General features: G+C 41.7%; 2 protein-coding genes across 3 annotated transcripts; one reads left to right on the top strand and one right to left on the bottom strand.

Annotated features, from left to right (window-relative positions):
* Positions 1-4,300: 4,300 nt before the first annotated feature.
* RIGI (RNA sensor RIG-I) lies at positions 4,301-42,862 on the top strand. Its single transcript, XM_082467663.1, is given in 20 exon segments — positions 4,301-7,102; positions 8,378-8,525; positions 9,574-9,696; positions 11,169-11,270; positions 12,046-12,199; positions 12,777-13,035; positions 15,291-15,453; positions 16,893-16,965; positions 16,967-17,010; positions 19,123-19,215; positions 19,218-19,276; positions 20,217-20,352; positions 21,408-21,556; positions 24,433-24,523; positions 27,080-27,250; positions 28,961-29,006; positions 29,008-29,038; positions 29,042-29,065; positions 36,632-36,775; positions 38,365-42,862. Coding segments are annotated over 20 exon segments (2,616 nt in total). The 5' UTR covers positions 4,301-6,793; the 3' UTR covers positions 38,662-42,862.
* Positions 42,863-44,270: 1,408 nt separating this feature from the next.
* Positions 44,271-104,192, bottom strand: ACO1 (aconitase 1). 2 transcript variants are annotated; one of them, XM_082467559.1, is made up of 21 exons: positions 104,065-104,192; positions 83,433-83,551; positions 82,207-82,375; positions 81,026-81,163; positions 72,986-73,055; positions 72,672-72,855; positions 72,019-72,158; positions 70,177-70,348; positions 68,768-68,868; positions 67,292-67,408; positions 66,027-66,186; positions 64,624-64,759; positions 62,131-62,215; positions 61,192-61,348; positions 59,885-60,009; positions 58,147-58,251; positions 57,285-57,427; positions 53,897-54,044; positions 49,576-49,698; positions 46,105-46,290; positions 44,271-45,165 (listed from the first exon to the last, which is right to left on the bottom strand). In XM_082467559.1, the coding sequence occupies exons 2-21, from the start codon at positions 83,527-83,529 to the stop codon at positions 45,052-45,054; spliced, it is 2,670 nt and encodes an 889-aa protein (XP_082323685.1). In that variant the 5' UTR covers positions 83,530-83,551; positions 104,065-104,192; the 3' UTR covers positions 44,271-45,051. The 2 variants fall into 2 exon arrangements, with proteins under 2 accessions (XP_082323685.1, XP_082323686.1); XM_082467560.1 differs by lacking the exon at positions 104,065-104,192 and adding an exon at positions 85,276-85,345.
* Positions 104,193-114,380: the final 10,188 nt, after the last annotated feature.

The following is a 114,380-nucleotide window of genomic DNA, read 5'->3' as shown; positions in this document are numbered from 1 at the left end:
ATGTGCTTTATAAGTCCCTTGATGATGGATAATGGCCATTTTACAAATTTGTATTGAAGTGCTTTGTGGCAGAGGTGAGCAGACGCTTGGGGAGAAGAGAAGGGAGGTGGTGCCTGGAAGGGTCGAGATGAGAGAAGGAATCTGCTCCAAGTGCCTACGTAGCTTTCCTGATGTGAGGCGGTTTTTGGAAATTGCATTAAAGCAGACAGGTAACTTGAGTGCTAATTGCTGTGCAAAACCAAAACACAGGTTGTGGAGTGAGGAGTGAAAGAATGCCACCAACACAAATAGACCCCTACTTTCTAGTTGTGCTCAGAGAAAAGTAACAAAAGAGTAGCTTGGGCCCTTGAAGAATGTAAGCCATGCAAGACATCTGTCTCTTCTAGAAATCCTTGGGATGAGTGAAACCCTAACAATACTAGGAATCCCATTCTTTCATGCACTCATGTATTGATTCAATTACCAGCAACTTAACCCCAGTTAAGGTGTGTTAGGCATTAGGCTAGCATTGGAGACAATTAACACATATTACTACACATATTATCTAATAGGAAGCATTCTGTTGGGAACTGAGGGTCCACTGGTGAGCTCCATAGAAATGGTTCCTGCCCTGAGGGATTAGTGTGCACATGTGAAGGCAAGTAACAGAACAATGGTAATAAAGTGTGGTGAGTGCTTCGATAGAAAACCGTAGTGTGCTAAGGGAGCACATAAGTGGGATAGCTTTTAATATATATTAGTTTTAATTTATAGTTACAATACAATCACAATAAAAATACCAAAAGGTAAGTTAGAAAAGCAGGCTGAAGAACACTGTATAATATTTTCTTATTTTTGACTGTTAACGATACCATAGAGTTTTTATTTCGAGCCCTTCCCTTGAGGCAGCTGTTTTCATTTAGTTGGTTTACATCTTTCCTGTTCATTTCTTTATATTTTATCACATAAACTCTTTGCTTTCTCCCCATCTCTTTCTGTTTTCTGTTAGACTGATAAAGTTCTGTATCCCCTATTTTTTTTTTTTTTTCTTGGCTGCTTTGGAAGCTCTGGATTCTATTGGTTAACCTTAACTGTGACAAATATATTTTATCATCAGGATTAAGTCAAGGAGCACAGACACTAAAGAGCATTATGGCTGGATAGAAGCTTTTAGACTCATTTTTTTTGCCCTCATTAGAAGGCAGTGGGAGCTTATCCATACTCTCCTTATGCCCAGACATTCCCCATACACACACACACAAATACCCCAATATGTTTAAATTACACTAGCAACATCCACTATCTCTTACTATAATCCTTCTCTCCACATGTTGGATATTGTGCATGATTTGCCTCTTGAGAAAGGAGCACTGCAGCCGTGTTTCTTCTGGAGAGCTTGCTTGGTTACTGGGGTACCTCAAGGCTTTGCTTATTCACAAGTTATCCAGGATGTTTCAAGGTAGACCTGGGTGTGGGCTACAGATTTTTTGCAATATCCCTTTGGAGTCAAGACTAACCCTTATCCTGGAAGGGTGCTGGTAGGCAATATTCTAAGCATTTGTCCATTCCTTCAGTAACATATTCTGGACACATGCATGAGCCGGGCACTTTGTTGATGATTAGAAGACAAAGATGCAGATAAAGTGAGTACAACATGCTCATGGTCACGGTCTAAGGGAGAAGACAGGCCCCCAAATGATTACTATATACTATGCAGTGTCAGCGCTCCAGTCAGAGGCATGTAAATTAACTGAGAAAGCACAGGGAAAGACCAAGAAATTCTGCCTTGGGGAGCTGAGGATAGCATCACAAGAGTGGCCAGGATGGCAAAAGGAGTGAGAGATACTGCCTGCCAAAAATGTGAGTTTCCAAGCATTGAACTCCCAGTGCTTTTGAGGAAAGTAACACTACCTAGTAGCAGCAGATATTGGGGCCAGGCAGCATCACAGTGGGCCCAACCATGTGCAGAGTAAAACTAAACTGCCCAGGATATGGTGAGGCAGTTTACCTGGGAAAGTCTCAGTTGTGACTAGACGAATCTGGACCTCCATGTGGACTATCCGTAATGGCTCGTAGGTAGCACGTCTAGCGGAAGAACAAACAGCAGGGAAGCCTGGGAACAAGAACCCAGCTGTAAGGACTAGGTTTAGGAAAAGGATTAACTATTGCAAAGGGTTGTGTGCCCAAGGATGCTGGGATAGGTGACAAGATAGGTTACTGTTATGGATTGAATTATCCCCCAGAAAACATACATTGAGGTCCTAACCCCAGGCTTCAGAATGTGACCTTATTTGGAAATAGGATCTTTACAGAGGTAATTAGTTAAGATGAGGTCATCCTGGAGTAGATTGGGCTCCTGATCAAATGTGATTGGTGTCCTCCTAAGAAGACAGCCATGTGAAGACATAGAGGAACAAAGAGAATGGCACGTGAAGGCAGAGGCAGAGATTGTAGTGATGCGGCTGCCAGACAAACAGAGGGGAAGGTAATGTGAAGAAAGAGGCAAAGAGTGGAGTGATGTGGCCTCAAGCCAAGGAATGCCAACAGCCACCAGAAGCTGGAAGAGGCAAGGAATGCCTTGTCCCTTACAGCCTTCAGGGAGAGTGTGGCCCTGCCAGCACCTTGGTTTCAGACTCTGGCCTCCAGAACTGTGAGAGGATAAGTTTCTATTGTTTTAAGCCACCCAGTTTGTGGTAATTTGTTACTGCAGACACAGGAAACTAATATGGCTAAAATTTAAAAGGTAGTAAAAAGTGTTGGCAAGGATGTATAGAAATTGGAATCCTCATAAATTTCTGGTAGGACTGTAAAATGGTGCAGCTCCTTTGCATAACAGGTTGGCAATTCCTTATGGTATTAAACATGGAGTTACCATAGGACCCAGCAATCTCATGCCTAGGTGTATACTCAAGAGAAATGAATACATATGTCCACACAAAAACTTGTACATGAATGTTCATAGCATTACTATTCATAAAAGACGACAAGTAGAAACAACCTAAATGCCCGTTAACTGATGAATGGATAGACAAAATGTGGTGTATCTGTACAATGACATATTATTTAGCAAGGAAAAGGATTGAATGATAAATGATACACAATAGATGAACCTTGAAAACATTATGCTAAGTGAAGGACCACAAGGACCACATATTATATGATTCCATTCATATGAAATGTCCAAAACCGGCAAATCCATAGAGACCCAAGAAGATTAGTGGTTACCTGGGGCTAGGGGGAGGGGAAAAGGGGATGACTGCTAATGGGTACAAGATCTATTTTTACAGTGATGAAAAGGCACTAGAATTAGATAGTAATGAAAAGGCACTAAAATTAGATTTAAAACTCTAAAAACTATTGAAGAATTTTACACTTTAAAAGGGTTTGTTTTAGTGTTGCAGAGAAGGAATGCATTCTTTCCTTTCTTCTTTCATTCATTCAGCATACCTTTGTTAAGTGTATATTAAGTACTAGGTCTTCTTCTAAACTCTGAAAATACAGAGGTTAACCAGCCAGACAACTGACTTACTCCATTGGAATTTACATTCCACTGACAATGGGGAAAAAATGGAAAATTATCAAATGTCAGGTCATGTGAAGGCAAAGGTTTGGTCACCAGCCCAGACGTGGAGTTAGTGTACAAAATCAGTATGACCACCAGCTGGTTGGTGGATAGTTTTCTGTTACCTGACCTCACTGTGTTTCTCTTTAGCTTCTTTTGCCTTCGCTTTTCTGCTATATTTCCTACTGTCTGTTGACCTGGAATGAATAGACTGCCAGGTGTTTCTCCAGCAAAGATGGGTTTTTTCAGGGTCAGCAGAGAATTGCAATCTGGGGTCTGCAACCATGGCAGCCATGTGCAAGTCCCTGCAGGGCAAAGGAAGGAGAACACTTTTATAAAGAGGAAAGGAGGCTGGGAGGGCTGTAGTAAACAAAGAGTCCATGGCTTTTCATTGGCTGAGTCGTTGCCAGGAAAGAAGAGTCTGTCTTCTTCCTCTTGGGCTCTGCTATGCTCACAGGGCATGAGAGCGCCCCCTTCTGGTCTCCTGACTCTATTTAATTGAGATTTCTGTTTATTAATTTTTTACATGTCTTAGCAAAAGCCTGGAAAAAGGACCATGAAAGTATCTCATATATTTATAGAAACTCATATATTTATATTTATATATTATATATATTTATATATATAATATATATTTATATGTTATATTTATATATTATATATTATATATAGAAACTCATATATTAATATGAGTTTATTATCTCATATTTTTAGAAACTCATATATTAATATTTATATATTATGACTCATATATTTATAGAAACCCGATGTATTGAAGATCACTGGGAAAGGGGGATCACTCGGAAAGGAGGGGCTTTTTGATAAATTACAATGGGCCATTTTAAACAGGATAATGTTAAAAACCAGGCAAACCCTAACTTTCGTATCCACGTGGGTACAAGTAAATTTGTATTCCTTACCTCATTCCATGCACACACACCCACTCTCACACCCACAATAAATCAAAAGAATTAAAGACTTAATTCTTCCTAATGGCAAAATTTTAACAATTTTATTTTATTTTTTTTCTTTTTAAATAAACAGGCATATGGTGAGATTTGCAAACACAGAAATTATGGTTAGATGGGACCATATAGTAGAAGGATCCAAGTTTCCATTCAGGGAATTAATTATAAACAGCAAAATATTTGTGTGAATTGGGTAGAAATGACTAACCTAGACTTCTAACAGAATTTTTCATAGGCCGTACCAATATCATTCCTAGGCACTCAGTCATTTTGATTACTGCAGTCAGGAGGAATGAGTGGATAGACAGATTTGGGCATTGTATAATAAGGGCTTACTGCATGCCAAGTCCTTTAAATGGATTATCTCATTTGATTCTCATAACTCTGGGATGTAGGTACTGTTTTCATTCCCATCTTACAGATAGGGAATTGAGGCTCACAGATTGTGAATTGTTTGTGATTATAGCCTGTAAGGGCAGAGCTGGGATTTGAATTCAGATTCTGTGCTCATTTTACTATACCACACTGACTCTCAGTGGTACCTATTAACCTCTGATTATAATAGCCAACATTTATTGTTAACTGTAAGAACAAAAGAATGGAAAAGTGGATATAATCCTTCTGCTTTATAAATAATAATTACTATTTACTGAGTGCTAGACATGGTGATAGGGGCTTTACAAAATTTTTACAATTTTAGAAAAGAATACAGAAGAGCACTTTTATGACCTTGGGATATGGCAGGATTTATGAGATAAGACATTAAAGCATTAACTATAAAAGATTGATAAATTTGATGACATTAAAATTAAGAACATCTGTTTATCAAAAAACACTATACAGAAAGTGAAAAAACAAGTGACAAACTGGGAGAGGGTATTTTCAAAATATATAATCACCAAAGAATTAGTATCCATAATATATTTAAAAGGCTTCAAAATCAATTAGAAAAAGAAAGAAAACATTTACAAGACAAAAGATGTGAACTGACACTTCAAAGAATGGGGAGCATGAAAGGTTAATAGACATATGAAAAGATTCTCAGTCCAGTTAGCAATTAGGAAATTGTAAATTAGGAACACAATGAAATAGCATTTTATAAGTGCTAGATAGCAAAATTTAAGAAGTCCAACAGTATGAAGTTTTGAAGAGGATTTTTAATAATGGGAAATCTTAAGGATCACAATAGGGAGTGTAAATGCTACAACTGTTTTGAAAAACAATTGTCATCATCTTGTATGGTTCAACTCTCCTGTATCCTTCTGTCCAGCAGTTTCACTCTTAAGTATTGATATATGCCCTAGAAAAACTCTTAACACATATATTCCAGAATACACATATAAGAATGTTCATAGTATAATCAATTTGTGATGCCAAAAACAAGCAAGCAAACAAACAAAACTGGAAGCAACCCCAGTATCCTTCAAGAGGAGAATGGATAAATAAATTTTATGATATTCATAAGAGTCTATTATACTGCAATGAAAATGTACGAACATAGCTACAGACGACAACACAGGTGAAACTTAGAAATGTAATATTAAACTTTTTAAAAAGTCAGAGAAAATTGCATTTAGTAGGATATAATTATAAAGTTTCAAACAAGCTTAAACTAAACGTGTATTGTATAGGGAACTGAACATAGGCCATGCAACTATTCAAAAAAAAATCAAGAGTGATAAATCAAATACAGGATGGTAGTATCTTTGCAGGAAGATAGAAGGGTGGGAGAGAGGAGGTATACACCCACAAAGGTACTGGAATATTCTAGCTCTTAAGTCTGGTAGTAGGTTCATCTGTGCTCATTTTTTGGTTATAGTCTTTATAGCCTAATGAAAAGAGTGTGGGCCTTATAGTCAGACAAGCCTGGTTATTCTGCTAAGAGAATCTTAGGGCCAAGCATTCTTGGATTATTACAGTTGAAAATAATTTTTTTCCCCTCAAATTTCCCATTATACTTACTATTCTTTTCTTGGAATAATGTAGGAGGTAAGCCCCTGAGGGGCAGGAATTAAAATTTCTATTTCTTTTTGCCCTTTTTACTACTTTGCACTGAGGAGATAACTTAATAGCATGAAGGTTTGACTCATTTGAAAGGCAAATCAGAGGTTGAGGTGAAGTCCATGGGGTACCTCGGAAGGAAGATTTCATACTAAGACCAAATGTAAGACTTCAAATTTATCCTTAGTACTTTCTCCTAAGAGATGGTAAACGTTGTTAGAGGACCTGAAATGTGGGGTGCCTAAAATGAATACTGAATTTTCTTTTTGAAAGATCATAAATAATGGAGGTGATTTACAGATATGTTTTCAGTTCTTTCACTGAATATTCAAACATGATTTCTATGATATTAATCTCAAAGTATTTTTTAGTTGGTGTTCTAAAAGCCCCATTTTCTTCCTACTTTTCAGGTTATTCTGGACTTTATGATGCCATTGAAAGTTGGGATTTCCAAAAAATTGAAAGGTTGGAGGAGTATAGATTACTTTTAAAGTGTTTACAACCAGAATTTAAATCCACGATCAATCCAAAAGGTATCCTTCCTGAAATATCTGAATGTTTAATTAATCAGGAATATGAAGAAATTATTCAGGTATTTTAATTAATATTAAGTATTGAATTTGGGGGAAAAATTTGAACATGGGGAATGTCTTCTATTTTCTATGCTATTTTAGACCTGAGCAAGATCATTGAAATCTGCAAAAGTCCTCAAATCTAAGGCATAATTACCTAGAAGAGTACTTTTAATTGTGATCTGAGTAATTTTTGTGTCACAAGTTTTTTTCAGGTTTGCCCTATTTTCAGATAAAATTATTTTATTACTTTTGGGAATAATATTTTATGCAAACTTAAATACAACCAAACAGTTTAGCAAATAAAAAGAAAAAAGGGGGCTTCCCTGGTGGCGCAGTGGTTAAGAATCCACCTGCCAATGCAGGGGACACGGGTTCGAGCCCTGGTCCAGGAAGATCCCACATGCCATGGAGCAACTAAGCCCGTGTGCCACAACTACTGAAGCCTGCGCGCCTAGAGCCCGTGCTCCACAACAAGAGAAGCCACTTCAATGAGGAGCCCGTGCACCGCAACAAAGAGTAGCCCCCGCTCGCCGCAACTAGAGAAAAGCCCACATGCTGCAACGAAGACCCAACACAGCCAATAAATAAATAAATTAATTAATTAATTAAAAAAAGAAAAAAGGCTATGGACTCCAGTGGTTAAGTGTTCAGGCTCTGGACACAAATAAATTTTGTTAATCCAAGCTCAACCACTTACTAGTGATGTGATCTTAGGCAAGTTATTTAGTTTCTCTAAGCCTCTGTTTCTTCCTGTATAAAATAGAAATAATAATAGTACCTTATTAATATGGTATTTTTATAGGAATTGAATGAGATAATATATGTAAAGTGCTTACATATCCCTGGCACATAATAATAAGTGCTCAATAAATTTTCATTATTGTGATTAATAATAAAAGTCATGTAAGTCCCACTACCCAGAAAAAAGCATTTGTTAATATTTTGTCATATCCTTCCAAATATACCTATGCCAATATATCCATATTTTGAAGGGGTGTCAAATAGGTTCATTGTCTTCCTAATATAGCTGATGATGATACAGATAACATCTCAGAGGAGGTAAGAACACATGGCTTGACATGTCGATATCACATGTAGAGGACAAGGATGAAGGAAAGGGTATCTCAAAAGATTGAGTTGGATGGGTCAAGAACGGTCATGAAGGAAACCTAGTGAACCAAAGTACACAATGATTTTAAATCAGATAGTACTTGAATTGATATTTCTTCAGTAAAAACTCATAAAATGAAAACTTTTGAACTTGATCAATCAACTGCATTTGTCTTGCTTAGATTTGTTCCATCAAGGGGCTGATGGCAGGTGCAGAGAAAATGGTTGAATGCCTTCTCAGATCAGACAAGGAGAACTGGCCCAAAACTTTGAAACTTGCGTTGGAGAAAGAAGAGAGCAAGTTCAGTGAACTGTGGATGGTAGAGAAAGGTAGGCTATTTGGAAGGGTGGGAGGGTCTGAAAACATGCCCTTCCTCATAATTCTACTTAGGGCTTCCTTCAGTCCTGCCTGTTTTTCTCTCACTGTCACAGGCATTTTCCCCTGCAAATACTCATGGTTACATCTCTAGTGAGAGACCAGCATGAATTTGAGTTCTGGAAGGCAGGTGGTTTTTTAATCTACAGAATTAGTTAGGTTGTATATAACCCCTAAAAAAGGACCAGGACAAACCACTCTCATCCAGAATTAGCCCATCCTGCCCAAAGCATTTGAGGATGGCAGAGTCTGAGCTCGCCGTCTGGGTTTAGATTATCAGAGAAATAGCTTGAAAATTCTAGAGTTAAAGGTTCAAACTCCAGGACTCACCACCTTTTCAGAGTAGAATCATGATGGACATTGCCTGATTCTCTTGCCTGGAAGCCATCTGGAACTGAACTGGAACAGGATTGGAAAAAAGAATCTGTTGTGATTAAGTATCTGAGCCATCATTTGGCTTCCTGAATCTAATAACATCTTCTCAGAGCATTATTTTAAAGGCTGAGTTTGGTAAACCATCTGAGTGTCTGGTTTTAGCCTTTTGTGGGCTTCTTTAAGATCACAAATTGTTCCAGAAATTATCTGTCTAAATACACATCTGATTTCTTGGGTCGGGTCAGGAATGGAAGACATGAGTGTCTGCTAAATCGTGCTTCTCTTTGGTTTGATTGTAAATCACGGGGGAGCTTGCTAAAGTGCAGATTCTGATTCATTCGGGGCTCAAGATTCTGCATTTCTAACAAGCGCCTAAAGAAGTTGCTGGTCCATGTTTCACACTTTGAATAATAAAGTTCTAAATGACACTGGAGTTCAAACTCCAAATTGAGATTTCAATTTGAAATCAAAAAGATTCCTTTGGTTGTTTTAAAAGGTGGAGGGAGTAGTTGTGAGAAATCTTAATGGAAGTTTAAAATTTTAGTATTATCTCTTTGTAGGGCTTTCACCATCAAGATTGTAATCAAATAATGTAAAGATTCTAAGATGTGTTTTGGTCTCATAAAGGTGCAAAAGATGTCAAAATGAAAGATCTTGAGGATGATGAAATGAAAACTTTGGATGTACAGATTTTCTGCAGGGAAGAACCAGAAAACCAGAATCTTAGTCAGAATTCATGCCCTTCTTCAGGTACTCAGCATCGTTTGTTCTTTTCCATAATGATGCTCTTTAGGTATTTTGTGTGGGGTCATGTTTTGCAGTGCCAGAAGTCATAGCCTAATGAAAAGGTATTTAAGGAAATGTAAGAAAGAAAAGAGAATTTATATTAAAATGGATACTTTCTCTGTAACTAGAAATGTCATTCTCTCCCTTCCATAGCTATTGCTAGCTTCTTCCTTTTTTTTCTTCTTTTTTTGTCTTCTTTTATCACTAAGTATTTGCATGTATACATTGAAAATGCAAATAGAGTCCTCCCAGAAACTCAATGTCTATGAAATCCAAAATCAGCCCTGCTTTCTAAAGAAATACTTCGACTCTTTGTGAGTCACTTGCTCAGTTTCCTCTCAAGATCTCAGGGCTGCAGTATATGTTGATGAAGTGTGTGCCCTGCACAGATGTGTGGAGCTGAGAGGTTGAGTGGGGCTGAGATCCAGCCTGTGTTGTTTGGCAAACAATACACTGAGGGGCTGTGTCCTCCAAAAGGGGCTCCTTTCTCTAATTCTCACATAAGTTAGCTATGGCCCTATAAGGCCCACTTTATGTTTCTTGAAGCATATTTTCATGAGGAGACCAGAAAGTTGCATAATAAGCCATCGTAAAGAGTTATTTATAAAAGGACATCAGGGAAACAGTTAGGATCTATAATGAATAGTGTTAGAAGAAAGATGTGATTTGGGGATAACAACATAAGGTGAAAATTTATAGATTACTTCTGCAACCGAATGATACACATTTTTTGTTATTCCAGAATAAAGTCAATGAATGTAAATTGCTTTCATTTTGTCTGACATGTAAAGGTCCTTAGTGAACTCACTTAACCTTTTAGAAATTCCCATTTTCTTTAAAATGGGTAGGTTGGACTCAATAGATGATTTCCAAGGTCTTTTCTAGCTCTTAATATTCTGTATGCTTATCTGTTAGTGAGAAAAGCCTCTGATTATTTTTTAAAACTTCTGATTTTATGAAGAGAGAATACCATGTGAGAGCCTGCAGAATTACAAAGCATGGTTGTTCGTCAATAAGAGATCACTTGGGAGTTCAGTATTCACAGTTAGGTGTTTTTCAAAGATCTTGGAGGGGTTTGTGGTTGTTTTGTCTCATATAGCATTTCCTTTAACTGATGGCCATCTGTCTTGCCCTGAATTAGGCCATTCTTGCTTTAGTTTCTCCTTATTAGGCTTCCATGATTGTTTCAGAAAGAAATCTTTGTGGGGTTTTTTTGTTTTTTTCCTTTTTGCCATTGGTACTTTGTCATTGGGGGAGAATTCTATACTTCAAATCAGTGCAGAAGCTGGAATGGTTAATTAGAGACAAGGATTCTAAACTTTCTTGAATGAGGCCTTTCTTTCTAGAGACAGAATTCTTGTCTGTTGGACAATACATGTTGCCTTGATTCCTCGGAGCAGTCACTGTTTGGTAACTTAGTTTCTTTTGTTTTACGGAAGTGCCTCATACTTGCAGCCCATTGAAGCCAAGAAATTACCAACTAGAGCTTGCTTTACCTGCTCAGAAAGGAAAAAACACAATAATATGTGCGCCTACTGGTAAGCCAATTGCCATTACTGCTATTGTTTCTCTGTTTGCTTCCTTTTTTCCCCTTTATTGAACACTGGGACACAATGGGCAAGTTTCTGTTTTTTGATTGTTCCATTTGTCTTTTGAGACAACCATTCTATTAATATAGTCTCAAGGTATTTTAAGGAACATGAGGAAGGAAAGAAAAATGCCCTCTTTTATGTATTTATTTATTTATTAAAATTAATTAATTAATTTATTTATTTATTTTTGGCTGTGTTGAGTCTTTGTTGCTGTGCGGGCTTTCTCTAGTTGAGGCGAGTGGGGGCTACTCTTTGTTGCGGTGCGCAGGCTTCTCATTGTTGTGGCTTCTCTTGTTGCGGAGCATGGGCTCCAGGCGCGCGGGCTTCAGTAGTTGTGGCTCACGGGCTCTAGAGCGCAGGCTCAGTAGTTGTGACGCACGGGCTTAGTTGCTCCGCGGCATGTGGGATCTTCCCAGATCAGGGCTTGAACCCATGTCCCCCTCATTGGCAGGTGAATTCTCAACCACTGCGCCACCAGGGAAGCCCCTGAAAAATGCCCTCTTTTAGCTTCCTGCAGGCCCTGACTGTTTGAATGCATGTTAACTAGGACATAGCTTGGTTTTTCAGTCATAGTGTAAATTCTGCAGTTGTTAACCTGCCCACATCACCAATTTACTAGTCAACTCAGTGGGTTTAGGGGAGCCTAAAATAATGACCTTTCTACAGAAGTATTTTAGTATACTATTAGTTACATGTTGTCTTTCTCTTTATATGTTAAAAGGTTGTGGAAAAACCTTTGTTTCACCTCTTATATGTGAACATCATCTTAAAAAATTTCCACAAGGACAAAAGGGGAAAGTTGTCTTTTTTGCTATTCAGCTCCCAGTGTATGAGCAGCAGAAATCTGTGTTCTCAAAGCATTTTGAAAGACTTGGGTAGGTATAAGTTGGTCCAACTTCTTTTTCTCTAGCTTCATGTAACTGATGTGTTTTCTGCTTTGTGTTGCTTTTGGAAAACCATGATTCAAAAAATTTATAGTAGATTAAGCTTTTACATAATCTAGATGTAGTTCCTTCATGGATTCAAGTCTTTTCTGTTAGATAGACCTGAAATCCTAAATTCCTTTGATTAGCTCTTGTCGAATGAGTAAATGACTTAAGATAACTTTTATATTTAAATGGCACATTTAACTTTTTAATGATTTTATGATTTATTTAATATTACTCTTTTCCTTACTATTTTCTTTCTCAATGGCTTACAAGAATTACAGTCAGCCCTCTCTATCTGCAGGTGCCACATGGAATATATTCTACTAGCAATTCTTCCTAGCTTACATTTATTGATCACTTACTATGTGTCAGGCTTTGTGCTGGCACTTCACTTTTCTCCAGATCTGTTCCTTTTGGACTTAGGGAGAATTTAATCTCTCGATGTTCTGACCCAGTATTTCATATCTTTGTGGTTCCTCATTCACATCATGGTTGGTAATAGGAAATTTCTGTCATTTTCCAGGTACAAAGTTGGAGGCATTTCTGGAGTAACATGTGACAGTGTCTCAGTGGAACAGACTGTTGAGAACAATGACATCATCATTTTAACTCCACAGATTCTTGTGAACAGCCTTAAAAATGGGACGATTCCATCACTCTCTGTCTTTACTTTGATGATATTTGATGAATGCCACAACACTAGTAAACATCATCCTTATAATATGATCGTGTTTAATTATCTAGATCAGAAACTTGGAGGATCTTCAGACTCACTGCCCCAGGTATCTCTAAAGTCAGATGGATTTCTCAGAAGAGTTCTAACCTTCCTAAATCCTGTTTATTTACCCTTGTGGCCATATTGAGGATGTCCTTCTGAGATCCTGAGTGCACATTGTACAACTCATTCGTTAATTTTGATTCATTCATTCACTTATTCACTTAACAAATACGTATTAGGTGCCTCCATGTGTCATGCACTGTGCTGGGCGCTAGGGTATAAATATAAAAAGACATGGTCCTTGCCCACAAACAGCTTAAGTTTTGTGGGGAGCAAAATATATGAGAATTATGTTATAATTTATGGTGATGGCACATGATGGAGTGGTACAGAACAGAAATGACAGAGATCCTAAATGTGCTATGAAAGTAAGGCAAGACCTAACAGAAATTAGGATAGGCAAAAACTAACAAGAGTTTACAAGGTAGATAGCTAGATGGTTTTCAGTAAAGGCTACTGTGTGTCCAGAGGCAGAGAGTTATGAAAGAGCATGGGGTGCTCAAGAAGCTTGAAGTTCTTTTTTTTTTCTTTGGCCGCACTGCACGGCTTGCAGGATCTTAGCTCCCTGACTGGGGATTGAACCTGGGCCACGGCAGTGAAAGTGCTGAGTCCTAACCACCGGACTGCCAGGGAATTCCCAAAAATATTGAGGTTCTTGATATTGCCTGAGTTCAGAGCGTGAAGTAGTGAATAGCAGCTGGTGAGGCAAGATGGGAGAGAGGGAATGACTGACAGAACAAGATTCCAGGAGAGACCAGAGGGTATGGGATAGGTAGGCAAGTAGATGCATTAGTACGGGAGAGCAGATGAAACACCATTTTTGGTGTCTTCCGAGAGGAGTGGCTGAGAAGAGTCAAGACAGAGAATAGATGGAGGCAGGAAGGGTAGGGAATCCCTGGCGTATAACCTCTTTTCTCTCGAATGTAGGAGAGAGAGATCGTTCACTGAGGATAATCAAGATGGGAATGGAGGAGGGAGCTCAGGGTGAACGGAGAGGATTTGAAATGGGAGACAGAACTGAGAGGAACACAGAAGAATCGCCTGGTCATATTGGGGCCAAATGAGGTTGGAAACCATGACTATGGTTTACTGATCTTACATTTGAGTTATGTTCTCTAACCTTAATAATTACCCGCTTAGGAAGCACAGGTTAAAAGAAATTCAGTATGGTGCCCATAGACAAAATTCAGTAGAAATCACATTCTTACAGATTTTTCTTCTAGAATAAAATTGGTAGTTAACTAGATTCCTTGCTTGATTGAATGATTCAGTCATTCAATATTTGAGTGGCTATGAGAGGAAGGAATAAATATTAAGAGACCATTAAACTAAATTCTTTACAAATGTTATCTTACTGAATTCACACAGCTGCCATTTTTTAAAAATTGAAGTATAGTTGATTTACAATGTTGTGTTAATTTCTGCTGTACAGCAAAGTGATTCAGTTATACATATACATCCTTTTTAATATTCTTTTCCATTATGGTTTATCACAGGCTATTGAATATAGTTCCCTGTGCTATATAGTAGGCCCTTGTTGTTTATCCATTCTATATATAATAGTTTGCATCTGCTAATCCCAAACTCCCAATCCATCCCTTCCCCACCCCCCCTCCCCCTTGGCAACCACAAGTCGATTCTCTATGTCACACAGCTACCTTTTTTTTTTTTAAGTTTTTTATTTTTTAGCCGCACCACACAGCATGTGGGATCTTAGTTCCCCAACCAGGGATCGAACCCATGCCCCCTGCATTGGAAGCATGGAGTTGTAACCACTGGACCGCCAGGGAAGTCCCACAGTTACCATTTTAAATGGCTGTTGTTTCCCAACTTTACAGACAGCTGAAGATACTTGTCGAAGGACACACAGACAGTGTGACATGGCTGAGATTGGAATGCAAACGTGTCTGAGTTTAGTCCTTTTCCTTTTCAGTATGTTGTTCTACACATCATGGGGGAAACAAGGGTAAAGAAAAGTCCTGCCTTGAAAGGGTTTCCTCTCTTGGCTTCTATGCTGATTTGTGTTTAGCTGCTGAGTAGTGACTCCTGCATTTATTCAGTGCTTTGCCTAATGGGGACCTTTCCATTTTTGATGTCATGGAGAATGTCAGAAAAAAAAAAATAATGTTCTTGCTCTTTATCTGAAGTTAGTTTAAAAGACAGAACAAAACCTACTTTAGCAGGAAAGAGTTACATGAAGGGTTGTGGAAACATCATGCTATTTCCCAGACATCTAATGGTTTGGAGTGCACCTCGCAGGTCATGGGGCTGACTGCCTCGGTTGGCACTGGGGATGCCAAAAATACAGCTGAAGCCACAGAATATATCTGCAAATTGTGTGCTTCTCTTGACACATCAGTGGTAGCAACAGTCAAAGACAACTTGGAGGAACTGGAGGAGATTGTTTATAAGCCCCAGAAGTGTAAGTGGGATCCAGTAACAAGCCCTTTGGGACTTTGTTACTCTCTGCTATTCTTAGTTCAGGGCCATTTAGATGAACCCTGAATTTTTACCCTTCCTCTGTTTAGTGGAAAATATTTAACCCCAAACTTGGGAAGTAATCACATTTCCAGCTTCTTTCCCCAACAAAGTTCAGGAGTGGCCTGTAGAAAGCAAACATTCTTACTCTTCATTTCTGCAAAACTCTTATAAACGTACTGGCAGTGAGAGAGGGGTGCTTAGAAAATCATGTAGATGGCTCAGTCCTTCCCTGCTTTCCGTGCCTGAGGCGGACACTGAGTTCCCATTCATCATTTGAATCTGTATCTGGTAATTTTGGTTGAAGTGAAATTATCTGGACTCATCATATTTTCCCTCAAAACCAGAATATGATTTTATTAGTAAGATCAACTAACAAATGTTTCTTGAATACGAATGCTATATTAACCCAGCAAGGGAGACCGGTACAGAAGATGCATATGACTTCATCCCCTTGCTCTCTGAATAGCATATGACTGAATGAGTAAAAGGCAGAACATACATACCTGAAATAGTCAGGGAGCTGCTTGTAAGGAGTGTAGAGAAGGTACCCCATCTACACCTTTTAATATCCCATACAAATTATAGTCCGGTCCCCCCTGCCCCCTGAGTTTCATCTCCTCTCACGTCCCATAAGCCCAACCAAGTCGCATTCCTTGGGCTCCTCAAGTGGGTCATGTGGTGTGTTCTGTCTCTAAGCTTTGTCCATCTGAGCATTTGCACATGACTGTGCTCACTCCTTCTTGCCTCTTCCCCTATTTATCCCATGACACTGCCTCCCCGGGAAGAATGAGAGAGTCTTTCCCATTCTCCATGACACCTTGCACATACTGTGTCACAGCACTCTGTGTGGTCATTTGGCTGTGTATCTTTCTCTCCCCTAAGAAGACAGACCTCTCTGGAACACAGAGCCTGTTCTTTTCAGCTATCACCAGAACACGGCATGTGGTAGATGATTAATAATAAGTTTCTGTGGATACAATGCAAAAATGAATGTTAGGAACATTGTGAACACTCCTGGGGGTTGGGTGGGAAGGGAGAAGATCAAAGAACAGACAGGGTTTAAAATGTGGCATTTGCAGGAACAAGATGGATATCAGCCTTGTCAGAGCAGGGCCTATGTGTTCAGTAACAGGAAAGCCTGAGTAAGAAGTTGAATTAGACCCAGACAGTGAAAGAGATGTTAGAATCAGTGATTAAACACTAGGGAGCCGCTGCAAGGTTTCTGAGTATTTGTTTTATCATTCAGATGACTTGCCTGTGAGCTTGGGGCTTAGGGTTTTACAGAGGAAGTAACAAAGGCAGAGAAAGGTTTGGAGAGGCATGCTTTGCAGTATGAAGTGTGCTTCCTGAAAAATACTCATTTTCCTTTGATGGCTCTAGTTTTCAGGAAAGTGGAATCACGGACCACCGACAGATTTAAATGCAACATATCTCAGTTGATGATAGAGACAGAGTCTGGTAAAGAGTATCTTTGAAGAACTTGGTACCATAACTCTCGGTGAGAATAACCTCATTTTGTATTCTCTCCATTTGGGAATAGCCATCTACTGTTCACTGGTGTCTTGCACTCGCCTTAGTTCAGACAATGTCAAGACCATATCTAGAGGCTGACTTTCTTGATTATAGGTTATTCATGAGCCTTCTTAGTCCTCCTTTATTTTCTCTTGCTTTTTTTTTCTCTTTTTAAATCCAAAGTAATCCATCTGGACACGCACACCTGAAAAATACTGTATTTAAATCAATTCATTGCTTTCGTGGCCTTCCAAATTAGCTTTCCATCCTGACCTCCCTATTTATATGAATGAAACCACCATTCCCATGAAGGCTCAGATTCAAACCTAGGGGTGATCTTTGATTCTTTCTTCTTTTGAGGCTCTCATGAAGTCACCAAGTTCTGTTCTCCTTTTTAAAGTTAATGAATTAATTAATTCACCAGGTGTTGTGCCAGGTACTATGCTAGGTAATGGAAACACCAAGATTAAAGACAGTCTTGCCCTCAAGGAACTCACAGTCAAACAATGCGAATCAGATGCGAATAGTTGCCATGCCGTATAGGGCAGAGTTACACACTGGGAGTCATGGGAGCATATGGGAGCTTAGGCATGGACTGGGCTGCAGGGAAGACTTCCCGGGGGAGGTGATGCCTGAGACAGATCTTGAAGTCAGCCAAGTTAAGACGGAGAGGTAATCAAGTGAGGTCGAAAAGGCATCAGAGTGACTTCCCTGGTGGCGCAGTGGTTGAGAATCCACCTGCCAATTCAGGGGACACGGGTTTGAGCCCTGGTCGGGGAAGATCCCACACGCTGCAGAGCAGCTAAGCCCGTGCACCACAACTACTGAGCCCGTGAGCCACAACTACTGAAGCCCGTGTACCTAGAGCCCTTGCTCCACAACAAGAGAAGCTACCACAATGAGAAGCCCGTGCACCCGCAATGAAGAGTAACCCCCGCTAGCCACAACTAGAGAAAGCCTGCACGCAGCAACAAAGACCCAACGCAGCCAAAAATAACTAAAAAAATTAAATTTATAACAAAAAGGAGAGAAATGGCATCAGAGGAGGAATGGCAGGAGGAAGGAGAGAGTGCAGTGAATTTTAGGACCTGCAAGATTTCGTGATAATTCTAACAAGTGAGTAGTAGAAAGGAGTGAGGCTAATGGGAGAGGCAGGGGCCAGTGAAGGGCCCAGTAGGCCAAGCTGAGTTTGAATTTTAGCCTAAAAGCAATGGGAAGCAACGGGTGATTTTAAACTGATTAGTCCTGAGATGAGGATACCAGTGAATGAAGAGAGCCAAACAGAGGCAGTGGAAATGGGGTGGTGAAGGGAGGAGGCTTGTGCAGACAGGAAGCATTCAGCTTTAAGGGCTAGCTGGGTTTGGGTGGGAATGAGAGGGCGGGGGGCCGGGGTGGTGTGGCACCTGTGTGTGCGCCAGCAGGTGGTACTGGTTCTAGCACTAGGAACAGCTTTGGCAGACACAGGTGAGTTTAGAATTTTGGAGACGTTGAATTCTTGATGTCTGCAACGTAACTCCTGGTGTCTCGCCTTCTCTCACGCTTAATTTGCTTTTCTCTTTCCTTTTCTTTCACAGTTTGATTTCAGACTTATTCTGACACCTCGTTTGTCCACCTCTACTCTGTTTCCCACTGAACCCCCATTACCTGGCTCGTCTGCCTGAAATTACCAGTTTTATCTCGTCAGTGTCCTGCTGGCATCCTTGTTCTTCCAGGCCGAGCTCTAACCTGCCCGTTTGCGCCCTGCTCGTGCAATCTGGTTCTGCTTCTCTTGCCAGGTTTCCCCCTGTATGCTAGCTGTGTGACTTGGCGTGATGATTTTGCTTCTCTGAGCTTCCATTTCCTAATCTGTAAAATGTAATATCTACCTCATGGGGTTGTGAAATGAAGTGAAATTTTAAATGTAAGACATGTTGATTCTTGGTACATAGTAGGTATTCAGTAAACACTTGTATATGTACACAGACACACTACTGAAAACTGTTTCAAGAGGAATATCTGTGTACAGAGAGTAAGGAAGAAAATTAGAAGGCGAGGCATGCTTAGAACCTTAAATGACTGGCCAGATGGCACAATGAAAAACTTTTTTTTTTTTTTCCAGAAAACTTATCTCAAATTCAGAATAGGAATTTTGGAACACAGAGATATGAACAGTGGATTATCGCAGTTCAGAAAGCGTGCATGGTGTTTCAGATGCCAAAGATGAAGAGAGAAGGATTTGTAAAGCACTGTTTTTCTACACGTCGCATTTGTGGGTATGTGACTTCTTTGGAAAAGCATATTTCAGTCGTGTCACCTACTGGGAGCTGCACTGTGGCAGCTGAGAGAGCATCACTTAGGAACTTGCCAGGTGGTTCTTATGAAGCAAACTCCACAAGTTATCCCATTCAGCGTCTTCTTTGCTCTCTGAAACCTAGCACTAGAGGCAATGGGACAGAAACAAAGGCCGAGGTTGTATGCCGTGCCTCAGCATTCCCATAATTGGCATAATTGGAAAACACTGGGTGGTGATGCACATTATTGTAGATACGTGACCAGTGACAGCCATCTTTAAAGTTCAGTAGGTGGGTTGTGTTGCCATATCCTGAAGCACATGTTTTCCTGCTTTTGGTCAAGCCACATGCTGAGAAATCCAGAGTCTCTGGTTGATGGCTGGCTAATCAAGAAGGTAAGCAACAACAACCACCATCACCTCTGCTTGTCGTGCCATTGAAAATATTTTAAAATGCACTCAGTCAGTTTGAATTTGTAGAATTTTAATGAATTTAATTGACTATCTGGTGTAAGTGGTCAGCACCATCATTCTGAACAGGTGAAATTACAATTCATTGATGGCTTTGGGTGTATAAAAAGGTTAAGTTGAATGTCTGAATTACATTTTTGTGTGATTTAATCTTTGACTTGCATTTTTCTTGGAATTTTCTTTCTCTTCTAAGGTAGAATTCTAGAATCCAAAGTGATCCTAATTAATTAATGAGTCTAGCTAATTGAGGGGCTTTTTTTTTATAGTGTGGTTCTAAGGTTTTATTATAGTACTGTTAGAGACCATTCATCTTAAAAAAAACTAAGTTGGAATAGATTTGAGACAAGTTTATTATTAAAATTAATTCTGTGTTAATTACAGCAAATTGAACTTGAGTACAGCGAATGCATTAGACATTGGAAACATACTGAAACTGTTTTCACTTTCAACAGAGACACAATGATGCCCTCATTATCAATGAGCATGCTCGAATGAAAGATGCTCTGGATTACTTAAAAGACTTCTTCAGAAATGTCCAAGCAGCAGGATTTGATGAGATTGAGCAAGCTCTCACTCAGAGATTTGAAGGTGGGTGGCGTTTCCAGGAGAGGAAGCCAGTGGAGCCTGGGGACTCCAGGGACGGCCTACACATATTGTGTCACACTTAGCGACACGTGGTTACGCCCAGGGACTTGTCCCGGGCTTAAGAAGGTATTATACATGTCAGGACTATGATGTTTCAGGGAAATCTGGCGCTTATGAAAAGCATCTGCTGCTTATACTATTTCTTGTTTTGAAGAAGGAAAAAATAGTAGGATTTGCAAAGGATACATCCCATCGAAATAGTCAATTGATAGTAGCATTTTTTGGTTTAACTTTTAGTAATTTTATAAAGGTTTAAAAATTTTTTAAGAAGTGTTTTAATGATATTAAGGCTGTAATTATATATACGTCTTTATAAGGAAGAAAACCAACATGGCTCATAATCCCACTGCCTTCATATTAAGAAAAATGTAGGAAAATATTAAATGAAAAGTCTCTCTTCTTCCTCTCTCAAATGCTTTTCCCAAAGGTAATTACTAATTACTGTTAGCTTTTTTTTTTTTTTTTTTTTTTAATTTTTGGCTGTGTTGGGTCTTTCGTCTCCGTGCGAGAGCTCTCTCCAGCTGCGGCGAGCGGGGGCCACTCTTCATCGCGGTGCGCGGGCCTCTCACCATCGTGGCCTCTCCTGTTGCAGAGCACAGGCTCCAGACGCGCAGGCTCAGTAATTGTGGCTCACGGGCCCAGCCGCTCCATGGGATGCGGGATCCTCCCAGACCAGGGCTCGAACCCGTGTCCCCTGCATTGGCAGGCAGACTCCCAACCACTGCGCCACCAGGGAAGCCCACTGTTAGCTTTTTTTTGCCTACTGAAGTATCAGCTATACATATGTGTTCTGCTAAACACTGAACAACCAGCTTTCTGGGGGAAAAAATGTATGCATTTATCAGTATATTTAATGTATGCATTAAATTGATGGTTATTTCTCATAAAATTCTGGTCAGAGATTGGGAGATAAACTGTTTGAACTATAGCTAAAGGTCACAGTGTGTTCTACATTGCTAGAATTTATAAACTTTTTGTAAAATGTTCCCCTTTTGCAGAAAAGCTGCAGGAACTAGAAAGTATTTCCATGGATCCCAGCAATGAGAACCCTAAACTCAAAGATCTCTGCTTCATCTTGCAAGAAGAGTACCACTTAAGCCCAGAGACCAGAATCATCCTCTTTGGGAAAACCAGAGCACTCGTGGATGTAACCTTCTTCCTCCTTGTGGATAACAAATTGGCCCAGTACCATTTTATTGAAAAGATTGTCCTTTCCTCATTGCTTTGCAATCAAGCATCCATATATGTGTGGGTCTGTTTCTGGGCTCTTTATTCTATTCTGATTTTCTGTTTGTTTATCCTTACACTAATACCTCACTGTCTCAATCACTCTGATTTATAGTAAGTTTTAATACCCGTAGAGAAAGCACTTCATACTTTTTAATTATTTTCATCAATTTAAAGAAATTTAGCTATTGTATGGGTACCTACTGGTACCTCAGTAGGGTTTTAATTTACATTTCACTAATGACTAATACGGTTGAGCATTTCTTCATACACTTATTAGCCATTCATATATCTCCTTTGGTGAAGTATCTGTTCACATCTTTTGCCCATTTAAAAATGGGGTTTGATTGGGTTAATTATCATATTATTGTTGAGTTTTTGAGAGTTCTTTTTTCTGACAAAAATGTCCTCTGTCAAAATGTGATTTGCAAATATTTTCTTCTGATCTTTTCATTCTCTTAACAGTATCTCTTACAGATTGAAAGCTTTAACTTTTGACAGAGTCCAGTTTATCATTTTTTTCTTTTTGTGGATTGTGCTTTTGCTGTTGTGTCTAAGAAACCTTTGCTTACCCAAGAGCACAAAGATTTTTTCTATGTTATTTTCTAGAAGTTTTATAGATTTACATTTTATATTTAAGTCTACAGTCCATTTTGAGATGTGGGTTGAGATTTTTTTTTTTCTTTTAGCATGTGGGCATCAAATTGTTTCAGCATATATGGTGAAAAGACTATCCTTTCTCCATTGAATTGCCTTTGTAACTTAAAAAAAAATCAGTTGACTGTATTTATGTGGGTCTATTTCTAGATTCTCTATTCTGTTCCATTCATTTATACATCTGTCCTTTCACCCATCCTACACTGTCTTGATTACTGTAACTTTATAGTAAGTCTTGAAATCAGGTGGTATGAGTCTTCCAACTTTTTAATTCTTTTCAAAATTGTTTTAGCTATCTTTCTTTACCTTTCCATTTTTATTTTAGAATCAGCTCATCCACATCTACAAGAAAGTCTGCTGGAATTTCATTTGGGATTGCATTGAGTCTATAGATAAAATTGGGGAGAAATGACATTGTAACAATATTGAGTCTTCCAGTCCCTGACCATAGTATATCTCTTCATTGATAGAGGGCTTCTGTATTAGTTATCTAGTGGTGATAACAGATTACCGCAAAACTTAGTAGCTGGAAACAGCAGACATCTGTCATCTTTTAATATGTATGGGTCGGGAATCTGGAAACAACTTAACTGGGTGTTTCTGTCTCCGGGTGTCTCATGAGGCTGCAGTCAGGGTGCTGGCCATGGCTGCAGTTATCTCAAGGCTTGACTCAGAGAACCAGCTTCCAGCCCTACTGTGTGGCTTTTGGCAAAAGATGTGCTTAGCTCACTCACGGGCGCCTCTCCAAAGGCCGGCCTCGCAACATGGCCTCTGGCTTCCTCTAGAGTGAGTGAGCCAAGAGAGGTTGAGGGAGAACATCTAATATGGAGGTCACAGTCATTTTATAGCTTCAACTTGGAAGTGATTCCCCTCAGGTCTGCCATATTTTATTCATTAGAAGCAAGTCGATAAGACACAGTGCTATATTTATTTATTAAAATTTATTTATTTATTTATTTATTTACAGCTGTGTTGGGTCTTCGTTTCTGTGCGAGGGCTTTCCCCAGTTGCGGCAAGTGGGGGCCACTCTTCATCGCGGTGCGCGGGCCTCTCACTATCGCGGCCTCTCTTGTTGCGGAGCACAGGCTCCAGACGCACAGGCTCAGCAATTGTGGCTCATGGGCCTAGTCGCTCCGTGGCATGTGGGATCTTCCCAGACCAGGGCTCGAACCCGTGTCCCCTGCATTGGCAGGCAGACTCTCAGCCACTGCGCCACCAGGGAAGCCCTGCTATATTTAAAATAGATAACCAACAAGGACCCTGTATAGCACAGGGAACTCTGCTCAATATTCTGTAATAACCTAAATGGGAAAAGAATTTGAAAAAGAATAGATACGTGTATATGTATAACTGAATCACTTTGCTGTATACCTGAAAGTGACACAACATTGTTAATCAACGATACTCCAATATAAAATAAAAATTAAAAAAAAGAAGCAAGTCAATAAGTTCAGTTCACACTTGAGGGGAGGGAATTAAACAGGATCTGAATACCAGCAGGTGGAAATCACTCAGGGCTACCTTAGAGGCCACCTGCCACATATTCTTTGGTTTCTTTTATCAGTGTTTTGTCGTTTTCAGCATACAGATTCTGCACATATTTTGTTAGACTTATACCTAAGTATTAATGCTATTATAAATGGTACTTTTAATTGTTTGTTGCTGGTATATACAAATACAACTGATGTCTATATATGGATCTTGTGTCCTGAGATCTTGCTAAATTCACTTATTAGTTCTACATACCCACTATTCTGAACCTTGCCTTTTACACTTAAAAAATATCTAAGAGATTAAACCATATCAGATTACAAAGATCTATACCATTATAGTTAATTATTGCATAGAATTTAATTACAAGAAGCTTTTTTTCCCTCAGGTTTATTAGTCTGAAAACTACTTAAGTATACTTGTCTGTATACTTTTTTTAAATTGAAGTATAGTTAATTTACAATGTTGTATTTATTTCTGCTGTACAACCGAGTGATTCAGTTATACATATACATGCATTCTTTTTTATATTCTTTTCCATTACGGTTTACTTTAAGTTTTTTTCCTTCTTCTTGCGTATATTCAATATTGAATTAATACAGATGGTATACAAATAGTATCCAACTGATAATTGCTTTGTATTTTCAGGCTTTAAAGAAATGGATTGAAGAAAATCCTAAGCTCAGCTTTCTAAAACCTGGCATATTGACTGGACGTGGCAGAACAAATCAGAAAATAGGTATTTATATATAGTGGATTAGATTTAGTATACTATATATATATGAGAACATATATATTTGAATTCTTTCTTATTGCTTGTATCAGTCAGGGTTCAACCAGAGAAGCAAAACCAGTAGGAGATTATATATACATACATATATACGTACATATATATATATGGCAACATATATAAGTTGTACACAGACACACACACGGGAATTTATTACAAGGAATTGACATAGACACTTGGACTGGCAAAGCAAGTCTGAAGTCCATAGGGCAGGTGCAGGACCAGTTGGACCCCCACAGGCATGAGCTGTTTGGAGTCTCTGAGCTCAGGGATCACCGAAGCTCTCTTTTAAAGGGCTGACTTGATTAGGTCAGGCCCACCTAGGATGAAGTCCCTTTTGAGTAACAATGTCAACTGATTTAAGAACTTTAATTACATCTGCAAATTCCCTTCACAGAAGCACCTAGGTGAATATCTGGGGACTGCACTTCAGCCTAACTAAGTGGACACATCAAAAAGCCATCACAGTGCTCAAATGCCAGAAATGTGTAGACTTTGCCTCCTTCCATAGGTCCTATAGACAAAACCAAAGTTTTTTTTAATATTGTTTGAGTATGTTACTCTCTTGCTCAAATTCTCAGCCAATAGATTAAGATTAACTGGAAACAGAAATGTTCTCTATTTTATTGTTATTCTTTAAACTATAGATACTTTATAAAATATTATATATTTTGTAATTTTTAAAAAAGTCCTAGAGATATTCCTGAAATCTAGGTAGGGGGGTTAAAGGATGAAAGGCTGCCTCTGTTGTCACCCAGGAGGATTCTAGGTGGCCGGTCCTCATCCTGACATTCTCACAGCTGTGCTCCCCATGCCTCAGTGAGCGGCAATGGCAGGTCCTTACCGTATCTCTTATTTAGTGTTATTTATAATAAGCAGTCCCCTTGCTGCCAGTCCTCGGTCGTCACCCTTGCACTTTCCCCTTATGCAAAATTTAAACTTTGTGAATCTAAAAAGTAAAGTCAGATTTTGAAAAGCTGGCTTACCGAATGAAGTCCAACAGCACATTACTGTGGTTGGAATTCAGAGTTCTCTGCCATATGACTCCAGCATGAGTCTAATTTGATTTTCAAACTTTGTTATTCCTCCACACATAAGCACCCAAAAACTATTTTCATACTTGTTTGTTCGTCCGTCCCTCCATTCATCCGTCCGTCCGTCCATCCATCCAGCCGCACTCGTTTAGAACTTACTCTGTTCCAGTCACGGTGTATCTGCCAAGCAGCCTTCCCCTCCTCCTAAGACTAGACCACCAGGGTGGGGTATCCCTCCTCCAGACCCCACAGCACCCAGTTCCACCCCCATTTCATTGCTCATCACATTGAATTGTGGTTTCCTATTTATATCCTTCTTCCACAACCTAGGAGCTCCTTGTAGATAAAAATGAACCTTTTCACCATTCCAGCCTTATCTGACAGACCATAACTGCTGAATGAATATTTGATTAACAAATGGATAAGTTCAGAAATTAGTGAAGTATGGTGTCTGTCTTGGGCATGTTCATTGTTCAGTAGAAATGATGGTGGAAAGAAATTGTTTTGGCCTCCACAAAATATATCTCAAGATTTTGGCTGCCAATATACTAGGGAAAAAATGGAACTTTTATAAATTCAGGACTTCCCTGGTGGTGCAGTGGTTAAGAATCCGCCTGCCAATGTAGGGGACACGGGTTCGAGCCCTGGTCCGGGAAGATCCCCCATGCCGCGGAGCAACTAAGCCTGTGCGCCACGACTACTGAAGCCCGCGTGCCTGGAGCCCATGCTTTGCAACAAGAGAAGCCACCGCAATGAGAAGATGTACACCACAACGAAGAGTAGCCCCCACTCGCCACAACTAGAGAAAGCCCGTGCGCAGCAACGAAGACCCAACGCAGCCAAAAATATATATATAAATTCTGTTAACTCTGAGGTGGAGACCACTGAAATTCTTTCCTTCTCAGTGTATCAGTGGCTGGGAACTGCATACTGCTGGATCCTAGACTTAAATTCAAAGCCCGATTCTGCTGCTAGCTAGCTGTCAGTTTACCATACCTCCAAAACGTCAAGATCTTCAACTATAACAAAGGGGAATCATAACGTTTGCTACATCAACCTAAAAGGGCCTTGTGAAATTCCAGTGAGTAAGTAGATGTGAAACGGTCTTGTTAGCTGAAAACTGCTGTGCGTGTGCAAATGTGTTAAAATTAGCTGTTGATATTTTTGCAAAAAAATCAATATTTGTTTTGATATACCATGACCAAAGCCACATAGCTAGTAGGTGCCACAGCTGGGAGTTTAGGTCAGGCAGACTTGTGGCAGAGTCCAAGTTGTTGGACCCCACCTTAAATATCCTCTCAAAAACAAGGACAAGGATAGGCCCTATCGCTAAGGGTTGTTGTAAGATCATGAATGTAATGCACTTATCACAGTACCTGGCATGTCTTAAGCATTCCACAGTTAATAGCTATTTTTTCAAGGGTAATGTTCCCTCTTGGTGAGTTATACCTGCCTTCTGACTCTGACACAGGAATGACCCTCCCAGTACAGAAGTGTGTATTGGATGCATTCAGAACCGACGGAGATAACAAGATTCTGATTGCCACCTCGGTTGCTGATGAAGGCATTGACATTGCTCAGTGCAATCTGGTCCTCCTATATGAGTATGTGGGCAGTGTCATCAAAATGATCCAAACCAGAGGTAAGAAAAACTTTCATGCCATTACTAAAAGGCTGCCATTTTATCTGATTTGTGAATGTGTCTGTCATTCCAGCCTTTCTCCTTCACTGTGACCAATGGCACAGTGGACCCTGGTATCATTGGCCCTAAAGGTGGCTTACTTGGTCAGGACTGGGTGGCTACAGTTTTGTCCACTAACATATACTCTATTTTGGTTCTTGTTCACAATGAATACTGATTACTTGACCGACATTGGCTGACGTATTTATGGAAGGATAATTCCAACTTTGATTGAGGCTTTGGCAGTCACGTGTGGACCTTTCCTGGTTGTGCTTAGGTGCTGGTGGGCTCCCTGTATTCCAGAAGAGACACTCCAAGGAGTTGTGTCCCACTTGAACTAGACAGTCTCCTAACTGGTCTCTCTTACTTTTTCTAATTTCCATAACAACGGCTGCCACATCTTTTTTCCAGAAAAACAGCTCTGAGAATGTCCCTTGCCTGTTTAGAAACTCCAGTGTTTCCCCAATTTTCTTGATGTTAAAGCATTTTCAAAATCCAGCGTCCACTTATCTTTCCAACCTTATTCCCCATTCTTCCATTTTATTCATTAGCCACTTCAGCCTACCTGACTTTATCATTTCTTCCTTTTTGAAGGAATTGTGCGTGTACTGCTCCTGCTGACCTTTGTTTTTCCTCTTCTCCTGCCTCCACATCACCTGTCCCTAATTCTCCCAGCTGGCAATAATCTCTAATTTGAATGCCTGTGACCCTTTTATCCATCTTTCTTTATTTTTTTAAAAAATTATTTGTTTATTTATTTAGCTGGGCCAGGTCTTAATTGTGGCATGCGGGATCTAGTTCCCTGACCAGGGATCGAACCCTGGCTGCCTGCATTGGGAGCATGGAGTCTTACCCACTGGGCCACCAGGGAAGTCCCTATCCATCTTTCTTTTTTTAATAAATTTATTTATTTATTTATGTATTTATTTATGGGCTGTGTTGGGTCTTTGTTGCTGTGTGCGGTGTTTCTCTAGTTGCGGTGAGCAGGGGCTACTCTTCCTTGTGGTGCACAGGCTTCTCATTGTCGTGGCTTCTCTTGTTGCATAGCACAGGCTCTAGGCGCACAGGCTTCAGTAGTTGTGGCACATGGGCTCAGTAGTTGTGGCTTGCAGGCTCTCAGGCTCAGTAGTTGTGGCACATGGGCTTAGTTGCTCCGTGGCATGTGAGATCTTCCTGGGCCAGGGCTTGAACCCATGTCCCTTGCATTAGCAGGCAGATTCTTAACCACTGTGCCACCAGGGAAGCCCTCCCTATCCATCTTTCTTATAGCAGTTATCGTTTTCCACCTATATTCCGGTGGTTGTGAACATATCTTATTTCCCCATTTCCCCATCTGTTTATTATTCATCTTTGGGGCCTTCACCATGTCATCCTGAGGGTTCATGCCAGATTGTCTTTAAGCAGTATTTCTAATAATGTGCCTGTCCAGTCACACTGTACCATGGAGACACCGAGGAAGCCTGCCTAAGGTGGGCTCCTTGTTTATCCGAATGTTTAATGTGCAGGTGCACACCTGAGTTTGACTTCACACCCTACCAGCTCAGCTTTTCTGGAAAGTGGGATTCAGTGAACCAAAGTTGAATTTTAGGAATACCCCTATTTCTCTCATATTCTCAGATTTATCAGAGTTTTAAGTCCCAGACACCAAATAAAATATTTATTTTCTAATAGGCAGAGGAAGAGCAAGAGGGAGCAAGTGCTTCCTTCTGACTAGTAATGATGAATGACTCCATTTTAAGCCTGCAGATGTGAGATGAAGCAGTATTTAAAGAAAAGGTAAGTCTTTGTATCTGTGTTACTCTTTCAGAATCTGACTGTAAGTCACAAGCAGTCCCTGTTTGTGAGCATGGCTGGTACCTGTTATCGTATTGATCTGAGTGTTATTTTACTTTACTATTCCATTCCCCGCACTGTGCGGCTTGTGGGATCTTAGCTCCCTGACCAGGGATTGAACCACGCCCTTGGCAGTGGAGTCCTAACCGCTGGACTGCCAGGGAATTCCCTGAGTGTTATTTTATTTTACTTTTTAAAATATTTTTTAACATTTCTATTTATTTATTCATTTATTTATTTTGGCTGCGTTGGGTCTTCATTGCTGCATGCGGGCTTTCCCTAGTTGCAGCGAGCGGGGACTACTCTTTGTTGTGGTGTGCGGGCTTCTCATTGCGGTGGCTTCTCTTGTTGTGGAGCACGGGCTCTAGGCACACGGGCTTCAGTAACTGCAGCACACAGGCTTCAGTAGTTGTGGCGCACAGGTTTCAGTAGTTGTGGCATGTGGACTCAGTAGTTGTGGCACGTGGGCTCTAGAGCGCAGGCTCAGTAGTTGTGGTGCACAGGCTTAGTTGCTCCGCGGCATGTGGGGTCTTCCCGGACCAGGGCTCGAACCTACGTCCCCTGCATTGGCAGGCAGATTCTTAACCACTGCGCCACCAGGGAAGTCCCCAGAGTGTTATTTTGGAACCATAAGTTTATGCTTAAAATTTCACCCTGTAGTGAGCATCAGATTCATTCTGCTTTGAGTCTCAGTGAGTTAAAATATATTTTATTAGTGCTAATACCTGAAACTGTGTTTTTAGATCTAAAAGGCAAACTCAGCTAGACTTGCCCTTAAGTTGACAGTTCATTATGAGCACTACACCCTAACACTGCAAGACATAGCTCTTCTTAGTCTTTTCCTCAAATCTCTCTCTCTGTAACATCCAGAGTCCTCAGGGAAAAGCTTCCAGTGCACTGTGCCTGGGAGGTGTGCCCAGTGTTGGAAGTATGTAGGTATGGATAATAGTGTGAACTCTGCAGTGGCGCACTGATTCAGTCCAGCATCTCGGTAGTGACCTTAGTTTGGTTGTAATTTCCTTTATAACACAGAAAAACGGGGGGCAGATTGGGGAAACACACACATACACACACACACACATACACCCATACTTTCTGCAGACCATTTGCAGAGATTTTATCTCAGACTCTCTGGAAGCATTGGACTCTGCAGGTCTGGGGCAGGAGCTTTAACATTAGAATCAGTGGTTCCAATCCCAGTTCTGCCACTTAACAAAATGTGTGACTTCAGGTAGTTCCTCTTTGAAATCATCATTCTCCTTGTTTGTAAAGTTGGGAAAATAACAGTATTTAACTCACAGGGCAGTTTGGGGGATAAAGTGAGACGTATGCATTGCTTCCTTCGGTGCGTGGTATAAAATAAGTGCTCAAAAATGGGAGCTGTTACTGGACAGAGGCATGAGGCCTACTTTAAAACTTCATGAAGATGAGTCTGACAATTTAGTAGACCAATTCCATAGGGTTCATAATTTTGAAAAGTCATAATTTGTATGCTCAAAAAAGTATTGAGAAGCAATGAATGATCTAAAGCAAACTAATACTTATCTTAGGAAAAAATGACAGTGTTATGTCAGCGTTGACTCATTTTAAAGAACATTTCTTCCTAAAGTTTGGAGAACAAGATATTTAAAAATACCTCTTCCACACTTTCACTGAACAGAATTGAAGGGCAATTCTTTAGTTCCTCTTAATTTCCCTCCTTAATTTTACTTAGGATAGGGTTTTTTCACTGAGCCACTTCTCCATTTTGTAGAATACAGGGACACTGCTAATAGAGGCTTTAAAACCATGTTAGCTTTGGCATAATTCTTTATCTCCCCCACTGAGTAACAAGGTGCTTACACTCACATGTGGCAGAAGCAATAGAGTAAAAGTCTTGAGGAAGACGGAGGCTGGAACAAACACATAGACATTCTTTTGTAGGCAGCACACCAGGCCATAGAGTGGGGTGAGGAGAAAATGGTTTAAATATCTGTTGAATTAGGCTATTTAATAGCATTTGGGATTCCCCTAACACTCACAGATCAAAAACGGTCAGAGGTGGTAAAGAATCAGCAAGGGCCCAGCACAGGTGCGGCCACGAGTCATTGGCAGCTGGCAATGCCATGGCAGCTGGGAGCTTAGAGTCTTGGTGTCGTCCCTGTCCTATCCTGGTGACCAGCCTCCACTGCTCTGTTGAAAGAGGAAGACCTTGCTTTCAAAGGCTTAGGAGAAGTATACTAAGGTAGGGAAAACCTTATGCTCTTAAAACTAAAAGGAATTATGGTTCTTGGGGTAAGCCCCCTTTCTGTGGTGTTTTGTTAAGGGTTGGGCATTGGATCTGAGCACCTGGGCCCTTCATATCAAAGAAACTCTGCAGAAGAGAGGGAACCAGTTCAGAGGTCTTTAGGGTAATCTCTGGGTAGGGGGGAGGGAGACTGTACACTTTCTTCTCCGCACCCACAGCTGCATTGTCCATTGTCTACACGTGGCTGACCGTCACCAGAGCACTGTGGCCCTTGGGGAATCTCTGGTTACTCTCCAGCCATCTGAACAGGTAGAGAGCCCAGAAGCATCCAAGAACTTAATACTATGATGGAAGCTTCAGGGTCTGGTAGTAGTATTTCATTCTGGAGGAATAAGGTATAAAGGCTATTTTTCACAGTTCTAGTTGTGGAGGGTCATTTGAAATCAAAATGAGGAAGCCTACTTTCCTTTCTTATGAGTAGAGAATAAGATATGGGTTGAAAGTTCAATTTGACGGAAGAACTTCCAATGTGATGTGTACCCGTGACTGTACACAATCGGGGTTTCATAGTTTCGCTTTTTCCACCTCAGTGCAGGGAGTTAGGCTGCTTCTCAACCCCAGGGGGCCGATGGGGAAGCAGTGTGCTCTAGACTTAATTTGTGACTTTGGTTGAACCTCTTTATCCAGTTACTGAGTTTTACTTAGTTTTCAGTATAGCAGTAATAGTTAGTTTTAATTTATTAGGATTTATATTTATTGCCTTTAGTGACATTTAAAATATTTGAGATTATTAATATTTAATTGAATTTTAGTATATAATTGAATATCATTAGATATAAGTGAATTTTTTTAATTTGATGCCCAAAGGGCAAGTTTATATTTTTACCCTCTTTCCTATCAACTCCCCCCCTACCCCGAACCTGCATTAAGTAGTGATCAGAACCATGTCTGAGAAAAAGAAATTAAAATTTCTCACAGGGAAGTGTATATCATGTAACCCAGGAATTTCACTTCTAGAAATTTACCCAAAGGAAATAACGGGATTAAATATACATAATGCAACAGTTTTACGGCAGTGAAAACTTGAATTGAAAATAGGAAGCATTAAGCATCCTTTATTCTTACAAAAACAGTGAAGATAATTTCAAGTGGGATGGGGTGGGGAGTTGGGGGAGAGAAAATCATATTTTGATTGTTTTCCTAACCTGTATTCCAGGCCTAAATTTTTAAATATAAATCAAATTTTATTTGAATCTGAAGTGCTTTAGAGATCAGTGGATTCTCTATGGATGATCAGTAACCAATTCAAGACACACGGGGGTGGGACATTTCCCTTCACAGTGACAGCAGTAACTGTGACTCATACATGCAGAACACGGACTCTCCACCAAGCCCTGCAAATGCTTGTTTATTTATATCAACGGGCCTCACAGAGCTCCATGTGGTAGAGCCTCTTATTATGTCATGCTCCAGGAGGGAAACTGAGGCATGGAAGTTTTCAGTGGCAGTAGACCACACAGCTAGTTAGGGGTGGAGCTGGCAGCGCCCATCTGTTTAACTACTACATCTATTGGCCTAACCAGAAATGTTTGGAGTGTAAATAAGGACAACTAAAAAAATTTTACTTAGAGATAGAAGGTAGATTAAGACAAAAGAAAAGAAATGCCATGCTCTTGAATGGAACAACTGAATATGTTAAAGATGTGCATTTGCTGCAAATTCTCTTATAGGTTTATCATAACCCATAATCAAAGTATAAATGATATATATATATTTTTTAAATAAATTTATTTATTTATTTATTTATTTTTGGCTGCATTGGGTCTTCGTTGCTGCGCGTGGGCTTTCTCTAGTTGCGGCGAGCGGGGGCTACTCTTCATTGCAGTGCGCAGGCTTCTCACTGCAGTGGCTTCTCTTGTTGCGGAGCACGGGCTCTAGGCGCGTGGGCTTCAGTAGTTGTGGCACACGGGCTCGGTAGTTGTGGCTCGTGGGCTCTAGAGCACAGGCTCAGTAGTTGTGGTGCACGGGCTTAGTTGCTCCGTGGCATGTGGGATCTTCCTGGACCAGGGCTTGAACCCGTGTGCCCTGCATTGGCAGGCGGATTCTTAACCACTGCGCCACCAGGGAAGCCCTAAATGATATTTTAGCTTGATAAAATGGTTCCTGAGTTTATACAGAAGAATAAATAAATGAAAATAGCTATGACATTTCTGAAAAAATAACTCATGAATGGGTATTGCCCTACCCAATACTAAAGTACAAATCACCATCATTAACATTTTCATGGTTCTTAGCAAAAGACTAGCCTAACAGACCGAGGCTAACAACAAGGAGCATTAAAGCTATGCCAGGCAGCCCTGAGCAATTATTAACTCATCTTACCTCGCAACAGCCCACAGAGTAAATGCTATTATTATTCCCATTTTGTGTAATAATTGAGGAAACTGAGGCACTTGCCCCAAATCACACAGCTGCTAAGTGGTAGGAACAGGATTTGCACCTAGGCTATCTGGTTCCACCTGGAACACTTGATTAAAGAGAGGCAGCACCACAAACCACTGGGACAGAGCGGATCCTTCTACAGCTGATACTGTGGAAATCACCATGTTCTTTCTTCCTTTATGATGTTTCAAGTTTTCTTCTTTTATCATATCCTTCTGTTTAGAGACCTTCCTTTTGCTCTTCTTTTAGGGAAGGTCTACTGGTGAACAAATTCTTTTAGTTTCCCTTCATCTGAGAATGTCTTGATTTCCTCTTTATTTTTGAAGGATATATTGCTGGATATAGGCGTCTGCGTTGACAGGTTTTTCTTTCAGCATTTGAAAAATACTGTGGCACTTTCTTCTGCTCTCCCATAGTGTCTGCTGAGAAATCTGGTGTCATCCAGATTGTTTTTCCCCTATAGGTAAGGTGTCAGTTTTTTTCTGACTGCTTTCAAGATTCTTTCCTATGTCTTTAGTTTTCTGAAGTTTAATTATAATGTGTCTTGGTGTGGTTTCTTTGGGTTTATCCTATTTGGATTTGTCCAGTATCTTGTATCTGTAGGTTTATGTTACATTATGTTAGATTTGGAAAATGTTCCGTCATTATTTCTTCCAGTACTTTTTAAGCTCTGCTCTTTCCCCTCTCCTTCCAGGACCCCAGTGTCATAAATGTTAGATATTTTTAAATAGTCCTAAAGGTCCCTGAGGCTCTGTTTATTTATTTATTTATTCATTTATTTCGGTTTATTTTCTTTCTTTTGTTTACATTGGGTCATTTCTATTGTTCTGTCTTCCAGTTCACTGATTGTTTCCTTTTTCCTCTCCATTCTGCTGTTGAGCCCATCCACTAAGCTTTTTATTTTGGTTATTGTATCTTTTAGTTCTAAAATTTCCATTTTGTTCTTCTTTATGTCTTCCGTTTCTTTGTTGAGCCTCTATATTTGTTCATGTTTCAAGAGTGTTTATGATGACTCATTGAAGCATTTTTATTATTGCTACTTTAAAATCTTTGTCAGATCATTCTCACATCTCTGTCATCTCCATGTTGGCCTCAATTGGTTGTCTTTTTTTTTCATTCAGTTTGAGATCTTCCTGGTTTTTGGTGTGAAGAGTGATTTTTAATCAAAACCCAGAGATTTTCATACTATATGATGAGACTTGGGATCTTATTTAACCTCCTGTGTCAGCTGGCTTCTTTCTGATATCATTCTGGCAGGGGAGATGGGGGATATTGTTTCATCACTGTCAGTTAAAGGTAGAAGTCTTGGTTTCCTACTCAGCCTCTGTTGATACCAGCAAGGGGAGGCTCCTTGTTACTGCTGTGTGGGGATGGGAGTTCTGGCCCCCCCATGTGGTCTCCATGGACACCACAGGTGAGGGGGGCTACCATTTGGCAGGACTGAAAATCCTGGCTTTCTCTGACACCACCAGGTGGGAGTGTTGAGGTGCTTTGTAACAGCCCTGCAGAGTGGAAATCTAGGTTCCACACTTAGCCTCAGGGTTCAGGGGTTTTTTTTGTTGTTGTTGTTATTGTTGTTGCTGTTTTTTCCTGTGGGGTTTGGTAGAACAGCTGTTGTCTAAAAGTTTTCTGTCTTGCTGGCTGCCCCTGTCCTGGTGAGCGCCCCTGTCCTGGTCTTTTGGCTAGAGAGATAGGGTTTTGTTGAGATTTCTTTGTCTGTCCCCATAGTCATTTCTGGTTGCCAGCTTCTTCAGCTCCATGTCTGGGATATACGAGGCAAAACGAAAACCCAGGAAACTCACTACCATGTTGTTTCTAGGGTCCCAAGGTTCCTAGCTGGTCTGCCTTCCTCTCTTCACCCTATAGAATCTTATGTTTATTTTATATATAATGTCCAGGGTTCTTAGTTGTACTTAGCCAAGGCCTAAATTTTGAGATAGAATGTGGTCATCCTATACAGACATTTAATTTTACTGTAATTCAACAATACTCTCTGTGGTTGGAAAGGAAGAGAGAAAAAAGATTTTAGGCAGTGAGGGACTCTTCTGCCTACTGTTCCATTCAGTGGGTTTATGCCTTGCGAGTGGGTGTAATTATTCCTGAAACAGTTAATGCATATCATATGTCTGTTTGTGAAGGATTTTTTATTTTTTTATTTTTTAAAAGATTTAATTTAATTTTATTTTTGGCTGTGTTGGGTCTTCGCTGCTATGCATGGGCTTTCTCTAGTTGTGGTGAGCGGGGGCTACTCTTTGTTGCGGTGCGCGGGCTTCTCATTGCGGTGGCTTCTCGTCGTGGAGCATGGGCTCTAGGTGTGCGGGCTTCAGTAGTTGTGGCACACGGGCTTCAGTAGTTGTGGCATGCGGGCTCAGTAGTTGTGGTGCACGGGCTTAGTTGCTCCACTGCATGTGGGATCTTCCCGGACCAGGAATCGAACCCATGTCCCCTGCGTTGCAGGTGGATTCTTATCCACTGTGCCACCAGCGAAGTCCCTGTGAAGGATTTTTAAAGTTTTACCAACTACTAAAGTAGAAAGCATGGTTCACATGACTATTTTATGGACATCTTTAGTGCTTTTATGGGCATCTTTGATGAAGATATTGAAAGACTAATTGGAGGCCACAATTAAACATTAACTAGCAAAGAATTCTCCTATTAGGAGAATCAATAAAATTACCTATGAGATTTTTATGAACAAAGCCATGTATGTTCATGGAAGTTGTATAGGAATGAATGATTATGTACATATATATATGTGTGTGTATATATATCCTAGTTATAGTCAAATTACATATTTGAGGAGGTTCTTTTGTTTGTTTGTTTTGGTTTTTTGCATCTAGGTTTGCCAGATACAGATTCATGAAAAATTCATCAGGGATAATCAAGGAAAAGCAAAACCTGTGCTTGATAAGGAAAATAAAAAACTGCTCTGCAGAAAGTGCAAAACCTTTGCATGTTATACAGCTGATGTAAGAGTGATGGAGGTAGGCAGCCTTTTTAACAAATAGCACTGGGTCATTTTTTAGCACTCGTTAAAGCTTATTATCTATCAGTGAGATATTTATAGTAAGAATACTATTATTCTGTTGTTATCATGGCCATGGTCTATGTATTTTTAAAAGGCTAAAAGTTTAAAAGAAACCCTTGATGTTCAACAATAAAGAAATAGCTTAAAGATTGCTGCACAGCTACTTAATTATATATTATGTAGCCATTACAAATAGTGGTTATGCTAAATGCACCATGGTATCCTGGATTAGATCCTAGAACAGATGAAGGATATTATTAGAAAAAGTGGTAAAACCTGTAGTTCAGGGTAAATCTGAAATTACTCCAAAATAAAGTTTATTAAACAAAATGATTAGGACGCTTATATAGTATAATGAAAAACTTCTTACAAACTAATGGTAAAGTGGGAAAATTAACGAGGATACAAAGTAGTAAATATGCTATGATCATAGCAGTGCAAAATAATAGCAGCAATACCACCATCACCACCACCAAAAAAACACTTATGTTTGTACAAAAAAAGGCTAGAGGACGTATACTAAAATGTATTAATATTTTGCAGTGAGACACCATGATTTTTTCTCTTTCTACTATTTTATGTTTTCTAAACTTTCTTTTGGGGATATGGATCACTTTTACAATGGAAGCAAAATCTCCTTATTTTAAAAACATGACATCTGCAGGTTAGCTTTCTATTTTTCTTTCTTAAAACTCTTAGATAAAGAGTTAGAAAAATCTCCAAAGACAAAAATTGGATGTAACTATTGCTGCCGATTGGGGAGGGTGGAGGGCCTGGGCCGGGTCAGATGATGAGTCATTACTTTAGGGTTCTGTTTAGTCTTCAGAAAGCTGAGTCTCTAATCAGTCCAACATTGGAGCAAGAAGCGTATTAGGGGTAATACTGGCAAGTTCCCATACCTTTCTGAGTCTTTTTCTTTAGCAGTAAAAGGAAGGTCCTTTCAGCTCCAATTTGGGTGATCTTCTGTTGAAATAGCCCTTTTAGACTATGTTTTCCCGAGGGACTGGTATGTAGGATCTGCATTTGTTCTGTGCACTGTGGCGTTTGTTCAGGTTTATTCTAACGTTGACTGGGGGCGGGGCCCATGGACACATTAGTCCCTGAGCCTCTTCAGATACACACTGACCCTTTGTTGTTGTTCTCAGTATCCTTTGGATTCTTCCTGTCAGGGCCACTGGTGAACTCAGGCTTCACAGATCTTCAATAAATACCCCTTTGTCTCTGAATTAATAAGGAGTATCTATTTTTGGGAGCCAGGTTGCCTGGAAAATTCTTAGTCCTCCCCTTCATGAAGTGTCCCCTGTCCCCTCACTTGCACCTCCACCTCCACGCTCACCTCCACCTGTGTCACTGGGGGGGTCAGGCTGCGTGGATTCTACTCTGGCCTTGAGGCAAATCCACATTTCCTTCTTACTCCATCTGTAAAAGAATTGGGATTCCGCCTTCTCGTCATCTCTGATTATTGTGTTTTCTTTTTTTAAAATTACAATTATGTTCTGGTTCTAACGTTCTGTTTTGTATGCTATTCGATCCCTTCATCTGTAGGAATGCCATTTCACTGTGGTTGGAGTTGCTTTCAGGGAGCACTTTGTGAGTAAGTTACACCCCAGACCAAAGAGCTTTGGGAGTTTTGAGAAGAGAGCAAAGATCTTCTGTGCCAGGGAGGACTGCAGCTATGACTGGGGAATCCATGGGAAGTATAAGGTATTTGAGATTCCAGTTATAAAGATTGAAAGTTTTGTGGTGGAAGATGTTGCAACTGGAGCTCAGACACTGTATGCAAAGTGGAAGGACTTTCATTTTGAGACGATCCCATTTGATGCTGCAGAAATGTCCACTTGAGCTCAGGACCTCAGTCTGCAGGGAATGGGTGACCTTGAGTGAAGAAGAAATTAGACCAGTGGGTGAATCACAGATCACTTGTACCACTGTCAAGATATTTTCCCTAAGGCTGGTACTGTACTGAGTATATATCACTTAACTTCTGATGTTTTCAGCAGTTTGTACTGTATCACTTACATAAAACACGAGTGAATGAATCACAGCACTCAGTGAATCACTTTGTAGGTCAGTAGAGCTTGGGAAAAATGAAAAAGGCTTAACTTATTGCCATTCTTCCCTTCAGAACCCACTGCCAGTGTGCACCGCTAGCCACTCAGTACACATTGAGGTAAATGAATGAGTGAATGGAATGTTGAAAGGTTTTCCATGCTTCCCTTTCTTTCCTTAACCTACTGTAAACTGGCTTTTGCCCTTAATAATCTACTGAAATTGTTTTTGTCAAGGTCACCAGCGACTCTGGTGGCCCAATCCACTGGGCACGTCTTAGTCCTTCCCTCTGTTTGACCTCTTTGCTGCTTTTGGCCCTGTTGAATACTCCTTTCTTGGAACTCCCTCTTGGCCACTAGCACTTCCAACTCTACCCCAGTCTTTTCTATTGGCTCCTTTTTGCTGATCCTTTACACGTTGGTAATTCCAAAGGTTCAATATATATACACATACATAGGCATAATAGTCACATACACTTGTGTTCTCTATTTGTGGCATCTGATCTTAAAATTCTACAGTGGACAATTTTTAGTAATGGGGGCATTTAAATAATACAGTACTCATTGAGAAGTTCATTTCTGTTCTTTTAGTTTATTGTACATCTTGACCAATTAATTTGTTTTCTTAACCTGTGCCATTGTTCCCTTCGAATGGTCATTTCAAGCCATTTTCCAGTAACAGTTGATGGTCAACATTCGGACTCTGTTCTCAGGTAGGTCCCTTGGATGATACTGAAGGGGCAGTTTAATTTGGCCGTCCTTTCTATTTAAAAACTTAGAATACATATCCAAATGGCATTCCTGTGTCATTTAACAAGGTTTGCTGATGCTCCAGAGCTTAGTTTGGGGTTTTCCAGACATGGAGACAACTACCTGAGTTTTACTGTCACCATCCCGGCCAAGGTATTTTATGTTCTGCTCAGGATAGCCTCTATAGTAATTTAAGCATCTTCCTAAAACAGATTCAGATTAGTTGTTTGTAATTCACTAGGACCATCAATGGCTTAAACAAACCTCCAAACATCATAAAATGTTAATATGCTCAACATAAGGGGTCGCATAACTCTTTTCAGATAGCACCTATTTATATCTGAAGGCTAATTGGTGTCCAGGAGGCCACCCAGACCCCCAGATCAGTCCTGGAGATCAGTGGGGTGACCTGCCGCAGCCACCTCTTCCTCCTTTTGATCTGACGAGAGTCAGAGAACTTGCCAGTTACATAACTTCTCCTAGGCTTAATTTTCTTCATCTGTGAAACAAGGATAATACATACCTGTAAGGGTTAGTGGAGAGTTTTTAACTGAAATATAAGTACTTGATATACATAGTAGTTGTTTGATAATGGTTATTAATAGTATTCTTAGTAAGACACAGTAAAATGGGTTATTTAAGCCAACTTGCTTGCTGATTTTTATTCATTTTCCATTTATATTTTATTAGAGCATTAACGTTCTGGTCACCAGTTTTAATATGGGCTTTGTTCCCGCACCACCAAGCAATTCACTGACGGGGTGTCCTACCGTTCAACTCAGTTCTGCCACTATCTGCCTGGAGATGGCGTCAGATCCCTACAAGTTAAGGGCTCAGTCCTCCAAAACTGCCCCGCCTCTTCCCTACTTCAGAAGCCAAATTGTTATTACCTGTGCCTCTGACCAATTGAATACAGATGAGAGGTTACAGCAACCTCCTCTGTGGGCTTAATTTGCTAGAGAGGCTCACAGAACTCAGAGAAACCTTTTACTTACTACATCATCGGTTTATTATAAAAGGAAGTAACTCAGGAGCAGCCAAATGAAAGAGATGCATAGGATAAGGTTTGGCGAAGGGGCTCAGAGTTTCTGTGTCTTCTCTGAATCTCTCTCCAGGTTTGTTCACAAACCTGGAAGCTCTTTGAACCTTGTCCTTTGGCTTTCATGGAGGTTTCATTACGTAAGCATGATTGATTAAATCATTGGCCATTGGTAATTTATTCAACCTCCAGCCCCTCTCCCCTCCCCTGAGGTCAGGGGATGGGACTGAAAGGTCTAACCCTCTAATCACGTGGTTGGTTTTCCGGTAACCAGCCCCCATCCTTAGGGGTGGTCCAAAAGTCACTCATTAACATAACAAGAGACACCTTTGTTGCTCTTATCACAAAATTCTAAGGGTTTTAGGAGCTCTGTGCCAGAAACAAGGGACAAAGACCGAATATATATTTCTTATAAATCCCAATCTAACAAGTATCTCTTTTTATATGTGATTGCCCTTTTTGGATGCTGCTATTTAAGGACTCCAATAGGATGTATACAACATCCACTGGAAATCTATTTGAGAAAAGTTCTTGCAAGTATCTAAATAACTCAATTTGGATGAAGGTGAATAGTACAGCCAACAGAAGAATGCAGTCTAAAGCTGAAACAAGAAAAATAATATCCTTGTTTGACTTTAGCCTGGAGTCAAGCCATTGCAGGCATAGAGCATGGAACAGAGTAGGCATTTGGTTAATATTTATTGAATGAAAGAAACCAGTAGGTAGGGTTTTAAGAATTGCGCACTCTTAACTGATGTCCAAATGCTGGTCGTTGGATTTCTAGGTCAAAGGCTGCATTTCAGAACCACCTGAGGAGTCTTTTTCATGGGCACATGCCCAGCCCCCTTAGAACATCCTGCCAGGGTGTGTCTAGCCACGTGTACGTTTTGAAGTTCCTCAGGTGGTTCTGATATAATCTGATAACAACCACTCCATCTTGTTAACTCTGTGGTCCCCACCAGTGCTCACCTTGCGATATTTTCCCCTGAAATGAAAAGTCACCTTCAGTCAAATGCCTGATTGTGTCACAAGGCCAGTAAACTGATTCCCACCCTTAAAACTGATATAATTATTTGAATTTAAAAACAAGCCATCAGGTCAGTGTTCCCTCAAGTGTGTCCTGTGAAACCCAGGTGCTGTGAGATGCTCTGAAGAAAGCAGTTCTGTGGGCAGATAGGATTCTATATTGTCTGCTGCCCCCTCTCCCCTCAAATGAGCGGTTTCCGGTACACACTGCTATTGTGTGTCCTTGTGTCAATTCTGCGGTAATAAGGCCCGTTTAACCCAGTGGTTCCCAGATACCCCAACCCTGGACCCCTTTTATTCATGGGACGTTGTTAACATCCTGTAGAAGCACAGTAGCAGATACTCAGCCCTGATGCTGACTAGACAACCAGAACCAAATTGGAGTATTAATTTCAGGATCATACCAGTAACTCTGTTTTATTATATTATGTAATAAAACTATAAATTCCACTCAACAAATCTGTATTTAAAAAGTAGATCTCAGGTTTGAGGATGCAAATTATTAAACCTGTTAAAAATATCAGCTGTAATTATATAATCTTTGTGCACAATGATTAGGCTGTCTGGGTGAACAAAAACTACTTGGATGTTAAATTCTGTTTGTGGTCATGACATTTAACAACTTCCAAAGAAGGCAGCCAGTGAAACCGTGGTTCCAATTTTTCAGAATCTCCATTGCTCCTCATAACCCTGCAGGGTACGCCACACTGTCCTAACTCAACCCTGAAAGGCCAACTGTGCCAAAAATAAGGTTCTTCATTTAGGTGACTAGCAAACTTCCAGTATGTTTAGCCTAGGGAATACTGGGAGACAAATCTCTACGACCACAAATTATTATCTGTGACCCCCAGAGCTGCCGGTGGCCACATCCCCCGGCACACGGACCGCCCCAGAGAGAGGCCGTCACAAATGAAGGGCGAGAGGGGAAATGATAGGGAAGGAACCTGAGTTTGAGTCATAGATCCAATCAAGCCTGCCGCCATGGCCACCCGTGTTCTTCAAGTTCTATGCGCCAATTTTTTTTTTTTTTTTTTGCTTTAGGCAGTTTGAATTGTGCTTCTAATACTACAACTAAGAGTCATGACTAATATATCCTTCCCCTAGATTATCCTCCACTTAACACGAAGGCTGTCCCATAGCCAAAGACACATGTGCTTATTTGCTGCATTAAAAAAGTTGGTCAGTGAACTCACTGTGCACACCAAGGCGTGCTTGTATCCCTAGGAGGGATCAGGCAGGAATGGATTTAGAAAACTAAGAACAAAGGAGATGGGAACCCCATGGAGAGGAAGGAGGGGCTGGGTCTAGCAAGAGCAGCACACTTCTAATCTGGCGGGTAAGCAGCCCAGTGCCTTCTTGAGAAACCAGGTAAAAGGGGTCTATTTGTTCAGCCTTGTGGAGAGCAAGGATGGGACACTGGCTGAGACATTTTATTAATGAACAAGACAGTGTGTTTGGAGGTAGAGGAGGGGAGTCCAGAAGTGAAGGGACCCCATTCCAGAAGTCATAGCTGCAGGAATCTGTTTCCTCATAAGCACTGATTGAGGGGGGGGCCAGGCTGCTCCCATGCTCCGCAACGGAGGGCTAAGGGGTGGACGGCTGTTTTCTCAGCCCTTCTTAGTGTTTTTATCCTAGGACTGATCTTAACTTGAGGGTCACAGGCTTTTCTTGTGCAACAGGGTTCTGTTTGTAATTTTTATTCACGAACAGAAGCTAGATCCCAGGACGTCAGAGGCAAGCATGCTCAATAACCTGCCTTGTCCGTCATCTGGGAAGAGGTGGAGACAGGCTTTGATCCTAGGCATTCTACTGACCAGCCCACAAACCCTGAGTGCTAAAGTTGAGACTTGAAATCCATTACAAGAAGATTAATTTGTAAGCTGTAAGGTGCCCTGTTATGGACTGAATGTTAGTTGTCCCCCCAAAATTCATATCGTCGAAGTCCTCCCCGACACTGTGACTCTGTGGAGATGGAACCTCTAGGGAAGTAATTAAGGTTAACAAAGGTCACGAGAGTAGGGCCCTTGTAAGACAAAGACACCAGAGAGCTCATTCATTCGTGCTTTCTCTCCGTGCGCACGCACTAAGGGAAGGCCATGTGAGGACACAGTGAGAAGGTAGCTGGCTGTAAGCCAGGAAGAGAGAGCGCTCTCACCAGAAAATGAATTTGCTGGAACCTCGATCTTGGACTCCTAGACTCCAGAACGGTGAGAAAATAAATTTTTGATGTTTGAGCCACTCAGTCTCTGATATTTCATTATGGCAGCTGGAGTAGCCTAAGACATGTGCCCTGAAATGACTTCAGTGATGAAAATGAGCAGATAACCTAGATGAAAATAAAAAGAATTACGATCCGTTCACCAGACTACATTATTGCTCCTGCTACCAGGCTATTGCTACCTTCTTGTTTGTTCCCAGATGAGGTTCAACACAGCCATTTAACCTGCATATTACTGACGTGGTTACAAAAAGAGGAGAACTCGAAGGTCATCCAGGCTTCAGGATCCTGCAGTCTGAGATTGCTCTGCTCTACATATCCCAAAACGAGGGCCACACACACAGCAGAATTCAGTATCAAAGTCAAAAAGTTTTCCTTGAAAATAGATTTAATCGTATTCAAATTAGAAATGTTCTGCGTCTCTCTCCAAAACCACATCCAAAGTTGTCTTGATACATGAAAAATTTTCTGGGGAAAATGTTTGAATATAGTAAAAGAAACCTCCATATTTCTTCAGTGTTGATCTATCAAAAGGTACATAATCAAAAAATTTCAACCTCTGAGCCATCCACGAGGTGTCTGGATCATTCACGCTGGAGGAAAGGGCGGGGCGAGGGGATCACAGTCACGGCTAGGATTTGAAGTGTGAAAAAGTTCTTCTCTGCCTTGTCAGTTAACATTGGGACGGTATGCAGAGGCAAAGGACTCTCAAGGGAAAGGTTTCATCGAGCAGAGGGTAACAGAGGAACCCAAAATCGGGCAGGAGACATTTGTGTTCAGCTGAACAGTAGAGGCTAAGAGTGAAAAATCAACATATTCTGTGATCAGTAACTGTAAAGGGCTCAGCTCTCTCTTCCTGGCACAACTGACAATCCCACCATTCTAAGCTTCCAAATTCTAGAAAAAGATAAAAAGATTAACAAAAATAGAGCTTGTAGAAACTGCTGATTTTGTGTGCAGAGGATCGGCACCGGAACCTTAGGGCGCCCTGGGCAGGAAGCGCCCCTGCGTGGAGGGGAGGGGAGGGGAGGGGAGGGGCGGGGCGGGGAAAGGCTAGGGTGGAGAGACTACCACGCCAGGGCCCGCGGGCTGCAGGCACTGCGCTTGCTCCCCACTGCGGCCAGGATGCCCATCTCCGAGGAAACTAGGGCCTACTTGGCCATCTTGCGAATCATGTAGTTGAGGATGCCCCCGTTGTGGAAATAAGTGAGCTCCACGTCGGTATCAAACCTCATGACAGCCTGGAAGGTCTTGCCGGTATGCAGCTGGGAGGACGAAGAAGCAGAGAAGAATCGCTGAAGGAGGAGGCGAGCCAGCCCTTTCCAGAGGCATCCTGCCCGGCCTGCCCTCAGGCTGCCCCTTCAAGTGTGGTCCACAGCCTGGCAGTGCCGGGAACAGGCGCACGCTGGCCCCAGCCCAGACCTGCTGAGCAGTAAGTTTTATTTTATTTAACAAGATCCCCCGTGTACTGATCTACACGGTAAAGCAAGCACTGCAGAGAATAAGTGATGGAAGTGAGAGACACCTGAGAATTAGAAATAGCCTCTCAGGGCAGTAGCTAGTAGTGATGTTTGGGATATTTTCTAAACTTCCTCCAGGGACTGCCCGAGGATGGAAGTGTCGGCAGTCAGCAGACGTTTCGTTAAGGTTGTCCCTTAGGCACTGGCCCAGCTGCTCACCCTGGGACACAGCTCAGCAGCTTAGTCTGCCTGTGCAGCTAGGTCACCCTGGGACCTTGGTGCTGGTTTTTCACCCTTACCTCATCCAGGGCACTGTCGTTTTCACCTTTGGGCTAATCAAAGTCGGCCGCCTGGGGTGAGGCTCAGGGATGGGGTGAGTGTGTCTGTTCACAGGTTTATAATAAAAAGGTGTTTTTAAGGTAATGTGACAATGCCCTATCCCTGAGCTTTCATCACTGCTCTCTGGGCTGTGAGTGGGAGGAACAGGAGACAGTGGGGCTGGCGGGTTTGGGAGGAAGGATGGAACTGATAACTCTATGAGTAAACAGAATAAATAATAAACCGACATAGTGTGGCATCACTGTGCTGGCAGGTCAGAAAGGTGCTAGTAGAACTCCTAAGTCTAAAGCACGTCTACTGAGGGATTTTTTTTCCCTTCCAAATCCCACTGATTTCCTTCTAACAAGACTGATGACGAACACAGGGCCTCTGAGCTGGGCCTGGCATGGAAAGGCGCCGACTTACCTTGACCTGGACTTTCATTCGTGGCTTGAGGGTTTCTGGAATGCTGATAGTGTATCGTTCCCGCCCTGTGAGTCCTAGGGTGTCTGCATTCTCCCCGGGGAGATACTCGAGGGGGACCACCCCCATCCCGACCAAGTTACTGCGGTGAATTCGCTCGTAACTCTCAGCCAGGACAGCTCTGATTCCCTGATGAGCCAACAGAGTAGTTTGGACAGTTTTTCTTTAGTTACACAGACACTTTACAAAGGCTTCTTAAGTCAAAACTCTTCTCACACCTAAATTCTTCATAAGTACCAATTAATCGTTTACGTAATATGTTGCCCCCTAGTTATAAATAACACAGTAGCCAGGCTTAACTGATTGCCTGCACTGTGTAGGCAGCATGTAGGCACTGAAATGAACTCTCCTCCCACCCTCCCCCAACCCTCGATGTAGACGCTATTACTGTGCCCCTGTACCCTAGTAGTCAGTGGTTTATCCAATATCTGAACCCATGCAGTCTAACCACACACTTAGCCACTTTGTGATACATTTCCCAGCAAACTTCCACTGTATCTGGAAACCTCAGCACAAAGAAACATAAAGAAAATTCATTTTTCCCCTTGAATTTTGCTATCATTGTAGGTGCATCAGCAGACACCGAAGATTTAATAAAAACGCAACTTTCAGAACATACTACAGAGAAAGTAAATGATTACCTACTGTGTGCTGCTTTTATACTTCCTGTTTCAGGGATCAAATTACGTTGAATATAATCTTGATATAAAGCTTCCTATAAAGTACATTTTACTGGTAATCTATAACTGGCACTGTACAGCAATGATCAATAAACCAGGATACTTGATTAACTAAAATACCCCATCCTCAAATATTAGTTAACTGTAATATAATAGTAAGATACCCCTAAAAGGTCTCAATATCTAGGGTACACTTTTAAGATCCCCTGAATCAGGGTTACTCAGCAAGCTTGTTAAAAATGTAGATTCTTGAGTCACAGATGTAGAAAACAAATTTATAGTTACCAAGGGGGAAGGGGGCGGATAAACTGGGAGATTGGGATTGACATATACACACTACTATATATAAAATAGATAACTAATAAGAACCTACTGTATAGCACAGGGAACTTGACTCAATACTCTGTAATGACCTACATGGGAACAGAATCTTAAGAAGAGTTATACGTATGTATATGTATAACTGATTAATTTTGCTGTACAGCCGAACCTGACACAACATTGTAAATCTACTATATTCCAATAAAAATTAATTTTAAAAAATGTAGATTCATGGGTACTACCCCAGGTCTACTGTATCAGAATCTCTAACAGGGAGCATGGGTGGGAGAAGATAGTGATTCTTTTAAGTTAGGAGAACCATGGCTATAGAGCAGCAGTTCTCAAACTCTGCTGAATATTAGAAACACTGGGGAAACTTTTAAAATCCCAATGTCCTGGCCTTTCCCCTTACCAATTAAACCAGAATCTCTGGGAATGAGATCCAGGCACAGGTGTTTTTTTTTAAATCCCAAGGTGTTTCCAAATTTAAAAGCACATTTATAGAGGAAGGGCAGATTCTTTAGGACAGTAGATATTTTGTATGGATTTATGTATATATGTACTGTATACTTATTTTGGGGGAAGTGGCAATCTTTGTAAACACAGGTCATTCACGTCTCAAGCTCTGTGTAAAAGGCCGTGCAGCACTGCAGATCACAGCTGCCTGTCCCTCTCTGCATGAGGACAGCCCGGGGTTGCCTAGTGGCCGAGGCTGGGCAGCTACAAAATGAAGTGTGTATGGCTGTCTGGGCAGACGGAACTCGGAGCAGTTCTGTAGAGAAGTCTAGACGCGTATGGTCAGGCCCCTCAAGATGGCTGTTCTCTTGCTCTTTGTACATCCCCTGCTCGACCAGTCCCTGCTTCACCTCCGCCCTACTCACATGAATGTGCTTGCCCCCTGCCCCTTAGGCCAGAACGGCCCCACCTGCTAGTTTATTAAAGGGAAACATCTGCCCTAGTGGTGGTGGTTAACCTGAGGGGCTGTGAGGGACGGGCCCGGCTGCTGGTTTCCCTGGTAACTGATGAGCCAACCTGACATCAATCCGCCCTATAAATGGTAGCCTCCCCGCCCACGGGAGGGAAGACTGCTGCTGTGTCCTGCTTGCTGTTTGCTGCACACGGTGGGGTGTCGCCCCAGGACCTTGCTTCAGGTGTGTAAGAGCCCCCCCCACCCCCCGCTCTATTAAACCACTGATGTCTCTGTCGCTGTATCTGGGCTCTTTCTTTGGTCTCTTGGCTGGTGCAGCCCAACGAGCCTCTAGAGAGCCCCTTGGTGCCAGGTCTCTTCTTATTCCCCAGATCTCACTGTCCCCACCTGACTGCCCCCTGCAGCGCCCAGCTCCCTTCCTAAAATCCTTTCTTCTGTAATTTCTTAGGTTCTTTTCAGCAGTTTCTAGAAAAGGCAGGCCTTTGACAAATTACCAACTAATAAGAACATCTCCCCCAACCCACTGCAAACTGATTGCCTAAAAAAAAAAATAGGTGTGATGTTCAAAGACATTTTTCAGAAGCCTGGGTGTCTGAAGGGCTGCCTGCCAGACAGCCTTTTTTTTTTTTTTTTTTTACTGTACTTGTGGATATCAACTTGCTTAGCGTCTGCCAAGTGTGTTGATTTGCTCGGGCCATCGTTATTTAAATTGATATCAGCTAAGCTATTCTACCCTATCCTGAGGATTAAAGTCAGTCACCAGGAGTGTGCCCTGCTTTCAGAGCAAGCAAATGCTCGAGAGGTATAAAGCTCCTGCATGGCCCGTCCCACAGGGACACCTGACGCAGGTCAAGCCCTGAAATGGCTGAAGGTTTAAAGAGCTGACTGTCTACATGCAGAGAGGGCTTCCTTTTCTATTGAGCCTGTATGCAGACTTTTCACAGGCAGTGATAAGCAACTGTAAAAAGTGCATTCCCCGAGCTTATCCAAAGCTCAGGCTCCTTACTTTTTCCCTTCTGTGAACCTGACGATACAGTAGCAGTAGCTTATTCCTCACATTCACCTGGGACAAGAGCCTTGAATAAACTTCAGGTGTTAACCTCTGAGAACATTATGAAAACCATGAAACTTTCCCCATTAAAAAAAAAAAAAAGACACATACTACACACTTCTGGATGGATAGACTTCAGGACCCTCCCCCCAACTGTTCTGTAGACACCCCCAAAGACCCACAGCTCCCAGGATAGCAATGTTTGATCTAAGGGAACCCGGTGAACTCTAGATTACCCTTCACTCAGTGAAGTAAATCCCGATCTACCAAGAAGCGGGAGATGAATAAACATTCCATGCTTTCCCGAGCTTGCTTTGCTCTTCCACAACATCTTGGAAAGTAAAGCAAAGCATTTTATTTCTGGCCTCCCTCCCAGCTTCCCTTCCGGTTCAGAGGGGCAGCTGCCTGCTGGGATGTCTCTGCTTCCTACTTACCAGTAGGAAAGGGCCCTTGGCCGCCCAGTCTCGGGAGCTGCCTGAGCCGTACTCCTTGCCGGCCAGAACTATCAGGGGAAGGCCCGCCTGCTGGTACCGCTCAGAGGCATCGAACACATCAAGCTGAGGAAGAGGAGAGGAAGGTTTTACCGACACAGTAAAGGCACAGAGTGTGGACACAGGGCAGTGAGTCCTGGTGGGACATGCAGGGGCAGAAGTGTCTGTAGTCGGCCAAGCCAACGTAAAGTCAATGGAACACCCAACCAGTCAGTTGCCTGGTCTACAAATTTCCAGTTAACTCCATCTACGTACCTCTATCAAATTGAATTTTATACTCTTAAGTGAAATGCCTAATTGTCCTAGTTTTAGAAAAACATTCAAATCCTAGGGCATCAGGGGAAAAAAAGGAAATTAGATCAGTTTTTTTTTTTTTTTAAACTCTTCCATTGATTAAAATATTTTAAAGCTAAAGCAGAGAATCCCACCTAAACCTGGGTTTTGACTGAGTACCAGAAACTCAGTGATGGCTAGTTGTCAAGGGTAGCCAAACAGAAAGAAGGTCATGTGTTCGGAAATTACATAAAATGCAAACTCTTATTTGTCACCCTTCTACATGGAGGTCAAGGTAGAGACAGTAGAAACACTGATGGAAGCACCAATCAATAAAGGACAGGAAAGGATGAACGGATCTTTTAGTATATATGAGAAACACCTTACACAAATAGATTCATTTGTTTCTCACAGGAACTCTGAATATTCTGCTGAGCTGAGACTTCACAAAGAGATATCATTGCTGGTGAGTAATAAAACATTGTTTTCTCCTGGTTACTTAAGTCAGAAAATAAGATCTGTCCGAAAGGAGTATTTGATTTGAAAGGAGCTCTAGAAAGGTGTCTATTCAAATTCTCAAGTAGGCTTTCACAAATTACTATTGCGGTGAAAGGATGGAGATTGTGGTTGATGTCACACGGCATTGCCTAAATCTGGGTAGGATTCTGTATGTCTTCAGCTGGATAGAGCTCATGAATATAGAAACTGTTAAACAAAAAAACAAAAACAAAAAAAACCAGTGAAAGCCTGCCCTAACCAAATAGCCTGGATCCTTTCAAAGACCAGAAAGAAACAACCTACCTGATATTTTCAGAGATATCTATTAGTAGCTTTGTATATTAAGACTGTGGGAGTGTGTGTTTTTTAAAGTGCTTTCAAAACTACCGCAAAGCTGACAATCCCATGGCAAAGCAGGTCTTGGAACCCAAGATGAGTGGAACTAAGCAGGTCTAGAGTTCCCAGCTCCTGGTTTTTCTCATACGTGAGCCAAACTGAGAGTAGCAAGCAGCTTATAAAGCATCAGCTCCTGTACTCTCCCGCTCTTCTGAAGAAAACATAAAATTCAGTGGTTTCTTCTGTTATTGTGCCTCTGTATCCCTAAGTATTATATTTAATCGGCCAGTTCTTCATTTCTCCTTTTTTATTATTAATTTCCTACTTTGATGATTTAGTTCTTTTAACCACCGCACTCCTTCCCCTCCCCCACCCCCTACTCTCCGCGGCCTTCTAATATCATTGTCATACGTTTTGATTATGTAAATGCCATTTATAGCTGAGCCACATAATATACTCTGATTTCCTTCTCTTGGCAATTAAAAAATTTTTTTTCCACTGGAATAAAATTTTTGCGTGTGTGCTCACCTATTTCTGTGTCCCTACCTGTTAATTAATCCCCAAATGCACTGCCTAAAGTATCAATACGAGTCTTCTCTAAAGACATTCAAATCTGTCAGGCAATCGAATTTAAAAATCTTTTTCATGGGGTGTCACTCCTGGAGCCCAGCGTTCCTGTGTGGACTGATGGTTCTCTGAGGACATGGTGCATTCCTGTTCTTTCCCCAACATCCTGTCGATTTCCTGTATTTCTTTTTCCTGGATCCTACATCTTCCTCTTTTTTTGGTTTATTCCCTCGTTTTGGTGTAATACATTTACTAAGTAGCTTCTTGAGACTGGGACTGAGGGTATTTTTAAAGCTTTTGAATATCTGACTGTGTTATTACTTTAATCTCACTTGGCTGGAAGTATGAGGGACACAGATTTTAGGGTCCCAATAACTTTCCTCAGTCTGTTTCCTGGGTTGCTTTGATCACGTCTGATCCCCAGGACAATGCACATAAGCTGTTTTTCCCTCTCTGAAGTTTCTAGATCTCCTTACCTCTGCTGTTCATGCCATACGGCTTGTGGGATCTTAGTTCCCCAAGCAGGGATCGAGCCCAGGCCCTCAAGCAGTGAAATCACGGACTCCTAACCACAGGACCGCCAGGGAATTCCCAACTTTGCTGTCTTAATTTCACAATGATGTCACTTGGAGTGGGTCTTCTTTAATCATGTGGCTGGGCACTCAGTGGACCTTTCAATCTGGAATCTCAGATTTTGCAGTTGAGGAATTTTCTTGTGTTAATTCTCTAATAATTTCCTCTCAGATCTTGTCTGTTCTTTTTAGCATCTCTATTCAGTCAGATGTTGGCCCTCCTCAGTTCAGTCTTTAATTTTCTTACATTTTCTAATTTCCCCTTTGTCTTTCTATATTCTGAAAGATACTCTCAACTAATCAACTTTTCCTGTGAAATTTTAGGGGCTTTTTTTTTTTTTTTTTTTAAGGAGCTCTTTCTTGTCTTCTGATTACTTTACAGCAACAGAAAATCATCTCTTATCACTCTGAGGAGACAGTTGTTTTCCTTAGTTTTCTTCTACTCTTTGCATTATCTGTTGTCCTTTATATTCCTCTGTTCTTTGTCTAGGTCTGTCTTCCAAGTTCAAGGCCTGACTCAAATGTCTCTTCATCTCTCATTCTGTCTCCTTATTTACGCTGAGGCACTAAGCAACCGACTAGGAGTTCTGTGCTATGGCAGGGCTGTAAATGAGGGAGATTCACTGTGACAGTCAGTACCCTGGAGGCCTCCAAAGTCTGTAACTGCAAGTCCTTCCCCTTCATCTCTTGGGGATTTTACTATTTATTTGTATCTTTTTCACTTAATAGTTTATCATCCCTGCTATTCACTGAACAAATATCTCCTGGGCACGGACTCTGTGCTGGATCCTGGTGATCAGAGTATCTATGCTGAATTTGCTTTACAAACATAGAACCAGTTACAAGTGAGGCAGTGTGTTTGGTGGTAAAGAGCGTTGACTTCGGACAGAGCCTGACTCTGTGGGTTTTAATCTCAGCTCCTCAGACTTGTGACCTTAGGGAGTTACATGAGCTCTCTAGGCTCACTTGCCAACTTAAAACAAGGAGAATTATGGTACCTTCCTCAAAGGGTTGTTATGAGGATTGAACAAGTCAGTATATGCAAAGAGCTTAGAACAGCACCTGGGATGGAGTAAGTTCCACAGACGTATTAGCCATTATCATTTTAAAATAATAAAATAATTTGTGAGGGTTATTTCTTAAGTAGCTTAACCAGTTTTCATGCGGTTTCACAGCATTCACTGGGAAGGGAAGTGACCCTGAGGACCTACTGCTGTGCCAGATGTTGGGCTAGGTGTTTTACGTGTCATTCCATTCAAGGTTAAGCCTCAGAGCCTTAAAAAGTAGACATTATTTCTACTTCTCAAGTAAGAAAAATGAGGCTCAGAGAGGGAGATAACTTGCTGAGGGCTCCACAGCTGATATGAGGTGGAGCTGGGACTTGAACCCAGGCTTGTCTGACTTAAAGTGCAGGCTTCCCCACCTCTCTCGTATGCCTGCCATCTGTGAACAGACAATTCCAGCTGTAATACGCCAACTCCAAATGGTTCCCGTTAGGACCCAAGCAGGCCTGCAGAATCCTCTACATTCCTTCTTTTCCTAGTGATATGGTAAATTAATTAAATGCTATTAAAGTAATATGGGCTTGGCCAAAAAGTTCATTCGGGTTTTTCCATACGAGGCTACCGAAAACCCAAGCGAACTTTTTGGCCAACCCAATAAAATAGCACTTCTTTAATAAATATCCTCCACCTTAACCTGGAATTTCCCCTTCGAGTACTCTGAACTGACGAAATTTTACTCAGAGGTTTTTAAGCTCAACTTCTAGGAAACTAGACTTAGTTAAAGCATGAAGCAGAATCTCTAAGCAGGAAAAGGTCTCCCAGTTTAAAGGGCCTCTCCATCAGGGATGAACTCTATATACATGGACAACTGGCAAGAGGGACTGTACAAAGCAAGAGGTAGGATGAACCGTGAAATAAAAATAAGACCAAAAGGAAAGTGATGGTGCAAACATCCAACCACCCAGAGCCTGAGAAACTCTGGCTTCTTAATGAAGTAGAAGACACAATACTCACAATTTCGCCAGTAGGCAGGTAGATAGTCTGTGGTGCCTGCTTGTTCAAGAATTTGTTTAATAAGCGGATATTGGCAAATGTCCCCCGTGCCATGATGGCGTCATTACCTCGGCGGGAGCCGTAGGAGTTGAATTCTCGTGGAGTCAAGCTGATAACGAAAGCAGGAGAGGAGCTGGTTTAGTGAACTGAGAGACGATTACACTTGGCTTACCCCAAGAAAAGAGAAAACCCACAAACCTAGGTGTTTCTCTAAGTCTGCTAAGTATTTTTTTTTTTTTTTTTGGCTGCATTGGGTCTTCATTGCTGTGTGCGGGCTTTTCTCTAGTTAGGCGAGCGGGGGCTACTCTTCGTTGCGGTGTGCGGGCTTCTCACTGCGGTGGGTTCTCTTGTTGCGGAGCACGGGCTCTAGGCACGCGGGCTTCAGTAGTTGTGGCACACAGGCTTCAGTAGTTGTGGCTCGTGGGCTTTAGAGCGCAGGCTCAGTAGTTGTGGTGCACGGGCTTAGTTGCTCCGTGGCATGTGGGATCTTCCTGGACCAGGGCTCGAACCTGTGTCCCCTGCATTGGCAGGTGGATTCTTAACACTGTACCACCAGGGAAACCCTAAGTCTGCTAAGTATTATTCTCCAAGGCAGAAAAGCTGTTCCCATAGCTTCAACTGAGGGCAGAGTGAGAGGTGGCAGGTGAGATGGTGAATCAGTATGCTCCCAGCAGCAACCTACAGTCTTATAAATCTGAGTAGAGCAATCGGGAGGGACTTTAATAAGAGTATTTATTTTATTGATTCAGTAGGGTAGCCTATAAAGCTTCACAAAAGGTAAAATACTAAAAATGGGTAAAAAAACAAAGGAAGCAAAGGGAATACTCAGGGTAGGCCAGTCAGGTGGAGCCAAGAATGGGGACACATAAAATACATTCTATAAGCTAAACAGAAGTAGGTTCAAATCTGTCCCCGAGTTACCAGGGGCTCAATGCAATGAAAAGACACATAACTGGCAACATGACTTAGAATTTTCATAAGATCAAAATCAGGGCAGTGCCAAAGAGGCAGACAGGAATAGCTATCGGTGGTCCTAAAATCAAAGAAGAATCTTGTCTGTGGGTCCCAATGAAAGGACACTTTGCAAAGTGAGTAACAACATCTTAAAATGAACATGGTGACCAGTTCACTGGGCTGTTTCTTATAATGCTAGGAAGCGTGTGTGTTAATGATTTATTAGTTAGATCTAATTTGAAGATTGAGAGTCTATGAATGGGCTTCAGGAGTATGTGAGTGTGTCTATGAACCCTTGAAATTATGTCCAAAGTGTGGATGTGCATTTTTATGGGAAGGTATATCTCCTTTCATTCAATTCTCTAGAGTATCAATAATCACCAATCTAAAAAGGTGTTGGTCACTGCTCATTTTCTAGTTTCTTCCTCCAGCCTCAATCTTGTGTTTCTCTAGTTTCTCTGTTTGTTCTTAGAAGCCTTTTCTCCCATTCATTCACTCAACAACTTTTTATTGAGCACCAACTATGTGCCAGGAGCTGTTCTGGGTGAACAATGATCAAAACCAATTAAGATCTCTGCCTTTGCAGGGCTTACATTCTAGAAGCTGGAGACAAAGAAATTTTTTTAAAGAGCATCCTATGCAAGTGTTACTAGATTGTGGTTAATACCTTAGAAAAAAGAAAACGTAGACCAGGGCAAGGAGAACAGGAGTATGGTGGGAGTGAACTCATGGAGTAAGACTTGAACTTGGCGAGAGAGTTAGCTAAGAGGGTATCTTGGGGAAGGGCATCCAAGAGGGAAAAACAGCCAGCTCAACCAAAGGCTCTCAGGCAGAAGGGTACTTGGCCTTGCTTGGAACATTCAATGAACAAGGTGGTGGGCAGTGTGTCCCGAGCAGTGTGGGTGAGTGGAAAAGCAGGGACTCACTGACCCATCTTGAATATCACCTGCCCTTTTCTACTTGCTGATGGACTTGTGTCTCCCACTCAAAGCAGAATCATATCCCTTTAAAATCTCACAATATATATCTGTGTATAGGCAGTTCCCATACATTTTAAAAAGTAGTTGCCCTGCGTTAAAGAAAAATCTTGACACAGACAACTGTGCATCACCTCCTCTAGATGTGGGCTATCTTCTTTTTTTTTTTTTTTTTTTTAATCATACACATGTTTGACCAGTTAGTGTATGATTCCTCAGTCCCCAGGAGATGTCCCTAACACATTTTTATTTGTTTTTTTTGTTTGTTTTGTTTTTATTTATTTATTTATTTATGGCTGTGTTGGGCCCTTGTTTCTGTGCGAGGGCTTTCCCCAGTTGTGGCAAGCGGGGGCCACTCTTCATCGTGGTGCGTGGGCCTCTCACTATCGCGGCCTCTCTTGTTGCGGAGCACAGGCTCCAGACGCGCAGGCTCAGTAATTGTGGCTCACGGGCCCAGTTGCTCCGCGGCATGTGGGATCTTCCCAGACCAGGGCTCGAACCCGTGTCCCCTGCATTGGCAGGCAGATTCTCAACCACTGCACCACCAGGGAAGCCCTGGGCTATCTTCTTAAACTTACAACACTCACATTTCTGGGGAATATGAAATATTCTTGGTCTGAATGAATAGACTGTCCCAGAGGGTGCACTAGGAGAAGGCAGAGATGAGTGAGCAGGATAGAAAGGGAAATTCATGAACAAGATGGGTTAGCCACCAGGCAAGTGAGATGAGGGGCAAGGCAGTTGTCCTCTCCCACTGGGGAAAAAAAAGGTGTTGAATTTTGTTCCTCAAGTTGGCTCTGGGCCCCATCCCTGAAGAAGCTGATTCAGGAGGTGGGGATGGGAACCAGGAACTTTGATCTACCCAGACGACTCTCATGGAAAGTCCCATTTGGGACCGACATTGATTGATAGTGGTATATTAAATAACAGTGGATAATACTGGTGTAATGCCTGTTAAAATCGGTATGTGACTGAAGGATTGCTGAATGGATGCGTAAACTGCAAATCCTTGAAGTGGATCTCTGTAAAGAATATGTCTCTCAAGCAGGAAATATCAATGCATTTCCAGTTCTATCCCTGTCCAGTGCTTCAAGGGTAACCAGGCTCTGCCACAGGTGGAGAGCAGAGCCTTGTACTTTAACAATCAGCCAAGCTGGGGGCGGGGTAGGGATGACAGCTGAGTCTAATGAGTACACCTGCTCAAAAAGAAGGCCCTCATCCCCGCTGGGGTTCAGGTGCTGATGGATTCTCCCAGGGAAGCTTCGAAGCAGCAAACAGAAAGAGCAATTGGTTTTTAAGCCCCAGGGTTCAGTGAAAAACCAAAGTCTGACTCCAAGGAGACCTCATGAAAAGAGCACTACTGGCCTCACTCTCTCCATTTCTGCCTTCAGGCCTTCCTCCCCTTATTCATTACTTACCCTCTGTTAGTTAAGTAGCGAGCAGCAGGGCTATTTCTTGCAATATTTCCGGCCGGAGAGATGTGGTCCGTTGTTACTGAATCTCCCAAATTTAACAGCACGTAGGCATCCACTATAGATTTAGGGGGCTGAGGATCCAAAGTCTACCAAAGAACACAGTAAGTCAGCGTTTGCCCAGGTTTTCTCCAACATGTCACCAGGGGGAACCCCAACAGTAGCGGTCCATGGACCTGAACCAGATGACAGCCCTCTATCAGCGCATAGAAAATTCTAGTTTTATTGGTTTTATCAGGGGTGTTTAGAAAAGTGAGGTGAATCTATGCAAAATATTCCTATCTCACTCTTGAAGGGAGGTCAAGTGTTGGCACTCTCCCCTCAAAAGCAACAGGGGTGCTGCTGCAAATGACATTCTCTTTCTCCACATCCAGAGAATGCCGAGAAGCCTCAGATGCTGAGGACGGCAGGAGTCCTCCCCGTCCCACCCAGGGCAGTGCAGACTCCCTGATCATCAGTTTCAGAGAAGATTTCCCTTGTTTTTATGGGTATAAGGTTTGAATACGGCAGGTCCCAGGGGACGTTCTCCTGGACAGTCCCTCAGACTTTACTGAGTCTTTGTCCAGGCGGTACTTGATCACCAGGGGGTCTCTACACAGCCACACAGAAGCCTTGGACAGAGAAGCTGTAGGCCCACTCCAGCCAAGTAACTCAGCTTCCCCAAACTCTCCCCAGTATTATCTGCTCGGGTTTGTAAAGGTTTTAATGAAAGGGGTAGTCAAAGCAGGGGTATTGGGTAGTCAAGTAGATTTTACAAGGCAAGAAACTTTTTGAAGAACTCATTTTGTTAAGAAATAAAAAGTCCTACCAGGTCTTCAAAGAATGGTGGTGACTTGATGTATGTAGATTTGGGATTCCAGTAATATAGCTCATCTGACGGGGCTGCTAAGGCATTCCAGCTCTCATTCACAGTCTTGGGGAAAAAAAGAAAACAAGGAAAGGCAGATGTGATCACAGCCCATCCTAAGGAAAATTTAACATGCAGACACAAACACATATTCAAGCCAAGAGCACAGGAAAATCCATTCTTATTCTAAATGGTCACACAACAGAGTTCCTCTATACTAAGACAACAACCATGCTAAGTAATTTAAAAATACATGTGCTCTGTGATAGGCAGCCTCTGGAATGGCCCTCATGGACCTGCCTTCTAGGATTCACACCCCTAAGTGATCCCCTCCTGCTGAGTAAGGGCTGAGCCTAGTGACTCACCTCCAGGATTAGGTTATCAACAGACTCTGCCTTCTGTCACTTTCACCCTCTTACCCTCTCTTGCTTGCTTGCTTACTTGCTCTGATGGAGGCCAGCTACCATTCTGTGAAGAGACCCACTAGTAAGGCACTGAGGGCAGCCTCTAGCTGACAGTCAGTGAGGAGCTGAGGCCTTCACCCACAGCATGTGAGGTCCTTTATCCTGCCAACAACCACATGAGTGGTCTTAGAAATGTATCCTCCCCCAGCTGAGTCTTCAGGTGAGACTGCAGCCCCAGATGACACCTTGACTGGGGCCTTGTGAAGGCACACACACCCTGTTAAGCCGCACCTCCATTTCTGACCCATGGAAACTGTGAGATAAAAAAAAATGCTTGCTGTTTTAACTCACTAAGTTTGGGGATAATTTGTTGCAGAGCAATAGATAACTAATACATATACTTATAAATATAATTTATGAAATAATAATCCAGATTGTACCCCAGGGGAAATTATGTATGCTCTGAAGATTCTGGGAAGTAGACCTCCAGGTCATAAGGACATTAGCTAGTAAAAGACAGCTGCTATGCATTCAAATGGGCTTGAATTAGCTCTACATGTCCATTGACTCAGCCTTTGGAGAAATACATTTAACCCAATATCTACCAGACTCCCTTGTACCATTTCCCAATGAGCAGCTTGTGGGATTCACAGTGCATGAATATGACCCCCGTGTGACTCTGCTCCCCAGTCTGCCCTCTTGTTTCAAACCACCAGCCCCAGGCTGAAGCCCTTGGGTCAGCCTGTCAGAGACTAGGGAAAGGGGTAACATCCAAGGGGCTCAGAAAATGACGCTGAGCCCCATACATTTTCCCTGTATTTGTAAAATGCACAGCAAGTTTTTTTTTTTTATTTCGGTAGTTTGTTAGGGTGGTGTTTCCTACTGAGTGGCTTTTATTTTTATTATGTTTTTTAAGCATGCAAATACATCTGAGAGGTGCATTCAACCATTTGATGCTCAGTGACACACTACAGTGACATCAGGGGGTCCTCAACCATAGCTGATGAATGCCCCAGGCTGCCTGAGGAAGGGGGCAGCTGTGGAGAGCTGGCCAGGAACCACACACAGCTGAGGCCTTTCCTCCTGAGGCTGCCGCTCACTTGTCCAACTCTGGGAACATCTGGGGAGTGTGGGGTCTGGAAAAACGTGAGTCTTAGGAGAAAAATGATGGATAACCACTTCCCCAATCATCTGAAGAAATGTTACTTTGTATAGTTGACACCGCCACTGGCCTCAAGGTTGGCAGAGATGATGCACAAGAGCAGCTTTCCCTCACAGGTGGGCTGGGACCTCACCTCTATTTTCTGATAGACCTCCTTAAACATCCCAGGGATGACGTACTGACGCTCCACTGCCTGGATCTCGTCTCTGGTTGGCCAGATATCTCTCAGAAATACCTGTTGTCCCTTTGCATTTACCCCTGGGGAAAAAAATGTTTATTAGTGAGAAAAACTTCATCTCATACCCTGTTTTCATCGCCACATACAGTCAGTCAAGTCTCGTTCAGGGTAGTTACGTTCTGTAAATCCTACGTGCACACTTACGAGAATACTCAGTCACTGCCCCCAGGGGACACACGGGTTAGGCTCCCAAGAGCCTCCATCCACAACACTGTCGTCCACTGATCAAGACATAACCCTGTTTTATGTGTGTTTCTGTTTCATGACACCTTACTTCATACATACTGTTGATGCATTCACACTGAACTCGCGAGCCTGTCTAACACGAGGCCCGTCACAGCCTTCTTGGGCTTAGGAACGCTACACAGCACTTTAGCACTACTCTTGGGGGTCATTTTAAACAGTGAAATCACCAACAAAAAGCACAAAAATGTGAAAAACATGGTGCGAAACAGAGCACGAACAGGACACTTGTTTGCAGTATAGGACCTGCAATAAAAAGGCAGAGTGTTGCCTTGTTCGACCTCAGCTGAGAGCAGGCACGGTGAGGGACTCAAGGTTTTCACACCTGCACCCCTCCCCGCCCCCGCCCCGTGCACATCTGTGAGTGACCATGGGAGAGTGATGAGCATTGATTTTGGGGTTAAAATCCATTTTAATGAGTAGCCAAATTTGCAAATATGGAATCCCTATATAATGAGGACCAACTGTATGTCTAAAGCTATGATTTCCTAAAAGTAAATTCCAGGGCACCATTTTCATATTATCTCATCTGCTTATTAGCATGGGTTGAGGAGGGTACAGCAAAGAGACTAGAGGAAAGGAAACAAAGCATCCTGTCCCCAGAATTTTGAGAAGCTGCACCTATGTGGACGTGTTCTTACAGAGGAGATATTAAAACAGTGCCTATCATTAGATTAAAGCGGGAGCTGGAAAGGAAGGGACTGGAGAAGACGCCAGAATGGCAAGACCTCCATTACTTTGGGTATTTCTTTCCCTTTTGTTGTCCCTCCCCCTTTAGTAAATTCTTGTTTAACTATTTCAGTTATGTCTTAGCTGTGTACTGGGGCATAAAGAAAAGACTCCTCCTCTGATCTCTGGAGGGTCTAGCCTTCATTATTTATTAAGGAAAGCAATAACTTTCTCCCAGTAATGTTTTCAAATACATTGGAAAAACTGTAACCCCCCAAATAAGATCTTACCCAGTGGCTCTTTCTCAAAGTCGATCCTGATGGTCCCGGCAATTGCATACGCTATTACTAAAGGCGGAGAGGCTAAATAGTTGGCCCGGGTATTAGGGTGGACTCGCCCTTCAAAATTCCTGTTCCCAGACAGTACTCCAACAGCAACAAGGTCCCCCTGTGTGAGGCAAGGGGAAAAGCAGGTCGCAAAGAGAAGAGAATGCCTAGGCTCCATTTGTCAAAGTTTTCCCTCTAAGCTTCCCCTTCACTGGTCCTCTCCCTGGGAAGAAGAGCACACAGGGTGACCCTGTGGGAGACACTCTGGGTCAAAAGCAGCTGAGAGACACATTCAGTGGTTTCTGCTCATGAGAAAATAGCAGGTTGGTCAGGAGGCAGCGTCCTGGTTATTTTGCTGCTGGGGCCTGAGAACAGGCGGGCAAGACTGCAAGTTGAAAGCTAAAGGAAGCCACACTGACTGACAGGGATTCTATAATTAATGCAAAGCAAACCAAATAGTATTTCTCAACGCTATAGAATTTATGGGACAAAAGTCAAGCCAATGCAATTTAGTTTACATTCATTTGTCTGACTTGGAACCAGTTTTCAGACAACAGGAACAAACGATTCTGGCGCCTTCTGCAGTCAAAACCACGTTTATGGAGCACGCGTGTGCCAGGCGCTGCACTAAGTCCTTCGTGTCCACTATCACCTTAATGCTCACAACTCTATGAAACAGGTGCTATTACTATCTCCAGTTCGAGTTGTGAAAACTGAGGCACACAGAGGTTAATTAACTTGCTCAAACGTATACAGTTAATAAGTTTCGCTCAACTCCGAAGACCGTACTCTTAACCACATCCCATGCTTCCCTGGACCTTCTTAAAATTAGCAGCCTTTTGATCACACATCATATGAAACATGACAACAGCTCTGAAGACCCACAAGTTCCTCTGTAATCACCTGCGTGATGGCTTCTACCACAGCGTCAGGTAAGGGCCCACTGTTGCCAATGCAGGTCATGCAGCCGTAGCCCACCACATCAAACCTAGGTACGAGAGAGAAGCACAGGATGGAGAACGGCTCTCAGTGGGCTCACCTGCTGGTTACACTTCCTGGAGACCACTGACCTAAGTAAGTTTAGTACAGGGCTGTTTCTATACAGCTTTCATTCTTGGGAACATTTTGATCTACTATTCATCCATTCTAAATCATTCAATTAAGAGTCCTTTTTATAATTTACTTTTTTGAAAAACTGAAGTATAGTTGATTTATAATATTATGTTAAGGTGTACAAGGTGATTGTCATATACAAACACACACACACACACATTTTTTCAGATTACTTTGCACTGTAGGTTATTACAAGATATTGAATAGTGTTCCCTATGTTATACAGTAAATCCTTGTTGTTTATCTATATATACTTCTTTTTTTGGCCACGCCACGTAGCATACGGGATCTTAGTTCCCCGACCAGGGATCAAACCCGCACTCCCTGCAGTGGAAGCCCGAAGTCTTAACCACTGGACCACCAGGGAAGTCCCATAGCTATTTTATATATAGTAGTGTGTATCTGTTAACCCCATACTCTTAATCCCACCTCTCCCCCCAATCCCTGCTTTCCCCTTTGGTAACCATAAGTCTGTTTTCTATGTCTGTGAGTCTGTTTCTGTTTTGTAAATAGATTCATTTGTATTATTTTTTTTAGAGTCCACATACAAGTGGTAATATATAATATTTGTCTTTCTCTGTCTGACTCACTTCACTTAGTACGATACTCTCTAGGTCTATACATGTTGCTGCAAATGGCAATATTTCATTCTTTTTTATGGCTGACTAGTATTCTATTGTATATATATATCTTCTTTATCCATTCATCTGTTGATGGACACTTAGGCTGCTTCAATGTCTCAGCTATTATAAATAGTGCTGGTATGAACATGGGAGTGCATGTATCTTTTCAAATTAGAGTTTCTGTCTTTACTGGATATATTCCACTGACTGCTGGATCATATGGTAGCTCTATTTTTAGTTTTTTAAGGAACCTCCGTACTGTTTTCCATAGTGGTTACACCAATTTACATTCCCACCAACAGTGTAGGAGGGTTCCCTTTTCTCCACACCCACTCCAGCATTTATTATTTGTAGACTTTTTGATGATAGCCGTTCTGACTGGTGTGAGGTGGTACCTCATTGGGTTTTGATTTGCATTCCTCTAAAAGTTAGTGATGTTGAGCATCTTTTCCTGTGCCTCTTGGCCATCTGTAAGTCTTTGGAAAAATGTCTATTCAGGTCTTCTGCCCATCTTTTGATTGAGTTGTTGGTTTGTTTGTTTGTTTTTGATATTGAGATGTATGAGCTGTTTGTATATTTTAGAAATTAATCCCTTGTCGGTTGCATCATTTGCAAATATTTTCTCCCATTCTGTAACTTGTCTTTTCGTTTTGTTTATGGTTTCCTTTGCTGTGCAAAAACTTTTAAGTTCGATTAGGTCCTATTTGTTTATTTTTGCTTTTCTTTTGCCTTGGGATATTGCTACAATTTATGTCAGAGAATGTTTTGCCTATGTTCTCTTCTAAGAGTTTTATGGTGTCATGTCTTCCATTTAGATCTTTAAACCATTTTGAGTTTATTTTTGTATATGGTGTGAGACAGTATTCTAATTTTATTGATTTACATGAGGCTGTCCAGCTTTCCCAACATCACTTGCTGAAGAGACTGTCTTTTCTGCGTTGCATATTCTCACCTTCTTTGTTGAAGATTAATGACCCTAGCTGTATGGGTTATTTTTGGTCTCTCTATTCTGTTCCATATAATTTACTTTTATAAGTAACTTACTTTTTAAATTTATAAGAAAATTATAAGGAGTCTATCCGAATGATCTGGAATTTTTAAAAGTTGAAATCAGATATGCCATTTGATGTCTTTATTCACTACTCTTATTACATAATCCCAAGGACTTCTGAGTTTTATGAGGCACATGACAAAAATCTTTGTCATCCAAATTAGGAATAGTGGATTAATTGGAGAAACTGTATTTGGCAACAAATAACTAATTGACTTCAAGGAATCAGAACATTTTTAGGCATGGGAAATAATTATTTTCATACCAAAGGGCAGATTCAGTTGCAGAGCCAACACTAGCCCGTAGCACACCTTCACGCAACTGAGAAAATACGCCCCCTGCCCCAGGAGTGCAGCGCTACAGCAGAGCACGGGCTTGATATCAGCCCCTGCTCTCTTCACAGACACCCTTGTCTGATGAACAACCAGTACAACTGTACAGGAGGGCCCTGCTCTGTCGGAATGTGAGGGTTTGTCTGTTTACCATCTGACAGAAGACTACGCAATTAGACACCATCAGATAAGCTTACATCCGTTACAAGGTGACTTAGCAAAATACCTGTGGAATACAATAAAACAAAAGCAATGGTGTAAGAGATTTCTCCCTCACCCAAGCTGAGACAGGTAAGGCATGACTCCGCTTTCTCGCAGGTAGTAGGTGACCACACCACTTCCAGGAGATAGGCTAGTTTTGATGTAAGGCTTCACGTTCAGGCCAGCATCCACAGCCTTCTTTGCTAACAAGCCTGTGAAATGGTAAACACAGACACAGTGTGTGGGGCTGCCCACTCTAGGTGCCACGGACATTTCAGGAAAGAGACTGGCTTCAGTCTGCACTTCCTGCACTGCTCGACAGAGGCCCATTCATGTTGGTGCTTTCTGCCATTTTTGTTGCCTGACAGAAGTCAAAAGCTCGCTGGCCCAAAGTCATTTACATGTATTCAGTAAACTCAAAATTAGCCATGGACATGAAGAAAAAGATAAAAAGAGCTGTGCCTTTTTTTTTTTTTTTTTAAAGAGATAAACCTGAACCATTCATGATTATATTATAGAATGAGTATTTAATTTTTGGAGGGAAAGCAATCTTTCTAATTGTATTTTATTTAGATGAAAAATAATAGGAAGGACCCCTTCTTAAAGTATGTGAATTGTGTACTTGTTGGTGAGGAATACAGTCTGCCTAGAAGATAAAAATCTAATCCTCAGATATTTCTTGAAGTGGAAGATCAAGGGCTCTTGGGCCACTTGACTCTGGGCAAATACAGAGACTATTTATTACAGGGACACTGGGTGCTCTGACTTAGGACATATCAGGGAAGTGGGAAAGAAATAAGGAGTGGGGGGTATAAAGAGACAAAAAGCTACAGACAAGCTGGTGTCTTATCTTAAGGAAATTGGTTTGTCCAAAGCTTAGGTGGCAATAGATGAATTCCTGGACAAAGAAGGTTTTCCTTACGCACTTGTCCAATTCATAAAGAAAGAACTGTTTGTGGACACAAGAGGAACTCTTAGGGATATTTTAAAATTTGGAAACTAAAGGGACATTAGAGTAATGAAACTCTGCATGTAAATATTAAATAAACAGAATTGCATAATAGGTAGATAAGTTTTATCAACCAGTGCCCTGTGCCCTAATTCAGATGCACTTGACAATGCATCTAAGACAGACTAAATTCTACTGTACAAAAAGGCCTATCGGGGGTTTTATGGAGAAAACTGTGAAATGAAAACAGTTTTTTTCCTCTAAAGTCTGACATAAGATTCTAGGCTTTACCAGAAATTCATCTTTCTTTCCTCTCTTCTCCTTATTTTCTGTGTTGATTCTAAAGACTATACTACTTTAAATGCTTTGCATTCAGCATTATTTATTGTGTAAACATTTCTGGGCCAATTAATCTCTGCATCTGGAAAGGATAAGGCTCAGGGAACTATATGTAGAACTCAGTTAAGCCCCTGGGTCATGTCTTGGGAAATTTTCACCCACACGTCCACATGACCATCAAAGGCACTTACCTGCTCCTAACATCACAGATGGATTACTGGTGTTAGTGCAGCTGGTAATGGCAGCAATTACCACAGAACCGTGAGCAAGGGTGAACTCGCTATTATTATAGATAAATGTCTTATGGTCATTATGATGGTCCAGAGCAACCTGGAATCCTTTAAATCCTTGCTATAGGAAGAAAAAAAGAAAAAAATATATATGGTCAAAAGTTCTCACTTTGGAAGAAAAAGAAATACTTTGGTAACTATAGTTTTAAAGGCCAATTCTTAACAAAACATAAACATCTTAGCTGGTAAACTCTGAAGTGCTACAGAAAAATTAAAGTTCCCTTTACTCTTTTTAAATCTTTATAAAAGGGAGTCATGATTTCTGAATCTGATTTTGCTTTGAAATTATTAACAATTATTCCCCACCTCAAATACCGAAACGCTAAAACTACAAATTTAGCTTAGTCTAATTAGAGCTAATTAGTACAGATGTAATGGCTGCACTGAGGGTGCTGATACTAACCTTTATGGAAATTTAGAAAAAGGTGCCATTTTGGCCACATTCAACCAATCATAAGCAATAAGGCTAACACAGTGCAGCTGAACATTTGGTAAATGCTGGCATCCCGTGGATAAAATCCATCACAAATCTTATTCATTTGAAAAATGTTCATTGAAAATCTACTGTGTACAAGATACTATGCTGGGCACTTTGTGGGATACAAAGGTGACTGTGCATAAATCCTATCCTCAAATCTACAGTCTAGTAAAGGAAATCAGACATGCAAATAGCATACAGTACCAACAGTGAAATTAAAGGCCATGAAACACCATCACAGGGTTTCCGACTGATGCCATGAAGGTTCAAATGAGGGAGAGATGACTTTGTGCTATGAGATCTGAGGCCACGTTGTGGAAGAGCTGAGAGATTAGGGCATGCAGACGGGGAAGGGACATGCAGGCAGGGGATGGCATGAACAAAAGTACAGTGGCCAGAAAAGTTTGGGCAAGTCGAGTGAATACTGTGGTGAGTCATGTGAAAAGGAGGTATGCTTTTGAAAAGGAGGGTTGAGTTGTGTTTACAGGCAATCAAGTGCTCTAAGGAAGCTGCTTGGCTCATAGCTAATACGGAGGGAGGCATCGAGGACTACAGGATGGAGAGGAAACGCCCGCAGCACCAGGCTTCAGGAAGACTCATCATCGAGGCGGGTGAAGCCTGTGCACAAAGAAGCCGGGCATGGGGCAGGGTTGGGGAGGCTTTCCACCCACCTCTCCCAGGTCCCTACCTTGGCTCCAAGGCAGCTCTCAAAGTCCTTTTTCATGTCAGATACGGCAACTTTGTCCTGAGGCCTTTTGGGTCCACTGCAGCAAGGCACTACTGTTTTCAAGTCTAACTCCACAACCTGTGCACCCAAAAGAAAAGGAACCGTGGAATTGACATTATACTCACAAAGAAAAAAACACAGCCATGCCAGAGAATTTAAAACACCACAACAATAAAAATAAACTAAACTACCACATTCAAAACCAAGGAAGTCAATGTCCATTTTACACTGAAAGGATGAATTTCCAAAGTTCCAGATGAGCACTTCGATAGCGTGGGACAGGCAGAAGCCTTGCCACCTCTCAGAAAGACCAGGGTGGGCATTGTGGCTGCCGCCAGGGTCTTTCACTTGGCCATCTTTGCAAAGCAGCTCATCATCCTTTTTATTGCTTAAGTTAGTCTGAGATGGATTTTCTACTGAAATGATAGATAAACCATTGTAATTTTTCAAAGATGACTGGGGGAATGCAGCCATTAACTCATCAATGCCAAGAAACGGGCCCTAGTCTAATTGAGTATTTCCTTCCCTCAATGTAATATGAAACAAAACAAGGATCCCACATCTGGTTTACCCTCCGATCTTGGCTGCTGAGAAAAATGTGGATTCAGTTTGCACCCTAGAAAATGAATGAAGATAAGTACGTCGATGGGTAAATCAGAACAAATTGATTCACTTGCACCTCCATTTCTTTCCCCATCTATAATAATGATGTGCTTATCAGCCTTTAAATAGCTCCAGTCCTTCTAAACTCCTTTTCCAAAGATCTTCCACATAAGAGGAGTAAATCAAAAAGGGGGAGCAGGGCTTCCCTGGTGGCACAGTGGTTAAGAATCCGCCTGCCAACACAGGGGACATGGGTTCAAGCCCTGGTCTGGGAAGATCCCACATGCCGCAGAGCAAATAAGCCTGTGAGCCACAACTACTGAGCCTGCGCTCTAGAACCCACGAGCCGCAACTAATGAGCCCACGCGCCGCAACTTCTGAAGCCCCCACGCTCTAGGACCCGCGTGCTGCAACTACTGAAGCCCTCACGCCTAGAGCCTGTGCTCCGCAACAAGAGAAGCCACCGCAATGAGAAGCTCGTGCACCGCAACGAAGAGGAAGCCCCCGCTTGCCGCAACTAGAGAAAGCCCGCGCGCAGCAACGAAGACCCAACGCAGCCAAAAAATAAATAAATTAAATAAATTAAAAAAAAACAAAGTTGGAGGGGGGAGCACACTCAACCTAATGGCCGGGAAGAATGGGACAAGTTATGTTATTTTATGTCTACAATTCCTTATCTTTTTGATTTTTCAGCCTTTTAACACCCTGTTCTTCTGCGATAACTTGGCAATGACTAATTTCCTACAAATACACTCCCCAAGAAAAAACATTCACAACTAAAACCACAGGCTTGAGAAAGAGGAAACACATGTTCAGTGAAAGGCACTCTCATACCTGGGCAAAGTCTGGGTCTTGAAAGGGGTCACTGAAATTCCGAAACATTCCTACAGCCTGAAGATACTTTTTAATATGCTTTACTTTTTCTTCGTCACGACCTAATGGGCATTTTAAGAAGTAACAAGTAACAGATGTTAATATTTCCTGATTAAACTAATGCCTCTACCAGAAACTATACAAGTAATGGGCATTTCACTTAAACACACACCAAGAGCTCTGCTGATATTGCAGCTTTCAGGCGAACAGTCGGACTCTCTAGCCGATGCTGCCGTTTACTAGGGGCCATTCACTGATCTGCTGTTCTACCGAAGTGACCATTTTCTGTAGAAGATTCTTACTTATAAGCACTCCTCTCTCTTTGGTTACGGGTCTTAATTAAGAGGATCCTAAGCCTCAGTGAATTGTCAAAGCATACCTCCGACGCATCTGCCTTCAGCTGGCCACAGACCCTCAGCATTCCACGTTATTCTTGTTAAAGTAGTAATCCCCGCAGTCTCCCACCACAGATCACCAGCTGTGTGCCCAGCACCGTGTGCTGAACATTGTAAATGCATTATTTCACTCTCTAATCCTTTATCATGACCTTATGAGACAAGTACTGTTATTATCCTCATTTATGGATGGGGAAATAGTGGCTCAAGAAGATTAAATAACTTTGCCATGGGACACAGGCCGTAAATGGCAGAACCAGGATCCGAAGCTGAGTTTAACTCCAGAGTTCAAAGTCCTAACTCGTGATGCTATATCACCAGGAATATGACCCTGAAAGCTCTGCTGTTTCATTCTGATCAAGACCCTGGTTGCAGGAGATAATATGCACGGTTTGCCCAATGGACACGCAGTTCTCCCAGTTCTCTGACAGTTAAATAAGACTGTTTGAGAGCTTGATTCTTGGATCCACAACAGATCAGCATTTTTTTTTTTTTTTTTTTTTTGCCTCTTCATTTTAACTGAATTGTAAAGGTCATCAGCTTTCAGCATGGACCTTATAACAGATGACTGTCTGATCTTCGTTAACATATTTATCATGACCTGTTGTTGGGCCCCAGTGTTCATTACATCCCCTGTCATCCTCTCCACGAAGATATGCTGGAGAAATTTCTTTTAGGTTTCAGTTTAAGAAAGTGTTCAACTTCTCTAAAACCATTGGTTTCAATTCAGTAGATGTTACAAATTCGGTACCAGATCAGTAAGAGGTTCAGTGACCACCTCTAGAGCCATAGAAACTAATCTCATCTCTGGATGTATTTTGCAGCTTTCCCCTCCCCACCATCCCTTCTCTTCTCTTCTTTAGGTTGAGTGCCTCAGCTATTTAATCGAGGGACAGAGGCAGAAGGTAGTGCTCCAATTCTCAGCGTTCTATGAACTTTAGAAACAGCCTTCTGTTTTCAGGGTTCTGCACTTACCTGTCTGCACCAGGTACTTGATACTGACTTCATCAACCGGGAAAAAGGCAGCAGTGGCGCCATACTCTGGACACATGTTGGCAATTGTAGCTCGGTCGGCAATGGACAACTGGGCTACCCCTGGCCCGAAGAACTCGACAAATTTGCCCACTACCCCAACCTGGCGGAGGTGCTGAGCAACAGAACAATAGCAGAGTTTGAGACTTGATAACCTGTATTTAAAATGCAGAACTATCCCCTTGCAATTCTCATAAAGTAGCCTTGTGAGTAAACACAAAAAAATGAATTAGCCCAACATATGTTTGATTACTTTTAAAATAAAACTTTAAAAGTAAAGCCAACTAAATACAACATGGTATCTTGGAGTAGATCCTCGAACAGAAAAGGGATTACTGAAAAAACTGGTGAAGTTTCTAGTTTAGTTAAAAATGTCACACCGATGTTAACTACTTCTGTTTCTCATAAATATACCATGGTTATGTAAGATGTTAACATCTGGGGAAGCTGGGAGAAAGGTACCAGGAACTCTGTATTACCTTTACATCAACTCCCCTGTAAATTTAAAATTATGTCGAAACATTTCTTCAAAAAGAAAGAAAAAGTAATATAAAAACACAAATAATAAGAAAAGTTTTAGCCAAATGAGAAAACTTCTTTCTAAAAATTAAATAAATTCTTTCAACTTGAATAAATTATGATCTGCACTTGTTGAATAAGCAAATGCCTTGTTTTCAAGGGTATAATGAACAAAGATCCTGAACACAGGTATAAGTCAAATGTAACCAAAAGATCCAGGCAGTCTGACTCTCACACCTTTTCCATACAAGCCATCAGCCAGGGCTGGAGCCTCAGTGACTGGCTTGGCCCTGCATGAAATCAGCTGTATGAAGTGTGGACAACCACACGCACAGGCTCTTTTCGTTACGTGGAATTCTGCCAAATTTTGTGGGCAGAGCCTATATTATTCCACACTTGAATGATGCGGACATCTCTGATGAGCTATAGTGTTCAAATAAATCCAATTCCGATGTCCATGACTATTAAATCAAAAGTATAGTATCCATCCCACATACCCCAAGCCTCCAAACTATACAACCAGAAAAAATTGTGTGATAATAATAAAAAAAAAAATTACTTTTCTAATAGTCTTTCAAAATGAAACTGCCTTCTTTTTGCAAAGCAAGCAAATCACCAAAAAAGATTATTTCCGACAAGGGCAAATGAAAAAAAAAAAAAAACAAAACTAATATTTTCCAGCTTGGAGAAACATCTGTTACAATAATGTAACTTGTAATACAGAGAATGGAATTTTAAATAGTCAAAAATTATTCATAGAGTTTGTTATTTTCATATAAAGAAGAACCATGTGGAAAAAATGTAGAAGTATAAACATACGCATGGAAATGATTTCTTATAACCTCAAGATAGTGATTATCTCTAGAAATGAAGAGGGTGGCTTTAGCCATAAATATTACATTTCACTTCTTAAAAAATATACATACAGAGAGAGCTCTGAAGCAAATACAGCAAAATGTTACCATCTGTTAAGTCTACATGGTGGGCATATAAATGTCATTTTAACTTCTGTGTATTTAAACTATTTCACAGTTTCAAAAAAAATTTTTAAAGAAAAAGATCCATGCAGCAACAGAAGAGTAAAATGAACATAATGATCTGAAACCTAACCGCAGAGTTCTCTCCTTATGTCATCTCTTTTAAAGTCATAAACGTACTGTTTCCTAGCATTTCTAGAGCACATGGAAACCAAGAGAGACTCCATCATGGACTTCCTTCCTATTTGTCACTGCGACTCAGACCACAGAAGAGGCAGCACATTGTTACCTTGGTGATGGTGAGCACGATGTCAGTGGATGTTACCAGGGGGTGGGGATTTCCCATCAGCCTGTAGCCAATCACCTGGGGAAGCACCATGCTGATTGGCTGGCCCAGCATGACAGCCTCTGCTTCGATTCCACCCACACCTGTGTGGAAAGGCATGACAGAATAATGTTTTCCTTAGTCCTCACGATATCCCTCAGGCATAGTTCAGTGTCATTAACAAGTAGTCAACCCACTTGTAGTGTTTTACTAGTATAGAGTTATATTTCCATGAAGAACAGTTATCTTTTCTCTATTTCCCTCTGTAGAATTTTTAACAAGTGTTTCTCAAAGTGTGGTCCCCCAAACACCTGTGTCAAAATCCCCTTGATTTCACCCTAAAAAGGAGAGTGGGCTTCAGGAGTCGCTGTTTTTAACAAACACCCCAGCTGATTTTTCGCTTATTCTAATTCGTTCTTCCAAACATTATACTGAGTGCCTAAAAGGCATGAGACACTTTTCCGGGTACTGGAAATTACTGGAAAACAGACAAAAAAAACCTCTCTGATATTTGTGGTCACTCAAATTCATGCTGCTGGGATCTAAGGGTATCAAAGTAAATCAAGGTATTTACATAGAACAGCATAAGTGGAATAGGAACCCGGAAGAACACTCACCCCAACCGAGAACGCCCAAACCATCAATCATGGTAGTGTGCGAATCTGTGCCCACAAGACTGTCTGGGTAGTAATATCCATCCTGATCAAATACCACTCTTGCCAAATACTCCAGATTCACCTGGTGGATGATTCCTGAGCCAGGAGGAATAATCCGCATGTTGCGAAAGGCCTGAGAGCCCCACTAGGATTGAAAAATGGGGAGAACGCTATGAATGCCAGACACACCTTTATGCAGCTCACCTCCTTGGCACCTCTTCCTCATACCCCACACACATAAAGAATCAACCAATGGAGCCAAACTCTGCCCATACCTTTAAAAATTCAAATCGTTCTCTATTTCTTTCAAATTCCAAGTCTTGATTCTTCTGTAAACTGTCTGCCCTGTCAAAGAGAAAAACTAAATGTATAAATTTTAAGGCGTAAAATGTTACTGGTCAAATTTATAGGTGATAAGAAAGAAAATGGCAGTTTCATCTGCAGGCTTGCTGGATGGTATTATGCATTCATTCACATGGGAAAGAGGTAATTAAAGAAAGTAAAAAGAATAATTATTTTTTGGTTCAGGTGATTTTTATAATACCTTTAAACATGGTGGGTAGAAAACATTAAGTGAATTTAAGTTAAAACTATTCTAATCATAAAGTCTGACTCTTAGGAACAGACTCAAGACATTTATGATGACAATAGCAGCTTAGATATTTAAAGAATCTTTCTTTCTGTACTCCTTTCTTACCTATGACCTTGTTACAACACCTCTCTGAGCTGAGCCATATCTGGGCTGGCATTTTCATCTGTTTTATGTTGGGAGGTAGGGAACCAGTGATGTCAGGAGGCACAGGAGTTTATAGAATCACAATCTCCTATCTTTCAAAAGGAGGTTTATGAGGAGGATGGTGCCACTCAAGAACATCTATAAAGCCCAGATTATATACCGAGGTTTGCTCAAAGTCATTCAGTTCATCAGGACTGACATGGACAATTCAGGGCATCAGGAAGCTTGTCCAGAATTTTTATAATCAAACTACATTGTTTTGAGTCAAGGTAGAGCAAGTCATAGTGACAACTCGGCATGGTTAGCACGCAGGAAGCGCTTACAAACTGTCATGGGTTGAGTGAACATAGGAAAGGATAGTGAAATTAATAGCTAAGACCCAAGTCAGACTTCACTAATTGATAGTCAACACTTATTGACGTTACTAGGAACTAGGCACTAAAGTGCTTTACATTTATTTTCTAATTTAGTCTTCAAAATAGCCCTTTGAGATAGGGGCAACTAATATCCACATTTTTCAAAAGAGGAAACAGACACAGAGAGGGTAAGAAAGTTGTTCAGGACCTCACAGCTAGTAAATGATGGAATTGGTATTGAAACCCAGGCAGTCTGACTCAGGAATGATGTTCTGAATCCCTATGCTGCCTCCCTGTAGTAGTAGTTGCAGAAACTGTAGCAGCAATGGTGGTAGTGGTAATAGCAACAACTACCATAATAATAATAACAGCAGGAGCCAAAGTGCAAGACTGCACGATGCGTCATAGGCTCCAGGTGCTTTACACACATGAACTCATTCAGTCATTATAACAACCCCTCACGTAGGTACTACCATTACCCCAATGTATGGAAGAGGAAGCTGAGGCACAGAAAGATTAGTTAACTTCTCCAAGGTCAGATGCTTGTAAATTACAGAGTGGTCACCTGAACCCAGGTCTGACCGGTCCCGGAGCCTCTACCTGAACCGCTATACCCACTTTCTTCTGTCACTTATTAATGATCTACAGAGCCTACCTGGTGCCACATGCTGGGTGTACAAAGGTGCAGAAGGGGCACGTGTGCTGCCCAGCTGGAGCTCAGAGCCTAGCGAGAGACACGGAGAAGCAACCAGGCAACCATGAGAGTGTGATTATCAATGTCATGATACGGGAAGTACAGGGTGCCAGGGGAGCGCCCAGAAAGGGCCATCAACTCAGACCAGGGAGCCAGGGATGCCTTCCAGAAGGCAGTGACATCGATGTAGTCTGGAGGGCGAGGGGGAGTCTGCCAGATGAACACGGGTAGGCAGGTACTCCTTGAGAAGAAAAAGACTGGAGGCACTTATTATTTACTCTACAAATACACATTCAGTTACCATGCGGATTTTTTTCTTTTTCTCTTGATGTGAATATTCTTCCATATAAGTGTCAGTTGCTTTGATGGAATCAATTGCTGAGAGTATCTTAGAGCAGGGGTTGGTCCACAAACTACGGTTCATGAGTCAAATCTGGCCCAATACCTGTATATGTTTGGCTGTCAAGCAACGAATAATTTTTATATTTTTAAAGACTGGAAAAAAAATAAACGAAGACAGTATGTGGCCAGCAAAACCTAAAGTATTTACTATTGGCCCTTTACAGTAAAAGTTTGCTGATCTCTGACATGAAGAATGAATGTCTGTGAATGTGTGTACGTGTTAGAGAAAAGTAAAAGAAATGGAGGAGAGATCCTAGTGTAGTGGAACAAGGCAGTTGTTCTGATCCCCGCCCTGACCCCTGATCAGCAGCCCCTGTGGACCCTCTGGATCCGATGCAGCTATTCTTGAAGGTACGCATCTCCACCTTCGCACTAGTACACTAAGGGCTCCATCCCTCTGGTCCCCACCTGTCTCTTCAGGTCCAGATCCACAGTCCCAATGTATCCTGGGCACCTGCATCAGGAACACCTCGGGCACCAAAAACACAGCAGGTCAAACCCTAATGTGTGACCTTCTTTCCTACATTTCTTCCTCATCTCTGTCTGTCCATTTCTCATCTAATGACCTCCTCTTCTCCCACTTAGTACCTACAGCTATCAGAGTATTAATTCAGAGACAGCTTCCTCTCTAGTTTCTCTGTCAGTCTAGTCAACCTATCTTTTGTACTGTCACCAGAATCAGTTTTCCAAAATACAGATCATCACAACCCATCTTGAATCTGTCAATGGATCCCATTTTCTAAATAAAGTACAAATCCCTTGCCTTAAAAAACAAGGTCCTTCAGTCTAAACTCAGACTTCCTTTAAGAGCCCTCTCCCATCCTCCAGTCCAAACTTTCAGTTTCAGCTGCACTGTGGCCCTCATACTCTCTCAAACCCCACTTTCCTCATGCCTTTGCATGCTCTGTTCTCTCTGTGTAGAATGCCTTTCCAGCTCTTCACTCTTTGGTAAACATGCCTGGAGACCCAGATTAAGTGACACTCCTGGAAGAGCCCCCCTGACTCTCCAAGTTAGTGCTTTGGTTCCTACACTTACTAACTGCATTCAAGCTGTGCATTCTCTAATCTCTCTACTATTCTAGACTAACCTGCTTCTTGAATAAATACTGGCACACAATAGGTCTGTTAAATGGATTTAATTTTACAAAAAAAAGGGAAGGCATCTTGGAACATTATTCTTAATCATGTATGGCCCTGCCCCATCTCTTCTGCTGAGCTCTGAGCACATGTGGACTCCCAGTCATTATGCCTTGTCCTCTTGTCTCCAGAAGGATTTCAGAGTTTCTCACAACAGAAGCAAGGTTGAGGACCATTTACCCCAGAGAATGCTGGGACCGTCAGTTCGATATACATGACATAGTCACAGGACAAGCAGAAGCCAGAAATGCTTAGGCTGCTTTAAGATATGTTAAATTCTAGGTAAAAAAAAGTTAAAATTTAAAAAAAATTAAAAATAAAATAAAAAAAACAACCCTATTTACTCACTAAAACAAAAAATCTTTCATGCTAACCTTGGCTCTTTAACTTAGTTCTAGTTATTCGAATGAATAAACAGACCTAGAATTCAGATTTTTCCACCACTCAGAACTTTCCTAGATTTACCCAATCTGGTGAGCTTTCAATAAGATCTCTGAATGTGAATGGCCTCACACACTAAAGAGGAAATTTCTCCTTATTTACATAAGTTGAAATCAGATTTGGATGTAGTTCAAAGTTTCTGAGTATTACATTTAATGGTACTCCAGAAATTCACAGACAGTATTTATAGAGAAGATAGTTTTGACACTCATGAAATCTGGTCAGAAATTGCTATGATATTCTTCTTGGGATTTTAAAAAAGGTTATTTCTGAGATAACTTTGTAAAACATTACAATAATGCATTCGTTAGATCCTCGATTCCTAAAGATGGTGTGAAGCCAATTACTATTATTCACAGCAGGGAAAAAGCTTAGAAATACTTAACTGAGAAAATTCACCATCCCACCACTCCTTACTTCATTCTGGAAATAGCTGGAAATAAGCCCACAGCACACAGTTCCACAAAAGCTGAGACATCACACTTAATTCCTTACAAAAACGAGGAAAGAGACTGGGAGGTCAAATTGCAAAACCAAACTCAAGAAATAAAAACAAAACACTAGCAATGAAAATACTTCTCGGGCTTCTCTGGTGGTGCAGTGGTTAAGAATTCACCTGCCCATGCAGGGGATACGGGTTCGAGCCCTGGTCTGGGAAGAGCCCACATGCCACGGAGCAACTAAGCCCATGCACCACAACTACTGAGCTTGCACTCTAGAGCCCACGAGTCACAACTACTGAGCCCGTGTGCCACAACTACTGAAGTCTGCGCGCCTAGAGCCTGTGCTCCGCAACGAGAAGCCACCGCAATGAGAAGCCCGCACACCACAACGAGGAGTAGCCCCCGCTCACCGCAAGTAGAGAAAGCTGTGCACAGCAACGAAGACCCAATACAGCCAAAAATAAATAAATAAATTTATAAAAAAAAGAAAATACTTCTCATAGAAGTGTTTCTCTTTAATTTAAAAAAAAAGTGCTTGCTAGATTTGGATATCATTTTGGATCAAAGTTCACCCCTAGACTTTGCTATTTTCATCACAATGTTTTCAGTATTACAATATAAATGAAAAAGGTCCATAAAAAATTGAAACCAGAGTTGATGGATGTCAAGGTTTAAGGAGGAAACCAAGTCACAATGAAGTTGGTGCTGACTCAGATTCTTTACCTGCTTAATTGTCAGGAGCTCTTTTGAGTTTTGAGTCAAATAACTTTAGACATTAAAACAATTACAATTCTGTCTCCACCAGTACTTTCACCTTCCAGGCCAGGGAAATGAAGATAAATCTATCAACACCAATGAGACTTCAAGAAAAAGTTGCCCATGATTTTGTGAGGCTACTTTTAATAATTTCTGAAGTGGGACTTTAGGAAACATACTTACTCTCCAATAGCATAATAGTTTGTGTATTTTTCACTCTTCCCTTTGAAATCAAAACATTAAATTGAGCTCATGTGATTTAAGGGAAAAAAAAAAAGACATGTTGCCCAAGGATGGGTTTAGAGTCCAAAGAAAAGGCAAGAGCTAGCAAGTATCCAGTCTGTTTGTTCCAAGAACCATCAATTCAGGGGACAAAGCAGTTTTCTCTCTATTCCTGAATTTCCCTGGTTTGGATATTGGCAATACTAATTTGAGAATGACCTGTTTCTACATTTCTCTTGAGGCTGTATGGAACCCACTTAAATCCCCAAGGAAGCAAATAAACGTTTTTGCTTTTTTTTTCCTTTGAGTGGTTGGTTTCATATTCTTAAATGACTTTCTATTATAAAAACAATAGCTTTTTATTGTAAAAATAAAGAACAGTTACAATCGTTTAGCAGCTTGGCACTTCTCTTTCCAATTTTTTAATCTTTGCCTAGAGTTTCATCGAGCTGAGATCACTCTATACATGCAATTTTTATCTAGCTCATTGAGCCAAGACATGAGCATGTTCCAAATGTTATTAAGGATTAAAATATAACCGTAAAGGTTACTTAATAATTCACTTTAAGGATGTACCATAATTTAATAAATCACTCTCCTTTGTTGGACACCTAGAATGCTTTTAAGTTTTCACTATTATAAATAATACTTTAATAAGCACTATTTAGTCATTAAGCTTTTGCTGAATTTCAGATATCTATAAAGTGTATGTTTAGAAGTGGAAATTCCAGGACAAAGGATATGGCACATTGCTTTCATCATTTCTGATTTGTAGTGCTATCGGCAGTGTATAAAAGTGTCTCCCTCCTGACACATTTATAATTAATAACATTTATTTTCTAAACTACGTTGATTAGAGAAAATGGTATCTCAAGGATTTAATTTACCTTTTTATTACTTGTAAAGTTGAAAAGGCTTTATATACTGTTTACCATTTGTATTTCCTTTTATTGTGAAATGTCTACTTTCCTTTGCCCATCTATTTCCTGGGTTTTACTATTTTTTAATAGATTATACCTATTCTTTATATATTAGGGATATTAACCCTTTATTGAAAATATTTTTCAAGTTATCTCCTGGTAACTTTGAAGTCATTAAATCTATAGATTTTTTTTTTCCTTTGTTTCATTCATTGCTTCTAAATTTAGAAAGGTCTTTCTCATCAAGACATTTGACACTATATAATTAAATTTTCTTCAAAATCTTTGATGATTTAATTTTTAAAATATTAATGCTTTAAATCATATGAACTGTTCTCTCTACCAAATAATTAATTTTCCCAGCATTGTATGCAGAACAGTTATTTCTTTCTAACTAATGTTCTATCTAAAGTTGGAAATAATTTTATTTAGTTATACTTCTAGGTTAAGATATCAGCCTTCTAGTAGTACCTGGCTGCCCTCCTTGTATCCAGATCCTCGTTGTATAATCTTGCAGTTACTGGAGTGTACTCCTTCACCCCTGACTTTGGGCTCAACTGTGCAACTTGCTTTGATTCATGTGATTGTGAATAGAAGTGATCCTATGTCAGTCCTCATCTAGGCCTCAAGAGATGCTGTAGGTTCCCGCTTGGCTTCTTGAGCCTCTGTGATCACCACATAGCTGCTTTCTCTTTTAGCCTGGGCCCCCAAAGAAGCACACATAGAATGGAGCTGTCCCAGCTGCCCTACCGATGTGCAGTGTGCAGTGCAAGCAGTCAACCCAGCCAAGGCTGGGTGAGGCACAGCTGCCCAACTGCACTCTGCTGAGATCAGCTGAGCTCCCACCCAACTTGTAGACGTGTAAGAAATAAATTCTTATTGTCTTCTGCTACTGAGATTTTATTGGTAGGATTGGTAGGTTGTTGGTAGGATTTTAGCGGGAAGAGAGAAGTGGATATCCTGAACAATAGAAGGAAAAAAGGAAAAGAAAGGGATAGACTTTATGGACACCCACGTGGAGAGGCAGAGATGGCCAGATATGAAATAGTTACTTGGAATCAAAAAGGAATAAGACTCCAGTGGCTGGAAAAAAAAAAAAGCCAAACTCTTTTAAAGTCAAACACATACTTGTATTGACAAGCTCTCATGGCAGAATTTGTATGTGTTTTTCACCCAGACTTCAAGCTTAAACACAGGCTGTTCCCACCCAAGAAGTAAATAGAAAAAGAAAAAAAAGATTTAATCCCCCCTGCCCCCACCCTGAAAAAAAAAAAACTTCAGGGGAAAATATTTATTAAGTTTGAGTTTTCCTGAATATACTTTTTAAAGATTTTTCTTCTTTTTTTAAATTTTTAAAATTTTTTAATAGATCTTTATTGGAGTATAATTGCTTCACAATACTGTGTTAGTTTCTGTTGTACAACAAAGCAAATCAGCCATATGCATACACACATCCCCATGTCCCCTCCCTCTTGAGCCTCCCTCCCATCCTCCCTATCCCACCCCTCTAGGTGGTCACAAAGCACCGGGGCGGATCTCCCTGTGCTATGCTGCTGCTTCCCACCAGCCAACTATTTTACATTCCGTAGTAAATACATGTCGACGCTACTCTCACTTCGCCCCAGCTTCGCCCTCCCACCCCATGTCTTCAAGTCCATTCTCTATGTCTACCTCTTTATTCCTGCCCTGCAACTAGGTTCATCAGTACCATTTTTTTTTTCTTTTTAGATTCCATATATATGTGTTAGCATACGGTATTTGTTTTTCTCTTTCTGACTTACTTCACTCTGTATGACAGATTCTAGGTCCATCCACCTCACTGCAGATAACTCAATTTCGTTTCTTTTTATGGCTGAGTAATATTCCATTGTATATATGTGCCACTCTTTAGCCATTCATCTGTCAATGGACATTTAGGTTGGTTCCATGTCCTGGCTATTGTAAATAGAGCTGCAGTGAACATTGTGGTACATGACTCTTTGAAATATGGTTTTCTCAGGGTACATGCCCAGTAGTGGGATTGCTGGGTCATATGATAGTTCTATTTTTAGTTTTTTAAGGAAACTCTATACTGTTTTCCATAGTGGTTGTATCAATTTACATTCCCACCAACAGTGCAGGAGGGTCCCCTTTTACACACAAAAAAAGACTCACACTCTGAGATTTTGCACAAAGCAGAAAACCCAAGTATTCATCCTAGTGTCTCACCTTCTGTTGAAATCAACCTGGATGGAATGATCAATGACAAGGTCAGCGGGACAGATAGGGTTTATTTTCTCTGGATTTCCTCCTAACTTTTTCACAGCATCACGCATGGCAGCAAAGTCAACCACAGCTGGCACACCCCTAAGAAAAGGGAGATTAAGCAGAAAACAAATCTGTTAAACAAGTGCCATGGGATTTTTCAGCTTTTGCCTCTGCTGATAATATTGGCAATGGGGCTGTCTCATCAGTGGTGCTAACAATGGATGTGTTAGAAAAGTGAAAGTGTCTAAACACATTCCCTTCAGCAGAAATCACATCAGTAATAAGCGCCACGACTGAGTGGTACCTCTATATGCAATTTTATCCCTGCATTGAAGTTCACAGCCAATATGGTCTAAACAGAGAAACTGTGGGAAAGCTGGCAATTAAAAACTCTGGAACTTTTTCTGCCATCACTGTTCCCTGTTCACATGGTGGGCTGACAAAGACCTGGACAAGATATACGGATCACGCCCTTCAACTTCAGACCAAATTTAAAGGAATGGATATAATTCAGAAAAGTAGGCTGTGAATCAAATTTATACTAAGTGAATGCTTCCTTTTTATTAGAGAATAAAATTTGGGTGATTTTCCTCTAAAAAAAATGAAATTTGCTCTCCAGAAGGAATAAAATAACATCATTTCAAAATGAAACGGTAATGTCTCAAAATGAAGCTGTGATGGGGAGCAATTCCTGGGAATAGCAGGATGTGAGCAGAGGCTTAACAGCAACACAACAGGCCTTGTGAACTACGTATCTCCCCTCAGGCGAAACATATCAACATTCCAAGGACAGCTGTTTGAAACCTGGCTCCTTGGGTGATAGGACACAGGGGCAAAAAGATTCCGAGATAGCTCCACTCCATGCTGTTTCTTTCAGCTTTTGCTAGTACACTTAGGACTAGGATATTGAAGACCAAGGACAAAGACCTTTGCCACTGGAAAAGGTGGAGTGAGTATGCATCCTGATTTGCCTGAGATTATCTCTTCCCGTCTGGGATGACTGCCCCCTTTTGCTTCCAACCGTCTCTGAATGTTGAGTGAAAAATTATACAGTCACTGTGTTTTTTATTTTTGCTTTTAAGAAGCTTTCTTTAAAGGCTGACAAGGGATGCAGAGAAAGAGTGAAGTGACATGAGGCTCACGTGAAGTCCTGCAGGACGACGCGGGCAGGCTTAAATGGCACTTCTATGTTCTTATGCTGCATGACATTCCAATTTAGGATATTTTCAACATCATTTTTCTTCACCAAAAATTGATCACAGTTCCGAATGGCTGCCTCCAGGAGAACTCTGATAGAAAATGGTAGTCGTCCTAGGAGTAAAAGAGAAAGTATAACAAAACAAAACCCATGAGACATCTTATTATAAGAGCTCTGTAAAGCCGAACTCCATACAAACTTGATACAAGGCATCACACTATTCTTGCAGCAGGGGAAGAGAGTAAATTTAAACTGATCTCAACAGTTTAAAATACAAGACTATTGAATGGATTTAGGAGACATTCAGTACTAGAAAATACCAACAGCCTAGGCAAAAAGAAAATATTACAGTTAAATCTTTCATAATAAATGGTTGCCTAGCCTTGGAATCCAGTAACAGAATTTCCCTTAAGTCATCACGAAAGACATCAGTCTAGATAATTTACTGTATTACTGTTAGCAAGTAACACACACATACACACAGTAGTATTTCTTATGAAACCTAGTGTTTAAGAAATGAGAAAATAACCCCTTTACAATTATTATAATAAGACTAAAGAATAGTCAGATACATCTTTCAAAGAAAATAAACCCCTAAACACCACATAGTATGGTCATTGGTAACTGTGTTTTCTAGAATAAAACAATGGTAATTCATAAGAAAAGTTATTTTGTTTATAAAAGAAATGGTCCATCCGGATACATGAGAATTATTTACCAGTATTATCCAGAAAAGGCAAGACTACAAAGGTAGAGAAGCACAGGAGTTGGAATAAAAAAGGCTTGTGTTTTCATCCTCTTCTGCTACCTACATAGTTGTTATTTAATCATATCATTTACTCTCTCTGGGCCTCAGCTTCCTCAGGACTTCTTATGTTTTTAAACATAACATGGTAGGGTTGTTATTCAGATTAAACAATATATATGTACAAACACTCTCTATACTAAATGTTATGTACATGTTACATATATATAATCATTATTATCTACTTGAAAACGAGCAATGTAAGAAAGGCGTGTATTTGTGTGGTTAACCCAAGACCATTCAGCCATCTCTGCTACTCCCTCTTCCAACTCTCCTAAAGGCTAATTTATTAAGTAGCTAACTTATTATGAAAATGATATTCCAATTACTATCAGAGCACTTACATCATAGAGCCATGTACCTACCATATCTTGAATCCTCCAATTTATTCAAATTGAAGAATTTCTTTCCTGGTTGTGCAGGATCCAAAGGCTCAGCGAGGTGTGCAAATGGGTTGCTCATGATTCCTGATGGCCACGTGTCCCTGAAAAGGACAGAGAACATTTAATTTCTACTCTCAAGGCTGGACCTTATTTATTCAATGAGTGTTTGCCCTCTTTAACAATTTTGATACACATTCACTTCAAGAAATCACTTATTATCTTCTCAGAGTAGGGGAAAGGTGGGACAAAAATGAATAAAAAAATGATATCCTTAGCAAAGAAAGTGGGTTCTGTGAAGCTATTTGTGAAAGCTAGGATTCACCTCTCAAGAGTACATACAATTCCAAACTTCTTTTGCCTTTTCTGTATACAACTTTCCAAATTTCTTGCACTGATAAGTCATGAGGAAAAAGGGAAATGAAGGATGTGTTGCATGGTAAATCTCGAATATATGAACAGACCTCTGAGCTGGACTCATGTTTTGCTTGATAGGAGGTTAAGAGGTCCGGAGCAGGTAACATAGTGCAACTGTATAAAACTTGAGCTCTGGAAGAGCGGACTTGAAAGCAGCTGTCTTCTGTTGTAACTGTCTCTGCAGCGTTTTAAATAAACCTGTTAGTTGGAAGTCTTCCCCACTCACTTTTGAGCTGGTAGCAAGAGTGAGTTCACATCAGGTAATCTTTAAGATACACTGTGGTGGCATAAAGGCGCAAACTCCCGAGATATGTTTGGAGAGGACCCTCTACCCCAGCTCTGGGCAGAATTTCTCCTTATCTTTTTATAAATTATAAGTGGTGAACAAGAAGGGACACTGTTCCTGGCCTCCACCACACAGATAAACAGCGATTTCAAATAACTATATAACTTAGAGCAAAACACTCCGGGGTGGGAGTCGGAAGACTTGCTTTCTAGTCCTACCCCTTGGGTAAAAATCCTTTAATCGATCCATTCTCCAACAGTCTTAATTTTAAGATAATAATAGTAACATTCCCCTATCTAATCCAAGGTTTTTATGAATAAATATTCATAAAACCTATTTTTGGGATGACTGATATGGAATGATCAACATATTACTATGAAATAAAAACAAGTACAATATCTTATTCAACTTATGATTGGGTAACACCCTGATAAACCCGTTGTAAACTGAAAATATCGTAAGTTGAAATGTATTTAATATACTAAGCTACTGAACATCACAGCTTAGCCTAGCCTACCTCAAATATTCTCAGAACACTTACGTTAGCTTACAGTTGGGCAAAATCATCTAACAAAGAGCCTCTTGTATAACGAGGTGCTGAATATCTCATGTAATTTATTGACTACTGTGCTGAAAATAAAAAACAGGGTGGTTGTCTGGGTACAGAATGGTTGTAAGGGTATCGGTTGTTCATCCTCCTGATCGTGTGGCTGACTGGGACTCATCACAAGAGAGTATGGTACCGCATACCACCAGCCCGGGAACAGATCAAAATTCAAAATTCAAAGTGTGTTTCTACTGAATGCCTATCACTTTTGCACCAAAGTGGTCAAAAAATTGTAAGTCAAACCATTGTAAGTCGAGGACCGTTTGTACAGAAAACAACTGTTTGTGGGGATAAAAAGTGACAAGTGGGCCTTGTCTCCATAGACAGGCCCATGTCTTCGTTCAGACACAAAAGAGACTGGTTCCTTTAAGAGGGGCAGAGGCCTAGAAGTCAGGATTGGGAGAAAGACTCAGCTTCATTGTACATCCTTTGGTATTATTTGCATTTTTAACTGTACAAATATAACTGTTTGAAAACTAGTTAAAAACTTAAAAGAGATAGACGATGAGCACGCCCACCGTGTCTAAAGTCCAGTGCCAGGCAGTTCGGGGGAGAGGCAGCTGAGTGAGAAGCAACCCCTGCCTTCCTGGAGTTGCGAGTGCAGAGACAATGGGATGAGCCGGGCACGGACTGGCAACAGGCGTGAGAGAATGAGAAGGAAGGGTGCGGTGGTCTGCCGAGCGCCTTTTTACTAGGAATTGCCTCTTTCCCCTAGTCCCACGTGGTTTTTGCAGGAGCTGCCATTTGGTGGGGGAGAGGGAAGGCCAACTGACTTCTCTAGGAATTCCGGAACTGAAATTAAAGAAAGCCTAGCACGGGATGCTGGGGCGTGCCCTAGATCATCTGCAGTAGAATTACCTGGGGCTCTTGTTAAAAATAGGCTCCCGAGTCCCGCCGCTGAGCTACTGAATCGGAAGGGGCTGCGGGAGGCGGCAGGAATTCGACAGTCTCCCAGGTGTCTCTAGCACGTGTCCAGTTTGAGAATCATTGCTGGACACCGTGGAGGGCCAGGTGAGGAAGGTACACTGGATTCAGAAAGCAGGGAGGTACCGTGGAAAGTATATGTTTGAGAGGGGGAGTGAATCGCAACCAAAATACCACACGGTTCAGGAAGGGGGCCTGAACAAGTGAAGCAGGCAGCGCAGGGGCCTGGCAGCCAGGGCAACGTTTGCCCGGCTAAGCGAGTGGCAGCCACTTGGCTCCAGCCGCAGGCTGCATGCAGGAATATGCCAGCCCAGTGTGGACAGAGCCAAGTTTTCAAGCGAGGCTGGCAATCTGGATTTCTACACGAACATTCTTGATTTATAAATGTTGGTAACTAGATTTTTCTAAACTGCTGAGTGGGCCTGCAGCACAATGGCCAAACCAAACACGCCTGAGGGCACTACCTGACCTGTGTTCTAACTTAGCCTGGCAGATGTTTTGGAGGAATGGGAGGTAACCACAGAGAGAAAACTCAGGCAGGAAACTCTGGAAGTGGTGGGAACCCCTCGCTGAACTGGGTATGGTGGGCTGTTCATATCTTTCAAAAGCCTGAAGTCACTGAATCATCCCTAAAGGGGCTCAGTTTGCCAAAATTCTGTGGTTAAACCAGTTGCCAAATTGTACCCATATTTGCCATGGTGCAATGAGGACACAGGACACAACGTGTCAGTTTGCTTCCCCGTAGCTTATAAATGCCCTGGCAGAACTTTGGAAGCCTTACACGATTCCTGCTGTTCCTACCACCCTACAAAGCCAGCTGGTATTTCAGGATGGATATAGTGACCAGTATGGCTCTTGTAGAAAATGTGTCGTATAACGCACTCTCCATCTGCCTCCTTTTTTCATTAGAGACTAGATAATTGTGTAGTTTCACTATATAAATGAAGGAAATTTTACTTGCAGAAGTTAGGAGAGAGAAGAGCCAATGACTAATTACTAAGTGTCAGCACGTGCCAAGTGCTTCATACCATCTTCTATAACTCTGGCAACATCTCTGTAAATTCCAGCCTATCATTACTCCCATTTTACAGCTGAGAAAAGTGCAGCTCAGAGAGATGGAAAAACTCGCCTCGGGGCATACATCCAGTAAGAGGCAGAGCTAGGTTTTGAACTCTGGCTTTTTCCACCAGCCCCTTGGGGCTGCCTCTCCAGGTGTGGCAACTCCTGGTTTGAAGATGGTGCTGGCTGGAGGTCACCAACCAACCCCCAGAGCTGAAAAAAGCCAGGAGACGCATGGGCCTGAGAAATCCTCCTACAAGAGGCAGTTTTGAATACTAGAGTTGCCTTTCCTTCTTTCTAGGGGTCACCCAGCACAATGGCCTGAGCCAGGCATTGATTGTCACATGTCCCTTGCCACTCTGAGCCACAGGTCAGTGGAAAGCAACAGCAGCTGTGTTTTTGCAACCCCAAACTGGTTTTGCTTGGAAGTTGGGAAATGGACCTTCCCCCCCCCCCAGCACCACCACCCCCTTATAAGCCTGGAGGGTTCTGGAAATCAGAGCCACTCCACAGTTTCACTCATTCTATCACTCTTGTTTCAAATGACCTTATAGGAGTTCCCAGTGCTTTAGTAATCCCAAGAGGGAGCCAAAACAACCACATGCCAAGGAGGGTGTGAGGGGAAAGAGCTCTGGTTTGGAAACAATCCAGATTCCAAGTAGAATCTAGGCATCGTGACTGTACCCAGGTCTGCCTTACCCTGGCCAGAATCCTAGCCCATCCCCAAACCTTGAGTATTACCCCAAATTACCCCAAGATCTGTGATTTTGCTAGAAACGCCACCAACTGGTCAGGGAATCCTGTCTACTTCCACAACCACAGAAAGCACAGACCCCACTGTTTCAATTCCTTTCTTATCTGCATTGTTCCTGCCTTTTTTTCTGTTTTGTCTAATCCCCATTCAATACTAATAAAAGAGAGGAATGAGCAAACAGAGAGGATCTGTGGGGAGAGGGTGGAGTGTCACCCTAGGTTTTTTCTCTTTTGGAAGAGGGAAGAATTAGTAGGCATGGAAATATGTTCGGGTTGCTGCCTCTTGTGTTCCACAGAATAAGGTGGTACTGCATGGAGGCAAAGGAAAAAAGAGAAAGAGAAAGAGAAAAAAGAAAAGGAAAGAAGGGGAAACGATATCTTTTAAGCAGCGAGTTTACAGCTCATTCAGAACTTGCCCTTCCTGAACACTTGTGTTGAGAAGGCTAGGACTGCTGATATCTGCCTGGCCTCTGAATCAAGTGGGACCCATGGACAGTTCTCAAAGAAAAGGAATCCAAAAAGAGACACTTGCACCATCTCTGAAACCCTTCACTACATCTGTTCACATTCGGAAAGAAAAGATAATTATTTGGTAGAGAAACGGTGTCTCTCAAAGCTAACCCATCCTGAAATACCAGCTGGGTGACTTGGCATGATCCTTACAGATACATTTTGTGCATCAAAGAGTAAGGGTGGGGAAGGGAGTGCTGGACACCAGATTTTTAAAGTAAATTACTAAAAATACTAAATAGTAGGCACAGGCAGGCAGATCTGAGACGCTTAACACATGAACTACGCTCCCAGTAAAAAAAGTTGAGGGAGTTCAGTGCTGGGGATCCTCTCCAGCCACAGACAGTGTTGCTGCCAACTGACCTTTGGCCTCAATTTAGGACACTGGCATGTGACTTGGAGAGGCACCTTCACTTGTACATGTGTGGCTTGGCATTGATCCATCACCACAGGCTAGGGACACTTTGATCTTAGATGTTAAGGAGGTAATGAGATAAATCAGAGAATGGTGAGCCTACCTTAAAGAACCTTACCTAGGACTACATCAGGGGACCAACATTCCCCTGATGAGGAAATAGAGGCCCTAAAAAGAAGTTGACGGCCTGGGGTCACAGGATTATAAGTGGTAGAACGAGGAGAAAATATAGCTGATTTTCCCTCCAGTAAAAAAGCAAATTTCTGGCAGGGAAAACAAACAAACAAAAACACCTTAAAATCCTTCGTAAGTAGAGTTGAAAAAAGTACTACTTAGGCATATCACAGTCTTCTGGCACTTTTGTGAGTTAGTTCTATAATCATTCACTGAACCTTCCGTGGTTCAAAATTCCAGAGAACTGACTGACAGCGAAACTTTGGGAAAACAACTTGTGGTTAAGTTTTTAACTGTCTGCTCTTGATGACTAGTTTATTCCAAGAGAGGCAGAGGAATGACAAATCAATTCTGTTGATATAAATATCAGACCCACATACCATTCATATGCAAATGAATACAAAAAGAAAGATACAGAGTAAAGTTAAGATATATAGATTGCCAACAGGCACATGAAAAGATGTTCAACATCGCTAATCGTCAGAGAAATGCAAACCACAATGTCAGTAGTTTTGCAAATCAAAACCACAGTCTCACACCTGTCAGAATGGCTACCATGAAAAAGACCACAAAAAACAAATGTTGGCGAGGATGTGGAGAAAAGGGAACCCTCGTACGCTATTGGTGGGAATGTCAATTGATGCAACGACTGTGGAAAACAGTACAGAGGTTCTCAGAAAACTATAAACAGAACTACCACATGATCCAGCAATTCCACTGCTGTGTATATATCCGAAGAAAACGAAAACACTTATCTGAATAGATACATGCATCCCGATGTTCAAAGCAGCATTCTTTACAGTAGCCAAGATATGGAAGCAACCTAAATGTCCATCAGCAGATGAATGGATAAAGAAGATGTGGTGTATATATATACAATGAAATAGTACTCAGCCATAAGAAAGAATGAAATTTTGCCATTTGTAACAACTGGACTTGGGGGGTATTATGCTTAGTGAAATAAATCAGACAGAGAAAGGTTATCACTTACCTGTGGAATCTAAAGAATAAAACAAATGAATGAATATAACAAAACAGAAACAGCACAGAACAGACACATAGATCAATGGGACAGACTATAGAGCCCAGAAATAAACTCACATACTTATGTTCAATTAATCTACAACAAAGGAGGCAAGAATATGCAATGGAGAAAAGACAGTCTCTTCAAAAAGTGGCGCTGGGAAAACTGGACCGCTACATGTAAAAGAATGACATTAGAACATTTTCTAACACCATATACAAAAATAAACTCAAAATGGATTAAAGACCTAAATGTAAGACCAGAAACCAAAAAACTCCTAGAAGAAAACGTAGATGGAACACTCTTTGACATAAGTCATAGCAATATATTTTTGGACCTATCTCCTAAAGCAAAGGGAACAAAAGCAAAAATAAACAAATGGGACCTAATTAATCTTAAAAGCTTTTGCACAGCAAAGGAAAACATGAACAAAACAAAATGACAACCTATAGTATGGAAGAAAATATTTGCAAATGATATGACCAATAAGGGGTTAGTTAATGTCCAAAATATATAAACAGTTCATACAATTCAATACCAAAAAAATGAACAACTCAATTAAAAACTGAGACCTGTTATAACCTATGTGGAATCTAAAAAATAAAACAAATTATTGAGTATAAAAAAAGACTCACAGATATAGAGTACAAACTAGTGGTTACCAGTGGGGAGAGGGAAGGGAGGAGGGCAAGACAGGGGTAGGGGACTTCGAGGTATAAACTACTATGTATAAAATAAACAAGCTACAAGGATATATTGTACAGCGCAGGGAATATAGCCAATATTTTATAATAACTATAAATGGAGTATAATCTTTAGAAATTGTGAATCACTATACTGTACACCTGAAACTTATATAATGTTATAAATCATCTACATTTCAATTTAAAAAAATACTTAGAAAAAAGATCAGAAAAATACATTAAAAGAAAATTTTAAAAACAAAATTTTTATGTATTTATTTATTTATTTAGGCTGCACTGGGTCTTAGTTGGGGCACCTGGGATCTCCGTTGTGGCATGTGTGATCTTTAGTTGTGTCATGCAAACTCTTAGTTGCAGCATGCATGTGGGATCTAGTTCCCTGACTAGGGATCAAACCCGGGCCCCCTGCATTGAGAGCACGGAGTCTTAGCCACTGGACCATCAGGGAGGTCCCTAAAAGAAAATTTTAAAAATAGATGCTCATTGTGGAAACACTATTAATCAGCTATAAAAAATGAGGTAAGGGGCTTCCCTGGTGGCGCAGTGGTTGAGAATCTGCCTGCCAATGCAGGGGACACGGGTTCGAGCCCTGGTCTGGGAAGATCCCACATGCCGCGGAGCAACTAGGCCCGTGAGCCACAACTACTGAGCCTGCGCGTCTGGAGCTTGTGCTCCGCAACAAGAGAGGCCGCGACACTGAGAGGCCCGCGCACCGCGATGAAGAGTGGCCCCCGCACGCCGCAAGTAGAAAAAGCCCTCGCACAGAAATGAAGACCCAATGCAGCCAAAAATAAAATAATTAATTAATTAAAAGAAAAAAAACTTAAAAAAAGAGGTAATCCTACCATTTGTGACAACATGGACTTTGAAGACATTATGCTAAGTGAAATGAGTCAGAGAAAGACAAATACTGTATGATCAGATCACATTTATGTATAGAAGTAGAACCTAATTTAAAAAAAACACACACAACTCACAAAAAAAAAGAAACGAAAAAGAAAATGCAAGTGAACAAAAAGAAGAAAATGAAAGTCATCTGTAATACCATGGTTTGGAGTTTCATTTAACATGACTTTTAAATGTACTTGGATTTAAAAAAAATGATTAGACCTCACATTGTTTTGTAAGTTGCTTTTTTTTCCACTCAGCAGTAGACCACAAACATCTTTATAGAGCCATCATGTGATATTTTATATCACATTTAACTACACCATAAAAATCTATCATTCAGATATATAGTTTATTTAAATCTCTTATTATTAAAATAGGTAGGTTGTTTCCAAGTATTAACATTCAAATAACGCTTGCAACTTTCGTATACATTTCTTCAAATAGGTCCTTAATCCATTTCCCTAAAATAAACTCGTACCTTTCAGTTCCTAGAAGTAGGACAGCTGGGTGAAAGGATTTGATATCTCCATTGGGTTGCACATCACCAGGTTGCCAGGGAAAGGCTGTACCAATTTTATGACCCTTCTCTGAAGCAGTGAGTAAATGAAGGTGCCTAAACCAGGCAATATAATTGGTTTTTACCTTTTGCCAAATTGAGAGATTAAAAAGCTAACCTTGGGCATTTCTCTAATTGCTAGTGAAGGTGAATACCTTTCCATCCCTCTGTTAGAATCTGAATTTCTTCTTTTGTAAACTCCCTGTCTGCCAGAAAGGGCAAACCGAGGGTCACTAAGATGGCCTCTGGTGACCAAATGTTCTCATCTTTCACTGAACTATTCCTGCGGATGAGACTCAGCTCTGTAGTCCTGGAGAGGCAAGGACTGCCTGTGGCCTCTACCTGATCTTGAGACTTGCAGTCTGTAAGATTCCCCTTTACCTGAAGGGAGCCCTAAAATCTAACGCACAGTTTGACCCCATGCTCAGGTGCACTGTGAACCTAGTTGGTTATAGCAAAGTAAGTGACCAATTAGCTTACCTCACAGGCAAAATCCCCACTGGGGTCAGTGAGCTTTGCTACCTGTAACCCAGACCATTTCCAAGCCCAGGCAGCAGTCTTGCAAATGGGTTTTGTGAGGGAGTCCAAGTACAGCATATGGATAGTACAATGCTAAACCACTGCTCTTGCTAGAGGATGGCCTGGGACTATACCCCGGCTGACAGTCATGATGCCTGTTTGGTACAGCCAGATTTGTAGAGATGTTTGGAAGAGTCGACTGATTTTAGCTAAATGCCAACGATCAGATAAAATAAGAGTCACGTTTTCGGGTCTTTTTCCAGCCTTTGGAGTATATAAATCTAAGATTTAGCTGCTTATGCTGTCGGAGTTGAATCCTCTTAGGTTGTCTTATGATAGAGAAAGAGGCATGCATATGAATGGGCCCTGCCACCAACCACAGGATTTCCACGCATCAGTGGGAAAGAGCAGAGGAGAGGCGTAACCGTGGGCAGCAGAATTCCCGTCAGTAATGGGATGGGGAGAATAAAGTTAAGGGGGTGGGGTGGAGATTGTGTGCAATCAGTTTCCTGGAGAGTTAGGATAGTTTGAAAGAGCCTTCAGGTGATTAGTTGAGAATCACTGCTCTGTGGTCTAATGTACAGACGACACGCCCTCAGAATTGTTTATTTAGGATATCTAAAGACACACAAGAGTAGATTTTTAAAATCTATGCTAACAGCAGAAAGAGGTTTCTTCTGTATTCATGTGGTTTACCCACCTCTCTTCCTCTCTTCTCACATTTTCCTAAATATACCCTCCCTGAATTTTCATGGCTTCCAACTCCAAAGTTAAAGCAGTATCACTGCATCTTTTAGGGTTTACTTCAGTTCACTAAAAAGATTAGCTGTGCTTCATTTTTTTCTGTTTAAAGAGAAATTAATTGGTCGCACCCCCAAACTGACTGTTGTGTATCTAAACATCATGCTACTTATAAACAACTTCTTGTCAAAAGTGAGATTCCAAGGATGTCTATAAACAAGATTGAGGTCAGAACCATTCAGGCCAGCAAACCACCATGGCTTGTCAACTCGGTTCTTTTACGAAGCGGAGAGCTAGAAATATTAGTTCTTTGCTTTATTTGATGCAGACGCATCTGGAAAAATGGAATAGCTGAATAGCTCTGAATAGCTCTGAATAGCCCAGAGACCAAGTCACTTCTTTGATCTTCTTAGCTGTTCATAAAAGTATTGAAAAAAAAAAAAAGTACACACACACCAAAAACACACAAAAATCTCTTAAATGTGATACTTGTAACCAAAAGAATTTTAAAGCCATAAGTGCAATTGTCTATTTTGGGAGAGAATGAAAAAGAAAAAAAAAAAAAAAAAAAAAAGGAAAAAGAGTAGTACTGTTGTAGGAAAAATGGGGCATGAGAGAATGGTCATGTCCCAGGCCTAGAGTCCTTGGGATGGCTGGTCAAGTGAGTGAGCCATAGTAAAGTGAAAGTGGGTTTATTTACAGAGGTACACACTCCATAGAAAGAAGCAGCCCCAGGGGATGGGGTCCTCTTGGAAAGTGAGAGCAGCCCCTGAAGTGTGGGGCTGATTAGTTTCTACGCGCTGGGCAATTCCATACGCTAACGAGTGGAATATTCTATCTTGGAGAGGGGGCGGGGATTTCCAGGAATTGGGGCACCACCCACTTTTTGGCCTTTCATGGTTGGCCTCAGAACTGTCATGGTGCCTGGCGGTGTGTTGTTTAGCATATGCTAATATATTACAATGAGTGTACAATGAGGCTCAAGGTCTACGGGAAGTTAAATCTTCTGCCATCTAGGACCTAGTTGGTTCTAACCAGTTGTTGTCGTATCCTCAGGATATGTCATTCTTTTAAAGGTTGTGCCTTGCCTCTGTCCCTCCTGTCTCAGTGCAGAAGGAGGGTCTTAGAGAAAGAATGACTTTATAACAGTATAACCAAATCCATCAACACATTTTTCTTGGGCACTAATTAATGCAAAGTGCACTTTTCACCACAAAAGTCAACAAGACTCTGCTTTCAAAAAGCTTTGCCATCACACAATAATTTGTCACTTTTTGCTAAAATTTTATGTTATCAGTCTGTTTTCACTAACTCTTTTGTCTCATCCTGGACCACTGACCAGAATGCTCCACATATATTCCTAGAGTTCTAAAAAGAGCTATAACCTAAATGATTCAGTTTCACTCTGAATAAGCCACATAACCTTTCTGTGCCTCAGTTTCCCAGTCTGTAACATAAGGTTACTTGATGATCTAAAAAGTCCCCTATGGGTGAAAAAATTCTATGTTTCATTCATTCATTTGTTCAACACATATTTATGTTAACTGCATAATATGTGCCGGGAACTGTTTTAGGCACCAGGGATGCACCCGGGAACAAAATTGACAAAGCCCCCTCACGGTGCTTCCATTTCAGTGGAGGGAGATAGACTAAACAATAAACAAACATAGAAGCAGAACGTCAGACTGCGACCAGTTCTGTGGATAAAGCAGGACAGGGCACTAAGGAGTGTCGGCCGTGAAGGGTATCAGGAGATCAAAGAAGGCCTCACTGATATGGAGCCACTTGAGAACAAGCTTGAAGGAAGTGAGGGGGCAAGCTCAGTGCAATCTTGAGGAGGGGTCAGATCATGTGCAAAGGTCCTGAGGTGGGTCTGGGGGAAGGCAAGGAGGCCAGAGCAGGGTGAGCGAGGGCAGAAAAGGAAAAGATTGAGGTGGGGAGTGGCAGAGTCAGCTACTGTAGGAACTCTGACTAAGGACAAACTACAAAGTACTCTCCTAACTTTACCCTTGGTTTAAATTGTACATTTCCAACATCAGAATTTAGGTTTGGTAAGATATTAACTCATAATATGAAAACATTAGGTTGTCATTTAAAAAGTAGCTACTTCCTGAAATCTAACCCTTCTGTTTCTCTGAACTTCATTAAGTAACACTGGAAATTTTCAGGATGTATCATAAAAATGATCATGACTCACTCAGCAGATGTGCATAACCACTGCCAAAGGTAATGGTCAGGATTTGGGGGACCAGAGCTGTGACCTCGGCACTGATCAAGCAGCCCCTGCCCCTTTGGGGCTCCCCTATTCCAGGCTCAGTGGCCAAGACAGCACAACATCATATGAAATTCCCAAAAGAGAAAACTTGCCTGACACATCCTTTAAGCTCATTTTAAATGAACTGCAGTAGCACAAACTCCAAAGAACAGAAATAGTTACCTTTATTTTCTGGTATCACTATGGGCTAATATAAACAGAGTTTCACAAAAAGTCTTGGTGAACTTCAGATTTATTATTCCGGAGATGCACTGAGAAAGGAAAGTCATTGTGGGGTCATGAAACATTTGTCCAGAAAGTAAAGGAAGAAGCAGGGCAGGACCCCCTCAGAAGCAGGTGTCCTGGCCAGTTCTCAGTTCCTGACCTCATCCTTTCCTCGTTAAGGCCAGTCCTCAGCCCCTTCTCAGACTGTGGGTCCCCTACCCTGCAGCAACCCACCATTGCCAGCAGGGCTTCAAAAATGATGCCTGCAGAGACCCTACTTAAATGCAGAAGTCCTACTGCATTTAAGTCCTGAGAGTAGGGGGCGCGAGGGGGCAGCAACTGTAGTTGTTACTAGCATTACAGAGCAGGCCTGGTCGATAGCCATCCTTTAAGAGTGGCGTGATTTCCTCAAGCTCCAAACTCATTTCGTAGATCCTTGGTAACAAACTTTTCTAACTCAAATTTTAGGAATTAGAAAGAGTGTCACCACGAAAGGCTGGGTGTCAGGCTGCCGGAGGTCTCACAGGGCAGCATTTCTCTCCATGAATTCACCATGTTTCTTAGGTCATCTACCCCAACCCACTTCAGCACTGCTCAGACCCAAGAATGATGACTCGTACTAATAAAGTTCCCAGAAGCTTGAGGTATAAGCCTATGTTTCTTGGTTTTCGAGAAGAAAGGCAGCTGCCGGGAGGACCTGAAGCTCCTGTTTTCTGACCAGCACGTTCTTTCCCCACAGTGGTATAGCCATGTGGTTAGGAGCTGGGAAGCTGCAGCCAGGCTGCAGGCGTGCTGAGAGGGAACTCAACTCAGATGGAGGGAACGTCCATCTGGCCTTAAGCCCAGCTCTTAAGCAATGATGCTCTAGTCCCATCTCAGTGGCCCACAGAGTGGCATGGCATCTACACGCAATGGCCATTTCATTGGGTCAAAGATGTGACAAGTAATAGAGCAGCATTCGACCATGACACATCCACTACCTGGGCCTCGCTGGCTTGTCTAAGAAAAGGGACTGACCCCGACTCATTCATACATTTGACATTGAAAGACACTGATTTGACATTGATGGGATAAAGAGATGAGTCCCGTTGCTCTTCAGTCACACACACAGACTGGTCAGGAGTTTATTAGACTAACAAGCAGTCCATGCTACTGCAGCAGTGGATGGAGAGCGATAAAGAAGTACCTAGGGGTGCTGGAATTCCTTGGCGGTCCAGTGGTTAGGGCTCCGAGCTTCCACTGCAGGGGGCACGGGTTTGATCCCTGGTTGGGAAACTAAGAGCCTGCACGTTGCACGGTGAAGCCAAAAAAAAAAAAAAAAAGAAGCATCTAGGGATAGCACCTAATCCAGCATGGGAGGGGGTCAGGAAGACCTCCAGGGACAGGGACAGGCACGCCATGCACGAGCCTTCCAGAACTACACTGAGGGAGGGAGTCAGGGAAAAAATATTCCAGGCAGAGAAAACAGCACATGTAAAGGTGCGGAAGTGTGACCCTGTGGGAGGCATAAAGCAGTTCCATGTGGACGAAGGACAGGGTTCACGACAGGCAGGGCTAAGAGGAGAGGGAAAGGGAGGGGCGGGGCCCACATCATGAGGGACCTCGCAGAAAGGCTCGGATTTATCCTGAAGACAAGGAGGCACATTAAAAGATTCTAAGCTGGAATCTTCAAGACCTGATTTGATTTTCAGAGATCATTCTGGTAGTGGTAAGAGCTGACTTGGGGGAAGGATGCTAGATTGGTGTCAGGGAGGCAGGTTATGGTGCTACTACAGTCATCAAGTCGGAAGAAGGGGGCAGGGGCAATAGATCCCAGGGAGAGTTAAGAAAGGAGAATGGACTGAGGGTGGGTGAGGAAGAAAGAGAGATCTGGGATAGCTCCTGTGTTCCTCATTTGGGCAAACTGGCAGAGCCAATGACCACAATGGGAACCGGGATGTCAGTTTTAGACATGGGGAATCTGGGATGAAGAGGAACAGCAAGCAGCAGCATATATGCGCCAGGAGCTCAGGAGGTCTGGGCTGAGAGAAGTTTGGACAGGCATTCTGCCATGAGCGCTATATCACTCCATGGGCACTGCAGCCTGCTGACATGTGCCGAGTGCCCGTGGAGGGCCAGGTACCTTATCCACATTGTCTAATATGGTCCCTCAGCAACTGTGAGATAGGGACTACCATCCCATTATACAGATGAGAAGACTGAGGATCAGAGAGGGTAACTTGCCAATGCCCTGTGGTCAGTGGCCAGATTGGGAGTGAAACCCAGGGCCCCTGATGTCAGGGCCAACTTCCTCACACCCTGCTGCTTCCAAATAGGCATAGCATTTTATAGCCACTCCTCATCCAAAAACCCACATTAACCAAATGGATTAAAAAAGTTAAGTCTCACTTTAAAACAATCTTCAAACTCTAAGGTACATATGCGAGGACTAGATAGTCGACCTCTAATTTTCCCTAAAATAGCCTTGATTTTGGCAAAATTTGTATGACAGATAACTTTTAAAGTATGGGTTGATGTCAAAAACCCATCACCAGGCTTCACCAACCCTTAAAATGTAACTGATTCCTTATCTAAGCAAATAAGGCTTTTATGAAACACAGCAATTCTTAAGACCAGTCTGGAGGCTGGTCTTGATCCCACCACTATTATAGAACTGTCCTGCGCATGTCTGCGTAGCTCTTGCATGTAACCGACTGTCCACAGTGATTCGTTCACTTCTCCGCTTCTCAACCAAAAATTCAAACCTGGCAATCCTGTAGGAGGACACTTTCTTCAACCGACACGCCTTCTTCATGAACTAGGCCACAATGTGTATAATTTGCTTTGTAATTTTACAGTAATGGCCATGAAAGGATGACGAGGTTAAGGAATAATTAAGCGTTCCATACACGTCAGTCTGAGCAACAGCTCAGGCAATTCACACTGTTCAAAGATGGGCTTCCCCAGAGTTCTCCTTAAGTCACGAAAAGAGAATGAGAGAGAACCCCAGCAGCACACACGCACAGCAGCCTTGCCAGTTCATCAGAAAGTGGATTAACTTCCATGACAAAGACTAAAGCAGAACCTGAGGAATCTGGGAAGTGATTGGTTCAGAGAGTGTGATATCACTTTGATAGTTCTACGCAGTAGGATATACATACTTACTTCAAGAACCTGGTCTGGCTCCCAAATATATGTAGTGCTTAGAGAGAGAGAGTTTCCCGTCTTTGCGTGTTCCCAACATCCAATCCCAAAGCCCTTTGGTTTCCAATCTACGCTTAAAATCAGACTCTGCCACTTTCTGCCGTAGACAAGATTCACTCTATCTGCCTAAGCCTCAGTTTACTTCTTTGCAGATTTAAGGCAACAAGAGCTGCCCTGCACTGCCCTGCCCAGCTCACAAGGGCCACTGTGATAATTAAAGGAGGCAATAGATGAAGAGATGGTGTACACTGGGAGCAACTCTATACCTGTGAGCTGCCGTTATTCATGAGATTGATAGCAACTTACTTCATGGGGCGTGCGGACCCGAAATGCAGCCAATTTCTTCTACTGAAGATTTAAACCTACATCTTAAAACATAATAGATATTCTAAAATGTTGTCAGAGTCACTCTTCCCTACCAAGGGAAAAAAAGCATTCTAGAATAAGAGAAGACCTAAACGCTCCAGATATATGTGAAAAAAAATGACAACAGACCATAAAGAAAGACCATTTTCCTCAAAAAAAAAAAAAAAAAGATGTCTTCTTTATACTGGCTCAAATTGAAGATTCTTTTTGTTGCAGTACTTTAAAATCTTTAAAAATCTTGCAGGTGAGATAAAATGTTCATGGTCCTAGGCAATATCTGAAATTTTTCCTTTGAACATAATGCATTTCTTTTGTAATCAAAATTTTTCTCCAATGAACTTAATCAATTTAAATTAATTTAGCATCTATTTCTTGAGCATCTTCTTTGCATTAAGCATTTTTAAGTAGCATAGGAGAAAGGGAGATAAGGAAAGTCTTGTTTTACATGAAGATTATGATCTAAGGAGACTGAGATAAGCTCGCAAAGAACTATAATATGCTAAGGGTCATAAGAGAGGTCAGAGGAAAGTGACAGCTATAACTAAGGGAGTTGAGAAAGGCTTAACAGAGGAGAATTGGGAGAAGGAAAGAGGGAAGACTGATTTAGCCCAGAAGGCAGAGAGGAGAGCAAATGCAGAAGCAGAGAAGGGGGACCACACAGCAAGTGTTCAAAGTCCGCCCCGGGGTTCCGTTGTGCTGACATTAGGACAGAAGAGTTTTAAGATTTTGTTACAGCAGTTAGTACATGCTTGTTACTAAAAGACACAACAAAGATACTTTGTTAGTTTATACAGTTGAAAATGAAGATGCTAACTCCTGGAAGAGGGAAAAAAATAAGTGAGTTTGAGGAAAGGTCCAGATGAAACAAGACTGGTCAAATGCTAATGTTCATGATTGTTGAAGCGGGGGGTTTACACTCTCCACTTCTTTGGATGTCTGCAATTTTCCATTAAAAATGGCTAAAAAAGAAATGAAGGCCATTCAGTCTGTGGAGATGGTCAGCTGATGGCTTCTCAGGTGATGGGGCTGATCAGATAAGAACATTCTAACCTCTAGGTCAGTTGGAGGGAGCGGGCAGGGCTGAGGCTGGAGCTGACTCCACAGGCGGAAGTAGACACTGCACAACATAACTAAGGGCTGTTTTCAGTTCCCCATGCCTCTCGCTCCATACTTCTTTCTCCATTTCCCACTGGGAGGAAGGGAGTAGCAGGGGTCTGCTACTGGCCGAGTCGGTGGTTAAGTCAGTCTAAGAAAAACGAAGCCAACTATGTTGCCCTCAATGTACAAATAACTGTAGGGGTTATTTTTGGTCAAGTCAATTTTTTTAAAAATTTATTTATTTTATTTATTTATATTTTGCTGTGTTGGGTCTTCGTTGCTGCACGCGGGCTTCTCATTATGGTGGCTTCTCTTGTTGTGGAGCACAGGCTCTAAGAGCGAGGGCTTCAGTAGTTGTGGCGCGCGGGCTCTAGAGCACAGGCTCAGTAGTTGTGGCGCGCAGGCTTAGTTGCTCCAGGCTTAGTTGCTCCGCGGCATGTGGGATCTTCCCAGACCAGGGCTCGAACCCGTGTCCCCTGCATTGGCAGGTGGATTCTTAACCACTGCATCACCAGGGAAGTCTGGTCAAGTCAATTTTAATACTTGTTTAGTACTTGCTAGAAAATATTAATAAGCAAAGTGAAGAGAATTAAAAACCCACTGTACCCCGCCACCAAGAGAAAAACCACCCAGCATTTGGCACATCCTTTGCCTCTGTCCATGCGTGTGCACATCTGTACATACACACACATGCTTTCTCTCCTCGTCATGGTAGGATCACAGAGAAACAGTCTTGGGTAACAAGTTTTTCAATTTTAAAACTGTACTTCATGACATTTCATGAAACAGCGTTTTTACAACATCAGTTTAAGGGCTGCACAATAGTCCATTAAAAAACAGTCTGATCTGCGTGGATGGACCTAGAGACTGTCATACAGAGTGAAGTAAGTCAGAAAAATAAAAACAAATATCGTATATTAACGCATATATGTGGAACCTAGAAAAATGGTACAGATGAACCGGTTTGCAGGGCAGAAATAGAGACACAGATGTAGAGAACAAACGTATGGACACCAAGGGGGAAAAGTGGCGGGGTGGTGGTGGTGTGATGAATTGGGCGATTGGGATTGACATGTATACACTAATGTGCATGAAATGGATGACTAATAAGAACCTGCTGTATAAAAAAATAAAATAAAATTCAAAAATTCAAAAAAAAAAAAACCAGGGCTTCCCTGGTGGCGCAGTGGTTGAGAATCTGCCTGCTAATGCAGGGGACGCGAGTTCGAGCCCTGGTCTGGGAAGATCCCACATGCCGCGGAGCAGCTGGGCCCGTGAGCCACAATTACTGAGCCTGCGCGTCTGGAGCCTGTGCTCCGCAACAAGAGAGGCCGCGATAGTGAGAGGCCCGCGCACCGCGATGAAGAGTGGCTCCCACTTGCCACAACTAGAGAAAGCCCTCGCACAGAAACGAAGACCCAACATAGCCATAAATTAAAAATAAATAAATAAATAAATACAAATTAAAAAAAAAAAAGGAAAGCATTAAAAAAAAAAAAAAAAAAAAAAGAACCTAGGGAAAAAAAAACCTAGGGGGAAAAAAAAAAAAAACCAGTCTGATCTGGTGCTTCTAACCTTGAACAGGGGCTTACGTCAAACAAATATTGTTCAGTAAAATGCTTTGATCTGAGAGGGCTCTCTCTCTCAATATTATTTTGAGTTAATATATACTAGTATCATATATACGAGTATCATATATACTAGTTTAGAAATGGGATGCAGTAATTTGCTTTATCAGGAGAGAGGGAGTGATGGTAACATTCTAACAGAAATAATCCTATCGTCCTTGAAAAAGTATAGGTTGTTGGGATTTTAGTTTTTTGTTTTGTTTTCAGGTTGTAAAAGCAATACATGAATGCTGCAAGGCAGGCCGACATATGTTACCACAAAGAGTAACAAAGATAAGTTCCCTGCCTTCCTTCTGACTCCACTGTCCAGAACTGGCTACTGTTGATAGTTTGGTATGTCTGTCTTCCAAACATTTATAAGGCTAAATATGTATGTAATTTCTATCTGGAATTTGTGCTGACAGAACAAGGAGCCACGGAAGTAATCCAGTGAGTGATCCCACCTACCACACAGCAGCATGCAGGACACTGGGCTCTGGCAGAGGCTGAGGAAGGGCCACCCACAGGGACACCCCTCTGAAAGTGGAAAGTAAAAGAGCACCAAGACTGGGTGCTCTTATTCACCAGTCATATTCCAATAAACTCAAGGCTGCTCAACCACAAACAGAAATGATCGTGGAGGACAGGAAGGCAACAACACGCCTCCCTGTTCTTTTGCAAATCACTTCTCACAACGCTTGCAAACTCTCGCACAAACCCCTCCACACTTGGCACGGGGTCCCCACGGGCACGTCTCCGAACGTGTGGGTCCTGTGTGCCACATCACTGCTACAGTCTGGACTCACGCACAGGTCACCTCTGCAGGGACAGAAATAACCAAAGGCATCTGAGAGCCTTGCCAGTTTTCAGGAGGCCAGCAGGGCTCATCGTCCCTTATGGGGGGACCTAGTTCTTGGTTTCCAGAGTGAGGTCAAGCTAGGTTGCAACTACCAGAGGTTAACCATCCATGCATGGTGTGGTGTGTGTTCCCATTCAGAGGAAGGATCACAGACAAGAAGCAGGCCCAATGATTTAAGCCTCTGAAGCATCTCCTACACCGGTGGCTCTCAAAGTGTGGTGCAGGGGACTCTAGGGATCCACAAGGTCAAAACCACTTTCGTTAACAATGCCAAGATGCTGTTTGACATTTTCACTCTCACATTTTCCCGAGTACACAGTGGAGTTTTCCAGAGGCTATATGACATGTAACACTGCAACAGACTGAATGCAGAAGTAGATATAAGAATCTAGCTGATGAAAAAGCAAATGAAAAACAAAATAAAATCTAGCTGCTGTCTATTAAACCTGACATTAAAGAGATTTGCAAAAATATAATTAATACAATGCCACTCTTCTCAGTAACGTTCTGTTTTGAAAAGTATGGTTATTTTCATAAAGATATGTTATGTCAACATATAATAGGTCCACTATTATGTCTAAATGCATTACTAAATATAGTAAAAAATTCTCAGTTTTAGTTATATTTGGCAAATATTGAAATATATAACCCACATAAAAGCTCCTTAGTATACTAATTTTTAAGAGTGTAAAGGGGTTTTTGAGCACCCCCCCAGAAAAGTTTGAGAACTGCTATCCTAGAGGCTGTCCCCGACTCCCTACCCCCATCCCCGCAAGACAAACACACACACAAGCGCACACACACACCGCTGTAAGGAGGGTTATGTATGTGGCAGGAAGGAAGATGTGCCATTCTGGTGTGCTGGCTGAATTAGGAAAAGCAGCCCGTGCTCCTTCCTGGATCTCTGAATCTATGAGGATGGGCTCTATCCCCACCCCTCCCACCGAGGGTCTCTTCCCCCACACTCCGTTTTCCCCTTACCACTTGGTGTGTTTTCCCCGATCTGTCAGAACCTCTGAGGATTTCCCTATCCCGCCACCCCCAGCTCGGCGAGGACTCCCCGGTGAGGCCCGCACTCCCTCCCTGAGGTTAGGACTCCCCAGTTCAGTCGGCCGGAACAGTCTCAGCGTGGACTCTGGGCGGCCCGCACAGCGCAGACAAAGAAGGCCTAGGAGAGCCATTTCCAGTCCCCGAGACCTGTCCTCGGCGCAGCACAGGCTGGGGACAGGGCGAAGGGGTCAGTCCCCAGGAACTAGTCCCCGATTCTCCCCTCGGCCTTCCCCGGATCCCCGCCCCGGGCCGCCCGGCGCGCTGCAGTGCGGGCAGTCCGGGCTCGGGGAAGGTGCCCGGGGCGCCGCGGACTCGCGCCCACCCTGCCGGGGCCAGGGCGGCCGGCGCTCCCGCCCGGGGCCGGACGTCGGTCGGGCCACGACGTACTCACTCACCGCGAACTTCACGGCAGGCTCCGACCGGCTGCCGGGCACCAGGCTGCGGGGCGCGATCCCGTGCGGCGCGATTCCAGCCGCCGAGCTCCTCCCCTTGTCGCCCCGGGGCCACCGGCCGAGGGGCGGAGCCGGGGCGGGGCGGGGTCTGCGGGCGGAGGAGACCTCGCCCCCCGCGGGAGGCAGGGTTGCTAGGGGCCAGCGGCAGGAAGCCGCTCGGGACCCGGCTCCTCCCCTGCGGGCCCAGGCCTGGGACTCGCTCACTCTGGGGCGTGGAGTGTGACTGTCCAGCTCTCTAGGAGGGGAGCCGAAGGGGCGAGGGGGAAATGCCGCTTTTTAAAATGATTTGGCCGTCAAGGTGGAGGCTTCCGTATCTGGCACCCCGGTACGTGTGGTCACCTCCGCTCTCTCCCTTTTGCCCTCACCCCATCCCCACCTTACTGCCTTGCAAAGCGTGCCGAGTGACCTGGCGGGACTTCAACGTTTCCGTGGCTAGGAGTGCAAAGTTTCAATGTTTAATCAGCTTACTTATTTTTAACGTGTAACAACTCTTCCTAATGCAGGCTGTTCACCTGTCAGAAGTCAGAGAAATGGTTCAGCAGACACTGAGAGGGCCTTCTTCACCGCACCTACTTTCCATAGGTTGGTTGGAGTTGCGCCCGCTCAGGTAAATGTGGGTGATTAGATCTTTCTAGATGAAAGGTGAGGTTTTCCTGCCCAACTTATATAGAGAGTTATTGTCGTTTTCTATCTTATCTGAATAAACAGCTTATAAGATGACTAACTAATAGCTGATACTGATACTGACCCCTACTAATTACCACACTCCCACTCTTTGCAGGGTTCGATGATGGGGTCTTTACATATGTTATTTAGTTCAGTTCCTCCAGTTGCCCCATGAAGTGAGGAATGTGACCCCGTCTTACAGACATCCATAGCTGGGATTCAGTCCTCAGCTCTGTCTGACTCCTAAGCCCACACTTCATCATGTTGCACTGCAGGGTACAGCTATTCCCTGGTTATATTTAATATTTAAATATAAAGGGTTATATTTAATTTTGAAAGAGAACATATTTACTATATTTCATATTACTACAGTAAATATTACGTATTTACTGTATGGGAGAAGACCTTCTTCCCACCCACTTCCTAAAGTCCTTGCATTCACATTCATTGAGCAAACTTTCCTTGAGTGGCCACCATATACCAGAGGCTTACCACAAACCCAGAAAAATAATACTGGGGTCTCCTTGGAAGTTAGAGTGTAGGGAAAGCTGAGGGGTAGGGAGAAAAGACATCCAGCTACATTTTGGTTCTTACTGAGGCAGCCCTTCAAAAAGCAAAGTTTCTTAGTGTTCAGTGATAACATACATATAATATGAGAACTGGTCATCCTTGACAGGAAATAATTAAATCAGAACTATAAAAGGAATTGAGATTTATTAGTAAACACTCTGGCCAAAACCATGAAGGAAATAGTTCCCACATCACTCTGCTCTTTTGCTCTGGGGAACGTCACCAGTGATATGTGGATTGCAAATCCAGTGACCTCTCTTCTGTCCTTGCCCTTGCTGACTGCTCTGTGGTATCTGACACTGGTGACAGGTCTTTCCTTGAAATGTTAACCTCCTTTTGGCTTTAGAACCTTCTGCTCTCATGATTCACTTCTTCTTAATTTGGTCCCTCTTTCTTAGGCTCTTTCACTGCCCTTTCTCCTGTCACTTCACATGTGACTCCATACACTGATGAATTCTTCTTCATTTACTTTCTCTCTATGCAAACTTCTATCTGAAGTCCCCTGTGCCTCTGTCATTGACCTTAACCCTCTTCAGATCTCCATGCTCTTTGTCAGCAGTCATTTGTGGGGCATCACTACCTGGGTATTCCCAAGGCACTTGCCATTCTTCACATCTAAAGTGGCAGTTCAGTGTCTTCTCTAGCCATCTGCCTGTCCCCTCCAACCCATCCAGTTTCTTCCTCATCCTGAATCCCACATCCTGAATTTGGATTTCATGGTGTATTGAGAAAGCATTTAAGGGGGTTAGAACCATATCACTATGCTCATACAAGTTTCGCCTAATAAATATTTCTGTCATGATACAAAAGATTCTGCAAGTGGCCCAGAGGAATGTGTAGACTTTAAGGGCCTTCTGAGAGGAAGCCATCCAGGTGTGGTAACTGCTCAGGTACCATGGATCTGCTCCAGGGGCCAGTGGCAGAAGGGCCTTCAGTGAGGTAACAGCACTGTTCTATCAGCCTTACAAAGAGAATCATGAGGACTTCTCTGATGGCACAGTGGTTAAGAATCCACCTGCCAATCCAGGAGACACGGGTTCAAGCCCTGGCCCGGGAAGATCCCACATGCTGTGGAGCAACTAAGCCCATGTGCCACAACTACTGAGCCTGCGAGCCACAACTACTGAGCCCACGTGCCACAACTACTGAAGCCCACACGCCTAGAGCCCATGCTCCGCAACAAAAGAAGCCACCACAATGAGAAGCCTGCGCACTGCAACGAAGAGTAGCCCCTACTCGCTGCAACTAGAGAAAGCCCGCGCACAGCAACAAAGACCCAAGGCAGCCAAATATAATAAATAAATAAAATTAATTAATTTAAAAAAAAAAGGGAGAGAATCATTAGGTTTTGGTCAGAGACCTGTTAAGCTCTGAGGAATGCCTCATTATACTCCACATTGACTTCAGTTGCTTGTATAAACTGGACCCCACTAACTTGGCATCATGCTTTGCTGTTCATAATGCACTTTCACACATACTATCTAATAGAAAAGAAGTGGTGTAAGAGAAAGGCAGTCTAGGGATTTCCCTGGTGGTCCAGTGCTTAAGACTCTGCTCTTCCACTGCAGGGGGCATGGGTTCGATCCCTGGTCAGGGGAACTAAGATCCCACATGCCATGCGTGGCCGAAAAGGAAAAAAAAAAGAGAGAGAGAGAGAGAGAGAGAAAGGCAGTCTAGCATGGCAGTTCTCAAACCTTGAGGTTCATTGAAAAAACACATTCCTATACTGCACTCTTAGACAGACTGAGTGTGAGGGTCTGACCCCCCTTTGAGTAACACCAGTGGTGGTTCCCAAACTGGGTGTTAGAATTTATTAAAAATACAGCCTCCTGTGCCCCGACCTCCTAGAATTAGTTCAGGAGTAGGATCTGTGCTCAGAGTCTGAGCAGTCTAAATACTACAGATGATTCTCTCGCATGTTCCGCAGATTGCCCCCCGGGAGCTGCAAGCCGGAAATGTGCCCTCCATGAAGGTGGGGTAATGTCAGTTTGCTCATCACCCCTAACACAGAGCCTGGCACATAGAAGGTGCTCGGTACAAGTTTGCTGACTAATTACTGCCTTCTATTCTGTGCTCTCCATTGGTGTTCAGTGTTCTCTAGCATAGTAGAAACATTCAGTGTTCTCTAGCATAGTAGAGGGGAGATATCTGTATGGCAATGAATGAAGTATAAAGTGGTCCCTTCTGAAATTCCTGTTTGATATGACTCAAGAATGCCTAAGTTCATCACTGGATGTTTTTCTTCCTCATACCAGAGGAAATTTGAGATAAATGTTTTCTGTTCTTCTATTAAAAAAATGCTACATTCATAAAAAGGAAAGGCAGTTCTTAGGCTTATCTTGGCCCCCACAGATATCCAACTGCTATCCCCTTCCATGCCTCTCATAGTCTTAATTTTTGTGCTTTCTTACTGCCTAAATGCCTGAATTCCTGAGCTGCCTTCCCCGGGGAACCAGGGTCCTCTGGCCATCGGCTTTACAATTAAGCACATTCCCCTCAACAAAGCTAATAATAAAAACCAAATGTGATTAAATGTCCCATTGAATCTTTACAAGAACACTTTGTATCTGGTGGCATGTTAGCATTTCACAGATGGAGGAAACTGAGATTCAGAATGATTATGTAATTTGCTTCAGGTCACATAACTTGTAAATGGTGATGCTGGGATTTGAACAAAGCCTGGTCTAATTCCAGAGCTTGTGCTTGAAACCCTGTGCAAGCAAATATAATTTTATTTAAATGAAATCGTTGGATACCGTGAGATTATAAGTTATTAATTCTTTGCAGAAAGGAAGAGGAGCTTAAATGTTCTAGGAGGGAACTTTGGTCTGTTCCCATATGGTCTAGAATTTCTTATTCACAAATTTGCAGGGCTGCTTCTCCTTTATGGTAGTATGGAGATCCCTGCTGCCGCCCTGTGATTTAGGTGCACACAGGTAAAGAAACTCCCCATCCTGGGGATGGAGGTGTTGGAAATCAGGAGCAGTAATTTTACTGTTCTGAGGCTGCTCCTACTGACTTATTTAATATTTTTTTCCGGAAAATGATTTGGTAATGAGTCTTTCACTGCTGAACATCTACTTGATATTTATGTTGTACATGCTTGTATTGTAAATGCTCATGAAGTCCAGAAGGGATTCTTTCATTCAGGGTCTGCTCTGTGGCGTGTAGAGAGGTAATCTCTGTCCTCTTCCCGGCGGTCTCCCAAAAGAATATAAAATCTGAGAAGAAATGGAAATCACAGCTTTAAAGACTTAAATGGTGGCAGCTCAGAGAGGCAATTTCCCAGTACAACATCGCCACCTGCCTGATGCAGGCACTAAGTACACCCCTTTTTAAAAGGCGGGGGAGGCTATTGATGTGTTGCCAAGCTGAACGCCTGATCCATGCATAGAGGGCTTAGGACTCTGCAGCCTGCTGTCCCCATTTTTGGGTGGGTCAATTCAGACTTGACAACTCATAAGGAAAAGGTCCAGTCTACTTACTTGTCAACTGGAGATTGTATATTTAAGGACACAGTGACCTGGCCCCAACAGCATCTCAGTTCATATGAAAAAGTGGCAGCTATTGTTTTGGAGAAACTTTCTTCTGCATTACGTATACAACCTGAAATAAATCCATTGGTTCAGTGGGGCCCTTGATTCACAGAGGTTCTCCTTAAATCCTAACCCTTGTTCACTGATGGTTTGGCTAAGTTGGAGCCTGTTAGTGTCCACCGGGCTGCTTCAGCTGTTCAAGTGCTGCTCAGTATATGCCATCTTGAAAACTGGTGTGCTTGTCCACATAGTGGGCGGAACTCAAGGCCATTCTCATAACTCTGGCCAATACTCCTTTTGATGAAAGATATTTTTTAAATGACTCTTGGGATATTGCCAATGAGTTAGCTGCCTGGTCTGCTATCTGGTCTGCCAATTGGAATACTATAGACTCATAGATTAAACAGCCCTGGCACCTCTGATGGGAACACTTTAGACCCAAAATGTGTAAGGGTGGGGGCAATTAATAATCTCTTTGTCCCCTAGATCCACCACTGCCACTTGAGTCAAATAGCAGCTGCAGCTGACATTCTGTGGACATGGCTGATTCTTAATTCTTCTGCTGTGCCTGATGCCATCAATAGCAGCTCTCAACATGGACCCCCTTTAAGCAGGTACAAACACACGGGCTGGCACAACCTTGTTTCATTCTGACTGTTATAAATTCACATGCTTTTCTGATGCTTGAGAGGTTTTAGGTTATGCCAGCTACAACCACTCAGTGACACTGCCCGTCTGACTTAACCAATGTTAAGGCTGATCCAAATCAAGTTTAATGAAAAACCTGATCAGAATTACCTGTGCCTGTTTGGGTTTGCATATGGCTGGAAATGGGCCATAGAATATCTGTCCATTGGGGATGGATTTTTGTTTGTTTGTTTTGTTTTGGGTGTTTTTTTTTTTTTTGGATTATCTGTTGCCTTCTGTAATTATTGGCAATGACACCAAAGATCAGCAGGTCCGTGTAAACTCTGTTTCATGGCTTGTAATGGATAATGGACTGGCCTTACACTAGACTACATCCTGACTGTCTGAAATAAAATCCTCTGGTCTCCCCGGGACAGTTGTCTGACTCCAGGACCCCCAAAGGCATATTTGAGGTCAATACTGCAGGCTAACTTTGTCTTGCTTGTTTGGAGTCCTATTGATAGTAACCTTAATTAAATGCTGTATGAAGCCATTTGAACAGATTTAGTTCTAGCCTCTGTTGGTTAAATTAATCAGAGTGGTCAACAGAGTGGCATACGTTTGTGAATTTTGCCAGAAGCCAAGACGTGGAGGGACAACAGGTAGACTGATGGGGAAGGCAAACTTTCATGGGCCCTGAGCAGCCCTGCGCATTTTTGCTGGGTATGCCAAGTATGCAAGGTCCTGACTACTCTTTTTTTTTTTTTTTTTTTGCAATTTGACTCTTTCATTTTTTTTATAAACATCTTTATTGGAGTATAATTGCTTTACAAAGGTGTGTTAGTTTCTGCTTTATAACAAAGTGAATCAGTTATACATATACATATGTTCCCATATCTCTTCCCTCTTGCGTCTCCCTCCCTCTCACCCTCCCTATCCCACCTCTAGGTGGTCACAAAGCACCAAGCTGATCTCCCTGTGCTATGCGGTTGCTTCCCATTAGCTATCTATTTTACATTTGGTAGTGTATATATATCCATGCCACTCTGTCACTTTGTCACAACTTACCATTCCCCCTCCCCATATCCTCAAGTCCATTTTCTAGTAGGTCTGTGTCTTTATTCCCGTCTTACCACTAGGTTCTTCATGACCTTTTTTTTTTTTCCTTAGATTCCATATATATGTGTTAGCATACTGTATTTGTTTTTCTCTTTCTGACTTACTTCACTCTGTATGACAGACTCTAACTCCATCCACCTCACTACAAATACCTCCATTTCATTTCTTTTTATGGCTGAGTAATATTCCATTGTATATATGTGCCACATCTTCTTTATCCATTCATCCGATGATGGACACTTAGGTTGCTTCCATGTCCTGGCTATTGTAAATAGAGCTGCAATGAACATTTTGGTACATGACTCTTTTTGAATTATGGTTTTCTCAGGGTATATGCCCAGTAGTGGGATTGCTGGGTCGTATGGTAGTTCTATTTGTAGTTTTTTAAGGAACCTCCATACTGTTCTCTACAGTGGCTGTATCAATTTACATTCCCACCAACAGTGCAAGAGTGTTCTCTTTTCTCCACACCCTCTCCAGCATTTATTTTTTCTAGATTTTTTGATGATGGCCATTCTGATCGGTGTGAGATGATATCTCATTGTAGTTTTGATTTGCATTTCTCTAATGATTAATGTTGTTGAGCATTCTTTCACGTGTTTGTTGGCAATCTGTATATCTTCTTTGGAGAAATGTCTATTTAGGTCTTCTGCCCATTTTTGGATTGGGTTGTTTGTATTTTTGTTATTGAGCTGCATGAGCTGCTTGTAAATTTTGGAGATTAATCCTTTGTCAGATGCTTCATTTGCAAATATTTTCTCCCATTCTGAGGGTTGTCTTTTGGTCTTGTTTATGGTTTCCTTTGCTGTGCAAAAGATTTTAAGTTTCATTAGGTTCCATTTGTTTATTTTTGTTTTTATTTCCATTTCTCTAGGAGCTGGGTCAAAAAGGATCTCGCTGTGATTTATGTCACAGAGTGTTCTGCCTATGTTTTCCTCTAAGAGTTTGATAGTGTCTGGCTTTACATTTAGGTCTTTAATCCATTTTGAGTTTATTTTTGTGTATGGTGTTAGGATGTGTTCTAATTTCATACTTTTACATGTATCTGTCCAGTTTTCCCAGCACCACTTATTGAAGAGGCTGTCTTTTCTCCACTGTATATGCTTGCCTCCTTTATCAAAGATAAGGTGACCATATGTGCATGGGTTTATCTCTGGGCTTTCTATACTGTTCCATTGATCTATATTTCTGTTTTTGTGCCAGTGCCATAGTGTCTTGATTACTGTAGCTTTGTAGTATAGTCTGAAGTCAGGGAGCCTGATTCCTCCAGCTCCATTTTTCGTTCTCAAGATTGCTTGGCTATTCGGGGTCTTTTGTGTTTCCATACAAATTGTGAAATTTTTTGTTCTAGTTCAGTGAAAAATGCCAGTGGTAGTTTGATAGGGAATGCATTGAATCTGTAGATTGCTTTGGGTAGTAGAGTCATTTTCACAATGTTGATTCTTCCAATCCAAGAACATGGTATATCTCTCCATCTATATGTATCATCTTTAATTTCTTTCATCAGTGTCTTATAATTTTCTGCATACAGGTCTTTTGTCTCCTTAGGTAGGTTTATTCCTAGATATTTTATTCTTTTTGTTGCAATGGTAAATGGGAGTGTTTTCTTAATTTCACTTTCAGATTTTTCATCATTAGTGTATAGGAATGCAAGAGATTTCTGTGCATTCATTTTGTATCCTGCTACTTTACCAAATTCATTGATTAGCTCTAGTAGTTTTCTGGTAGCATCTTTAGGATTCTCTATGTATACTATCATGTCATCTGCAAACAGTGACAGCTTTAATTCTTCTTTTCTGATTTGGATTCCTTTAATTCTTTTTCTTCTCTGATTGCTGTGGCTAACACTTTCAGAACTATGTTGAATAATAGTGGTGAGAGTGGGCAACCTTGTCTTGTTCCTGATCTTAGTGGAAATGGTTTTAGTTTTTCACCATTGAGGACGATGTTGGCTGTGGGTTTGTCATATATGACATTTATTATGTTGAGGAAAGTTCCCTCTATGCCTACTTTCTGGAGGGCTTTTATCATAAATGGGTGTTGAATTTTGTCAAAAGCTTTCTCTGCATCTATTGAGATGATCATATGGTTTTTCTCTTTCAATTTGTTAATATGGTGTATCACGTTGATTGATTTGCATATATTGAAGAATCCTTGCATTCCTGGAATAAACCCCACTTGATCATGGTGTATGATCCTTTTAATGTGCTGTTGGATCCTGTTTGCTAGTATTTTGTTGAGGATTTTTGCATCTATGTTCATCAGTGATATTGGCCTGTAGTTTTCCTTCTTTGTGACATCTTTGCCTGGTTTTGGTATCAGGGTGATGGTGGCCTCGTAGAATGAGTTTGGGAGTGTTCCTCCCTCTGCAATATTTTGGAAGAGTTTGAGAAGGATAGGTGTTAGCTCTTCTCTAAATCTTTGATAGAATTCGCCTGTGAAGCCATCTGGTCCTGGGCTTTTGTTTGTTGGAAGATGTTTAATCACAGTTTCAATTTCAGTGCTTGTGATTGGTCTGTTCATATTTTCTATTTCTTCCTGGTTCAGTCTCAGCAGTTTGTGCATTTCTAAGAATCTGTCCATTTCTTCCAGGTTGTCCATTTTATTGGCATAGAGTTGCTTGTAGTAATCTCTCATGATCGTTTATATTTTTGCAGTGTCAGTTGTTACTTCTCCTTTTTCATTTCTAATTCTATTGATTTGAGTCTTCTCCCTTTATTTCTTGATGAGTCTGGCTCATGGTTTATTAATTTTGTTTATCCTCTCAAAGAACCAGCTTTTAGTTTTATTGATCTTTGCTATCATTTCCTTCATTTCTTTTTCATTTATTTCTGATCTGATCTTTATGATTTCTTTCCTTCTGCTAGCTTTGGGGTTTTTTTGTTCTTCTTTCTCCAATTGCTTTAGGTGGAAAGTTAGGTTTTTTATTTGAGATGTTTCCTGTTTCTTAAGGTAGGATTGTATTGCTATAAACTTCCCTCTTAGAACTGCTTTTGCTGCATCCCATAGGTTTTGGGTCGTCGTGTCTCCATTGTCATTTGTTTCTAGGTATTTTTTGATTTCCCCTTTGATTTCTTCAGTGGTCACTTCGTTATTAAGTAGTGTATTGTGTAGTCTCCGTGTGTTTGTATGTTTTACAGATCTTTTCCTGTAATTGATATCTAGTCTCATAGCGTTGTGGTCGGAAAAGATACTTGATACGATTTCAATTTTCTTAAATTTACCAAGGCTTGATTTGTGACCCAAGATATGATCTATCCTGGAGAATGTTCCATGAGCACTTGAGAAAAATGTGTATTCTGTTGTTTTGGGGTGGAATATCCTATAAATATCAATTAAGTCCATCTTGTTTAATGTATCATTTAAAGCTTGTATTTCCTTATTTATTTTCATTTTGGATGATCTGTCCATTGGTGGAAGTAGGGTGTTAAAGTCCCCTACTATGATTGTGTTACTGTCAATTTCCCCTTTTATGGCTGTTAGTATTTGCCTTATGTATTGAGGTGCTCCTATGTTGGGTGCATAAATATTTACAATTGTTATATCTTCTTCTTGGATTGATCCCTTGATCATTATGTAGTATTCTTCTTTGTCTCTTGTAATAGTCTTTATTTTAAAGTCAATTTTGTCTGATATGAGAATTGCTACTCCAGCTTTCTTTTGATTTCCATTTGCATGGAATATCTTTTTCCATCCCCTCACTTTCTGTCTGTATGTGCCCCTAGGTCTGAAGTGGGTCTC

This window comes from Balaenoptera physalus (assembly GCF_965194825.1).
Source record: "Balaenoptera physalus genome assembly, chromosome: 7".
In the NCBI taxonomy this organism is placed as follows: Eukaryota; Metazoa; Chordata; class Mammalia; order Artiodactyla; family Balaenopteridae; genus Balaenoptera; species Balaenoptera physalus.
The sequence above is the reverse complement of the archived record's forward strand: the minus strand, read 5'-3'. Positions and strand labels throughout refer to the sequence as shown.

Coding starts and splice junctions, on each gene's coding strand:
- ACO1 (XM_082467559.1), bottom strand. CDS start 83,529: ATGAGCAACCCATTTGCACACCTCGCTGAGCCTTTGGATCCTGCACAA. Junction 82,376..83,432: donor ATTGGAGGATTCAAGATATG/GTAGGTACATGG, acceptor TTTTACTCCTAG/GACGACTACCATTTTCTATC. Junction 68,869..70,176: donor CAAGTACCTGGTGCAGACAG/GTAAGTGCAGAA, acceptor AATGCCCATTAG/GTCGTGACGAAGAAAAAGTA.